Here is a 144179-nt window from a genome sequence, read left to right as displayed (position 1 = left end):
TGTAAGAGTCGCTATCTCCTTGCTCGTATTTAACTACGATAAGGGATTTATAAAATGGGGTGTGTTCTACTTAGGGCAATATGTAAAATCCCACCTGAAGAGAGATAAGCACTTGGAAACTGTAAATTAAATATCAAAACAATGCTGCAAAACATTCAGTCGTAGGTTTTATCGGGCTGCAGAGTCACTTTGTGTGCGTGCAAATGGACACCACGTCTTACATGACTAAGAGGTAGAGGAAAGGGATTGCCCGCTATTAGTCCCTGAATTGGGTCTTAAAAGTTTGAAAGCTACTGCAATAGAACAGGGAAAGGGAAACAGAGCAACTGTGGAATTCTAAGTATGCTTGCTGAAGAGAAGCAGAGCTGGCCCTACCATTAGGCAAAGTGGGGCAACAGGGGGCGGCAATCCCCTCAGGTGCCATCGAGGAAGCTATCCCATTGCCAGTGTTGGACTAACCTTCAGTTGCCAGTCTAGGAAGCTACTGTATGTGGAACTGGTGGCAGGGTTGCCGTCCTTTGCCTCAGGCAGCAAAATGTCTTGGGCTGGCCCTACTCAGGAGTAAATCCCACTGAGTTTAATGGGACTTACTCTCAAATAATTGCAGCCATATAGCTTCCCCCTATCCTGCATGGTTTACTTTCCTTCTTTAAAAAAACTAGAATCACTGTGGTCTACTGATGCTCTTGAAATTGGCAAAGCAACGATGCAAACTCAGGAACCCTTGACAATAAAGAAATCATATATTTCTGTTATTTGTTCCACAGTGTGTTCTGCATTGCTTTCCTTTGTGTTTTCTTTCTAACCTGACTACTACTAGTAGTAGTAGCAGGCTACTACTAGTAGTAGTAGTAGCAGCCGTAGTAACAACAACATCAAGACCAATTGGAGGAATATGATTAGCTCTTCCCTCTGGTCATTCCCCCCCCCGCCCCCCGCCCAGCTCAATATCATTCTTTTCATACTGTTTTCTCTCCCCATACAGGAAAATATACAGGGATTTCATATCTTCTTCCACCCATGAGTAGGAAAACTGTTGGGGAGGCGAGGGTGTTGATGTCAAGTTGACAGCGGTCTGAAAGGCTGCTTTTCAGGAAAAACAAACTCCGAACCAGTTTGAGAACAAGGTTACATCTAGTTGGCTCTTAAGTGTAATGATGCTGGGTGTGTAAAGAAAATATACCAGTGTGAAGATCCAAATGGTTGGCATAATCCACTGATCACCAACGCAGTGCCTGTGGTGGCTCATGCACCCACAGAAGCCTTCCTTAGCACTCCCAGAGTCCCCTTTTGCCACTGAAATATGAGGCAGAATAAGCATTATTTTTGCAGGTAAAATTAAATAGGTGGCTTTCTATGATTGGTTGAGACATGTTTGTGGTGCCCACAGCAGCTTCTCCTGTTGGCAAGTAGGCCCACGGGCCCCAAAAGTTGGCAACCCCTGGTGTAGCATTCAAACCAAGTTGTGATGCTTTTCCATTCAGTATTAGAATGGCAGCATGGCCCATTGCAAGCTACAGTGGTGCCTCGCAAGATGAAAATAATCCGTTCTGCAAGTCTCTTCGTCTAGCGGTTTTTTCGTCTTGCGAAGCAACCCTATTAGCGGCTTAGTGGATTAGCGCTATTAGCGGTTTAGCAGCTTAGCGGCTATTAAAGGCTTAGCAGCTTAGTGGCTAAAAGGCTATTAAAGGCTTAGCGGCTTAGAAAAAGGGGGGGGATCGCAAGACTCGCAAGACGTTTCCGTCTTGCGAAGCAAGCCCATAGGGAAAATCGTCTTGCGAAGCGCATCGAAAAACGGAAAACCCTTTCGTCTAGCGGTTTTTTTGTCTTGCGAGGCATTCGTCTTGCGGGGCACCACTGTACAGATCTTCTGCATGCTATGGCAGCATGTATAGATGCCATTGACCTGGTTTGAATGTGACGTTGATTGGTGGATCCTTACATCATTTATATAAAAGAAAACATATTATTGTTGCTGCTGTTGTTGTTGTTGTTGTTGTTAGGCAACAACCATGTACATGAAACCTTCCAGAGTAACCTAAAAACCTAGCCTCCTGTCCCAAGGAGCTTCCAGTTTGCATTTTGACTGATTGGGTGGAAACAGAAGGTAGGGGAGATAGAGGCAAGGGCAGCAGGGGGAAAAGATGTGTGGCATACAGTTTAGCTAGGCTCAGGGCTCAGTTAGAGATTATGGCGGCCATTTTAGGTATGTAAATTATGGTTGAAGGACAAATGCAATAGGGAGAAATGGATTTACAGTTGGGGAAATGATTTCGGAAGCAAAAGGAACACATGGAGAGGAGTGTAAGAATATTTTATTGTCAGGAATATCATCCGAGACGCCATTCTGATTGCTCACCACATCTGGGGGGTGGGGAGCCCAAACAGCTCCTTTCACTTCTACTGACTTTGTTTTCTCAGCTGGATAGCTTCAGGGGAAGAAAAGACTAAGGAGTAAACTCTACACAAATCTGGAGCGGAGGCCCTAAGGCGATTGGATGGCACCTTCTAAGCCTCCTTCCGGCAACTCCTGCAACCAAGCTGGTACAAAACGTCTTGCTCTGCTTTCCTTTGGACCACATCAGCAAGGCCAAGAAGAGGGTCATGTGGGCTGGGCAGCCCAGAACCTCCATACACACTGCCCAGTCTTGCACCCCCAGCTTACAGCAGCTTGACTGCATCCCCATAAGCACACTCCATTGTCTTTTGGGACTGATGGGTACCAACAACAACAATCTCGCCAAGCTGCACATTTGCCATTTTACCAGTGACCGCAGGAAACACGAAGCCTCAAATTGCCCAGGGAAAGAAGAAGATAATGCATTCCCAACTCCTGCTGTTCAGGGCGGCACCCTGCCCTAACTGATTATGCACCCTGGTATGAATTGGGTGTTCTTGGGCTGGAGGTGTGGTAGATAAAATTAATATCTGTATTTACACTGCCAAGAGGCGATTTCAAAATGGTACATGATTATGCAACGGGAGGTCATGGAGTTTATCGGTAGACCGTCAGGTGCAGAAGACAAGCAGCCCCAAGAGGTTGGCAGAGGTTAACTTTCAGGTTAAGGGTGGCTATGAAAAATTAGCAGTAATGACTGCTGTGTACAATGAGGGAGGGCCAGAGCTCAGGGACAGAGCATCTATTTTGCTCACAAAAAGTCCCAAGTTCCAATTCCAGCATTTCCAGGTAGGGCTGGAAGGGTTCTCTGAATGAAACCTTGAACTGCTGCTACCAGTCATTGCAGACAATATTTAGCTAGATGGACAGATGGTCTGAGTCAATAAAAGGCAGTTTCCTATGTCCAATGATTTCAACAACAACAATCTTTGATTGTCCAGAGACCCAACAAATTGTTACAAAGCAATACACAATTCATACAGCCTACTACCAGATGGCTTTCAGGCAAAATTTCTACGATCTCTGCTGCAGGTACCCAACTGTGTCCCCAACTCCATACTTCTGTTAGAAGCTGGTGAATGCCCAATTTCAACTAAAGCATGGTGGGCTGCCCTAAAACATTGGCTCAGGATTTCAGTGTTTGATCTAGGGAAGGGTTTGTACCAACACCTGACCAATGAGGAATTTGTCAGCAAATGGCAGAAAACCATGGCTAAAAAAGCCACCTCTATTGGTCTGTCACCCCCCCCCAACTGTATCACCTGGGTTATGAAGGCGCCCAAAAGATGTTAAAGCAAAGATTATGGGATAAGGCACACAGTGACTTGCGATCTCGATCACACGCAGTCTGTAGTCCGCTGGCAGTAGGAGTACAATATGGGCATATCTTTAAGTTAACATCTTACATTAAAAACCTGACAGTACCAAACTATCGAAGGCTTTTCACCAAAGCCAGACTAAACGTCTTTCCTTCTGCAGTGTTGGATGGCAGGTTGAGAGGTGTTCCCTACCAATGATTTCTATGTCCCTAAAGCTGGAATTTTGATATTGTGGAGGGGGAGTTATTGTGGGGTGTGAGGTAGTGGGTTTCACTTCTAACTGGGGATACTAGAATGAGATTGTGACACACATTTGAGTAACAAGGTAAATCTCCTTGCGCCCCCCCCTTTTTTAAAAAAAAACTAGGGTTGACCTCTCAACAAAACAGGAAATCCCCTTGCAAGTAAATTCCCATAACCAGTCCCCTTGCTGTTTAGTCTGTGTTGGATCAAGTGGTGGCTTGCTTGTTCTTTTGATTGGCAACCTTAGTCCTATAAAAACAAATGTACGGAGGGAGTCTCGCAAGAAAAGCACCTCCCCACGCACCCCCGGCAAGCTGAAAACCCTTTTAGCTTTATTTGGACTGAAACTTGATGATAGCTATACTAGACAGGAAGTCCTCTTCTGCAATGTAGCCTTAACAGGATGACACATTTTCTCACAGAATGAGCAGCAGGGTTGGCGAAACCCACGCCATTGCATGTCTCAGGATTTTTTTATATTTAATTTCATTGTTTTCAAAGGAGGAAGCTGTTTATTTTCCTTCCAGTTAACACGAATTGTTATGCCAATAAAGGTGAGAGCTTAAAACAGCGCATGACAATGGAGACATGGAGCACCAAATGTTTGTGAGTTTGCGACATGGGCTGATTCACATGATTTTTACTTACACGGGTGTAGGCTTCATCTATAGAACTGCGTGTAAAGGTAAAGTAAAGGTACCCCTGTACGGGCCAGTCTTGTCAGACTCTAGGGTTGTGCGCTCATCTCACTCTAGAGGCCGGGAGCCGGCGCCGTCCGCAGACACTTCCGGGTCACGTGGCCAGTGTGACATCGCTGCTCTGGCGAGCCTGCACCAGCGCAGCACACGGAACGCCGTTTACCTTCCCGCTATAAAGCGGTACCTATTTATCTACTTGCACTTGGGGGTGCTTTTGAACTGCTAGGTGCGCAGGAGCTGGGACCGAACGATGGGAGCTCACCCCGCCGCGGGGATTCGAACCGCCAACCATGCGATCGGCAAGTCCTAGGCACTGAGGTTTTACCCACAGCGCCACCCGCTGCGTGAGGGTGCATTAAAACAAACCAAAGCCAGAGGAACTAACAGCAGCAAATATTTTTTGTGTTTGCTAGCCTGTTTCACACATCACAGTAAACCACAGTTAATGGTTTGCTGTGAGCATGCTGCTATAGACGGTTTTACTCCTCACTGTTATGCTGAGGAGAAACAAACCATGATTCTTGGTTTAGCGCTATGTCCAAACCAAGAATCAAAGTTTCTTTGACTCCTGATAAATCATAATCAGTAAGCCAAGAAAAAACCCCACTGCAAATTGTGGTTTATCATGAGTAATAATAATAATAATAATAATTTACTATTTGTACCCCACCCATCTGGCTGGGTGGCTCCCAACAGAATATTAAAAACACGATAAAACATCAAACATTAAAAACTTCCCTAAACAGGACTGCCTTCAGATGTCTACTAAAAGTCAAAGAGTTGGTTGTTTCCTTGACATCTGATCGGAGGGTTTTCCACAGGGCAGGCACCACTGGTTTGGACACAACACTAAGTCAGGGTTCCTCCGAGCAGGAGATGGAGCAAAACAGGAGCAATTCGTCCCTGCATGGTAAGCCAGTCATCTACGGCTGACCATTTTGTGTCAATAAAGTCATTATATGAAACTCCATCCATTCACAGAAAGATGGCAAGATGATGGTGCAAACAAATATCCTTTGCACTGCATTTCTGATTGACACTGAAACTTTATGCTACCAGATATGTCTAAAAAAACTTCATCTGTTCTCCCCTCCCTGAATGAAGCTTCTAAATCAGGCTTCCTCAACCTCGGCCCCCAGATGTTTTGAGACTACAATTCCCATCATTCCTGACCACTGGTCCTGCTAGCTAGGGATCATGGGAGTTGTAGGCCAAAAACATCTGGAGGGCCGAGGTTGAGGAAGCCTGTTCTAAATAAATGAAGTTTCTCTCATTCCCTGGTATCAGGGGTATCATAATCAACATCCCTATTATTATTATTATTAAATAGGTAAAGGTAAAGGTACCCCTGCCCGTACGGGCCAGTCGTGACCGACTCTGGGGTTGCGCGCCCATCTCGCTTAAGAGGCCGGGGGCCAGCGCTGTCCGAAGACACTTCCGGGTCACGTGGCCAGCGTGACGAAGCTGCTCTGGCGAGCCTGCACCAGCGCAGCACATGGAAACGCCGTTTACCTTCCCACTATAAAGCGGTACCTATTTATCTACTTGCACTTAAGGGTGCTTTCGAACTGCTAGGTGGGCAGGAGCTGGGACCAAACGACGGGAGCTCACCCCGCCGCGGGGATTCAAACCGCCGACCATGCGATCGGCAAGCCCTAGGCGCTGAGGTTTTACCCACAGCGCCACCCGCGTCCATTATTATTATTATTATTATTATTATTATTATTATTATTAAATAGGACATTCCTATTTTCATTTGAGAAATGTTGGAGGGCATATATAGGTACTCCAGAGGAATAATCATATGACATTTGAAACTATGGGGTGGTTGCGATGGTGATGACCTATCTCTACGCATTATGTTCCTCATACTGATATGTCTGCAATGTGCACATTTTCAGAATTGTTGCAGGGTTTCAGAATTGTTGCATTGGAGAGTTAGGATAGGTACAGTTAGAATAAGATACACATTATTTAGACTTACATAACCAAAATATATAAAATGATCTACATAATAAAGGTGGCAGGATGAGGATAATAATTTTGGTTCAGTTTGCAGTTAAAGGTGAACCTACCTAATCTGCCCTTTTCAAAACAAATTGTCAGCTGATAGGCAGCTACCCTTCAAAATGTGCAGTTCTCTGAATTTTGCAATGCAGTTCTCTAGCCAAGTAATGTGTACAAAGATACATTGACTAGGGTCAAATGTGCATTAAAAGGCATATATTGGTCAAGATGACATAGAAAAACACCATATAGTAAAGGAAACTGCTCCCAAAGATGTGTATATCAGGTAAATTTGCATACGAAAATGTATTAGGAGAAACTTACACTAAAATGATAATGAATTTTCACGAGAACGGATTTTTAAAAAAATGCAAACTGATGTGGAAATGTGGGGGACCAAACTTGAGATCAGAAAAATAAGAACCTGAGAGAAACTGAAATTGACAGATTCGCTTGTCCCTAATGAGAAACTAAATGCTGTGCATATTAAACAGATCTTAAATAGCAGGAGATATTTAATAACTAGCACCCCAAGTTTAAACATTTACTCTGTTATTTTTGCCTGCAGTACTAGTATAATTCCTTTTGTATTTCCGGTTACAGTTGTCACAGTTCCGGTGACAATGTCACAGTTATTTACCCTGTGCAGACCTAGAAGTTTGCACTCCCAGTCCTGAAAATTTATTTCTTGGTACACCAAGTCTCACAACTCATTTGTTCTTTTAGGGAAATGGAAAGAAAACCTCAGTAACAGAGATCAATGGGGGGAAATCCACTAAATTTTCCACAATAAATTCTTTCAAATATCGCTCATTTTGGATTGGAAGCAAGAACCTTCCAAGAAACTAAATTAAAAATCCTTTTCTTGGTTTATGGAATGCCTGGTTTGATATAACAAAATTGTTCTTAAAGGAGAGGGAGCCAAGCTATTGGGAATGCTCATTCTAGTTTCGCACAAAACAACCTCTGCACAGAGATAGGATTTTTGTTGATGTACATGATAGCTTCCTATTCTGATCAATTGACACTGCAATCATCTACAGAAGTATGTTACTCCTGGGTAAATGGGAGCCAGTGTGGTGTAGTGGTTAAGAGCAGTAGTCACGTAATCTGGGGAACCGGGTTCGCGTCTCCGCTCCTCCACATGCAGCTGCTGGGTGACCTTGGGCCAGTCACACTTCTCTGAAGTCTCTCAGCCCCACTCACCTCACAGAGTGTTTGTTGTGGGGGAGGAAGGGAAAGGAGATTGTTAGTTGCTTTGAGACTCCTGAAGGGGAGTGAAAGGCGGGATATCAAATCCAAACTCTTCTTCTTCTTCTTCTAAATGTATTTAGGATTTCAACCTAATTACACTTCATAAACCGGTGAATCAGTGGTGGTGATCCTCACATCCATAGGTCTTATTCAGCCCATTGGGGTATGGCTTGCAAGACTGCCCCCCAAACCACGCCCACCTATGCCACACTTGACATCATGAATGATGTAACCAAGCAGCTGCCAAGGACCAATCAGGAGTTTAAAGGAGCTTAAAGTGCTGATCAGCTAACCAGCACTGACAGTGAGGCTATTTGAAGCACCATATTTGCAAGTACAGATTGTACTCAAGCTGTGGCTGCAAACTGACATTTCCCCCCTCTTCACACCAATTTGCCAGTCCATTGAGGAATAGTGTCCATTTGCAGGTGTGGTTTGTTTCCAAACCAAGCCTGCAAATGGAGAAAGATGGGTTTCTTGTCAGAGCTAAACAGCTGACTGGAACCAATAGTGAGTCCCTCTGAAGTTGTCACCAGACTTCATAATGACACTAGGTGATTGACAGGTGGTTGGCCTCACCCACCTGTTAGTGCAGCCTATGGGGGTGGGTGGGAAATCCCCCACGCCTGATAAAGATGGAAGAAAATTGCAGGGAGGAGCCACAAAATCCCACTGCTTATATCCATGTTGCCGTATATTAAAAGTATGTCCTGCTGTTAACTAACCTTGCTGAAACCTGTTCTAATTTCAAATCCTTACCAAGTTGTACAGTTACACCCCAAAGACATATGTTACAGTGCTGAGTCAATTAGGAAATGTTCTTTTGGGTTTTTTTAATATGTTATCACATCTTCAAATATAAACAATTGCCCGTCACATGATGCAACAGAAAAAGCTTTTTAAAAAAAAGAAAAAGAAAAATGACTTTGACTTTATGATTTATTAAGTGATATGTATAGACTTTTAAAAACTTAGTTAATGACACTCGTGTCTCTAATGACAAAGACACTAGAGTTTGCCAACATTTCCAAAGAGCTAAATTGGCAAGTAATCATGAAAAGCAAGATATATGAGTCAACCAATCACTCTCCAGTGCTGATCAAACATTTCTGGTATTTCTATTTTAAAGATGTAGTTGTGATTTGGGGGCACCAAAGCCCAGAGCTTGTACATATACACAGTATGTCTTAGGTAATTTATTGTACTTTAATTTGGCAAAGTCTAGTCTTAAAATAACCAAAGGAGGCAGCTGTTCTGTTCATAATTCTTTACATATGATTTCACTTTGCAATGAGGAGACTGAATAAGACACTCATTTAATCCTCTGTAACTTTGAGAGGTAAATAACCCCCTTGTTTTGTGGGGAAGGCGGGAAATATGAGAGGTGATGTGAAGTATAATTGGCAAAGGTTCTAGAGCTAATTGATCAATGACAAATTCATGGTATGGATTGTATTGATTAGAGATACCTTAAAGGACAGTGAGACTGTTAACATTTTATCAAAAATGTGCAATGCTAAGAAAATCAGAGTCCTTGCCTGTCAGGCCTTGAGTCAGGCATAGGTCAGCAACAAAAGCAACAAATCACCTGAGGCCAGTAAAGTTAAAACTTTATTCAAGGAAATAAACCACAGAACTCAGGCCTAGTGGTCTCAGCAACTCTTCCTACTAGGTCTTGCCCCAATGAAGCAGTTGTGAGGATGAAAGGTCCCCACCTTCCCACCCCTCTCTAAGGCTCCTCCTCTCCAGGGTTTTCCCCGTGCGATCTCAAACTGTGCCTCCACACAACTGATCTCTGTTCTGCTCTTTTCATTCCTTTGTGCATTCTTGGAGACCAGGGTGGAGGGGAGCTGGTTGCAGCAGGAGGGGGGGAACTCCCTGTATTCTTCAGCAGCTTCCTGACCCCCCTCCTCTTCAGCCTCTGCTTCAGAGTCTGAACTGCTCTCTGCCACAGATTCTTCCTGCTCACTAAACCCTGTTGCTCCTCCATCTTTCAACACCTCATCCCCTGGTCTTCTTCCTTTGACCACTCATCATAGTCCCACCACCAATCCCCTGGATGTCCCCTAGAGGGGGTTCCCCAGCTGGTGCCTTCCTCTGCATCCAGCCAGTGCATGACATTGCCTGAGGATGGGAAAATAGCCAAAATGGAAACTAGCTTACAGCGCAATCCTAATCATGTCCAATCAGAAGTAAATCTGATTGAATTTAATTGAGGGCTTACTATTAGGGTTGCAGCCTAATGTTGGTGCCTGGACTCTATTGAGGCTGCTTTTCCCCACCTCTTACTAGGCTGCAATCCTGTAACCAATTACCTGGGAATAAGTCCCATTGAACTCAATGGACATACTTTGGACTGCCCATGTATAGACTTATGCTGTTAATGTCAAGCACATGTATATTTTTTAAAAAAGTTCATTTGAGATGTTAAAGGCATATGGTTTCACTGAACTATCCCTGGCATTTTATCCTGCAGCTATATTAATCAAACAAGCAAATAATTGCTTTTCAGGTTGGAGGCGGGTTTGGATCTGGACTTATATATAAGTCTACGTTGCAATTGCCAATTTGCAGAAGAGTTGTACAGGTGCTGATGTCTTGTTTATGCTTATTATCAGCCTAGCTAGTTCAGTTCTAATGAGTGCTATGTGAAGTTGTGAAATCTAGTAATGAATAGTCTGCCTGCTTCCTGCATGTTGCTAATCTTCATAAACAACCATTTAAGTGTGTTTCATGGTAGCAGCAAATAACACATTTGCTTATCAGTTCCTACTATTTTCTTTCTGCTGTTGCCATGAAACAAGAGCTGATTCCTTCATTTCATGTCAGCTTTGTATATTCAGCATTCCTCCAAAGAGTTTTGGGCACTGCACAAGGTGCCATCTGTGTTGAGCTCAATAAAAACCCTGTGGGGTAGTTTAGGCTCTGAAAGGGTGACTTAATCAAGAGGATCAGAGCTGAGTGGGGAATTTGAACCCAAGTCTTCTCGTTCCAAGAAATACACTGCTGTAAGCATTGCTCTGGGCATTTAGCATGACCTGCACTCAATGCCTTTTGTTAGCTAAAAGTGATGGCTGGTGGCTACTAGACATCACACCTCTCCTGCTTGGATTAGGGGCTAAAGAAAACTGTTAGGGGGGTGGAACTAAAGAAGGGGGGAATCTAGTTTTTTGCAGGTAGTTGGTACAAAGCAATTTGGAAGAGGGAAGTGGAATTCTGTTTACTTTAGGGAAACTTAGAGGGCAACTCTGTGGCAAGATCTGCTGGGATGAGCAGCTCAGGATCCAGCAAATCCCTGGCTTGGTTTGTTGATTCCCGGTTCAACCAGCATGAAGTCCCCCATCCAGTGGCAAAGCTGCATGCTCCACTACCGGGGGCAGAGAGGCAGGTGGGGGTGTGGCTGGTGCCCCAGGGGCATGACGCGCAACCCGGGGCGTGATGCACCGCCTGTGGGAGCATGGCACCCGGTGCATGGGGGAGTGCACAGTGCGTGTCTGGGGGGATCTGCCGCAATGGCACCCTACCAGAATAGTGGTGCTGGGGGCGGTCCGCTCACTCCGCACCCCAGTTCCTCCGCCAGTGCCCCCATCCCAATTCAGCTGGAGATGCACTGAATTAATGCACTGGTGGAACACTCTTTCTCATGACACCAGGGCCCTGCAGGATCTGATTTCTTTCCACAGGGCCTGCAAGACAGAGTTGTTCCTCCTGGCCTTTGGCTTGGAGCCAATTTGATTCCCTCCCCCTCTTTGTTTTTTCTTTTTTCCTTTCTCCTCCTGTGATGAGGCTGCATTTTAATGTTTCAATGTTTTAATGTTGTATTTTAATCTTGTTTTTAAGTTGTATTCATTCAACTTGTTTTTATTATTGCTTGTTAGCTGCCCTGAGCCCAGCCTTGGCTGGGGAGGATGGGGTATAAATAAAATTTATTATTATTATTATTATTATTATTATTATTAATAATATTAACTTGCTCAGCCAAGGCTTGCTTGCCTGAGTTGAGGCTAGTGTAAATCCCCCAGAAAGCGGCATTCTGGGGGCAGGGCCAGAGGGGAGGGGCTTAGTCTGTATTTTAAGTCTGGTTCAGATGGTCCTGTGACCTGGCAACCTGCCACAGAACTCTATTTGAAAGGCTTGTTCCCCTTATTCCAGGTTTAAGCAATGACAGCAGCCCCTCTGCTGAACGAAGCTTGAATCTTGTGTAAGTTTATGTCGGCTTGCTTTGCTCCAGTTCCTTGTGCATAGGATTGCTCCTTAAGGCTGCTTTGTCATTCCTCACTCCACAACTTGCAAATTTTAAAATAAACAGACGCTACAAAAATACCATGGGCCCCAGTACTAAGTACATAAGAAAAGCCCTACTGCATCCTTTCTCAACCTGTGGGTCCCCAGATGTTGTTGAACTACAACTCCCATTACCCCTAGCTAACAAGGCCAGAGCTCAGGGATGATGGGAGTCCAACAACTTCTGGGGACCCACAGGTTGAGAACCGCTGCCCTACTGGGTTTGGCCAAAGGCCCACCTACTCCAGCCTCCTGTTCTCCCATTGGCCAATGTCATGCCTATAGGAAGCCCACAAGCAGGAGGCCCACCTGAATGGAGGACTCCCCCCACAATGAGATTATCTTGTAGAAGACTCTCTCAGAGACGTCTTACCTCTCAGGGAAATGAATGATCATAGCTGTAAGGAAGCTATTTCCCCCTGGACATTTTGGGAAACTTTCTGAAGGTCTTTTCACATGTTACCTTGTATGGATGTGTCCTTCTGGAGTGACAGAGAAGTGTTGGGAAACACAGAAGTAAGCCAGTCAGAGAGTTAGAGAATCGGTTGAGACTTCCTGTTGAGTGTACATTTGGTGGCAAACACAGATTATCTGCTGTGCAGTGTGTGACATGCTTTATATTCGAAGGGTTCAACCTAGCCCTACTTGTAAATAAATTTCATTGGACTCCTGTCTGAAGAAACATGGACAGGATCCAGCTCCAAGGGTGCAGTCGACCTCCCATTGTTTAAAGTGGAACTAGATTAGGCCTTAAGTTTACTTTTCAAAGAAACTCTAATTGCTACCAATCAAAGCACACATAGGCCATTTGGCAACTTATAGCAGTTGATTTCTTTTTTTATAAAAAAAAAAAAAAAGCTGAAGATTTTTCTTTGCTTATTAGACTTTCCAAGTAGTTGGGTGGGTTTCTTCATTTCTGAGCTCCAAAACAAAAGCCAACTATAACAGCTTTCCTTTTGAAGTCTTTTCTTTAACAGTGACCCGCTTTCATATGTTTACCAGAGGGTTTTTGTTTTGTTTTTTCCTTAAAGAGAAAATCCTCTGTGTGAGAGAATTGACTAGGGAATTTGCAGGGGGATGAAAGATTTTTGTAAAATTAGTAACATGCGTGACCATCTACAAAAATAAAACCTTGGAAATGGATGAGATCAGATGGATGAGCAGTTCTAGAGTATGCTAGGTTCCTTCTCCAATGTCCCCACTGTATGTGTAAAATATTTTCTGCTCTTTAGGGATCTGAACACGGTGAGCATTCTGATCCACTTCAATGAAATAAAATAGGTCCTTGTTTTGAGAAAAAAAAGAATATGTAATATAAAAAATATCAGCTGGGGGAGATATGTACATGTTCTTTTATTTATTTGTTCGCATGTACAGACAGTCTTAAGGGATGCGGGTGGCGCTGTGGGTTAAACCACAGAGCCTAGGACTTGCTGATCAGAAGGTCGGCAGTTCGAATCCCTGCGACGGGGTGAGCTCCCATTGCTCGGTCCCTGCTCCTGCCAACCTAGCAGTTTGAAAGCACGTCAAAGTGCAAGTAGATAAATAGGTACCACTCCGCTGGGAAGGTAAACGGTGTTTCCGTGTGCTGCTCTGGTTCACCAGAAGCGGCTTAGTCATGCTGGTCACATGACCCGGAAGCTGTACGCCGGCTCCCTCGGCCAATAAAGTGAGATGAGCACCGCAACCCCAGAGTCGGCCACGACTGGACCTAATGGTCAGGGGCCCCTTTACCTTTACCTTACAGACAGTCTTATCCTTGGGTACTATATCAGTTCCAGCATTTCTCATCCAAGCTGTTTGTATGAGGAAATTAGATCAGCAATCATTCCTTCAGACAAACAAGAACTTGTAAAATGATCAACAGTCCAAATGAGGCCTTTAACTGCTAGCAGATACTTAGCCAGTTGACTTCTACACCTCCCACAATCCCATGCTACAAAGTCAGCATCTCGCTGGATGCCACCCATCGTATCTGGCATATCCACAAGTCCTCCTTATATCCCTGCTTGATCCCAGGGGTCTTTGAGGGAATCACTGTGAGTGGTCCCCCATGGCTCAGACGCATAGCCACAGGAGCCTTGTATTTGGTATTGTGGGTCCAATTTTGTGGAACTCCCTGCAAGCTGAGGTCAGACAGGCCACCTCCCTGCCGAACACCCAGATTTTAAACTGAATCCAGATGTTATTGTCTTAACTTGTTTTTTAGTCTCATTGTAGTGAGTCTTCTTAGAGTCTACTGTTATTCAGTGGTATATGAACTGCTGAAATAAATAAATAATAAATATGGCCATCGGCCTGAGAAAAAAAGGTTCCCCATAGGTCATAAAGGATGGTTCCCAAAGCAGCTAAAAACAGCTGACCACAGTCATATAGTGCTTTTAAAACTGGTCACAAAAAGCTGGCAGAGCATTAGGTACAGTTTCTGAGCCAAATCGAACCTGGTTACAGAAGGACAATTTCCTCAAGGGTGCTATATGGACCACTGGTCTGGCTTAGCATAACAGTTTTCTTCATCTTCACCATCACTATTATTATTAAATCGAGTAGAAACAAACTAATGACCGTACTGGATAGGATAAATCAGCTCAGTTAACATTTGTGTTTTGAGGGCATTAGTAACTGAATGACTAACTAAGCCATATAAACATCTTGCTGATTTATCATGATTAAAATTATGTATCCTTTATCTAGCTGTGTTTCTGAGCTATGCACAACCTGCGGTGTAATGAAAAACAGTTGCCCAACAGCAGCTTCTGCTGAATTTTATCTCATGGTTAATCAAAGATAACGTTTGTAAATGTTTTTTAGTAACAGACAATCTGCATCCATCAGTATCTCACCTTGTTACATTTTTACACGACCTTGCAACAGATATTTCCTGGATAGGTTTCACAAACGCAAACAAAACAATAACACGATGAGGATGTAATTCAGTCTTAAAACAATACGAATAACAGCTCTTAAAATAGAATTAACATTTATTTAAAGGGGTTTTAAAAAGCCTGGGAGAATATGCCCAGCCATGAAAAGTTAAGTTTGCATCCTGCAATCTATACTAGGGAGAAAGTTCCACCCAGGGGATGTCATTACTGAGAAAGTCTTGTGCCAGTCACTTCCCAGGGGATGTGGGCAGATGAGCTTAGTGTGCCCAGGCAAGCTGATGTGGGAACAGGCATTCAGGTCCTAATTCATGCGGGCTTTATAGCTGAGCCATTCACACTCATTCCTATTTTTCAAATGGGAAACTGAGGCCGAGAGAGTTGTAACTGATTAAATTTATGCAGAGATGTTCCCAGCCTGCATTTTGACATATACAGTAGTACCTTGGGTTACAGATGCGTCAGGTTACAGACGCTTCAGGTTACAGACTCTGCTAACCCAGAAATAGTATCTTGGGTGAAGAACTTTGCTTCAGGATGAGAACAGAAATTGTATGGTGGCGGCACAGTGGCAATGGGAGGCCCCATTAGCTAGAGTGGTACCTCAGGTTAAGAACAGTTTCAGGTTAAGAACGGACCTCCAGAATGAATTAAGTTCTTAACCCGAGGTACCATTGTACCTCATGGCCAATTTTGAGGCCTAGGTGATATGCAAACTTTGCAGCCCCCACCCTAGCAAGGGTAAGGAGAATTGCCGTGCGGTGGCCCTGATTTTCCACAGTGAGCAATATTTTATGTTCAGTAGAAAACTGGTGGCCTTCCAGATGCTTTTTCACTCCAATGGTCCATCCCCATCATCCAGCCCTGACACTGAGGTCCAGTTCTGAGGGCCTTCTGGCGGTTCCCTCACTGTGAGATGGGAAGTTACAGGGAACCAGGCAGAGGGCCTTCTTAGTAGTGGCACCTGCCCTGTGGAATACCATCCTGTCAGATGTCAAAGGGATAAACAATGACATGACCTTTTGTGGACATCGGGAAGTTTTTAATGTCTGATAGTTTGCTGTGTTTTTACAGTCTTTTGGAAGCCGCTCAGAGTGGCTGGAGCAACCAGAGTGGCTGGAGCAACCAGAGTGGCTGTTGTTGTTGGAGTTGGAGTCCAACAACAAAAGGCCACAGGTTCTCCACCCTTACGTAAGGAACAGGATAACTGAATTATTCTGGGGTTGCCCATCCTATTGCAAGGGTGGAGAACCTCAACCCCAGGGTTCAAATGATCTTGGATCTCTTTACCTGCTCTTGGATCTCTCCCCAGGTACACCTTCTCCTCAGTCACATCCTCTCTCTCCACCACCAGTTCTACCTGAAGGTTTCTGTGCGGCTGAAATGTGTCCTTGAAAATTGATAGTGATTTTTCTGCTTGCCTGGCTCAAGGATCGAGAGGGGCAGTTTTATAAGAGTATACATTTAAAGTAGATGAACACATGATTAAGTTAAGTTAATATGCAGAAAATATAAAAAGAGGGGGAAGGAAGTCGAGTTTCGAAATGTTAAAACAATTGTGGAATTATTGAAATGTATAAAATTGGAAATCGTATTTTATTTTTAAGGATAGAGAGGAGCATGCGTGAAGACCCTCCAAGTGTCCCTATTTTCCAGGGACAGTCCCGAATTTACAGACGCCGTCCCGGTATCTGATTTGATCCTGGAATGTCCCACTTTTCCTTAGGCTGCCCCTGTTTTCATCAGTGAAATGTTGAAAGGGATGGAGTTATATGCCCCCTGAACCATCTAAAGCAGCCCTGTATAGCGAAGCTTTTTTATGTTTAATATTTTAAAATACGTATGCTGGGGACTGCCTAGAGTGGCTGGGGCAACCCAATCAGATGGGTGGGGTATAAATATTATTATTATTATTAGTGTTACAGACGCTTCAGGTTACAGATGCTTCAGGTTACAGACTCCGCTAACCCAGAAATAGTACCTCGCGTTAAGAACTTTGCTTCAGGGTGAGAACAGAAATCGTGCGGCGGCGGCGTGGCAGCATCGGGAGGCCCCATTACCTAAAGTGGTGCTTCAGGTTAAGAACATTTTCAGGTTAAGAACAGACCTCCAGAACAAATTAAGTTCTTAACATGAGGCACCATTGTATTATTATTATTATTATTAGTATTATTATTATTCCCTATTTTCATTGGCGAAATGTTGGGGGGTGTATAAATACTGTGCAAATGATACAATTTGCTTGTACTGCTGCACCCACTTTACCCTCTGTCCCTGCCCACCACAGTCATGTGGCCCCTGGAAAGTTGCCAAGGAAGGAATCCGGCCCTCTGTAAAAGATTCCCCACCCCTGAACTAGTGAATGTAATAAGTGGCACAGGTGGGTATTGATTTGATGAGGAGGATGTTGTCTCACATCTCGCCCACCCTTTATTTCTAACTCTGGCGCTCAGCCTTGTTCTCCCCACAACTCTCCTCTTCTTAGGGTGCTTCAGAAATACAATGTGGCAGAAAGCTTCCTTGAGTAGAATGTGCGGAACAGCCTGACCCTTGTCACAACTGGCCCACAGCCTGGATTTCCCTGCATTATTCTCGACAGTCACCAGAGCCCTCCCTTGATTACACCTTTGTAAAGGCTTAGAATGCATTGAGAATAATTGCAGTTTGTTTAATATGCCCACATCCGTGAGGCTTTAAAAGCCTCTCTGCGCCGCAGCACTATGCCTTCCTGTTGAAACTCTGAGAAAAGCACTCCACAGTTCACGGCACGAAAGTAATTTAATCAAACCATTTTCTTTCCACCGCCGTGCTTTGAGTTGAACCAAGGTTTTCATTATGAAGCGGTTACTTAATATTTTCTTCAACGTTAAATGCTTTTTATTAACGTTTCAATAGTACATATGCCGTTGAGTAAGTCGGGTTGCACAGTTAATGAAGCCAGTTTCATAGCTTGTAGGATTGCGTCGGCTGCTAATAAAAACCGCTTCAGTTTCACTACCAACATTCTTTCGGAAAAATTCAGAGACGGTTGCCTTTTCCATGGGCTGTGCGCGTAAGCCTTTCCTGGAATCTGGAACCTTGTGAGATACAGGTCCTGGATTCTAAGTCCTGGGAAAACCAACACATATAGAAGTCTCTGCATATAGCCTTTCCAGTTACTGATGCGCAGACCCTCCAAGTGTCCCTGTTTCCCAGGGACAGTCCCGGATTTTACAGAAGCCATCCTAGTTTCTGATTTGAGCCCAGAATGTCCCGCTTTTCCTTAGGACATCCCTGTTTTAATCGGAGAAATGTTGGAGGGTATGGAGTTATGCAACCCCTGAGCCAAGGAGATAAGTAACTATACAACCTTTTAAGAAAAAAACCTAAAGGCAGCCCTGTATGGGGAAGGTTTTTTTAAAATGTTTAATTATGTTTTTATATACAGTATGTTGAAAGCTGCCCAGAGTGGTGGTAATAATAATAATAATAATAATAATAATAATAATAATAATAATGGAATAGGACATTCCTATTTTCATTGCAGGAATGTTGGAGGGTATGCTCAGACCTAACGCTTAGATATTTGGAGGCTGGGAAAGGTGCATAATTTCTGGAGTGGGGCCAAGACTGCCGCTTTAATTATGTGGACCACTTTCACGTTTATAACACAAGAAAGGGGCTTATGGGTGAATCTGTCAAACTCAGTTTCTCACAATTCCACATCAATTTGTGTGTGTTTTTTTGTTTTGTTTTACAAAAAAAGGTCCTCATGTGAATTTATTCCCAGTCACAGGTAAAAAAGTTGTTTTTGCTTTAAAAAATAATAGTAGCCCGCATACTTTTCTGTGTATGACTTCTAAAAAGTCAAACAGTCAGGTAGTCTCTGGATTTTTAAAGTCCAACCCGCTTGATAAACCAATTGAAGCTGGCTGGCTCACCATAGTTTGCTGAGCATGAAATTACTTTAACGCACCAACAGAATACAAACGCCTGGCAAGTAATTCAATGTGCTGCTTTGAGGGCCTGAATATCTATGATTGAGCGTTCTTTTGTGACCCCTAGTGGTTAATTCTAACAATGTCCTCGAAATGAATAAGGGTGGCGAATCTTAAATCGCTTGCTTATTTCCATTCCTTTTTAGCAAGCTGAAAGAAAGTGAACTGTCAAGCATTTGCAGCAAATACTTCCATTTCCCCATTTTCAAATTACCAAAATTACATATCCGTCTCTACATTTTAGTGCATCGCATGCAAGATGTGAAAACTTCATTCAGCTGTCTCGGTGAAGAATCAAATCCTTTTACTCCTAGAGCAGCCCTTGCCACAGCCTAAATAAAATGGATGTGCAGTGCAAAGTTATACATGTTTACTCAGAAGCAAGTCACACTGTATTCCATGGGGCTTACGCCCAAGTAAGTGTGCATAGGATTGCCTCTGTTTCATGGAGTTTTAGTTCCTAGTTCTGTGGAAGTCATCTCCTTATGATGTTACAGTTTATTTGGAGAATGCTTAATTCGTTTTACATGCTGATGCTAAACACATTTATTATTGAAAATTCCTGCCCATGTACACGCCCTTTCTATTGTACTCCTAGTCACGTATTTACATGATTTCATTGCTTTGTGTGCCTGCCTAAGTAGTTCATTTGCTGAAAGAGTATGCTTGTTAAAAATATATTATTACCTTGGACAGCAGCAACGTGGAATGAAAAAGGGGAAAGGGGGCATCTGTGTACTTGGTGCAGAGGATTTCTCCGGTCCACTTTAACAGAGAGGAAGCTGGACAAATCATAGGCACACAGTGGTAATGAAACTCTGTTTAGAAACACCATCTCTAACTTAAACAGAAACTCCTGCAAGCTGAAATACAGGGACTTCCAAACCCTTCAATAAAGAGCTGTGGACACGCTAATGGGCTTTAAAATGCTCCATCTGTGGAGCCATCCACAAGGACTGAGTAACCTCTTCTGCAACTCTCACAGATAGCAAGACCCGTCCTGTAATCTTTCGACGTATACGTTGAAGAGCCGAAAATAAACGGAAAATGAAACAGAAGCGCGGCAGCAGTCGAAGCAGGTCACGTTCCTGATTGTTACCATCTGGGGTTAGGTCCCACAGAACACAGGAATGGGAGTTGTGCGTATAAACACCGGCTAATTGGCAAGCAATGTGGGGGAACCTGATCCAGCATTAATGAGGGAGCTGCTGCCGGGCCACCAAGAGACAACGGCTTGGGAGCCGAAGGAAGCTCTAGTCACGCATCTCTGCAAGTGTCATCATCCGCCCAACTCGCCAGGTGTTGCTGAAGGCCCAGACCCTGCCACTTCTGACCTCTCCACTTCCATGGTAGGAAAGGCAAACTAACACGCCGTGAAACAGCTGACACTTGCTCCATTTTTAGCAACCTCCTTAGGAAATTCCATAGCTGTACGAAGAACTGGATATCTCTTTGGTGCATGTTATCGTTTGTGATCGCTTTCTTTCTCTCTTTCGCTACTATAAGTAAAAAAATTAAATAGAATGGTTTCCTAGGACTTGTTTGTCGGGTCTTTCAGCAAAGAAAGTGCATTACAACCCTTAGGCTTCTTGTTTTCACAGAACTGCACTTTTACAAATGGGTAGCAGAGGCTGGAAGAAAATAGTCTGGATCGCCAAACACCACCCTATAACCAGAGCACACAGAAACACCATTTATCTTCCCGCCACAGCAGTACCTATTTATCTACTTGCACTGGTGTGCTTTTGAACTGCTAGGTTGGCAAGAGCTGGGACAGAGCAATAGGAGCTCACCCCATTGCGGGGATTCAAACCTCCGACCTTCTGACTGGCAAGTCCAAGAGGCTCAGTGGTTTAGACCTGTGTCCCCGGCAGAGAAGAGTTTGCTAGGTCTGTATCATTCTTTGTTTACATGGCAATAAAGCTGCTTTACAAGGAATCAGACCACTGGTACATCGAGCCTAGAATGGTCCGCTCTTTTAATGAGCCAGTAGTTTATAGGCAGCGGGTGGGGCTGTGGTCTAAACCACTGAGCCTCTTGGGCTTGCAATCAGAAGCCTGGCAGTTCGAATCCCCACAATAGGGTGAACTCCCATTGCTCTGTCCCAGCTCCTGCCAACCTAGCAGTTCGAAAGCACGCCAAAAGTGCAAGTAGATAAATAGGTACCACTCCGGCAGGAAGGTAAACAGTGTTTCCGTGCACTGCTCTGGTTTTGGTGTTCTGCTGTGCCAGAAGTGGCTTAGTCATGCTGGCCACATGACCCGGAAAAACTGTCTGCAGACAAATGCTGGCTCCCTTGGCCTGTAAAGCGCAATGAGCGCCACAACCGCAGAGTCATCTGCGAATGAGCTTAACTGTCAGGGGTCCTTTACCTTTACCTTTAACTTAAGTTAGAAGTGAATTTCAGACTTCACAATCAGGCTGCATATGCCTAAGCACATATGAAGCACATTTGAAGAATTCTGGACACTGTGGTTAAGGGTTTCTGGGAATGGCATCTCTGTAGGGATAAACTACAGTGCCCAGAATTCCTTGAGCAGGGAAATGTGCTGCAAGTGTGTTTGAAGGGTATTGTGTAGAGGCAGGCTGAGTTATATGTGTTTTGTAGCACTCTTGGAACAAATTCCCTCCATAAATGTAAACTCTAAAAGTGAACAAAAAGTTAGCAGAAGCACACATTGATGTTATTAGATCAAGAGCTATGAAATAAAAGAGGGAAATGTCTTAAAACAAAACATCCATATGGTGCAAAACGTCAATGGATGTCTTTTACAAGTACACAAAGTTTCCTACATCAGAAGAGAGATTCAGCATTTTTCGCATTGTGATCATTTCCAGAGTCCTTGAAAATGGCCGACTTGTGAGGCAATCCCACATTCTCTCCCCGAATGTACAGTTCATTAACATTCCTACTGGGATTATGATCAAAGTTTTGTAGTCAGTTCCATTCCACATGCGCCTTTCAATGTGTTCCAAGTCTTTTACAAAGTCAATGTGTTGTGTATTTGTCAAGAGACCTTCCTGAACTTTTCCCACCATATCTAGAGGGTTAAAAGGTAGACATCTCAGTTACAGGGGAAATGGCTTCAGATTGGCCATTTGAAGTAATGTGCATTTGGGGACAGCAGAGCTCAGTTTGAATTAGCAAAGTTATGGTTACATTATTTCAAAGCAGCTTTAATTTTATTATTGATTATTTAATTTCTAAACCGCTTAATATATTAAAAATATATCTACCGTAAGCAGTGTACAAAAAAACTGAAGCAATGACAGACAACTTAAACAAAATATTACAAAAATACACATTTCAATATAAAAATGTTACATTAATACAAAGTTACTCAGGGCTTTTTTTCAGCTGGAACTCGCCAGAACTCAATTCTGGCACCACTCATGTGGGCACCATTGCCATTCTAAGAGAACGAGGGAGGCGTTCATGGTGAGTTCCAGCACCTCTTTTTCTAGAAAAATAACACTCAAGTTACTAATATATCTCCTGCCAACCTAGCAGTTTGAAAGCACGTCAAAGTGCAAGTAGATAAATAGGTACCGCTCCGGCGGGAAGGTAAACGGCGTTTCCGTGGACTGCTCTGGTTTCGCCAGAAGCGGCTTAGTCATGCTGGCCACATGACCCGGAAAAAACTGTCTGTGGGCAAACGTCAGCTCCCTCGGCCAGTAAAGCGAGATGAGCGCTGCAACCCCAGAGTCATTCGCGACTGGACTTAACTGTCAGGGGTCCTTTACCTTTACTAATATACAGTGGTACCTCAGGCTAAGAACTTAATTCATTCTCATCCTGAAGCAAAGTTCTTAACCCGAGGTACTATTTCTGGGTTAGCGGAGTCTGTATCCTGAAGCGTATGTAACCTGAAGAGTATGTAACCTGAGGTACCACTGTATATGAATCAATATTGATTTCTTTTCCTTCTGACACACTTCTCAGCCTCTGGGTTCTCACCCAGGGTCCAAACCAGGCATAGGCAAACTCGGCCCTCCAGATGTTTTGAGACTACAATTTCCTGACCACTGGTCCTGTTAGCTAGGGATGATGGGAGTTGTAGTTCCAAAACATCTGGAGGGCCGAGTTTGCCTATGCCTGGACTCCAAACAAACTCTCAGCTCACCCACAAAAGTCTCACAAGGAGAAGAGTTTCTGGTTTAAGCTACAATCCTAATTAAAGTGTTAGTCTAGAACCTGAGAGATGAGGGTTAAAATTCCCACTCAGCAATGAAGCTTACTGGGTGACTGCTAAGTATATGAGTATTATTATTTATTTTATTGATAAGCATGTTCATATACCACTGTATCATAAAGATTTATCCCAGTGGCTTGCAAGAATATAAACAGAAAACATTATCAGCATGTCATGGCACCAAATAACACTTTGTTGCTGCAGATTTCCCTAACAGACAGGCAGGCAGGCAGACGTCTATTGACACTTAAGGCCTGCAATACTGAAAATTGGGTGGGGGCAGAAACCCCCTTGTTCATGGCCCCCATTCATTTCAATGGAATATACGCATATTGCTGCCTTCACCACTGAAGTAAGCTGTGATGTTCTTTTGTAGACCGAATTCCCACATAAATAATGATCCCCTGAGTCAGACTGGCTATTAAAGTATGAGAGATGTGTTTAATCTTAAATGTCCTGAGGACATCTGTAGCAATCTATTGCTGTTTGATTGGCTTATTCCTGTCAACAATAAGAATGTTTTTTAGGATTCCATTTGGATTTTTAAAATTGCCATATTTTGGAGAGGGGACTATAAAGGTTTATTGTAGAAAGTGGAATTTTGGAATGGGGCAGCATTCTCCTTTTGGAAGAATGAGCATAGGTTCTTGATTTGTCTATAGGCCAGCTTCCATCAGACAAAGGCTTTATGGTGTAGAAAGTACGGTACTCATTCAACAAGAAATTATATTTTTGAATTAAAAGAGCAGAAGGCAATAGTCAGACAGCAAGCAAAGCAAAGACACTTTAATAAAAGAGAACACAGTCATTTTGATACTTAGCCATATTGTAATAATATAGTGAGCAGACTGTCAATTAGACCATAGCCTTTGGTCTGCATGTTTGGGAATGCACAAAAAGTGTAAAATTAGCCACAAGAAAATGTTCTTGTTATTGACTGAATACAATAAAGACCAAGTGAGTTTTACAAGGAAAATTTAATAAAATATTGACTGTGGAAGCAGTAGTTTTCAAAGTAGTGTTCTCTATATCCAAATGTGTGTGTGTGTGTGTGTGTGTGTGTGTGTGTGTGTACCTTATTCAGTAATGAAAGATGAAAATAATAGGTTTCCATTTTACTTATAAATATTTTCTCAAGCAGGAAGCCTATTAAATCATGTGGAGGCTGTATCACATAGTATTAAACTGATCATGGCTGGGGGAAGAAAAAGAAATAAAACCACAAGTCTTCAAATGCATAAGACTAAGACATTGCACCAGCACCGCTATTGGTTCCACATCACCAGGGACCGGCTGCACACTGGACACACACTGTGTGCTGAAATGTGACTGGTTCCTATAGACCACACTAGGAACAAAGGAAGCTGCCTTCTACCAACTCAGACCATTGGTCCATCCATATTGTCTACAGTAACTGGTAGTGGTTCACCAGCATTTCAAACAGGGTTCTCTCCCAGCCCTATCAGGAGATGGTACCTGGGACCTTCTGTATGGAAAGCCAATGCCCTACCACTGACCAACCACCCTTCCCCACTAATAGGCATCAATTGAGCATTGGAAGTGTGACTGGCCTCCAATTCCTCCTCTGCAAATCTATGTGATTGGGAGTGAGGAGTTCTGCCCAGAAGCAACCTTTGATCAGAGTTATCCCCATGATGTTGTTTTCAAAGGAAAAAGGTGTTGAAGGACACTTCATTCCTGATCAATGTCCATTTAGGCCAGCTGGTATGTTGCCATGGTGTGGAAACCACTTCCTGTTTATCAGGTTCCATGCTAGGCTGGTAACTTCCATAGATACAAACTGCTTGAGATGGGCAGATTTGCACAGTTACTTACTATGCCAGCACCACTTGCTTCAAGCATGGGAAGCAGCTATGTCATCTGTCCATCACATGCACTTCCTGTTTGCAGACAGCTCGATCCATGCACTTCCTGTATGCAGACATTTTTTGTGTGGCATAGAAATTGACTGTGGAAAGTTGTTATGGGCCTGTCTAATAGTGAAGAAATTATAAAATTAAACTATTGGGCATAGGATTTTGATAGAGCTCACTACAGATCCTAACGAAGTCCTCACTGGGCAGTTTTTTAGCCCATTGGTACTTAAAAAAAAAAAAACTTTCTGTAGCCCTCAGGCTCCCTGATCCTGCTGCTATCTCCCTCTTGTTCTTCAGTAGCTCTGTATAGTTCCATCTTTGTTGGCCTTCATTCACTTGAATTTGCTATTAAAGGGAATAATACTCTTTCACCTGTCCACAGAGTTCATAGTAGGGAAGATGTCTCTTAACAGAGCATCCCTCCAATCCCCCGCCACTAAAAAAGCCAGTTCTTTTTGAAGACAACTTGCTCCCCTTGAGTGCTAGAGTTGAAATTCCTTCCATTCACTGATCAATTTTGAGGGTGTAATTGGATTACTAAGCGACCAACAAATATCTTTTTGCAGCCAATGCCATTGGAACACCATTTCAGAATATCACAACCGGATAGTGTGTTTTCTGGTAATTTCTACTATGGAGCCCAGTGGATGAAACCATTCAGTCTAGTGAATCCTTTATGCCTGATCTGGTGCCTGGTATACATGCCACAGACAAATTGTCATGCCTGCTTTATGAAAAAGTGAAGCCTCTTAGATTTGCGGGACTATAGAAGCCCTTATTCATATATTTGAATGCTTGCCTGAATTATTATAATGCAAACCATGGTGGTCTGCTAGGATGTAAGACCCAGGCTGCTGGGAAAAGGATAGTTACATTAACATGAGGCATGGCAGCATCGGGGGTACCAGCCTTGTCAATGTCTCATGCTGTGATTAAACACAGGGGTATTTTTCCTACATTAATGAAGCCCAAAGGTATTTGTTTTGATTTCATCACTCTCACCTCATTAGGCATGAGAAACGTTAACTTATACACTGGGCTGGGTTTGCCTAAGGTTCTGTTTACTCTTCATAAATTAACATGTTAATTCACTGTAATAAAATTCATGGTTTACAGAAAGGTATCAAACATCGTCATCCATTATACTCCTTAATGCTGCGGCTTCAGACTGTGCAGCTCACGGCTCTATTTACAAAGCAGCTGGATGGAGCACTTAAGACCGCAACGATTTACATCCTAGTATGCTCCGTTTTCTGAAGTGGGCCGGAAAAAAGGCCAGAGATTATTTCCATGTACTATGACTGACTCGCTTCAGAGCATAAGCCTGAATGGTGTAGAACAGGGCTCCACAACTTTTGATCCACCAAGCCAAGTGTAACCCATGGCTAGATTTAGTTTTGGAGGGTTGTGGGGTATTTTATTATTTTATTTTATTTTTGCTTGGGGGCAGTTTGTTTTCATTCACCTAATGTGGCAGTTAAGGCATAGGGTGGAATCCTTGTCTTTCAGCTTTCAAGTAAAGTGGTGCATCACCCTGTCTTGAACCAGTGGCGTAACCCTCGTGAGAGGGGTCTTGGTGGAATCTCTGTCCAAAAGCCAAGCGTGGAGCAGATAGGCCAGTGGTGGTCTTAGGATGGCCACCTCAGTAGGTTGATGTCTCAGGGGAGGCCTATATTCATTGGCATGACCCTGATGTGGTTTCAGCCCTCCAGCAGGAGGCTGAAATGGATACACACCCAATGCCTGAGCAAAAATTCCACCTGCACCTGTAATCAATAAAGCTGTGGCAGTTTTTAACCCAGATCATTGCCTGTTTGAGTTTGTTCTATGTTAGTACTTACTGGCTGGGGGAGGGTGGCACTGCAATTGGTACTGCAAAAGGCCAGAAGGAACAGATTATTTCCATGTAATATGATTGACTAGCTTCAAAACATGAGCCTGAAGGCTATGGATCAGGGCTCCACAACATCTGATCCACCAAGCCCAAGTATAACCCATAGGTACAACCAACCATGGCTAGGTTTAGTTTTTGGTTTCTTGCTTTGGGGCCAGTTTGTTTTATTTCATGAAGTTGCTGGAAAAGCAAGCAAGTCTCTCTCTCTCTCTCTCTCTCTCTCTCTCTCTCTCTCTCTCTCTCTCTGTGTGTGTGTGTGTGTGTGTGTGTAATTGTTGCAACTCTATGCCTGGCATGCAGAAGTATATGTCTTTTGCAGCTAGCTTCAGTTGGTGGGTCTTGAGGTTCTAGTAAAAAAACAACAACAACAACAATCTTTATTACGGTCCAGAGACCCAACAAACATTACAAATCAATACACAGTTCATACAGCCTACCTCCAGGTTAATTAATCATTTTGTTTAGAATATAGGGCTCATTTGTTCTTGCAGAACCTACTACATCAAATAGAATTCATTCCCAGGTAGGTGGGGGTGCTTTAATGGGTGGAGATCACCCAGGGAAGAATGCTGAGATGAGCGCTCACAAACTATCCCATGAACTACCATCTGAGGGGGCACTGCTCTATGCAGAAATACTCGCGGACCACTGTCTGCTGACTGCAAGAACAGTGGAGGAAATTAACATCAAATTAGAAAAGGTAACGACTCTCCTGACGGAGTTGGTGCTCCTGGCAGCCAAAAATAGCTCAGTCAGTACTAAAGAGACCGACTGTAGCGTTGCCCTCCCTCTAGACCATCGTGTACAGGGGTGTAACCAGTCTGGACTTGATAACCGAGAGACTACAAATACTAAGGGACGCGGGTGGCGCTGTGGGTAAAAGCCTCAGCGCCTAGGGCTTGCCGATCGAAAGGTCGGCGGTTCGAATCCCCGCGGCGGGGTGCGCTCCCGCTGCTCGGTCTCAGCGCCTGCCAACCTAGCAGTTCGAAAGCACCCCCGGGTGCAAGTAGATAAATAGGGACCGCTTACTGGCGGGAAGATAAACGGCGTTTCCATGTGCTGCGCTGGCTCGCCAGAGCAGCGATGTCACGCTGGCCACGTGACCCGGAAGTGTCTCCGGACAGCGCTGGCCCCCGGCCTCTTGAGTGAGATGGGCGCACAACCCCAGAGTCTGTCAAGACTGGCCCGTATGGGCAGGGGTACCTTTACCTTTACTTACAAATACTAAAAACAACAAAAGCGAAAGTAGGGACCTGATCCTACAAAGTACTCAAGTAGCTCTTGATATATATCCTTTTAATGGTATGCTGCCTTACTGGAAATCAATCGACAGTGTGAAGAGTAAAAAGCAAAGAAACAAAGGAGATTCCACATCCAAATCTGTACAACAGGGAGTGGGAAGCCACTGGTCCTCCTCTCTCTGCATGCTGTTGTTGGAAAGCCACTTCCATTATCTCTGAACACTGGCTGTTTTCCGCCTTTGCCCCTACACTGTGGAATGCCCTTCCCTCTGCCATAAGTGAAACATTGCTCATCAGTTGCTTCAGACATCTCATGAGACATCGCTTTTTGCCCGGGATTTCCACCGACCCATGAGATTCAATCCTTTAATTGCTAAACTCCTGGCTTTTTATATTACTGTTTTACAAGTCTCTGTGTTGCATCTCTGTCTTTATGTTACTGTTTTGTTGTTTTTACATTGTGTTTTTGTACACCACTTAAGACATTTGCAAGTATTAAGAGCCTTAGAATGCTTAGATAAATAATTTTAATTACGTCTAATTTGGAAACAGAGGAACAGACTGTTAATCAATGCAGTCATTCTGGAATTGATTTAACATTTTGCATGGGCCACACCAACATCCTTGCAGCAGCACTGAAGACAGTCTGAAGTTTCCAGAGACTTTCCCAAGGTCTAAAGTACATTGTAATAGCCAAACCTGGGTGTAGCTAAAGGGTGTGTTACTGTAGCTGGGGCTGACTTTCCTTGGGGATGGCTGCAGCTTTTCCTGCCACAGAGATAGGTTTCGCTCACATAGTTTCTGTATTCAAAACAAAAAAAATTCCTTCCAGTAGCACCTTAAAGACCAACTAAGTTAGTTCTTGGTATGAGCTTTCGTGTGCATGCACACTTCTTCAGATACTTCTTCAGTATCTGAAGAAGTGTGCATGCACACGAAAGCTCATACCAAGAACTAACTTAGTTGGTCTTTAAGGTGCTACTGGAAGGAATTTTTTTTGTTTTGACTATGGCAGACCAACACGGCTACCTATCTGTAACATAGTTTCTGTATGTTAGCCTGCTCTTAAAGACACAGGAGAAGGGCCAGCCATATTGCTGAAAACCTAGGATGGCTAAAAAATAAAAGAGTGGTCTGATAGCCTAAAACTCAAACACCAGCTCAGCTGGTTAGAGCGTGGTGCTGATAACTCCAAGGTTTGATTCTCATATGGGACAGCTGCCTATTCTTGCATTGCAGAGGGTTAGACTAGATGATCCTCATGGTCCCTTTCAACTCTACAATTCCATGCTTCTATGCTTCTACCCCTGGCCCATTGGCATACACTGACTACTTGCTACTGCATTCAGCGGCTTTGAATATTTTTTAAAGAAAAGGAGGATCTAAATCAGCTACATATTGTGGAAAGTTGTTTGCCTATTTGCTATGTATTTGGAGACCTTTTAAGATACTGTAACCAAATTTTGCATAACAGTTCCTGAGATCAAGGAGCAGGCTGCCATCTTTCTTTTGGTACAATTGGATGCCATTTTGAATCAAGATGGCAGACTGGTGCTTTCAAAACCACACTGATTTTAACCACTAATTTCAAAACTGCCCTGGTTTCTTTGGTTCCTTAGGATTACTGAGCAATGTCAGGTATGACAAAACCTCTGATCTAAAAAAAAACAAAAAAACGCTAGGGTTTTACCTAATGACGACTGCAATTCTATATAAACTCACCAAGGAGTAAGTCTTATAAAACACCCACTGTAAAGTTGCCACTTTGGAAGAAAAGCTCTGAACTCAAAAAAGCAAAGGGAATTGACTTCAGTGGCAAGGAATTTTCAGTTAATTTCCCACAACTAACTTTCTCTCTCTCTCTCTCTCTCTCTCTCTCTCTAATAGAAAATATATTTGTAATGGACTTGATTACATTTATGCCCAGAAAGAAAAGGGTGTGGTAAGATTGGCACAAGGGTAAACAACTGGCAAATGATTCATTATTCAAAATGTGCCCAATAGCTTTTGTTTTCACTCCAAAGCCTTTTATAAATTAGAAACTGCTCACCAGATGGTTTTTTGTGTGTGTGCATGTGCGAAGGGAAAAAAAATACTAATTTAACTGCTAAAAGGTTCATTGTTATAATATTTTCCTGCCGAAAATCTCTATGTCTTGTTAAATGTTTATTGAATACTGTAATGGTATTACATTTACTGTTAAATGATATTGACATTTTTGAATAAAAAAAGGGGGTTGGTACATTTCACCCGCCTCACTTTACTCTTTTTAAAACCGAGTCAGGATAAAATATGAACATCTGGTAGGAACCTTATGTGTGGCATTGAAACAAATAGCACTTTTGGCAGTGTTTCCCTTGAGTGTATTTTTTTTTTAAGCAGCATATAGCTTTTGTAGCACTGAGTATGATTAAGTACAAGACCTTCTTGCTATCAGGGTAATGTTTAAAGACAAGTCGCCAATAAACCCTCAACAAGGTGGCTAGTGAAGTTAGGTTCAGCTAGCTATGAAACAGCTGCTTCTGAAGCAATAGCCCAGCTGTTTGGCATGGGAGAGACCTTCCTAGCATTATATTAATCGTGTTATTAAAAATAGAAAGCTAGCTCACCGTGGACAGCCTCTGGCAGCAGACGCTGGAAGAAATGGCAATCCCATCCCCACCACAAGGAGCGTAATAGAAACAACGGGTGTTCCGTGTTTATCAGAATCAATGTGTTTGTAAATGGTGGCTGAAAAGGGATAGCCAGCAGCAGAACGTGGATCATTCTCCACTCTTCTCTTTGGTGCACCGTTCCATTGCTATAGTATTTTGTTGACTATAAGTGCTTTTCCATATTCCTCACAGCTTCTCTTGTAAATGTGGAATTGGGTGAGCTGTTGGATAGTGGAGAATCTTCCCCACCCCATCAATGTTTTAGGGGAACTTGATGCCTTAAGTAGGATTTTGGAATTTCAGATCTAACCTATTGGCTTTGCACAGGAACAACTTGACTTCATGCTCCCTTCACTCCAAGGTTCAAATTCCAGCCCTCTATTTGAGAATCAATGGTCTAAGCCACCAAACACTGTATTCTTCTAAATCAGCCTTCCCCAAACCTTGATATGTTCTAGGAACATAGGAAGCTGCCATATTGTATTGCATTGCATTTATACCTCAACTTTCCTCTAAGGAGTTCAAGATGGCATACACGGTCCTCTTCTTCCTCGTATTATTCTCCTGCTTTTGTTTGACCAGGGGTAGTCCATATGGTGCTCCCCAGATGTTTTGGGGCCATGGCTCCCATCATCCATGATCACTCCTTGTCCTTGATGGGATCTGTAGTCCAACACTTCATTGGCTAACTCCTAGATGGGCTACTTCTTTGAAGTCTCTCAGCCCCACTCACCTCACAGAGTGTTTGTTGTGGGGGAGGAAGGGAAAGGAAATTGTTAGCCGCTTTGAGACTCCTTAGGGTAGTGATAAAATGGGATATCAAATCCAAACTCCTCCTCCTCTTCTTCTTCTGTCTAAGCTGCTCTGTGTCTGTGTCTCACACAGCTTCTGAGACAGCTGTAGACAATGGGGGCAAATCTTCCCCTTTCAGCTCCTCTTCTGAGAGAAGCTGATCTGCCTGAGAATGCATTCCCCAATCCTCTGCTTCAGACCATTCCCTGACACACATATGTGTATGAATTAACATATGGAAATTATATGCAAGCAATCTTTTCTTGTCCACTTTTTTGGCAACGTGTATATGACCTCTAAGGCACGCGGGTTTGCCAATTGGAAGGTCGGTGGTTTGAATCCCCGTGGTGGGGGTGAGCTCCCGTTGCTCGGTCCCAGCTCCTGCCAACCTAGCAGTTCAAAAGCACATCAAAGTGCAAGTAGATAAATAGGTACCACTCTGGAGGGAAGGTAAACGGTGTTTCCGTGTGCTGCTCTGGTTCACCAGAAGTAGCTTAGTCATGCTGGCCACATGACCCAGAAGCTGTCTGCGGACAAACGCTGGCTCCCTCGGCCTAAAGAGCAAGATGAGCGCGCAACCCCAGAGTCGTCCGCGACTGGACCTAACAGTCAGGGGGTACCTTTACCTTTACATGACCTCTATAACCAGGGCTCCCGAACCCTTGCTCAGAAATCCCATATTTACTTCTTGATTCCACTACCAATCTATGCATGGGCTTATGTCAGGGTAGTCAACATGGTGGCTTCCAGCATAGCCAGTGGTGGAAGATGATGGGAGCTGGAATTCAACAACATCTGGATGGCACCCAATTGACTAACCCTGGTTTATGTGCATTATTTAGAATTCCTTGTGGGGTCCTTTTCTTTGTGTTGTAGCTACCAGCAGGTGCGCAGGTGGCTTCAGGCTAGCTTTAACAACAGTGAAGTAAGATATTTTGACTGCGCCCTCGTCCTGCCCTTCTCTTTAAATTTCAGCGCCGGGTGTTCATTCAAAACCACACCAAAAAATGTGAACATTCGCTCCAATATTCTAGATGTAGGACGGGAAATTAAATAGCTTTATAGCAGTGAATTCTTATCCTCATAGGCTCTTCTTAGCTTCATTAGTCAGCTGCAAAAAATGTGCTCCAGGCTGAACTTTTGTTCATTTGACCAAAGGCAAATTTTAATACTCAGTTTTGAAATATGTATTTTAAGATGCAGGGCTTGAGGTATAAGAGTTTAAAATAATACTTCGTTCAAAGGCTTGTATTTCATTTCTATAGTGTAAAAACTCTGAAATCTAGAACTGGAAACAAAATCAAATATGATTTTTCCCTCTCTCGCCAATAATACTGAAACATGGCTCTCAGTTTACAGCCAATTTAGTTATGGTTTGTGCATTTTTGTCTGGGCCACGGGCTTCCCTTTCTAGCAGTATTTGAAAACAGAATAAAAATGTGCATAAAAATGTCCAGAATTAATGTTAGGCCCATTGCAGCAAAAACTGTGTAACCAGAACCACGGTCAGACATCTTCAAAGACCATCCCCTATGAGGGGTCCACACTGCCAGGCCTTTATTTGCCCTGTGCATGCTCAGCCACCCTCTCTGACCTGGGGCTGAGTGAGGATGGAGGAGTGAGTGAGAACAACTACAACAAGGATAGCTAGCAGCAATGGTTAGTCTCTTGCAGCAAAAACAACAAAAGTTCTCTGGCACCTTACATTGATTTAAATATGAAGAAAGCTTATGCCGTATAAATAAATACATAAGTTTTCTAAATGTCACAGGTCTCTTTGTCATTTTTAAAGGGGGGGGAATTATTTACATAGGGCTGGCTAACCCAAGATTGTTGCACTTTGATTCAAATGTCTACAGCTAGACTGAAATGAAGAGACCAACAGGTCTTAAGGCTTACTGCATTAATGTGGTTAAAGAATTGTGCCATCCCTATACAGTCGTACCTTTTTTGTCGAATGGAATCCATTCCGGAAGTCCGTTCGACTTCTGAAAACGTTCAACAACCAAGGTGTGGCTTCTGATTGGCTGCAGGAGCTTCCTGCACTCCATCAGAAGCCGCAGAAGACACGTTGGACATTGGGCTTCCAAATAACGTCTGCAAACCAGAACACTCACTCCTGGGTTTGCAGCATTCGGGAGCCAAAACGGATGAGTACCAAAGCGTTCAACAACCAGGGTACAACTGTAATTCTTTTGATGTATGTGCATTTGAAAAAAGATGCATCCTTGCCTATTATGGGGTGAACAAATTTGTCTGTTTCTCGTCCATATCACTTTCACATCAGCATTAATCTGCTCCCCCTCCGCAAAAAAACCTAATTCCTATCCAAATAATTTCTTCAATACATATTTAAATGTGTGCTTTCTCTCAAAATACCTCTGAGAGCTTAACACATTAAAGAACATTTTCTCTCAAAATACAGATATTCAAATGCACATTTTGTTACATTTAAAATGCTGAGAGCATTCAGAGAAGAGCGGTAAATCTGGGGAATGGCTAGATTCTGACCTGCACATTAGCCTGAGAGGTGAATATTGGATCATTTCCTAAAGGAATTTGCAAAGATCAAATTCTCCATGAGAAAAGATGTATCCTTTGCCTACACAGAGCTTTATAGCTGGAATCCTGAACATAATAGGCATAAGATCCATTGAACACAGTGGAGTTTATTTTTGAGAAAGCATGATATGACTGCCCTGTTGATTGCTAGCGATTGGAATAACCATCCTAGCACTAACAGAATGATACAATGCGTCCTCAAAGGCAAAAAGGGGGCAGTGATCTATCAGCAACAGGGACCAGGACATAGGGATTGTGCTTGGTAAAGAGGAGTTGGCAATACCAAAAAATCTTACACTCATTGTCTCAAATGTCCTAGCAGAGTACCAGAAACAGCAGATTTAACAATGATTCATCTAGTATCAAATGAATGCTTTCCTACGCTCACTAAGGCAAGTCATAAAGTTAACCTGTTTACACTGAACTTTTTATAGCATACATTAACCTATACATCGAGCTTGGAGAATGTAATTTAACTTGAGGGGGCAAGAGCATGCTAGGATCCAGCCTTTGATAATCTGGTGCCTTCCAGATGTTTTGGACGACAGCTTCTGTCAGTCCCAGCCAGCAAGGCTATTCTGATCCATGCAAAGGAGCAGAACTGAGAGAGGCGAGGAAAACCACTGGAAAATGAAGACAGGCAAACACACTACAAGATCTTTTGTTTTCCCCATACCTATTCCTTAACAAATGCCTTTATTGAGCTGTGTTTCCAAGTCTTGGATATCTGCTACAACATGGTCACATATGCAGACAGACTTTATATTTGTGGTCAACTTCGGGTGGAAGACATCACTCATTATCTGTTAGCCTGCCCCTTATATAGAGAACCTAGAGATCGTTTTCAGAAACCTTTGTTCACAGAAGCAAACAGGTACACACTAGTTTCTTTTGAGTGACAATAATAGCTTTGTAACACAGAGACTGGCCCCCTATGCACTGGCTGGGGGGGGGGGGTGTCAGGAAAAAAACAATTCGATTCAGAGGTTTAATCTGAAATCAAGCTGGATTTGAGTTTGTTGGTATCTCTGGTAACTTCCCTCTTACATCAAACTGGATTTTAAAAAGGCAAAATAATATGGAGCTGTCAGAGGTGCACAAGGGTTTTAACACTCAGAAAATTGGCAACGCCTTTTTTATATTATGGATTTTCATATTATGGGTGTGTGTTCTGTATTGTTTCATTAATACTATTGCCTAATACAAGTTTGGCTAAAATAATAAACTTACGAACTTGAACTGTGATAAGAATCCCTTGGTGGACACTTGCCGGGCTTTCACTATTTTTGAACTCCTCTGTCAAGTATAATTTCTGGACGGCCACATTCATGGATTGTTAGTTATGTCATGTGTCTATCCTGAAAGCATTGAGGGTGCATATCAACTTGATTTTGTGTATAATTGTAAGCTGTGCTGGGGTGGGGTTTAGTGAATAGCGGTAGAGAAACAAACAAACAAACAAACAAACTTGAATGGTGGAGTATGTAATACCTTGGTGTTGTTACAAACGCAAATAATCTTGAATGCACAATAAAAAAAAGGTCCTGAGGTGACCATACATGTTCCATTTAGCAAACATGTCTGATCTCCATGTGAGCAGCTGGCTCTGCTCACACAAATGCTGACTTTAAACTACTTCCCTTACTAGGAGAGAAAGAGAGAGAGAGCGCTTCTCCCACAGGTAGCTCCACCTCACTGCTATTAAGAAGCAATGTGGAGTAGCTAACAGCGGCTCAGGTAGAGAGCTGGTGGCTCACCTGAGGTATTTGGAACCAAACAATGAGCAGGATAGGGAACTGAAGTCCTCAGCCAAGCCTCTGTTTTGATGTCTTCTTTGGCAATCACTTGTAGCCGAGTAAGATAGACACAGTTTTAACAATAATGAGTCCGTAAGTGACTGTGAAGGCCAATTCTGGATCCACACGCCCTTCCACAGTGGGGACATTGGTGGGAGTTGATCATGGTGAGGGTTTGCCAAATGTGCCTTCCTTTTAGCACATTTCTCCCTTGCATCCTGAGTTTGAGTGTCTTCAAAGTCCATGACACCTTTGGTAAAGGCTGTTCTCCAATTGGAGCATTCGCAGGCAAGTGTTTCCCAATTGTTGGTGTTTATACTACATTTTTTTAGATTTGCCTTGAGACAGTCTTTAAACCTCTTTTGTTGACCACCAGCATTACGCTTTCCATTTTTAAGTTCGGAATAGAAGACGATAATCAGGCATCCGCACAACATGACCAGTCCAATGAAGTTGACGTTGAAGAATCATTGCTTCAACACCCAGCCAGGAACCTGGGAAGACTTCTTCTGAGGATGAGGTTTGGAACCTTCAGAGATCCCCAGTGTGATGACCTAGAATTTTAAAATTTAGATATTTTTTTTAAGCTTCTTTTTGAAAAGTTTAATAACTTTTTTAGCTACTGTGGCAAACTATGATAGTGGTGCAAACATTTGCTAGGCCATCTGGCCCAGAATATTTGAGAAGGATCCCTACCTCTTGACCTTTTTCATACTCCAAGGGAGGCAGCAGGCAAGGAGGCAGACCCTCCAAGTGTTCCTATTTTCCAGGGACGTCCCTGATTTAGAGAAGCCATCCTGAAATGTCCCACTTTTCCTTAGGATGTCCCTATTTTCATTGGAGAAATGTTGGAGGGTATGGTAGGATGTTCCAGCTGAAAAAAAGTCAATACTATTATTCTTACTATTTCCTTCTAGATCAAGAACCAGGTTCTTGGTGTTGTGATGATCGTATTAAACACCTGTTAGTCAGGTGGGTGGGTTGAATTCGGCGTTACCTCCAGGGAGGTAACAGGTACTGTCAAAGGTAACAGCACAAACCACAAGTTGGGCAGCTGGGTACTTAGATATATGGCATGCACAGACACGTCAGCAGGCTTTTGCTGTACAGTGTGTGCACACATCTTTGGACCATCAGGGCTGTTATGTGGAATTAGCTCTTGTTGATATCCACGGGATCTCTATAAATATGTTTAGGATTAAGGTGAAAACAGTGGATCAGCACTGTCAAAAAACCTCCGGCGGATATTCTTCTAAAGCCGAAAGGCAGCTTTACTCTCACAGTTCTGCACACACCTATTTCTTGATGTTTTGACATTTTGCATGTCCAAATTATTCTGGTTTCTTCTGCGGAGACCTGTAATTATTGGTCTCTGTGTATTTCCTGCAGACTTGATGAAAGCAAGCCAGGATTGCTACCAAGCAAACGAGAGCAATTTGGGATCCTGATGAAAGTGAATAGTAATTGGTCGCTGAATTTAATAAACAAAAAGATTTTGGGCTCAAAAACATCTGCATTGAGTAGGTATCGTACTCCAGCTGAATATGCAGGGATTTGAGTGAGAAGTGAAAATAAGGATAAAAGTCATGTTGAGCAGTGTTAGTTGTGGTTATACGTTTCAAAGTCTTTAGACTTTTCAGTAAGGCTTTTTTAAGAGCATGAACTTAACAGAAGAAACAGCAAATATACAAGGCAGCTGTTTGAAAAGGAAATGTCTTGCATTGGGTTTTTAAAGGAGAGAGGATTTCAGCATTCCTGATAAGGCTTTTTATTCTAGCACCTCAAATTCTCCACACTTCCTGAATTCATTAATTTAAGAGAAGGTGCATTGAGGTTTTTGATGAAATGGTCAGGAAAATTAATATGCTGACATTTCTGTACTCTATGCCAAATTAAACCAGGAAAAAAGGATTAGTAGTTATATTTGGTCCAAACAGTGCTATTTTTCTAGAAAAAGAGGTGCCAGAACTCACCATGAGCACCTCCCTTGTTCTCTTAGAATGGCAATGGCACCCAATTGAGAGGTGCCGAAACTGAGTTCCAGAGAGTTCCAGCTGGAAAAAAAAGCCCTGGGTCCAGAGTACAGAAATGCCAACACACACACACACAATCTGATCCAGTTCAGGTGGGCTGCTACTGGACCCTTTTGACTATATATAATATTGCATGTGCTGGTGGCGCTGTGGGTTAAACCACAAAGCCTAGGACTTGCTGATCAGAAGGTCGGCGGTTCGAATCCCCGCGATGGGGTGAGCTCCCGTTGCTCGGTCCCTGCTCCTGCCAACCTAGCAGTTTGAAATCACGTCAAGGTGCCAAGTAGATAAATAGGTACCACTCCGGCAGGAAGGTAAATGGTGTTTCTGTGTGCTGCTCTGGTTCACCAGAAGCAGCTTAGTCATGCCGGCCACATGACCTGGAAGCTGTACGCTGGCTCCCTCGGCGAATAAAGCAAGATGAGTGCTGCAACCCCAGAGTCGGCCACGACTGGACCTAATGGTCAGGGGTCCTTTTACCTTTAATATTGCATGCATGTGTTGGGTGTTGCAGACTGCATTTTAGATTAGTAGCCAAATTCTCAGTGTTCAGTGTGTACCTGCCTAAGGTTTGCTGCAGAGTCTTGTGACTTGATATTATACCCTGCAGACATTTGATTGCCTAGGCACAGTCATTTCAAGCTGTATGTAAGCTGTTAGGGACCTTCCACTTAATGTTTCTTTCAGGGTGCTGTTACTCATAGATCATTTAGGATCTGCTGTCATAGCTGTCAACTTTTCCCTTTTCTTGCGATGAATCCTATTCGGAATAAGGGAATTTTCTGCACTGTTTTGTTTCTTTGAATAAAGCGTTAACTTCACTGACACCCTGTGAGTTCTTGCTGATCTGATCCCTGACATGAGTCTCTTGTGCCTTGCAAGACTGCCAAGCATGCAGACATTTGCTGTGTTCAGGAAGATGCATCTGTTCCCAGTGACAGAAGCATCAATGTATCCTGCCCTCCACTTCTGACTCCAGTTCCTTCAACCCAGATGTGGGCTGATGCCCTCTTTAGATTCTGTTGTTGTCCTACTATCCTTGGAAGGAAGAAGAGAGATGGGAGTCTTGCTTCCCTAGGCGGGCAACCGTATCCTGGAAGAATACCCGTCTTCTCCAGCCTCTGTTCCCTGGTCTCAGCTTCCTCCCTTATCAGTTCCATCCTTGTCAATCTCAGCCTGCCACACCATTCCTGAGCCCATCAATGCCCTGGGGCTCAAGACATAAAGGGACTTCAGTCTGTCACTCCTCCTAATCCTTATGATAGAACTGTGCTTGTTCTATTGAAGATGTATCAGCCTATTTCATCAGGCGCGTCTTTCAATTCTAGACCTTTCTTAAATTGAGGTATTAGAAAGTTTTTTGCAACCAGTGTAGCTAGCCTTTTTCAATGTTGCGGCTTTTACGGGAGGTTATATTTTCATTTTCCGACACATGATCTGTACAAGCAGAGTATCGTACTGGACCGTAGTCTGGACTGTAGTCACCTTTTATTGTAAATGTTTTTGGTTCTTCCAAGTCAATGTTTACGCTATTTTTATAGTTCACACATGTGAAATAACAGCTGGAGTTTGCCAAAAAAATGTATTCATCAAGTGGTGTAGAAGCAGTAGCTTTAAAACTAACACAGGTGCCCTCGATCTCCTATATAGAATAAACAGAGGCACATGACCAAGATATGCAGAACTCTTTTCTTGAAATAACTTCTCTCCTTTTGGGGGGGGAGGGAAATATGCCATCAGCTCTGTTCTTCAAAGACATCATCCGCAAATGAAATTCTATTAATTGCCTGCACTTTGTTTTCTTTAATGGCAGAGGTACGGACCAATTCAAAACTTCTCTCCCTCTCTTCATCAGTTGATCCAAGGATGCTTGAACTGCAAGCATTATTATAAGTAAGTCTTGTTGAGCTCATTAGAACCTAGAGCTAATGCATACATGTTGAACTGACCCTCGTTTTAATCAATGACAGCTGGCGCCAAAGGTTTAACGGGCCAGGTAGAAATCTCAGAAGATCTAGCACCATTCTTGGGCAAGGTGCACCAGAAATAGAGTGATATCTGTTGCACCTGGCATGAGTGCCCTTCCACCCTATTATGCTCTTTATAGAAGCAGACCACTAATATGAGCCATAGTATTCACGCAAATCGGTATAGAATCATAATCTGTGAATAGGTTCTTGCTTCCTAGCAGTTTGGCTGTTCTGCAACCCTAGTTCATGTTCGGATTTACCATCTTTCCATAACGTAGAGATTGTGACCTGATGAGGCATCTAGGAAAGCTGACCCTACAATTAAGTGAGGCAACCAATCCTGGCTGTTATGAAAGGGTAAAAAGGTAAAGGGACCCTGACCGTTAGGTCCAGTCATGAACGACTCTGGGGTTGCGGTGCTCATCTCGCTTTACTGGCCGAGGGAGCAGGCGTTTGTCCTCAGACAGCTTCCAGGTCATGCGGCCAGCATGACTAAGCCGCTTCTGGCGAACCAGAGCAGCGCACAGAAACACCGTTTACCTTTTCGCCAGAGTGGTACCTATTTATCTACTTGCACTTCGTGCTTTCGAACTGCTAGGATGGCAGGATCAGGGACCGAGCAATGGGAGCTCACCCCGTCGCAGGGATTCGAACTGCCGACCTTCTGATCGGCAAGCCCTAGGCTCTGTGGTTTAACCCACAGCGCCACCTGCGTCCTATGAAAGGGTAGCAAACTGTTTTGTTTTGTTTTGTTTTGTTTATTATTGATTGATTGATTGATTGATTGATTGATTTTAACTGGGGCAGGAAGGAATTCCTTGTGGCATTCTCTGTCTCAGGTGCCAAAATAACTTGATTAACTTACTGCTGCTTCTTGGGCCCCTCTCCCTAATCACTTGCTTCACCACACAAACTACTCCAGAGTAAGGATGAGGAAGAAATGTGCTTCAGTTCACATTTTAAACCAAATCTATAAAATTTGCTGTTATGAGTGTTACGAGACAATGCAAGAAGTGAAACACAAACTTCCTTTGAAATTTGCACTTATCCAAAATTTACAGTGCAGTTCTTCAAATATTGTTTACCAAAAAAAATTATATATGGGGGTTTGTGCATAGATTTGAATATATTAATAAAAATAGCATGCAAAAACGCATTATATTAGGATAAATCTAGGTGAGATTCCTGCATTGCAGGGAGTTGGGCAAGACAACCCTTGGGGTGGCTTCTAACTCTATGAGTCTACAAAATGGTTTGCAAAAAATGTGCAATTAGTCAAAACTGCACACAGATATCTGTTTATTAGGAGAAATGGGCACTGAAATGCTGAAGGATTTCCATGAGGAATTATTATTATTTTAATTACAAATTGCTGCAGAAATGTGGAGAACAGAACTTAAGACTAGACAAATTAGGAAACCAAAATAACAGAAACGGACAGGTCCTTCCATCCTTAAAAGGGTAAAGGGACCCCTGACCATGAGGTCCAGTCGTGACCAAGTCTGGGGTTGTGGTGCTCATCTCACTTTATTGGCTGAGGGAGCCGGCATACAGCTTCCAGGTCATGTGGCCAGCATGACTAAGCCGCTTCTGGCGAACTAGAGCAGCACGCGGAAACGCTGTTTACCTTCCCGCCGGAGTGGTACCTATTTATCTACTTGCACTTTGACGTGCTTTCCTTACTCTAAAGTTAAAGAACTGGTCCTTGGATTTCTTCATTGTCTATAAGGGCTCAAGACGAAGGGGAAGGTCAAGCTGACTAAGGGAGCTTGCAGTGTTGGACAAATGGTCACCAGTTAGTTAATTACTTGGGGTGGGGTGCGGAGATGTGGTGAAATATGAATCAGCCCTGAGATCGTATGAAACATCACTTGGGAAGACAGGCTGGATCAGCACCGGATTTAGGTTTAATGAGGCCCTAAGCTACTGAAGGTAATGGGGCTCTTTATATGTCCAGCTGTCCTTTGTCAACAACAAATTGTTGCTGTTTTTGTGTTGAATATATGCTATATGGTAATTAAGAACGGATTAAGTTTGAGAACCAAGGTACCACTGTATATAGAAATGAGCAAACCAGTGATATTTTAGGGAGCAGGCTAGCCCATTACTTACACCATAGGAGCCTACACAACACAAAACACTGTTGCTGTATGTTTTATTTTATTTGTTTTTTTATCTTATATTTTGGAAATGTACATTCAGGTTTTCTTTTTCATTTAATTTGGGGGGGGCAAGAGAGTGGGGCCCTAAACTATAGCTTGTTTAGCGTATACGTAAATCTGGCACTGGGCTGGATCCAAAATTGGCCTCCACAGTCACTTACGGACTCACTGTTAAAACTGTGTTTATGGAAGACAATCTTACTCAGCTACGAGTGATCACCAAAGAGAAGAAGAAGAGTATTAAAGAACGGGAGGGCATTTCTGTGAATATATATTCCTTGATTACTACTGAAGGAATATTTTATCAGATCTTCTTTTTTTAAATCCCTCTTTCCTGGTTGGAAAATAAGGTAAGCTGTGGTGAATTCCGAATGATTTACTGCCAACACAGTGTCTTGTTACACAAGTGCGAGGGGTGGCCCATACAAAAATGCCATTGCTGAGGCGATAAAATATACAAAGGATGTAGGTCTGTAAACAGAAAGGCGCATGTGGAAATGTATGGATGCAGCCTGTTTTCTTCATGCTTATTTTCAGTTGTGCATTAAATTATTACGTATTTTGTCACACACAAAAATTATTCTGATGCTTGAATTTGTGGGGCGGGGAATCCAAGTAGCATCTATCAACAGCAAAGTGATTTGTGTGCTTAATTTAAGTACTTCTGTCTTGCGCCACATGGGGAAAATCAGCATGCACTGTTGAAAGACAACAGTTTTACTTTTGTGAAGAATAACAATGGTTTCTCCGCCCCTTCCAGACTTAGCCTTCAGAGGCTGAGATTCTGAGCCAAACCCTCAAACCCTAATTCCAGCTTAATTATGGCTAACTTCTATACTTTTTAAAAAATATTTGGAATGAAGTCCTGCTGTGCTCAGTAGGACTTAATAAGTAAGTTTCAGATAGTGCAATCCGATGTTCACTTACCTTGAATAAATCTCAGCAAGTTCAACAAGGCTTACTCCTGAATTGACATCTACAGAATTGCACTGAAGTTTTAGAGCGTTTGAAAACTATTATCCCCTGTCTTCCAAACAGTAGCAAAAAAGCACAAACTATGGGAACCTCAGGCCACGGGACAGATTTGGGGCACTGTCAAATTCCTATAAAGCGGTGAAAGGGTGTTGGGGAATAAGGCCACAAAGCAAATTGTATCAAGCAGCTATGTTATTTTTGTGTTAGCATTTTTGGTTGAAATTTCCAATCTGTTCTGGGTATTGTGGACAGAGCAAACAAGAAAAGAGAATCAAAAACAGCTGTCAAAAAATATAAACCCATGTTAAGGGTCAATTGCAAAGACTGGTGTTCCCGATGTGTTTCTTCATACCAGGTGAATTGTACCTATGACTCTTGCATCTATCTGCTCTAATTGTATACTAACTGCAAATAAAGCCATATCAGATTTGCTAATTTGTTCCCTGGCAAATCTAGGGCTGAAGAGAAATATGCAATGCTTTTTTTCTGGGGGGGACCCAGGGGTACGCATACCCCTAAACATTTTGTGAATCTAAGTTTGGCCTCATTGAGGGGCAGTATTTCAATATGAGTAGGAAAATGAGACAAGCACATCACAGCACTGGGCTCCACCTAACCAGCACTGTGACTATTTTTATTTTGTTTCACTGGCACCTCCCAAATCGGTGGGGCGTTAGGAGGCTAGAAAAAAAATTGCTTGTGGGGGATTAAGGCTCTGAAATGGAGGGTTTGCCCCCTCTGGCTTAGAGTTACATTGTCATTAAGGTGAGAGAGTTTGAAATTTCAGCATTGTGTTTTGCTCAGTTTCTTTACTTGCCTTAAATCCCACTGGAAGCAGTGGGGGCATATCCAAGCAATTGTGTTTACAACCATGACCTGCCTAAGGCCCCATCTACACTATACACCCAAAGCAGTAGCCAACAACTTTAAACAACTATGGCTTTCCCCCAAGAATCCGGAGAATTGTTGCTTATTAAGAAGAAGAAGAAGAAGAAGAAGAAGAAGAAGAAGAAGAAGAAGAAGAAGAAGAGTTTGGATTTGATATCCCGCTTTATCACTACCCGAAGGAGTCTCAAGGCGGCTAACATTCTCCTTTCCCTTCCTCCCCCACAACAAACACTCTGTGAGGTGAGTGGAGCTGAGAGACTTCAAAGAAGTGTGACTGGCCCAAGGTCACCCAGCAGCTGCATGTGGAGGAGCGGAGACGCGAACCCGGTTCACCAGATTACGAGTCTACTGCTCTTAACCATTCCCTTCACAGAGCTTTCATTCCCAGAGTTCTTTGGGGAAGAGGAATGAACTGTCAAACCACTCTGGTAATTTTTAGAATGAGCATGTTTAGCTGTTCCTTGAAGACAGTTGTGCTTTGTTCAGCTGTACAGGTCTCATGGGCAAATTGGTCCATCCAGCTACAATAATTAGCAGTTTCCTACCATGCCAACTAAGGGATATGGGGGGGAGGGGAGAAATCTGATTCAGTTGAAAGGCAAAACTGCCAAATTCTCAGTTTCCAAAACAAGACTCTAACTGAGACGCAGCTATCCTCCTAAATCCGCGCTTATCTGAATTTTGCAATGTAATTCTCAAACACCCCCCCCACACACACACCAAATGCATAGGTTAGTGAAAAGTGTGCCTGAAATGAATATATTAGTGAAAATAACATACAAAAATGCATTGCATTCGGGGGAATTGCTTCCAAAAATACTCATAAATTTTCATGAAGGTTGTTGGGGGTTTTTTAAAATAAAAAATTGCAAACTGCTGCAGAAATGTGGAGAACTGAATTAAAGATTGGAAAAATGAAAAACTGAGAGAAACAAAACTGACACAACCTTTTATCCTTTGTCAAGGTATACAGTACTTGAGACTGATTGCCACTGTTGCTCTGGAATAGCAAAAGGGAGAGGGAGAGGGAGGGAGAGAGAGAGAGAGAGAGAGAGAGAGAGAGAGAGAGAGAGAAACCCTTTGTCATTTTTGCTGCATGATTTCCTTGGTTGCCTTACAGAGCTGCCTAAAAGCAGATCACAAATCCAAGGAGGTCTTCATCTTAATTGGGTTTTGAATTGCCCCAACAGCCCATGACCTGTAGATGCAGAACCAATGTACTCCACACCTGGAAAGGCTGAGCTAATAAGCACCCCAAGAAGAGGCTTCCACGAGTTCTGTCCTTCTGAGACCACATAAGCTTGCGCAGCATTATAGAAATATGGTAAGAATTAGGCCAGTGGTATTTAAAGTATTGTTTTCAAAACAAAGGACAAAGATAATACACACCACACTGTACCACACATCACTTTCAAACAGGCAAAAAGGTCTAGGTTTCTCCCACCTCCCCTCTCCTCATCAAAATATTTTCCGCTAGCTTTATTTCTATTTCTCCTTTTAAAAGCCACAGAGGGGGATGCTACACTAATGCAGTATAAACAAATGTCACTTTTGACTTTTGGGTATTCCGTTTTGCTTTTATATTGCTTGTATCTGATGATTCTTGAAATGTATTCTTGTAGTGATGTGGCTGCATGGCGAGTCCTCTCAGAAGGGCTCTTTATAGAACTTTAATCATTGTTATAAATAATGTGCTTTGATCTCATATGCAATCATTAATATGCGAGCTTTTTCATTAAGTGCTGTGATTCTGTTTCATTCGTATATATATATATATATATATATATATATATATATATAGACATATCATTTCCAACAATCACATAACATAACTTCTTATCTTATACATTGTTTTAGACTTTCGTCAACAACTCTGATGATTTTCCGTCTTTTATCACTTGCTGTGATTCTGTTTCAAATGACACCCTGGAATATTTGAGCAGGGGATACCTGAGCCTTGTTAATGAAATGAATGAAATATGAACACATACTAATACTTTTCTCCAAAATGAGAGTGCCTGGAGCAGAAAAGTTGCACACACCCTGCCCAGGTAAAATATGTATATTTTACACATTACCTAACTGGCAATTTGCCACACATTAAAGGCACCCCCAAATTTGCTACCCCAGGTGGACCTTGCTTTAAAAAGCGAAGGATCCCTCACCAAAATGCTCCCAATTTTGCAGGTGATGATGTAATCCTAGGCGTGCGCATTCAGAAGCAGTGGTAGAGTCATGTAATTTTAAAATCTGAACTTAATAGTCTCACGAGGGTGGGTGGGTCTCTTTAGAGGATGTTTATGACTTCACTTTAATGTGGCAAGCCATGCCTGCTGCGTTTGGTGGGGGGGTTCCTCCTGCTCATTTTGCTGAGAAGGGCACCAGACCTCTTCCTCAAAGTCCACTGTTCAGAAGTAGGCCTCACTTAAATGTATGCCAGATTGCAGCCTGAACACCTGAAATTCTGCAAGCCAAAGAGCTTACACAACCTCTACGTGTCTCCATTTTCCAGGGACAGTCCCAGATTGACAGAAGCCATCCCAGTTTCTGATTTGATCCTGGAATGTCCCGCTTTCCCTTAGGACATCCCTATTTTCCTTGGATAAATGTTAGAGGGTATGGAGTTACATGACCCCCAAGCTAAGGAGATAAGTAACTATGCAATCTTGAGAAGACATCTGAAGGCAGAAAGTTTTTCCATGTTTAATGCTTTATTATGTTTTTATATATGTTGAAAGCAGCCCAGAGTGGCTGGCGCAACCGAGTCAGGTGGCGAGGATATAAATATAATAATAATAATAATAATAATAATAATAATAATAATAATAATAATACTTTTAAAAATAGGGCATCCCTATTTTCATCAGAGAAATGTTTGAGGGTACGAGCTTACATAAAAATGCACAAATCTATTAAATGTGCTTTGGACCACAAATGCAAAATCTGGATTTTTTTTTTCAGAATTAGAAATTTGGAAAGGGACAAAGACTTTGGTGGTGAAGCGGATAGGTAGTGTATCGGGCAATACAGTATATTTGGATGACCTGGAAAACATGGCTGGGAAATGTATTCAGACCTGTTGGGCTTTCAGCGCTGGAACATCCACAGACAGACCTTGATGCAGAAAAGTATGCAAGGATCCCACCCCGCTGCCCTCAAATTCCTGCCCCCTCTCCTGTTAGGACTCAAATACTGACATGGTTTCCTTTTTTTTTTTTTTTTGTACAGAATGTATTGATTTAATGTGTAGAAATCTTTCCTATTCTATTGTTTCAAGAAGATTCTGGAACTTTCTCTGTGTGATACAAGCTTCCCTCAGATTCCTGCCTCTTGTGGGTATTGTTTCGTTCATCTGCCCTATGTAGCAGAAGGAAGCCACCTTAGATGGCATTTTCCCGTTGGGACTCAAATACGTGGTCGCTAGCGGCAGACCTGCGTTCAACCCTGGGATCTAACATTGTTCTTTCTTTTTCACAAGCCTTGACTGGCCGTTGCTGTTTCAGGTGGCTAAAAAGTATGTGCCTGGTTTGTACTTTGAATGTTTAAGAAGCTTAAAGCCGTAAAACGCATAATGCAGCTTGAACTTTTTAGTGTTATTCTATCAACAGAAAGGCAAAGTCTTTGAGGCTCGGCCTTTGTCAGAATGTAAATTCCAGCTTGTAATACCCAGGCTGTATGTTTCAGGAAATCGGTATCAACCTATTAGCATGCCGTTTTCCTTGGAGAAGAGCCATTTTCACACTGAGCCTGTATTCCTAGCTGCAAACCTTCCTGTCACTGTTCCGTGTCCACGACCCAGCCTAAGGCAGCCTTTGACGGCTCTCTAGCCATTTCCTGCATTCTGCCCGAGCACTAATTGAAAATTTGGGTGGCCTTGCTTATTTATTTTCATGGAATGCAGTAGGTTATATTTTCATGGCACTTTCTCAGCAGTGCAACGTTTCAATTTCAAAATTGCTGCGGCGCGAGGAGGAGTGCGCTCCCAGGCGTGCGCGAGCACAGACAAAAGGATGAGGCATGGAACTTTGATTAAACCATTAGAAAATAACGGAGGAAAATAAGGAATCGGCATTGCTTTTCTCTTGCAGAACCAGAGACACAAATGCTTGTTTTTAAGCGTTAACGTGAATTTCAATTTTAAAAGCTCGGATGCCAAGCATATTATTACAGCTGGAGCCAGATGATAGGTCTTATAAAGTTTTAGCCCGCTATCTGGTTTAAGCAGGGTACTTTGGGGTGGTTTTTGTATTGTTTCGAAAGAGATGACAGTGGAATAAACAAAATGTGTGTGCATGTGTATTACTTTATACCCAGATTAACACTGCCTCTACCATACCAATTTTCAGCTCTCTCTAAAAAAAAATATGTTTTTAGCTTTCAGGATGATGCAATAGGGATCCTCTGCAAGTTTCAATGGGTATACATTCCTCCCCTCCAAAAAAAAAAAAAAAAAAATCCAGTCTTTTGCTCCCTCCTGCTCTAAGTTTTACAAAATTGCCAGGAAACCCTAGTAGTGTGGACTAGGCATGGTTGATTTTTTCCAAAATGTTATTCCACAAAATTTTGGTGCGAAACCATTTGGGACAGTCTGTTTAGGAATCTGGCTTTCAAGTGCATCATTAAAAAGAACTTCTATATAGCTTCTTGTGGGTTCCTCCTCCCTTAGTATCATTCTCTTTAATCCTATGTGTTTTTCCAACATATGAAATACTTCTTTTGTTTTATATTAATATTTTAAAAAGCTCTGCTATGTTGTACTTGTCAGAGTGAGGCATGTTCATGCAAATCTACGTACCATAAGCCGGGACAGTAAGCTGTTGCTGACATTACTGGCATAGCAGGGCGCAGACACTCGCTCTCACCCACACGAGATGCAACTGTATGCCATTGACAGCACAGAATACATTTATCTATCGAAACTTTGGCATTTAAATAATAATGATTTGATCATTAGCAATATTTGCAAAGTGAGGTTTCATTGGAGCAAAACAACTTGGATGTGCTGAGAAGAGTCTATTTTCTTCGGTGGTGGATCTCTTCAAGTTGTGGCAAAAAAGGAAAAAGAGCCATCTTCAAATATCTAAAGGGCTGTCACACGGAGGATGGAGCAAGCTGGTTTTCAACTGCTCTGGAGGATAGGGCCCAAACCAATAGCTTCAAGTTACAAGGAAGGAGGTTCCGACTAAATTTCAGGAAGAACTTTCTGGCTGTAGGGCTGTTTGACAGTGGAACAGGCTCCCACAAGAGGTGGGGGGCTCTCCTCCCTTGGAGGTTTTTAAGCAGAGGTTAGATGGCCATCTGTCATGTATGATCTAGTTGAGATTCCTCAATTTCAAGGGTTGAACTCAATTTCAAGAGTCCCTTCCAATCTACAATTCTATGGACTCTTTCGTTTCTTTTGCTATTATATATTCTTTCTATATATTTACATATTTTCAGGCTTGATCCAGCAGGCTTATGTTCTTATGTGTTGCTGGATCAAACCAAGGGCCATCTAGTCCCTTTGTCTGGTTTCTGTCTGTAAGCAGCAACCACCGCCTTTCGGCAACTTTCACCTTTTCTGAATAACAAGCAGAGTCACTGGGGCAATCCACCCATGGATCCCAGATTTATTAATGTGCTAATGAGGTGGACATTATTACATTTAGGATTGCCAAGCTAGACAATACAGTGGTGCCTCGCAAGACGAAATTAATTCGTTCCGCAAGTTTTTTCTTCTTGCGAGTGTTTCGTCTTGCGAAGCACGGTTTCCCATAGGAATGCATTGAAAATCAATCAATGCGTTTCTAGGGAGACCGTCCGGGGACAGAGGGGAAGCGCCGCGCGCCTTCCCCTCTGTCCCCGGAGATTGCGGGGCTGGCAACGGGGAGAAGCGATCTTCTCCCCGCCGCCCCTTGCTTCAAAAGAGGTCCGGGGACAGAGGGGAAGGCGCGCGGCGCTTCCCCGCTATCCCCGGAGCTTGCGGGGCAAGCTTCGTTTTGCGAAGCAAGCCCATAGGGAAATGCGTCTTGCGAAGCGGCTAAGAAAACGAAAAACTCCTTCGTCTAGCGAGTTTTTCGTCTTCCGAGGCGTTCGTCTTGCGGGGTACCACTGTACAGTGGTACCTCGGGTTACATACGCTTCAGGTTACAGACTCCGCTAACCCAGAAATATTACCTCGGGTTAAGAACTTTGCTTCAGGATGAGAACAGAAATCGCGCAGCCGCAGCGCAGTAGCAGCAGGGGGCCCCATTAGCTAAAGTGGTGCTTCAGGTTAAGAACAGTTTCAGGTTAAGAACAGATCTCCAGAACGAATTAAGTTCTTAACCCAAGGTACCACTATTAAAATGTCAACCATCTCTCTTGTACCAGACTTGGGGAAAGCTAAGGGACCCCTTCCAGCCTGGAATACACAGAGCTTTGAATGGAAAAACCTCTACAAACGGAGGGCTCACTTTCTAGAGGAACAATGCGAAATGTATATGAAAGCACACTGATTTTCAGCATTGTTGGCATCTGTATGTCTTGAGAGACAATGGGGTGCACTTCCTAGGGTGAAGTCAAATCAATGGAGAATCACAGCACCTGCTGTGGCTGCAGAGACCAGAAACTCATAACTGCTGCCCCGTGTAGTTTTTGCTGTGTTAGCAGCACCCAAGTGTCCTCTCTGGGGTGCAAGCTGGGGCAGTGTGTATGGAGGTCCTGGGTTACCTAGACGATGAGACCCTCCTCTTGGCCCCACTGATTTGGGCCAATGGAAAGCAGAGCAAAACATTTGGCACCATCTTAGCTGCAGGACTTGGCAGATGAAGGCGTACAAGGCAACATCCAACTGCCTTAGGGACTCCACTCCGGATTTGTGTAGAGTTTACTGCTTAGCCTTTTCTTCTCCTGAAGACATACCGCAAGGCGGCGAGTGTGGATTTTTCTTCAGGGTTTACTCCCAAAGCCTTTCTCACAAATGAGTATAGCCGCAAGGCAGCGGAGGTTTAAGATCAGAGTTTTCCTTCTCCGTTTTCAGCATAATACATCAGGATGATGATGATGATTATTATTATTATTATTATTATTAATCACCCACCCCTCACCAGCAGGAGTATTGTTTCCATTAGACTCAAATACTCTTGTGCGTTTTCTCTTTAATTTAGAATTGCAAATAGTACATGGAAGGTATTTTTCAGAAGCTATGTTTGTACCGAGCCAGAAAAATAGCAGCAAAAAAATGAACAACATTCTTTCCTGATCTGTGGAAAAACATTTTTGCCTGATCTGTGGAATACAATATTCAGTACTTTTTAGCTGTACAGGGTTTTGTGAACAATTTTGGGGGATTTGTTTGGCTTCCAAAAACAATGCCTCAGGGTCAACAGTGCATGGATTCACAGATAAGGCATTGAAGAGAAGAGGAGGGTGGAAATGACTGGACTGCAAGCCAGCAAGATAAAGCAGTGTGAGAACTGTGGGTTCTAGTCAGGCTACAAAAGGCCTTTTTCTCTGGCGCTGTAGATAAATGGACTGTTGGACCATATTGTTCTGGCCATGCTAAGTGAGGCGATAACTCTTCTCAAGGTTTCCATTCCTTCATTTCTACAGTCATTTAAGATGCTTCTTTGGTGGGTATTGATTGCTAGATGTTTTGATGGGGGCTGCGGTGTCCAAAATATGGGCTAAGTCTTGTGTTTTACCAAAGAAAGACTGTAAAAGGTATAAATGGGTTTCAAATGGTAAAAAATAAATAAAAACAGAACAAGTCACTGCACAGGCTGTAGCCTGCACTATAAGAAGAAAGGAAGGCAGCAAAAAAACAGCTAAATCAGCCCTTCTGTTTTAACAGCACCACTGGCACCAAGTAGATATCCTTTATTTCCCCTGGTTGCCTACGCTGAACAGTCCATAAACAGAAGCTATGTACTACCACCAGTGTTGGAGGAAGTATGGCTCTGAGTACGGGTACCAGATACTGGGAATCTCAAGTGAGAAGATGGTTGTTCAGTTCATGTCCTGCTTTCCTTTGACATCTGGTTGGCCCCGATTCTCAGAGAGGTTTAACATTCAACCTCTGTTCTCATGGAACTCTGGGAATTCTAGTCCCCAATAACTCTTGACACTCTTAAAAACTACAGCTCGCAAAACTATTTGGGGAAAGCCACGTTTAAAGTGTTTTTAAAATGACTGAGTTGAGGGGATACAATAGTGGTTTATAAGATTATGCAGAGTGTGAGGAAAGTGGATAGAGAAATATTTTTCTCCCCCTAGAACTTGTGGGCACCCGGATGTTAGAAAATTCAGGACAGATAAAGGAAAATTCTTCCTCACACAGAACATAGTTAAACTTTTCTGTCACAAGAGGCAGTGATGGCCACCAACTTGAACGGCTTTAAAAAAAAAAGAATTGGATAAATTAATGGAGAATAATGGTGGCTACAGTATGTTACACACACACACACACACACACACACACACGTAAATTATAAAATGTACCACAAAACTTATCACTTATACAATCTTTTTAGACTTCCATCAGCACCTCTGATGATCCACCGTTTTAACCACTTCTTATGCATTTCTTAACTTTATATTGCCTTTACATCTCTTAACAAATCATCCTTCCCCTTCTCCATTTTTGCAATACTTCCAATAATACTCCTCACAAAACTTCTTGCAAACCTACAAACGTCGCCTGATCTTCACAAATACTTTTCAAGTAGTCCGTAAATTTACTCCAGTCTTCCGTGAATTTATGGTCCCGCCGCTTTCGAATCCTTCCTGTTAGTTTATCTAGTTCTGCATAGTCCATTAACTTCATTCTCCATTCTTCAATCGTTGATAATTCTTCTTGCTTCCATTTTTGGGCGGTGGCTACAGTATGTTCTACCTTTCACTGTTGGAGTCAGTACACCACTGAATACAAATGGCTAGAAATCACGGACAGAGTGTTAGGGATTGGACTGAAGAGGGTGAGACCGCTTCTCCTGACACTGCAGAAGAGGAATTGTATTGATTTACAGCAGGGGTTTGAGGAAGGTCACAGTTCAGAGATAGATGAACAAAAGAGTTGCAAAGTGTTAGAAGAAGGGGGGGATTGTGACAGGGCAGCCAGCTGACACGTTGTCACTGGAGAGTATTTCTGACCCCCCCCCTTCTCCCAGAACTCAGTGTTCATTAAGGGTGCAGTAACAACAGAATCAGAGACTTTGGGCCACAAGCCGCCACCGTAAAGGGAGATGCTGTTACTAGGAAGGCGGGAGGAGGAGCCCAGTTTGGAGCAATGCCATTGTTAAGGAGTGTTGTGTTCTTTTGCCTCCCATTATTAAGATTAAATAAAACTCAATTAAAAACGACTGTACCTTGTTTTCTCTGCCCTTGCTGCAACCGGGGGAGGAATGGCTTTCTCGAAGCCTTGACAGAGTCTTGACACAGAGACAGCGCTGTTGTGCTTAAGTTCTGTTTGCGGACTTCCCATGGGTATCTGATTTGCCACGGTGGGAACAGAATGCTGGACTAGAGAGGCTTTTGCCCTGATCCAGTAGGACTCCTCTTATGTCCGTGCTGCTCTTACTTGGAGATGAAAAGAAGAATTTTATCCATAACTCTTACAGCTTCCTGCCATGTTGTATTAACTGGGAAGGGCGATATGGACATGGTTTTAAATAGAGTTGGCTAGACAGTCCCGGAAATAAACAGGGCAGTTTCTAAAAAGCTCTTAAAACCACTAAGTAAAACCTAGGTTATAGAAAACAATGGTACTGTTGATGGCTGTGATGCCCTAGTCTAGTCTTCAGGCTGAGTATCTGTGGGGGCTTGTGACATGAAGCTGGTTTGCAACGTTTTTATCCATTCTTTATTAAAACATGTAGCCAAAACATTTCACTATAGGAAAGCCACCCAAAAGATGTTCAGGATTCGCTTGTCACTTCGAGCTTCTAACAAGCAGTTTGCTAGAAATTAGACCTTTTTCCCATGAATTGATAAGCCTGTTTTTCAGTCCCTATCTATGACCATCCTGCTTTCTGAGCTCTACCCAAGGTCATGTATATTTTCATTGGGATATGCCTTTAATATTGCATTTAATATGATCTTTCCTTTTATGTGTAACAGGATGGGTTGATTTACAGCAAGGCAACTGAAACTGATTTTAATCACAATAAAAACAAATCCTTTTCTTAAAAATAAACCAAAGCTCAAGCAAAAAGGTTTTTACACGGCTTAAGAACAGTTTGCTTTCACCATCTCATTCACCTCCAATCAAAATATTCAGGTAGGCAAGTGCTGGTTTGTTACAAAAGCAACACCTTAAATTTCATTTGTACACAGTCCATGTGTAAAAATTGTGTGACAGCTTCTGTAATGGTGCTGTATTATGCATATGTGAATATACTTCATTGAATGTCGTGGGACTTACTTCTGGATAAACCTGCATAGAATTGTGTTGCATAAATCTCTTTATTAAACTTGAAAATATGCATGTTTCAGTTGAATTTATTGTTGCTTTAGCACTCCACCAGTGCTTTAACATACAAGTTATCATAAAGGTAAAGGTACCCCTGCCCGTACGGGCCAGTCTTGACAGACTCTAGGGTTGTGCGCCCATCTCACTCAAGAGGCTGGGGGCCAGTGCTGTCTGGAGACACTTCCGGGTCACGTGGCCAGCGTGACAAAGCTGCATCTGGCGAGCCAGTGCAGCACATGGAAACGCCATTTACCTTCCCGCCAGTAAGCGGTCCCTATTTATCTACTTGCACCCGGGAGTGCTTTCGAACTGCTAGGTTGGCAGACGCTGGGACCGAGCAACGGGAGCGCACCCCGCTCCGGGGATTCGAACCGCCGACCTTTCGATCGGCAAGCCCTAGGTGCTGAGGCTTTTACCCGCAGCGCCACCTGCGTCCCACACAAGTTATCATATAAAGTGATACAAGTTATCATATAAAGTTGCAATTCCAATTTCTAACCATTAAGGGGTACCCTTTTAACAATAAACAGCATGTCTGACAACGTCCACCATGCATTGTAAATATGATCTCCAGATCTTACTCCTGAAAACATGCTGACACATCATGACTTTGTACATTTATTATTTCATTTATTTTAAAATATTTATAGGCCGCTTTCATGAATACAAATCTTTCAGGGAGGCTTACATAATAATAATAATAAATAGAACAAAGCGTAAAAGCAAATAGCATTACTACAAATCTCCCTGGCAGTAATAAAAAGACCCAGCCCATAATGTAAAACATGATTTCTACAAAACCAGCTGTTCAGGGAATACAGAAGATCACATTAAAATATATATATATAGCTCTTGTGCGTGCCATTTGAAATAGGTAAGTCTTCAAGGCCTTTTGGAATGACTAAGCTAGGTGGCCTTCTCTGGGGGTTACCGGTAGAGTTGTAGAGTGCTGGGGCCACCACAGAAAAGGTCCTCCCCTCATCCCTGAAAACTTCATTGATCTGAGGGGCAGACAGGTGAGAAAGGACTCTGTTGTAGATACTATGGGCTGACAGGTTGATATATACAGTATATGCAGGCAGCCCTTCAAATAGCTCCAGTTCAAATAATCTAAGACTTTAAAGGTTAAAAGCTCTAAAGGGCCTTCTCAGTGGCTGCACCCAGACTCTGGAACGTGCTCCCTGGAGAAGCTAAACTGGCTCCCTCTTTGCTGTTCTTCCACCAGAAGGTAAAGATTGGGAACTGACTAGTTTTAATGAAAGGGCTCATGCCATGCTGTTTTTATTGTAATCATTTGTATATTTAAAACATATTTTACATGTGTATGTAGTTTTAATTCTTGTTGTTGTTTAGTCGTTTAGTCGTGTACAACTCTTCGTGACCCCATGGACCAGAGCACGCCAGGCACTTCAGGTTTCAATTCTATCAATGCTTAATTACTTTTAAACTATTGTCATTTCTATTTTTTTAGTGATTCTCTCTTTTTTTTTATCTGTAAGCTGCCTTGAATCCCAGGGGAAAGGGAGGGGTATAAAAAATATACAGTGGTACCTTGGATCTTGAATGGCTTATTTGTCAAACAAATCAGCTCCTGAACACCGCAAACCAGGAAGTAAGTGTTCTGGTTTGCAAATGCTTTTGGAATGTCCGATGTGGCTTCCGCGGCATCCAATTGAGTGCAGGAAACTTCTACAGCCAATCGGAAGCTGCACCTTGGTTTTTGAACAGTTTTGGGAGTCGAACAGACTCCCGGAATGGATTAAGTTTGAGAACCAAGGTACCACTGTATAATAATACAAGTAACAAAACCACCACTTTGAATTGGGTTCAGAAATGCTCCAAAAGCCAGAGAAGCTGTTATAATAATGGTCCTACAGGATCCAACTGCCCCGCTGACAGAACTTTCTGAATGCTGCATTGTGAACCTGTGAACCAGCGGCAGTTTCTAAGCCATCTTCAAAGATGCCCTCACATAGCGCACATAAAACCAGCTAAGCCTAGATGTGACTAGAAGATGAGTCACTGGGGCTAGGCCTGACCTCTACAGATAGAGCCATAGTTGGTGCACCAGTTGAGGAGGAGGAGGAGGCGGAGTTTGGATTTGATATCCTGCTTTATCACTACCCAAAGGAGTCTCAAAGCGGCTAACATTCTTCTTTCCCTCCCCCCCCCCACAACAAACACTCTGTGAGGTGAGTGGGGCTGAGAGACTTCAGAGAAGTGTGACAAGGTCACCCAGCAGCTGTATGTGGAGGAGCGGAGACGCGAACCTGGTTCACCAGATTACGAGTCTACCACTCTTAACCACTACACCACAGTTGAAGCTGGTGGAACATATTCCTGGCTACTGGTCTACCCCAGCTAGCATAGAGTCCACAGAAGGACGTCCAAACAGCAGGAGGAAAAGATGCATCGCTGTATAAAGCGTAGAGTTGATCAGGTAATTGTCTGGGTAAGTCATTTCCTGGTTCACACTGAGATATATATTTAGCTAATCTAGCTACAACTGGGCATATGTAACATCCCCATCACCCAACTTTGCTCAGCAATGGAGAGAAAACCCTCAAAATGAAAATAGACAAATAGCCCAAAGACTGAGCGGTGGATATGGAATGCTCACTGACCACTGAAGGGTGGGGGGCAAGAGCAAAACTGAGCAGGCCAAGAAGGGAAATGGAATGAATGGTCTGGAATCCTGATCACAAACACAACATACTGCAATATTCTGTTGCAGCGCCCTGCTTTTCATGTCCAGATTAGTGACAGACTAGAAGCAAAGTTTGAACCAGGACTTCCTAGCTCATGCTGAAGTCCCTTTCCTCCTATGCTGCGCTAGCTCTCTCTAATGGTCATTTCTGTAATATCTGAGGAAGAACTCACATCCATTAAAATGGACATGATCAATTCTTGTAAGAACCTGTGATGGGGCAGTCATTAAGCGGAAGCTCTTGCGAGTTTGATGCCAGGAGGTGCCCAAGATATCACGACAAAAGGCCATGACCGTCAGTGTGTGCTCTCAGCAAGGCCCGAGGATCCCCACGTCCCTCCTCACCAAACCACACAGCCCTCAAGCCAGCTGTACAGATAGGAGGAGGCGGCGACAAGCAGCTTTCTTAAATACACACACACTTTCCCACCCCCCACCCTGCCGGTACCTCAGCTGAGTGACAGCCTCTTGATGTTGCGTGCGAGTGAGTTCAGCTGGTGCTGTGTGGTCTGGGTGTGTGGTCTCCAGCTTGGCCGAGAGGCTGCTAACAGGGTGGATGAGAGAGAGCAACTCTGTTTACTTTAATTTATTTCGGATGCCGGAACTGTGCCCAGAGTTTCTCCTGAGCTTGATTCCACAGTTAGTGGCAGCAATCCCTCACAGCTGCGGCGCAGTCTGAAATATGTGCTGAACTCCTCGACCAAGTGCCTTTGCAGCATCTGCTTCAAGTCCAGCCTGCTAATCCCCTGTGACTCAGAAATGTTAATGGCATTGCTGAGTGCTGTGATTATTTTGGTTTTACTATGTCAAGATAGGATCTCCCTCTCTCTTTTTCTCTCTCTGTCTCTGAATCCTGGAAGATGTACTTTTTGTGGGTTATTTCATGCAGGAATTTTAAGATATTGCTACTATGTACTGTAGCTATGAAGTCTGATACAGCAGGTCTTTTTTAAAGACGTGAGTGTGTGTGTGTGTGTGTGTGTGTGTGTGTGTGTGTTTAGCTGTGACATCCAAAATTGTAATCTGGATTCCAGATCTATTTGGGTCATGCAATGAACCTCAAGTTGTGCAATCTCATATTCATATTTCGACCCTTTCCCATTAATTTACATTTTATTTTGCTCACTGCTTTAGAATTGGCGAAATGCCAGAAATCTGCTTTTATTTTCTTATTTATTGTACGTATTGCTATTATACCATAAACTGCTCCAAAGACCTGTTTATTGGGATAGTAAAGCACATTAGGAATGCTAGAATAAAGCTGCAACCCTATACACTTTCTTACCTGGAAATATGCTCAATGGGACTTAATTCTGAGTAGAGACATAGAGGATTGTACTGAAAAACAAAACAAAAAAACCCTATTCAAAGATAAAATGACTTGTCATTTGCTAATATTTGCTTGACGTGGACGCCGGTTACGACAAGATAAGGCAAATTAACCTTTAGTTATTTAGACTGTTTCTTTATATGTGCTTATCTTTTCATTTTAAGTAGCTTAGAGATATTTGAGAATTTTTTTTTGAACCAAATGTAACATTCATGACCAATACTTGTTTAAAATGACAAGTCTCCTTTCATTATTCAAATAAACATGCATTCACTCTTAATATGACTTGGAATTCCAGCATTGTTTAGCTTATTCATTCCTAGTCTTTTCTGGCAGACTTGCAGGAATGAACTTAGTATTATTGATGCAGCGTTGAAGGCTGTAATATTCATAGCAGTGGTGAAGGCTCTTGCAAATCTGTGGGCTAAAGCTCTCCAAAGGGATTAAGGAATATCACCATCATTTTTAAAAAAATATATATTGAGGTGGAGGGGGGAGTGCCTTACTGTTTTAACTTGTGTCTACTATATTTCTGCATATATGTTAAATTCTAATTTTCCTTAATTTGTTTTTGCATTATCTGGAGTGATCTCAGATCACAGCTTGGAAGAAGTGAAATGGTACACCGTTTCAGTCCCTGCCTGCAGGTTACAATGCAAGTGACATGACACACAGGGGTGGGGGGAAGAGGGGAGAAAAAATGTAAACAGTCATCAAATCTTAATTTAACAAAGTTAAATAGAAGTTCTTTGGGGAAGGGTCATGGCTCAGTGGTCAGTGTAGACAATACTGAACTAGATGGGCAGATCATCTTCAGTCGGTCTAAGGTAGCTTGCTTTGTTCTTATAATGACCAGTTGGAATGGATGTTGTGTTGTTCAGCAAACCAGTTACATAAGAAGTAAAGCAATAATAATGCCATATAGGTATCACACTTTTAAAACATGAGACAGCAGGGTGTCTGTATTTTTTAAGACAATGCTTTCTAAGACTCACTCATTCAGAATACTTTTATCCTTATGTGGTTCTTAAAGCAGCTTACAATATATTTGCACAATTCAATCACGTTCAAAAACTTTTGACCCATACTCAGAAATAACATTTATTAGCAGTGTTTATACATGTTTATGTTTCAGAAGACCCCAAAGTGTTTTCCATATCACTACAATATCAACAGAAGAATACATTTAAGACCTCCGTACTGACCAAAATGCGATTTCATTCCTGTAACAACTAAAAAACAAAACAACAACAACAAGAAGAAAGAAAGAATTAAAATTCAGACACAACATTTCTCACTCGTTCTTGGTCCTCCCTGGTGTTGCCAAGACAGGAGGCCCACTGAGTTTCTTTGAAGTTAGTTGAGTATCACAGCCTTGGAGTCAAACTCCCCATCTTCAGCAGATGAGTTCAAGGATGTGGGGTCGAAGGAGAAATTGCAGACAGAAGCACTGCCACAAGATTATATCTTGGTGCCAGTACCCCACAAGCCTAAGGATATTGTATTGCCATCCTCTGACTCAGAGGACTCTATTGCAGAAGCCCCAGTACAACCAGTCTCCTTCACTTGTAACTGGGACAAAACTGCTGCTCCTACATAGGGATTGCTTTAAGGCTGACTGGTGCTGAAGCAACACCCAAGCGCTGTTCTCCTATCACACTGAGGATGAATGCTGCACAAATCAGCTTTGCTTTGTTGCTGTGGAGATCAGCACTTGCAGCAAGGCACTGAGCGGCTGAACTTTGCTCAGTCCATTGTGAAGACAGTCATAGAATCATAGAATCATAGAATCATAGAGTTGGAAGAGACCACAAGGGCCATCGAGTCCAACCCCCTGCCAAGCAGGAAACACCATCAGAGCACTCCTGACATATGGTTGTCAAGCCTCTGCTTAAAGACCTCCAAAGAAGGAGACTCCACCACACTCCTTGGCAGCAAATTCCACTGTCGAACAGCTCTTACTGTCAGGAAGTTCTTTCTGTACTGGTTCCCATGGATGGCCTCTAAAACCAGGGAGAGGGGCTAAGCAGTTAGAAATTGCTCAGCCTGTGATGGAGTTAATTCTCCCCTCATGCATACATCTTCTTAAAAACAATACTTTTTTGTAGATGTACTGCTTTCTCATATGCAAATTTAATCAATTGATAAATATATTAAGCACTCAATGATGTAATTATTGTGTAACGGTCCTTATGTAAACACAATGTTTTCATTGTTCAAGCTTTGCATCTTTTAAATTTACTTATTTTGCTGATAATGGACACTGGTCAAACTCAAGGCACTATAATGCTCTTGAGTCTTTTCTTCATGCTCACCATTCCAGTGCAGTTTTTTAAAAAGTGTTCTGCAATAAGCACGGAAATACCTGAGTAAAAATATTAGATTTTGGGAGGCTCAGCATTTTTATTACATGAATTCATACTGTAATGGAAAGAGGTAGAGTGTGCCAGCTTCTGAAATCCAATAAAGCGTGCTGCAATATTTTCTAATATTACTGTCTAGTATAGTCTTAATTCCAGTGCATCACCTGAATGCCTTGGCATTATAGACTAAGGGGAAAGTGGAACTGGGGGGAAAGAATAAATACGGAGAAAATAAATCTTCAGCTTATAATTTCCTTCATATTAATATTGCTTTAAAAAAAATAATAATAGTTTGGGCTTTTATTTTTGACCCTAGGATTATTGTTCTCCCAACATGTCTTACTATGCATAAGAATGTCTTTTACTCGGGTAATTCAGTGAATTTGTGCTCCTTGCACAGTATTCATGTTCTTACACTTTGGCCTGTTGCCAGAGTTTCAAACTTTCAATAGGTTAGAAAGTTGCAATCTCCACACACACAAACACACACCCACCCCACTGAAAGTATCAGATCAACAACATTATTTTATTTATTTTTTGCATCAGTTTTAACATCGCACCTGTGTGTAAACGCTCTGAGTCTGGACTATAGTTCCAGGAAGCTCCTTGCACATTGTTAGATGTTCTAAATAAATATTAACAAGTAGGGAAACAAGCCACGCTGAGCAAATCGGATGGGGCCATGTTGTACTGACTTCTGTTTCAGTGTATCTGAAGAAGTGTGCATGCACACGAAAGCTCATACCAATAACAAACTTAGTTGGTCTCTAAGGTACTACTGGAAGGATTTATTTTTTAAAAAAAATTGTTTCGACTACGGCAGACCAACACGGCTACCTACCTGTAACTTGCACTGATAGAGGAATTCTATCCCTGCACTACCCCACTGCCCCTAAATTGCAGCAATCTGGGAGGAAGGGTGGCAACTCTGCAGGTCACCAGGGTACAGTAGATGGTTTTGCAAATTGAAGCACTTGCCGCCCTCCTAGCTTCAACGACCTGTCTCCTAGCCTTGTTTGAAACAACCACAAGCACATTGCGCTGTGAACTTTCCGTCCAGAGCCTCTCGTGGAGGGAGCACTGCAAACACCGCAGTGTTAACAAGCTAACAGTGAAATAACCTACTGAAATCTGGGGTAGCATACCTGAACCGACAGCATGAGGATAATTGTTTTCTGAATGCTTTGCTACTGAACGAATAAAAAAGGAAGAAGAAATGTATCACTCTGCCACAAAGTAGATGGAGGAGTAGCAACTCAATTTGCACGGACCCAAAGCGCGCGCTCGACCCTGGAGAGGAACATGCATAGGAGCGAGGAGGAGGGGCGGGGCAAAGAACTCTGCCGCTCCCTCCTCTAGCGAGCCATTGGCTGCGGACGGCTGAGTGGCAGCGCAGGCTTAGCCAGCCAGCCGGCGCTCGCCCCGGCCACGTCACGTGCGTCCGCCTCCGCTCCGCTCCGTCGCGTCACGTGCGTGCCGGCGTCAGAGCCCTCTTGCGTAGCGCTCCTTCCGCCCCTTTTCCGCCAGCTGCTCTTCCGGCGGGAGGTAGGTCTCCGCTTGAGTGGCGTTTTAGGGAGCGGGGCGGCGGCGGCAGTTGCAGGCTTCCTGCCTCAGGTGGCGGTTGACGGTTGGGAGAGGGTCCTTCTCCGCCACCTCCGTTCCCAGCTCAGCTGAGGGCTCTGAGGGAAAGCCCGGCTGAGGGGTTGGGTGGGGCTTTTATTTTTATATTATTTTATTTTGCCAAGGAAGAGAGTGGGGGAGGGGAGTTAACTGGGAGGGTTTTTTTGTTTGTATTATGCATTTTCTGTTACTATCTTGTGTTTTTATGCTATGAACCGCCCTGAGATCTTCAGATGAAGGGCGGTATGCAAATATATATATATATATATATATACACACATACACAGAGAGAGAGAGAAAGATAATACAAGCACACACACATATGAAATAATACAAACATGCAATAATAATATGGATATGAATAATATGAAATAATTATTCATATTATGAATTAATAATAATACAAGTACAGTCATACCTCGGGTTGAATATGCTTCATGTTAAGCGTGTTCAAGTTGCACTCTGGCAACCCGGAAGTAACGGAGTGCATTACTTTCGGGTTTCGCCGCTCGTACCTGTGCAGATGCTCAAAATGACGACATGCGCAGAAGTGGCGAAAAGCGATGCGCGCATGCGCAGACGTGCCGTCGCTAGTTACGTTTGCTTCTGAATGTGAACGGGGCTCCGGAACGGATCCCGTTCGCATCCCAAGGTACACACACCACACATGCATACCCCGCTGGCCGGCTTGTAGGTGAGCCTTAGGATGCCACCGTGCGCTTTGGGCTTTCTGGGCCACCAGGCTCTGTCATGGGTCACGGCCAGCCTAGTGTCACAACTCAGACAGCGCGCATGAAACAAGTTCTGGTTCAGCATCCTTGTACAGTCATACCTTGGAAGCCAAACAGAATCCTTTCATTTGACTTCCAAAACATTCAGGAACCAAGGTGCGGCTTTCGATTGACTGCAGGAAGTTCCTGCAGCAAATCAGAAGCCGCATCGGACGTTCCGAGTTCCAAAGAACATTCGCAAACTGGAACAATCACTTCTGGGTTTGCAGAGTTTGGGGGCCAAAACGTTCGTCTCGCAAGGCGTTCGACTTCCAAGGTACGGCTGTACTTGATCCAGCACTTGCAATGCCTAATCCTAACCTTGCTTCACTCGAAAGTACCGTTTCGCCATGCTCAGCGAGGCTTTACTCTGGAGTAAGCTAGTGAAGGATTTGAGCCTTGAAGCAGTTTATTGTTGCTGCCATTGCTTTGAGCATGGGGGTCATGCCCATGGGTCGCTCCTGTCACCTTTTCAAGGCAATGTCCGGCCGTTCAGTTTGCCTAGTGCAGAAGGCCTGGGTGATTTGCAGTAGATCTGCAAAATTTCTGATTCCAAACTTAAGCTAAAAATAGCAGGAATGAAATAATGCCCCCCATGCCCTAAGTTATACTACAGAATTAAATAAATTTAGTACTCAAATTGATGTAATTCCAAGTGCAAGTCTTTTGAACCAGGGTCTTTTTAGTGTGTGTATCTGTCTTTCTAGTAAAAGACCCCAAGCCCAGTACATAAGATGGACCACCGCTGCTATACCACCCTCCAGGCGGTGATGGTGTTGCCACTTGCTGGATGCAGTGACAAGGGCAGGGGAAGCATTGGGTTGGCTGGAGCAGGCATTGATACATGCATGCTTTCACCTGTTACTACCATTCCACTGTTTCCTGCATCCATGCTGCCGTACTCCCAAGTAACAGCAGCACTGCCACATGCAGAACAATGGTGCAGTTGTGGTGCCCCATCTTGCACTCTGCAATAGTGCACACCTGATGTCTGCCCAACCCAGATATATCCTGTAGAAAGAAGGGCACTGTGGCAGGTAATTTCATGCTTTCTTTTGATGTGAATCATTTTGGCTCATGGTTCCTTTCAGGTATCTCTGACAACAAACTGAATGCCCAATACGGTAATGTTGCCGTAAAAGTAGTTCCATGGGTGTGGATCTAAAGGTCCAACTGGTATAGCAGGAATCAGGGCATTCACGTACAGGCCACCCACATGGAGCTAGTAGTTCACACAGACAGCGTTGGCTGGGAGCCTGGCAGTGATCCTGGGAGCTCCCTGGGTTTTCAGATGGGCGCCCCCATGCATCTGACCCAGCCCTCATTCGAAAGTTGAGAAGTTTCATCTTGATATTCCTTAGGAACCACCAGCACTTAAGAATTAAACACACCTTAGCAAGCCATTTTAAATCACGCAATTGAGCGTTTCTAGCTTTTATCGTAATTGGTGCAATGTAAGCATTTCACTTTTTTTCCTGATTTAGACTGCTGAATATATCAGTCTTTCGTCAAAGAAGAAAGCTATAATGTCTCACACACGCAAACCCCCTCTTGTGACGGGCATTTCTCCCAATGAAGGCATCTCATGGACAAAGGTCACAATTCGAGGAGAGAACTTGGGAATGGGCCCAACAGATCTAATAGGTAAAGTCAAGAAAGCTGTTTCCGTCTCGATGGCAGTACTATGCATCCAGCAGAGTTTATTTGGAAATGTGCAGTTGCTGATAATTTACGGTAGTGGTATTATGAAAACACTTGATAGACAATAAAATGTTGTTGGTTTTTCTTCATGAAGTTGAAGAGATCCTTTCCTAAATACCAGGGGAGGAATTCAGTGTTGTACTAAAACAAATGTTCAGTTAGCTTGAGTATTTCCACTTGCATGACAGAACAACCCCTCTCACCCCATGTGCTGTTCTGGGGGTTCTCCTGACACCTCTGGAGCCAATTTGAGGGATGGGGAAGAGGGGGGAGCCCTGTTGCAGAACTGCTTAGTTGAGTCCAGCCCAGGGGAAGTATTGTTGCGGTATTTCTTCCTGAGCTTCCTTTTTCTCAGATCATGTTGAAATGATGGGTCAGTAGGGATGCAGTGAAAGGTTTTCTGCCAGGGGAAATTTAATTTGCCCCTTCAAGTGTCTCATGCCCCCAGTTTTTAGAATCACTACAGTAACATGCCACTTGTTCTCTTTGAGCAAGCTTGCTGTGTTGTATCTGTATCGTCACTTTCACCCGGTAGTCAAGACTGAGTATTTCTGTACTGGCTACTGTTTATGTATTTAGAGCAACACTTAAAAAAAATCTTTCTGGAGTGAATCCATAAGACACTTGAGATCCGTTTGTGGGCTGAAAGCACTTCAGGTTCCCCCGATAATGATGAAATAAAAAATATTCACTGTTAAGCAACATTTGTTCCTCTGCTTTGTGTGACTCTCTCAGGCTTGACAATCTGTGGACACAACTGTCTTCTGACTGCTGAATGGATGTCTGCCAGCAAAATTGTGTGTCGAGTAGGTCAAGCTAAGAATGACAAAGGGGACATTATCGTCACTACAAAGTCAGGGGGCAAAGGAACTTCCACTGTTTCTTTTAAACTCCTGAAACCTGATAAAATAGGTATGGTTGTATTATCCATTTATTTCTCTTCCTGTAAGTATTGTTCTGTAATAATTTTTTTTTGTAAAAAAGGAAATCTTCATGGGATGTGCAAGTGGGTTTCTTGAACAAATCGTAATACTGTGTTTATACAGATTTATACTGTTGGCCTATCTAGTCCAGTTCTGTCAACTCTGACTGGCAACAGTTCCCCAACCTGTCTCAGGCATAGGTTTTATCCATGCCTGGTCCTTGAAGTTGGTATTGAACCTAGGGCCATGTAGAGTATTTATTCTGACTTTGAACGTCAGCTGTTCTATGTAAAATCTTATGAATTCAAAATACTTGAGCTTCTCTTGGTTGCTGATCAATTTTTAAATTAGGCTATTCTCATACTAGCACCTCAAGCTCATGGACTTCTGTATAGCGGTATGTTCTGTTGTATCCAATGGGCATTCCACTGGGTTTCTAATAAAACTGCTATGATTATATACATGATATACCGGCACGTGATAGCGTAAAATATATTTGGATCTTTCTGATGCTATTTGGGCACGTGTGCATTTTAAAGCAGGGTGGAATGTAGAGCCAAAATTAAATGTATTATTTTTGCCAGTTGAAGTTTTCCTTTTGCAGTATAGATACAGGAAAGCAAACAACAACAACAACCCACCATATTTTGTGTCGTAGGTGAGAAATCCAAATAAAATCCTCTGAACCGTATTGCTCTGTAACTCTTTGGCTGCAGAGGCAGATTAGGAGCAGGGTTTCGAGGTTGCTTTTACCCTATTTTCCCCCAGACAATTATCTAAGTATGCGTTTTATACTTGTAGGACTTTTTGACTTAGTGCATGAGAACTTCACGATGCTCGACAGAGCTTGTTTTTCTAAGGATATCTCCTTTGTTTTCTCAAGGTATCTTGGATCAGTCTGCAGTCTGGGTTGATGAAATTAACTATTACGACATGCGCACTGACAGGAACAAGGGGATGCCCCCTTTGTCTCTGCGCCCTGCTAATCCTCTTGGTATTGAGATAGACAAGTGAGTACCAAGTTGTGTCAATTTACATTCTTACCTGACTTCCCTGTAAGAATTCAAAAATATTTCAGAATGTGAGATTGGAAGAAAGCAAGACTATAGTCTGATTTCACTTTGCCATGGAAAGATAGTGTTTCTTCAGTTTCTTATTCTGGAAATGGGAAGAATAATTACCGTATATTTCTGTCTGAGGTTATGCCCTATCAACTCAAGAATTTCTGCATGTGCAACAGGTCTTTTCCCCCTGCATGTGTGCCAGTCCCTCCCCAAATCTATTCTTGACAGTTAAGCGGAATCCCCCAGAACAGATAATGTTTTAGCCAACTAAGTCCTACCCAGAGTAGGCTCATTGAAATTAATTGAACTGTTAGTCATGTTCATTATGTTCATTAGTCATGTTCAGTGCGTGAACTCTTGAGTGGGGCTGACATTGGCTACAACCCTTAGTTTTCATAACATATTGAATATTAGTGTTGTTCATATTTTTATTTATGAAAATATTTCCACACCACTTTTTATTTACGGAGAGGAATATGAAAGTGGTTCACAGTAATAAAACATAACAAATCTAGTTAAGACTTCATACAGTGTGAACAATTTTAATAGCTGTGGGGGAGGACAGGATGAGGTGGCAAATGACCTGAGATCAGCTGTTAAAAGCACTAGCTAGTTTTATGTGATTCTGTTTAGATTGGGATTTGCAGCAGGAGTTGCAGAGTAAAAATATATTTTCCATCCATCTGTCTTTTTTCTTTTAGTTTTTATTGAAATACTAATTTGTTTCCTAACCACAAATCTGAGTGTTTTTATACACAAATGCCACACTTATGCAAAGGTTCCAGTAGTTGCATTCATATAGAAAAGAGTTTATATATATTTAAAACACTTGCTGTCATAGCAAGTTAAGTGCTGCAATGCTACTCTAATATTGCAGATGAACATACCATGAAGAAGTAGATGCAGATCTACTTCGCCAGCGGCCCTGAGGTTCCTGTCTGGTGTACTTTCCTGTCTACTTCTGCAGTCCTAGTGGTGAAGGAACCAGCCAGGAACAAGAAGAATGGATATAGAGATCTCTTGCCATGTGGTAGACATGGCTGTGTTCAGGAGCTCTTTAGGGTCAGTGGTGGTACAGGGGTCTGCTGATGGCTCCTTGTCCTCCTCTTCCAACTCCAGGTCTGAGCAAGGCTGAACCTCGATACTTGCACAGTAGATGGAGAAGGGGCAGGCTTTCAGACAAACCAGCACAGCAAATAGTGCTCATCTTTAAAAAAAAAACAAAAAAACAAAGCTAACTTTAGGGATATTGACATACAACATATGACAACATAGTAGTTTTGGCTGGCATGTGACCTCAGTGCTACAATAGCAATTTTTTTTAAAAAAAAAATTCTAATCTGGGTATAGTGTTTCTGCTAAATATAGCAGACAGTACTTACTATGTATTGTAGGTTCAATCCCATATAAATTAGGTTACTTTATTTAATTTCCAAGAGGACTATATGTGTAGCAGTGCAAACGTCTACAGCAGTGGAGAACCAATTCTTCCATAATGGCTAATGCTTGGATCCCAAAAAAATTAACTTAAGGAAGTTCACACAAGGAACCTGTTCTCTCCTAACACCCACTATAGAGCAAGGTCACTCAGGTTTCAGACTTGTTGTGAAAACCCAGACTGCAATAAACTTACTTACATTTAAAGTGTCATAGGACTGTGTGTTTTTGAGCAATAGTTACTCTGTGCTGATAAAACTGATTTGTAGCTCATTTCTTTTCTGAGATGAATACACATTCCCTAAAATATGACAGTAATGAGCAATCCTACATATACTTCATCTGCCTAGGACAAGCTAGGAATAATAGTACAAAGCCAGTGTGTGCTTTGTGTTCAGTTACTATGTCATTCCTGGGCATTTCTTGAAATATTCGCAGTAGCACTACATGTTGTTTTATTGGTAAATTTAAAAATGGTTTCCATCTGCAAGGTCTAGCTTGCTGAGCATACACTGCCACCTAATGGAGTATGTGAATCCTCTTTTGTGTAAGCAAAGTTGACAATTTTATCAAAGGTAGTTTATTTTTTTGTTTATATGTAAATACAAGAAGGCTGTCATTCAGCAGCTCAGCTGGGAAGCTAGCTGCAGGTTCAGTTAAATATTTTGATTGTCAGCATCAGAAGTCAAAATCTTACAAGGAAAGAAAACTCTTCATAGCAATCTAGGCAAGGTGATAGGCCTAATCTGGCCAGTGTTAAAACATTTCCAACAATTTAATTGTGCTCTTGGCTCTTCAGTTGAATGCAATAAAAGTGCTCAGCTTTGATCAGATTTTGCCCTGTATTTGCCATCAGTTGAAGGTCCTTCTGTTGTCTCCCATCGTCTTATATGGATGCAGTCAGCAATAGTGAAGTGAGGTTCTGCCACATCAGTGTTGCCCTTAGGCTGGGTCCAGATTTGCCATTAGCTGTCCTTTGGACTGTTTCCAAAGGCCATCCTTGTCCTCTGTCCTACCATTGGAGAAAGTCCTTGTTAACACCTTTGGGTTTGTCCTGTTTAGTCTACTCCAGCGTCCTTTCTGCTGGTCTTCTGCATGCATGAGTAACAGAATACAGCTGGTACAAACGTTTGCTCCTATGAGTCTGGCGGGTGGGAATGTGAATGGTTACTTAGTTTGTTTATGGTGGTTGCCATTCAGTCTTTATTTACTTAAAATGGCTCTTCTTGACCTATAAAATCCTATGGAATCCAGTTCACGGGACTTTTCACTGACAGTGTCCAGTAGAACTGCCTGGTTTTAGTTTTTAAATAGATTTTACGTGGCTTTGTGCACAGAATCATTACCCCTGGGTGGTTGATAACTTTTTAAAAGCTTTATTTGTGAGGCACAGATTTACATTTCTTCTTATATAAACCTGCCAAATCCCTCCATATAACTAAATTCTCTCAAGGGAAGCAATAGTATTAAACTGTTTCTTCTGAAGCATTTGCTTAAATGGAGTATTCTCGCACCCACTTTCCAAGCTAGGGCTGAAATCGTAGCCTGGCAGCGCACCTGGAGGCCCAGAGGTTCCCAACCCATGACTCAGGGAGAAGGAAAAATTGCATTCCTTTTCTGTCTTCCCATCCAACCTCAAGAGCCCTGCTTATCCTTAGGGGGAAGTAAGTAACCCAGGCTACCACCTACCGTATTTTTCGCTCCATAAGACGCACCTAGTTTTTAGAGGAGGAAAACAAGAAAGCAACACAAAGCCTCTTGAGCGAAGAGGCAGGAGCACTCTGGCTGTGCTCAAGAGGCTTTGCGTGGCTATCCCTGAAGCCATAAGAGCAAGTGCATCTTATGGAGCAAATGCAGGCTGCTCAGCTATCACTGAAGTCAGGAGAGCAAGAGGGATCTGTGCACACCAATCCCTCTTGCTCTCCTGGCTTCAGCGAAAGCAACACAAAGCCTCCTGAGCGAAGAGGCAGGAGTGCTTCTGCTGCACTCAAGAGGCTTTGCATGGCTATCAATGAAGCCAGAAGAGCAAGAAGGATCAGTGTGTACCAATCCCTCTTGCTCTATTGGTTTCAGCGAAAGCAACGCAAAGCTTCCTGAGCGAAGAGGCAGGAGCGCTCCTGCTGCGCTCAAGAGACTTTGCGTGGCTATCCCTGAAGCCAGAAGAGCAAGAGGGATTGGTGTGCACCAATCCCTCTTGCTCTCCTGGCTTCAGCAGTAGCTGCGCAGCCTGCATTCGTTCCATAAGACGCACACACATTTCCCCTTACTTTTTAGAAGGGGAAAAGTGTGTCTTATAGAGCGAAAAATATGGTACTTTATCCTTTCCTCAAGAGGCAACCTCTGTCTTCTTCAAACCTCTCCTCTTCTTACCCCATTTCCACAATTACTTCTGAGGCTTATGAGACATCAGGAGGAGTCTGAATGCTTTCCGAGTCTTGCCAGCCGCACCCCTGCATTTTGGCATCCCATCCTAGCCAATTACTGGTCAGGCTACTGAAAGGCAAGTCCAGCAGTTCCTTCTCCACAGTTAGTTTTAGATGAGCCAAGCAGAGGCATCCAGGAAGAACAGCAATGACCCGTACAAAAAGAGAAGAGAGATTAGAAGAATAAAAGAAGCACTGCAGATTATCAACATACTGCTAATGAATTTAAAAGAGGAAATCATCGTGACAAAAGGAAGATGATAAGAGGTGGAAAGAAGATGGATTGTCCTTAAAAGCTATAAAACAGTAATAATGAAACATACATACACATCAAAAATCAAAGAAGAATGAAATGTTATGCGACAGTTTATATGTTACAGATTATATTTTAACCACTTTTGGGGCTGAACATAATATTAATACAAAATGCCAATATAAAATATAACAGTAATACAAAATAAATAGTAGTACAAAAGAAAAAAAGGCAGTACAGTCAATCAGAACAATATAGCAAATATCCAAATACCCACCATTCACTTTCACTGGCAGCTTTTGGCGCAGATGTAATTTCCAGCATTCCTTTTGGAAACTGAGATAACTCACACTCTCCCCTCCTTTTCCAGTCTCTCATTTCTAATCAAGTTCATTCACAACAGTAGCCTCAGCCTTATCAGACAGTGAAAGAATGCCCCCTTAAGCAGTCATTTCTTTGGTGTCAGCCCCTTTAGGGTTTCCCCACCAGCCTGCCAGGGGTCTCCAAGTAGATACGCTACCCCCCCCCCCCCAAAAAAAAAACTAACCACAGCTATAGCAAATTCTTGTTCTTCATGGGTAGGATGAACTGGCCAAACACTATGGCTCCTCCAACAGTTAGTATCCTCTTTACAGCTCTCCATAGTCCTGTTACCGACCTGTCTATGACTCAGTAAGCCAAGTTAAAAAGCAAATGATTGAATACTCAGTTTTGTGAATAACTCAAATTTTCAGTGATCTCTTAAGAGCACATTGAGCAGAATGACAGTAATATGAACCATATTGAAAGGGATCTGTACATGGAGGATCTGGCTATCAATAGTTACTAGTCATGATGACTATATTTTACTTTCAGGGTTAGAGGTACCATGGCTGATATCCAACTACGCTCTACTGAGAGTAGATCCATTTAAATTAATGGACTTAAGTTTCTTATGTTGATGGACTTCAGTAGGTTTGCTCTGAGTATGACTATCATTGGCTATCATCCCATGATTTTGAATACCAGTTGCTAGGAAAGAACGCTGAGAGAATGTCATTACCCTTATGTCCTACTTTTCAGCTTTTGGGACTAGATAGGCTTTTGGTCTGATCACTGTTGTTAAATCTGCATGTGATTAAGACATGCATAGCCTCTGCTGTATCTGTCTTCTCCAGAAGAAGCTGTAACTTTGAAAACAGCCAAATCTCGTTAAAAATAAATAAATCTGTCCATAGTCACCACTTGACTATCCAGGAAAAGTAATGGATCCAGGAGCATCTGCAAGCTAAACCCAAATGGTGGAACTGCAGTCTAAAGTACATCAATCTGATTAGTTTTATCAGTGGTGTAAACAACACTCCCTTAATTTGTTTCACTTGGATTTATCTCAGAAAAAGTGATTGTGTAAGGCAGAGCTTTCCAAATTGTGTGTCGCGGCACATTAGTGTGTCAGCTACAGTGTGTAGTTGTGTTGTGGAAACACTCCCTGCGCTCCTCCCGGGGCTGGAAAGGGGTTAGTTTGCTAGTAAAACTGAATTACTGTGTTGTGAAATGATGCATGTCTAAAAAGTGTGTCACCAACACGAAAAGTTTGGAAAGCTCTGGTGTAAGGTGTGTTTACTGCTCAGTGACTGCAGAACTTGTGAGTGACTTACATTTCTGGAATAGATTAATCACTAAAGAACTCCCACTATGACCCCAAGAACAATGTTTTTTATTTCAATTTAATTTTAATTTTAATTCAGCATTGCAAATCATGGGCTCCTCATTCATAACATCAGTATCATCGCTTAATGATGACGTAATGAGTCAACGACTTCCATATGTGAATGAGCCATAAGGAATCCTCATTACCATAGATAATCATGCCATAGCACCTCCACCACAGAGCTTTGTTGAGTGGTCATGTGATAAGAAATCAAGTGGTGAACATGCATGTGTGAATTCCCCTTTAAAAGGCTATTTATGGGAAAACGTCCCAAAATTCTAAAGTTGGTGTTGCTTCTCGACATACCTCCAGTGGACCCAGCCAAAGCAAAAGCATTTGAAGTTGCATTCTTCTTGATGTGACACTTTTATTTTGTTTTTAAGATAAATTAGATACATGATGCCATTTTACATTTTCCAGGCGGCTCAGCATGGTCTCTCTTTGGTTACAAGCTGACGTTTGCCACCCCGTATTTTGACTCTCACCTCTCAAGTAAGACAGATATCATAGACTCGCCATTGTTACTGTTGCAGGCTGACTATGGTACTTGAGCCAGTAAGCAAGTCCTAGAAATTAATTTGACAGTGGAATGCAATGAAAACATAACACACTTTGAGTGGAGCCAACTGTCTCATATACTGTCATCCAGTCCATTTGACAAACTGAGCTATGATAATCAAACCACTTACCAGAATACAATTCTGTTTTTATTAATGGACGTTGCCCAATGGTCCTCATCCTATCACAGTCTCACTTGATTTCTTTTTGGCATGCTTTCATAAGCCTGTGTGTATTTTGTGATTAGCTTCCAGAAGCATAGAAATTGATACTAGGTGCTGTAGTCAACATCTTGAAATGTTATTTCATTTTTTAAAGGGACTTCTACTTACTTATTTATTCAAACATTTTTATGCCACCTTTCAGCCCTAACAGTGGCCTCCAATGTGGTTTATTTTTAAAAAAATTAAGGGTAACAGGATTTAAACTAAAAAAATCAAAACTAAAAAGAACACAGCTGAAAGTTTCAATATCAGTTAAAAAAACAAAAAAACAACATTCAGAGCCAAGTGGAATCTTTGTTCTTTTTTTACTGCCCACTTTGACAGCCTCTGTTTTAGCAGTATTTTTTTTAAAATTAATGTTTTAGCTCCCTTTTTAATTGTTGAATTGCTGTTTTTATATTGTCATTGGACTTTTGTGATTTTGCTTTTTATTTTTTAAATATGTACTGAAATAGTTATTGTTTGAATAGTGTTTGCTATCAGGAGACTAACTAACACATTTAGTAAGCAAGTAAATAAAGTTTGCAAAATACAAACAGTCTTGCCTTTATACGTAGCAAGATGCAGCTCTGCTGTCTATTTTTTGCAACGTAACTGTAACATTATAGCTTTTAGACCCATAGCAAGACAGAGGACAGGGAATGGAGGAAGGAAGGCATCCTTATTGCTGACAATTGCTGCGTGATTTAGATACAGTATATCTGTTCTTCAGTTCATTTGAGCCAGTAGAATCTTGTGAACAGTGAAGAATAGCACTCCTGTGGTTTCTGGTGATCTAAGCTCCACTATTCAGCTTTCAAGATGTTATCCATAGCTAGATGCAATAGATCTGGGTTTCCCAACCCTCCGACAGTTGAAGCACACATATGGAGGAGTAAACAATACCTGTCCTCAAAACAATGTGTTTCTTTATGAGTAGGTAATTTGGCATTGGGAGCAATAAAGGTTAGGGAAGGACCTAGCTCAGTGCATGCAGAAGGTCCAAGGGTCAATTCTCTGCATCTCCAGCTAGCGTTGGGAGGGACCCTTGTTTGAAATCAGTATAAGGTAACTTGCTATGCTCCTGTGTTATTGTGACCCATAGTATCAGTGCGGTAAAGACGTCATTGCCACTACCCTTAGTATATCATTGTCCCTTCCCAATTTAAAGGGTTCTTGATGGTGTGGATCCGATCTGCATGTGTTGCTTATAACCACATTGACCCATAATAAAAGATGTAGTGGAGTAGGGCAGGAAAAAGTGGTTCCAGATCTCCATCATGTCTATAGGCTAACGTTCGGAATTCACCAGGTTCCAGGCACATTTCACACCTGGCTATCGGATAGAATTCTATCCGTTATATTTTTATCTGCACAAACAGAATGAATTTCAGGAACTAAAAAGCCGTATTGAAAAATAGGACTTTCGAGCCATCTGGCCCCAAAATGGCAACTAGGCATTCTATTTTGGCGACTGTAACTCTGGTTTAAGGGGCCATTTGCAGCCTAGCTTATGTATCTGAGTTTCTAACATTGCTATATAGGCTCTAAACTGAACCACCTGCAAAGGGCTCTAATTTTCATTGAGCCATGTGATTCCAAGGAAATAAATGGGGCATCCAATCCAGCACCCTTCTCTAAGGCAGAGTATCCTCTGCATTTTTCCATTTCTGACCTGATGTTATAACACAGAGCCTTAAACTCATACCAAGTTATTTTGTTTTCTGTTTCTATTCCCATTTTATGAACAGGAAGAAGATAAATATAAGGGAATAAGGGGCAACCCAGTCAGATGGGTGGAATATAAATAATAAATTTTAATATTATTATTCTGTAAGAGAACAAATTTATTTATTACTATAAAAGCTTGGGATCCATTTCCATGTGGTCCACCCTGCAATGGTAATGTCTGTACACAAAATTTGTGGGCTTAGGTTTAGCAGACATTGTTGCTTCCCATGCCTCAGTGGTAACATATGACTCAGGTCTAAGAACAGGATGTTCACTCAAAGGGGGTTCTGTTTTATTCTAAATGTGTCATGCACCGTAGAGTGTTCGCTTTTATTGCAGAGTTCGCTGGAGTAGTTAAGAAACAAGAGGTTTGGTTTCTGCTTGTTTGTGGTCTCTCAGTGAATTTTCTAAACAGGTGATCCATGGCTAACTACTATAAGTAGAAGTGCAGGGGTGATTAATACAGGAAAACAAATTAGTCACAGGTTTCATCCATCATGGAACATAATGTAGTTTCACGCGAATCAAGGAGCCGTGTAATATGATAGAGCTTGCTTAAATGACATTCAGATCGGTTTAATGCAGTGTGTTGTATGTAGTGCTCTTCTTTCTTTCTTTCTTTCTTTCTTTCTTTCGGAAGGGGGTGAAGGAGAGACAGTTGAAAACTCCAATTGCTTCAGAATACTTCTGCTAGATTGTTGACTGGGGCTGGTTGAATGGAACCTTGCCAGTTACAACCACACTAGCTTCCAGTCCCATTTCACAGCACAATTCAAAGTGCTGGTTTTAACCCTTCAATCTGTACCCAACAGACTGCCTTCCCCTACACGAGCCTACCTAAATGTTAAGTTTGTCTTCTGAAGTGCTTCTCTGGGTGCCCCTGTCATTAGTTATATGGGAGAGTACCATTCTGGATGTGGTGCCTCACCTCTGCCATGCCAATGACTTACATTCTCAGAGCTTTAAAAAATCCCCAGCCACATTAAAACAGACCTGCAGACATTTGCATGAAAAGTGCCATGAAATCCATTGATGCCCATGACACATGCAACTTGTATGTGGGATTGTAATGTTAATGCTTGATACCGTCATTTGAATGACAATCCATTGTGTTTGTATATGTAAGAGAGCATTCTTCCTCCTGGCCTTGTTTCTGTAAATATTTTTTATTTACTTTTCAGAGGAAAGTTTCCACAAAAGGAGCTGGAAGCTCTGTTTCCTGGGATGAGTGCTGACTTCACCAGTGAAAACTTTTCTGCAGCCTGGTATTTGATAGAGAACCATTCAACAACAAGGTTAGTAAATACGAAATTTGTGTGGGTGCTTTAATGCTATCCAGGAAGGATCAGTAATACTGGGTGAGAATTGGCGGTTGATGGTTGCAGATCAGTAGCTCATAAAGATTTGTTTCAGTGACATCTTTTACTGACTATGTGAGGCAACCTTTAGGTTGGTCCAGAGGCTTCATCTTGTGCAGAACGTGGCAAGCTAGATTGCTTGTGCAGGCAAATTATCGCCAGCATATAATTCCCTAATTGTGGGACTTCAGGATAAGGTTACTTGAGAGATCTCCTTAACCCTTAAATACCTAGTAGTCACTGCAGAGCATGGGAGAGCTTCTCCTGCAAGTTTCAAAGATATCAGAAGCCCATTCCACAGTAACTTGGAGCAAGGCTTTTAGTATGGCTTCCTATGTTTTGTGGAACAGTATTCCTGTCGAGGTGGTGGCACTGTAGGTTAAACCACAGAGCCTAGGACTTGCCGATCAGAAGGTCGGCGGTTCAAATCCCCGTGACGGGGTGAGCTCCTTTTGCTTGGTCCCTGCTCCTGCCAACCTAGCAGTTTGAAAGCACATCAAAGTGCAAGTAGATAAATAGGTACCGCTCCGGCGGGAAGGTAAACAGCGTTTCCGTGTGATGCTCTGGTTCGCCAGAAGCAGCTCATCTGCTGTTATTTTCTATTATGTCTTTAATTGTTTTTAGCAGTTTTTATTATGTCGTGCACATCACCTTGAGACATGTGGAAGGCGAATAAATAATGAATAATAGCAATTGCAAAGGTTGTGGATTGCATCTTAACTCTGAGATTTGGTGTAAATGTCTTAATGTTAGCCATAAATTAATAACTCGGGGAACAATTTTCCTATTCATAAGATTTACTATCATATTAATTGAATGCAAGAGATGAATGAAGAATGCAAGAAAACGTTCACCAGCTTGAATGGCTTTGAAAGAGATTTAGACAAATCCATAGAGAATAACACTATCAGTTGGTACTAGTCATGATGGCTATCTATTGCCATTATCACAATAGGTGAACACCACTTCTTGGGGCTCATAAGTGGAATAGAGCTGCTACTGGGCTTCCTATAGACATCTGGCTGGCTACTGCGAAAACAGAATGATGAACTTCCTGAGTTTTTGTCTGATCCAGCAGAGCTTCTCTTACTTTGCTTGAAAAACCCAATAATTTTATTTTACTGTGTTTTTAAAAAAGTAAACAACCCCAGTACTTTGCCTCTGATATGTATGAAAAATTGTGCTTCTCATTTCACCATTTTAGTGTGTAGAATGCATTATTTCATACCTCCATCTATTTGAAATACCAAACTCTTTCATTTCTTGGAATGTAGCCCTCTAGACGGTAGCCATAATTCATAGCTGGAGTTCATTGTTAACGTATTTACTTATTTAAATTGAATATTCCTCCTCTTGACATGTTTGCTGAACCAAGTACATTTGTCATTATGACAAGAATAAACAAAAGTACAAGGATAGAAAACCGAAATTTTAAAAGGCCAAGATCCAATTATTGTTTTAGACTAGTAACAGCAACTAGGAGATGAAAGATTTGTATGAATGACATTTTGGTTTGCTATATCATGCAGCTGTAGACAATTTTGTTAATTTGTCTATTTCTATTCTTTTTTCCTTTTCTTTCTCTTCCCCCCAAAAATCTAGTGGTTGTTTTTTAAAAAAAGAAAATGTAAAGGACCCATTACAATATTTTGTGTTTCAGTTAACAATATTGTTTCTAATAGATATTGAGACCTAGCTGGTCTCACATCTTCTGTAAATCTTCCTCCTTTTTTGTTCTGTTCTCTTCCTTCTCCTTACCTGTTCCAAATGTTTTTGGTGGTGCATTCACATAACCATGGCTTTTTCATGGTTGATTCTCATATTCTAACCTGGTAATTTACAACTTCCATCAAGTATTAGCAAGCACAACACTGCAACGTGCCTAGTCAGCTCATGCCACTGGAGAAATTAGGGAATTGTCCACTAGGCATTCTGGTGTCTCTGGTGTCTCTTAAGTGTGTAGCTAGGGTTTTCAATCTCTTCATAATTTAAGTATCTCATTTCGTGTTTATTATATGAATGAATTCAATTTGCTTTCTTGCCTCTTGGTTTCAGTTTTGAGCAACTTAAAATGGCAGTTATGAATTTGAAGAAACAAGCCAACAAGAAAAACGAGGGAAGTCTACAGTATGTCAAAGGAGGTCTCAGTACTTTCTTTGAAGCACAAGATGCCTTATCAGGTAAGTGTCAGATGCAGTATACAGAAAACTATACTGTATTAATTGCCTTTATTTTTGCCCTGATTTCTAGAAGAATATGTGGATGGACATGGATCAGACAAATATGAACATTATAGATGACTAAGGTCACTAGTGGAGGCAGGAAGTTCTGAAGAGCTGTAAATCGATAGAGAAAAGTACCTGTTAGGTATTTCCAAAAGATTTTATAACTTCCCTCTCCAAAAATGCTAATTCTTACTTTTGAATAGCATTAACTCACGTGAATAGATGCTTACATTATTTTACTCTGGTGACTGAGTTAACAGGCTTCTCTATATTACTGAGGTAAGAATTGGTATAAAATACATTTGTTTTCTGGAAAGTAAATACATAGATGCTCTCTTTCAGCACAGTTTGTAGCAGGCCCCTGAGTTCAGAGATTTGCGTAAACTGGATCCTTGCATAAACTGATGCTTATGTCTCATCTTAAAACAATCTGTAGTTCATAGTTCTATCAGCACAGAGGAATCTGAGGGAAGCTGCTATCTGGGATCAGAAAAGAAGTCCTTTACGTGAACATTTGTCATTACCCATTTGTTGAGAGTGTTTTGTTTTTTCCCCTCGTGGGAAGAATTACATTTCAGAAATGTGAGATTCTGGTCATGGAACATTTACAATGTGTTCTGCACTTTTATAGGCTTTCTTAACTGCCTTTATTGTTTAGTTTGTGTGGATGTAGAACTGGAGAGTAAGTGTGCTGCAGTGTCTCATAGAAGGTGCTTTTCAGTATTTAAAAGCTTTTTGGGGCTTTTCCAGCTTTTTGATAGTGCAAAGCAGAAATGCCCTGTGCTCTCAAGTCCACGCAGATAAAATCAATATTGTGGCACTAATATAATAATAAATGTTTTCTTAGTTTATCTATTGTATTGTTTTGATCAGGCACATCTCCTGGAAAAACAAACTCTTGTTCGTAATTAGTGTTGTAAAATGGATATTGGCTTAAGCATGACAGTTCTCTGCTTTTTAACTAATTGCCCGTCTGTGTGAAAGCCACATAATCTGGGTCTTCTTTCCATTTGGCAGCATACAAAAAGAAATATATTTCTAGTGTTTGCTGGTATAAGCAGGGAATAAAAATTGGGAAAGTAGGGATGCCATGTAACTGATGCTTCATAATCTAAAGAGTTGTAGCGTTACCAGTTGCCTTCATTGCTGTTGGACAGACATGGTGGTCCAAATCCAGCCCTTGAATATGTTTTATCTGGTTCTTAGTGGACATATCAGATTTTAATCATGTGGGGCAGAACATTTTTCGGCACTTTACACTTTATTTTTCCATGGCAAGATCTTCTTATTTTGTAAGTTTGTTAGTGAACCGATGCCATTTGCAGATATGAAACTAGGCAAGCTTGGCAGGTTCAAAGAGTTTAGCTTTGCTTACCAAATGCAAGTAATATAAACATACTAAATTACATCACTCTCTGGGGCATCAGAACATTTTCCTATGCAAACTGAAAATTTTCTGCTGCTAATTACCTATGCAGATCATCTTAATTTGCCTAGAAAAATTAATACATCTCTCTTGTCAGATCTTGTCTATAATCCCCTGTGTACTTTAATTGTAAAGTGGTTGCATTTAGATGATGCCAGCATTGGAACGTGATCAGGTAGCAATGCAGGTAGAAATGGCATCTCTGTAACTGAGTGAACTTACGTGGGTATACAAACATGTAAGGTGGTCAAGAAGATTTCATATTTTTACATTAAATGGATCCAGTAAAATATATCATTTTACCTGATTTGTAAATCCTTTGGGAATGCCAAAGCAAGCACTACCGAACTTCCTTCCAGTGAACATTTTGTTGTTTGGCAAAACTGTGTAAGATCAGCCCTTCTTTCCCTTTCCCTTTTCACATCTAAAACAATAGTTTTGTAGACATTACACATTCCAAATTGGTATGGATAATGGCTTTTAATTCAGCGTTATTTAGTTAGGCATGTGATGTGTGACACGGCACAAGAAGTCTTAACATCTACTTTGGCATATTTTTGGCTTGCCCTATAGGTTTTTCATTTCTTATTTTCACATGAAAGTCAGTTTCAAAGCATAGGCCTGCAGAACAAGCTTCCCACCCTTGGTGTAAATTGATAAATGAAGGACTTTGGTGGGAATGAATTCAGCAAATATTCTCCCACCACTGTTCTCAAGCAAGAGGTCCCATTGCCTAAACTGGAAATATTCAAATGTTATGTTCCCAGTCCAACCGTTATTCAGAAATCCTGTGTGTGTGTTCTTCATAAACTCCCTGATTCCTAGTCACAATAGCCCCTGAAATATGCTACAGAACAAGCAATAGTAGAGAGTAATAGGACAAGAATAAAGTTACTGGACATCAGGAGTGAAGGAAGCAAAGTGGGGGGGGGGGAGTATTTTAATTTGGAAGCTAGCATAGGAATCTTCTGGTAAGATACCCTAAATAAATAAATGAAGAACTCAGGCATGGAAAAGCTCTAGAGTTAAGGAAAGCCGTGGCAGTGTGCCCAGGTACTGTTAGTGAAGACCAGTGGTTTGAGGAAGGCGTGAAAAGTTGGTGAGATAACAATTATATTTAGTTTATCATATTCCACAGTGCCGCATTGACCTTTACAAATTAGAGCACAGTAGGACCTACAAAGTTGTATAAAATAAATTTGCTTCTTGAGAGTCGGATAAAGCAAGAAATTAGAGTCAATGAAGCAAAATAATGTATACGAAGCAGAACTATATTATACTACATACAATAAAGCCCAATATATAATACAGAATTTTAATGTTAATTTAGAGGACTAAATAAGGAAACCTAGCCCCCCCACAGGTTGATGACTTCAGCCGTACTGCCAAAGATCATACCGTAAGCTTGCAGAATAGGAGAGTTTAGAAGTCTGAAGTATCTGGTTCTTATCAACAGTGCCCGCTTCGCTAGATCCCTAATTCTTTTGTAACAAACACGTACCGCTCAGATCTAACAAGGGTATTGCTCAGACATGTTGTCTCACCCATTAAAATGGTTGGCATTTAACAAGATGTTTTATTTCAGCAATCCATCAAAAACTGGAAGCGGATGGAACAGAAAAAGTGGAAGGATCCATGACGCAAAAACTAGAGAATGTTCTGAACAGTGAGTTTTGAACACCCAGTAACAGCTATTTATAGACTTCGTGTTTTATAACAAGTTGAGGCATATTTCTTGGACTTTGAAATTTTGGGGGAAACACATTTTTTTCCAGATTCTTATTTCCAAATCATGAGAATATATGGAGCCTAAGAGTTTAACAATTGATAGCATTGCATAGGATTTAATTACAAAGGGCAGTTCATCTAGATATGAGGCAGGTTTACGGAGCCTAGTTTAATAGCTTTTATTATATCATTTAACATTTCATATTCTTCAGAAGGAGTTTTGAATATCAATCGAGACATGGAATAATTTTGCAAGTACATGGTCTTGTTTCTCTACATTGGATGCCATTTGTGAAAATATTGGATAAATGGTAGCCATTTGGGGAGCAATCCTATAGTAACATCCTCTAACATGAGCAGTTTAGGATCTCTAGTTGATCATTGAGGTTTCCAGCATAGCCAGCTTACTCTGGCTGAACTCCCTCTTCCTCGGCTTACCTGGTCATACACTGGCATTTCTCCTCCATCCTGACCTATCTGGGACCCAGCCAGCTGAGCCAAGCTTGCTAAACCTTAAAGGGACCCCTGACCATTAGGTCCAGTCATGACCGACTCTGGGGTTGCAGCTCTCATCTCGCTTTATTGGCCAAGGTAGCCAACGTACAGCTTCAGGGTCATGTGGCCAGCATGACTAAGCCGCTTCTGGTGAACCAGAGCAGCGCATGGAAACACCGTTTACCTTCCTGCTGGAGCGGTACCTATTTATCTACTTGCACTTTGACGTGCTTTCGAACTGCTAGGTTGACAGGAGCAGGGACCGAGCAATGGGAGCTTACGCCGTCACAGGGGTTCGAACCACCGACCTTCTGATTGGCAAGTCCTAGGCTTTGTGGTTTAACCCACAGCGCCACCCACGTCCCTGCTAAACCTTAAGCTGGTGCAAACCCCGGGAAAGGGCTGTTCTGGGTGTGGGACGAGACAGGGAAAATGGTCACCTCAGTCACATGACCTGGCAACTCAGCAAAGTTAAGGCAGCAAAAAGCTCAAACTCTATTTTAAAGGCTTGTTTCTCCTCTGCCATGCTTATTCCAGCTCAGCCAGCAGTAGCCTCACAGCCGAGCGGGGTTTGGATCTGGTGTAGTTTTACATCAGCTTAACTTACACTGGCTTGCTTTGTGTATAGGATGGCTCCCTGAGTCTTTGATGTGCACTGAAGACACTAACATTTCCATTTCTGCTATATCTGAGAAATTCCTTAGCCTCTTTAGGTTTCCAGGAATGCTCTGTGCCTCAGTCTGGTGATACCACTTTATTTATTTTAAAAAATTCTGTTGAACTCTCGCTCTCTATATATATTTAAATGTGAGCAACCCCTGTCCTAAATATAAAAAGCCTTCAAATTACAGAATGTGATTTCTAACACAAAACCTTTGTCACTTAATGGCGTTTCTGAAAATACTTGGGAGATTTGCAGAGACACTGGGAGTTTTTGTCTCATGTTATATTCCACGGAAATAATTATATTATGTACGATCAGACTTCTTTCTTAGCTTTCTACTCAGCCAGAGGCTTAGATTGCAAGATCCTGCTACATGAGAGGGTTCACCCTTGTACCCCCAGAAAGTTGACTCCAGAAAGTCAAAGGACCCTGTGGACCACCTGTTTTGGGGGGGACTGCAGAAAGGGCTGGAAAATTGTGAAAACTTCCCACCTCTGCATGACCAGAAGTGGCTTCTTTTTTGCAGAATAGGATCTTTGGTTTCCTAGCACTAAGGGAGAGAGATATTCATGTTCTCTTAACATACCAGCTTGAAGCTTTTATAGTGGTTTCATTTCAAACCCTGCCTGCTGAATACAGAGATTTTGCCTTCTCTGGATGAAGCCACAGCATTAGAGTAACTGATCCACTTCATAAGGGTATGTTATATCCAGGACTGCCACACCCTACTCTTCCACGCGAACAATTTTAGCAGAAGATGTAACATTTGCCTCACTGGCTTTGAAACACATATCACAATTTAATAAATAATGGGATTGTAATAAACTACATTTTGAAGGAAGAAGACAAGTTAATGCTGAAATCTTAGATGATATAAAAAAATATTCATCCCAGCATTCTAAATCAAACTTAAATAGTGCTGTTAAATAGAGGCTCATGATTTGAAGGCTGGTTTCTAAATATGTGATTAGGTGTTGCTTTTCTCCATCTTAACCAGAGTTTAGTTGAAATAACTTGACTTCCAAACTAGGAAACATTTTTATTTGGCATTTTGTTCAAGAGACGGGGAGTCTTTCAGAAGAACCATTAAAATATGAAGAAAGTGGTTTTTTTGTTCGTGGTAAATTGCAATGGATATTATACTGGATAAATTCCAGCACATGGCCAATCAGGGTATTTGGTTAAAAAGAAAAGTATTTTGCAAAAGACTCTTACTGTGTTTCATTGTGATGTAAGTTCTTTTACCTTCCTCAGTGGAAGCAATACTTCCCTTAAACTGTATCAGTAAGCACAGAACTGCATCCTGATAACTGACTCACTTTTTGAGGATATGAGGATATTGAATGAAATCAGAAAACTGACATGAAGGCTTTTTCTTCTCCCTTTTCATGTCAGGATGTTTTGTTTGCGTATGATTAAAGTCTCACCACTGCAATTGGAAGTAGTAAGCTTTGAACAGCGGTATGCTATACAGAATCTCATATTTATAGTTTACTTGTCTGTTGGGACTCTCATTTCCCTACAGGCAAAGCTGGAGGGAAGCAAGTGTGAGCCAGAATTTCAGGCACAGCTTCTCACATCCCAGTTCTTTCAGTCTTAGGACATCTGGGAAAAGAACTTTATTTAAAACCAAAGTGATTTAAAATGCAGTTTTACCAACTTTTACAATATGACAAATGTAGCAGTTCTGAGGGTTTCAAGACAAGATCCAGTTAACTTCAGTTGTATAAAACAACCCTGTTTGAATAAGGTCAGTTTTTTTAAAAAATAAAAAAAGTTTGGCTGACAACATTTGTTTTGTATAAATAAGATGTTGCATACTGTATACAGATCTCTAAAAAATACTAATTTCTTGCCAAATTCCTGGTCATCTTGGCCAGAATAGGTGCCATTTGCTGTAATAGGAAATGGTATAGCATTAATTGTCGTAGACTATTAAAGAAAAACAAATTTTGAATAAAAATAGCTTTTCACTGTTTCTACCAACTGGAAGAAGGCTGTTTTTGAATATGCTGTCTTGGAGTTCCTTGACTATGCTGATCTCTGTTTCAAAACTGGAAATTTAAAATCACTAAAATGTCAGTAAATTGTTCTGAGCTGACTATAAATGTTTTTGAGTCTGTTTCAGACTTTAAATGAATAATGCCATGCGGTTTTTTAATCAAAATGCATTTTGCGACACTTGTTTGTCAGAAGAGCACATTTGATTTGGCTTGATATCACCCTATTTCCTTATTGGAACATTATTTTCTTCCAGATACTCATTTTCCATAGCCATTTTTTAAAAAACAAAAAAAATTGTAAAATATAATCCGGTAACCCATTTCTAAAGAATAGGATTTAGCAAAAATACCCCACTAGGTTTGAGACATCAGGTAATTGGGGTGTGTTGTTTTTCTCCCCCTAACAACCATGAAATGTAGTAGGACCAATTCTCTTGGCAAAACAAAGTTTCTTGCATCGAGGGCTTGAAACTTCATCAGTGTTTAAACATTATTTAGATATAACAATTATTTTACAAAGGCTACTTCTAACATGAGCAGCCCACCCACAGTGTTGACGAGAGAAAATGGCATGCAAGCCACCCAGTGAGACTGATGTAATTTTTTCATCTTTGCTTAAATTATAGTCACTAGACCAGATAATGTAGAAACTTTTTTTTTTTTTACAGGCAGCCATCAAAAGAGCTAAAAACATTCACCTTTTTCTGGTAAATTAAAAATAAGTCACAGGTTTGAAGGAAGGGGGGGGGGAGTAAAATGTCTAATACATCTCATTGTGAGTGAAAGAGGCAGGGGCATATTTTTATCAAACTGAAACATGCTTTAGTATTTGGTATACTCTGTTCGGCCATGAAGATTAAACACAATTAACGGCTTGATCTCTCATAGTTTAAACATTTAACACAGAAATTCTCATCCACTCAGGTCCTTAGGTTCCTGGTTCTGGAGCTACTGAAACCAGTCTGTGTTGCTCAAAATTCTGGATCCGAAGAAAAGTCAGAGCTTGTAATTTGATAAATTTCTTAAACGGAATCATTTAATGGAAAATAATAAGGGCACCCTGCTAGTCACATTTTCCTAAAAAGTCCAATTATCTGTTTATTATTTCTCTTCTCACTAAAGAACAAAATCTGTATTTTGTTGCTCATAACAATGGCATTAAAAATCATGTTTGCTTCATTGTATCCTTCTGTAATGAAAGGAATGTATTATGTGATGATCAAATTGCCTACAAGGCTTAGGTAGAACTGCAAAATTCAGCTCTGTAGCCAAAGCAAACTCTACATTCACCACAATGAAGTCAAAGAATTTGGTCTAAGAACTAGGGTTGCCTTAATTGTACTGTGGTTTCTGCCACATTAAAAGTCTTAAGTAATCAACACTTATAAAATATTGATTCAGTACCTTAGGGTTTTTTTTAAAAAAAAATCTATTACAGATTTAATATGAATGCTTGTGTGTGTTAATGTAGCTATAATTAATCACTATAATTAGCTTGACAGATACATAGTTAAAACTCATTACAAGCTACTCTACTTTCCATTGTAAACAACTTGTTTACATGTATGTTCCGATTTTTATTTTTATTTTCAAAAAGGAGCAAGTAACACTGCAGATACCTTGTTCCAGGAAGTTTTGGGTCGCAAAGACAAGGCAGATTCAACAAGAAACGCACTCAATGTCCTCCAACGCTTCAAATTTCTTTTTAATCTTCCATTGAATATTGAAAGAAACATTCAAAAGGTACTTATTATTTAAAGATACAGTACATATATGATTTTTACCCGAATGAACACTATATATTTCTGGTGGCAAATCTTCCTTCTTTCCTTTTTGTATTTTTCAAGGGTGATTATGATGTGGTCATTAACGACTATGAAAAAGCGAAGTCATTGTTTGGGAAGACTGAGGTTCAAGTGTTCAAAAAATGTGAGTTTTGAACCTTAACAAAGTCAGTTAGGAAAGAGTAACAGCACAAGCTAAGAAGCCCTCTGTGGCATTTAATTTCTTTTTCTGCAAGGCATTTTGCAATGTGTGGAATAATTACTTGAAACAACAGTGCAGATTCTACCTGAGAAGTACAAGAGAATGTACATTATTCTGTACTGCACATAGCAGGAGTTTGTCAGTCCTTTTGGCATTATGTAACATGAAACAGGTTGAGATTTGGGGTGTCTTCTTTTGGTATATTTGTATCTTTTAAAAAGCTATGGAGTTGCAGCCTACAGTTTTTAAAAATAATTTTCTTGCAAATCTTTCCAGGCTAAAATTAAAATATAAGTTGCTTGTGTATTTGCCTGAGTGCGGAAAAAGATTCTGAATCCTACTACGAGTTCTTTCCCGATTCTCTAAAAATACATTGTTGCATATTACATGTGGTTTTGATATTCTGCAAGGTACATATTTCTAGATCTGTAAGTAAACTATCATTTCAGAGTGAAATGAAATTGGATGAAATTAGTAATAAAACAAATCAAGGATTTGACTGAAGAAGTAACAGAAATTCCAGTTTCTCTTTCTACTTGTAGTTAGGCATGAAAAGCAGAGAACTAACAAATGTAATGAATGAGGAAGAAAATTATATGAAGGTGATAGTAGTAGAGATAACTCACAAATTATGCACATCTAACTTTCCTGTATTCAGCTGTATATGCTTGGCAATTTTAAAAAAATGTCTGGGGAAAAACTTTGGCAATCCCATCCACCATTGAACCCAATATGTTTTGATTATACACGGTTTAGGCTTTACGCGCTATCACCAGAATATACCCCCTGTGTAAGCTGACAGTCACCTGTGTAATATCTTGCATTTTTGGACTACAAAAAGTTTTGCTTAAAAAGCTTGAAGTAATAAAGGTTCTGTTTAAAAGGTTTAGCTTTACATATACATAACATTTTATGCTAAGGAAAACCAAATTTATCCTCTTTACAACCATAGATTATGCTGAAGTTGAAACACGAGTTGATGCCTTAAGGAAACTGCTTTTGGATAAATTGCTTGAGACTCCATCAACATTACATGATCAGAAACACTATATAAGGTGACCTTTTCACATTTTTGTCTTTTATATATGTTCTTTGTATAGATGGGAATATTTCTTGGATAATACCTTTTTCTTAACTTAGTAATGTGTTACCATAAAATAATGGCAAAATCTCTATAATGTTTTTCTACTCCAGTGTTTTGTGTGAAACATTACCATCAGATTACATTTAATAGTTTTGATAAGTTTGAAAAAGTCTCTTTCCTGATTCATTTTTTCAAAGTGTTTCTGACGTTGTGTTTAACTGGAAACACAACAAATGTTCAACACTTAGATCCTATGTTGTTTCATTATAGAATGCATTATTCTAATACTAGGCATACTGGTTTCATGGTTGATTTTGTGCAATGTAAGAGGTGTAAAGTAGCTTTCATCTGAAAGTGTGTATTAACAATACCTTTGAAATGGACAATACTGAAATTAGGAGAAGTTAATTATAAAAACACTTTGCAACCTGTGTCCTTTAATACTCATTTAATTTCACCCTTTCTTTTGGAAGACACATACAGAGCTTTGAAAACACTTATGCAGCTAATCAATATTTTTCCTGCAATGCAGAGTATCTGGAAATTTGTACAGTATACAAGGCATCTTAAAGGAGCTATATATCACTCTGGGGGCAGGAAGTTTTGGTTTCTCTTGTTGTCCAGTTTATTCAGTTGGCTATATTTAACTTGGATAACTAAATACAAATTTAATGGTTTTAGAGATGGATATTAAAGCAAATTATTTTAGCTTATGTCATTTTCTTTTAAAGAGTAGACAAAATAGTGATGATGTTTTGTACCCACATTGACCGCTAGATGCTTCTGCACAAGTGATGGAGTTGAATGGGGCAAACAGGGATTTGCTGTTTCATCTGTTGGCCTTAATCCATCTTGTTTCCTGCTTAGAAGCAGTGTGCTATATGCATCCCTGCAGCAACAGAGGACCCATTTTCATCATGATTTCTTTTTCATATTTTGCATCCTAAACTCTGAGACCCAGAACATTTGGCAAGAGCTTGAAATGGCTCGGTGGGGCTTGTATTCAGGGTATTTTAAATTTGGCACCAAATTTAAGCCCCACTAGGATTGGTTCCAAAAGTGAGGTTTTCAGGCAATGTGTGCCTGCAAGACCCACTGGGATATTTGTTGGAACTGAAAATCCCCGAGTGCCTCTGATCACTGCTGAAGCAAGGGAAATACCCAGTGCTGCCAACCTCAGCAGGGTTTTCAGGCACTGCTGATCAGTAGTGTGTGTCAGGACACATTTCTAGACAAAATTGCACAGGTTTAATTATGAGGCAAACCTAAAGTTAATTTTGGGTGTCCTGAAGCCTAAATATCCACAAGTTTATTAATAAGGCTCATGTTGCAATGGTTGGAAATATTGCATACTTTATATATGACTGACTGGAAAGAACCTTGAAGAATTGAAATGCTGTTTTAGGAACATACAGGGTTTTGGAGGGTTTTTTTAAAAGAAGGCTAGTAGCATATGCTTAACTTCATTTATAATGTCTGCCAGGTGCAGACAGGAACATAGATTGTCACCGCCAGTCCCCAGAGAGCACAGTGTGTCAGCCTCTCATTCACAGTAGCCGTTCGCAAGGCAGTGAGAATGGGGAGAGACACTTGAAGCTTAGGCAGTGCTTAATTGGGTCAAAATCCCATTTCAGTTGTGGAGGAGCAGACAATTCTGTACATCCCATCACCACACTTACTATGTACAGTGGTACCTTGGGTTACATACGCTTCAGGTTACAGACGCTTCAGGTTACAGACTCCGCTAACCCAGAAATAGTACCTCGTGTTAAGAACTTTGCTTCAGGATGAGAACAGAAATCGTGCTCCGGCGGCACGGCAGCAGTGGGAGGCCCCATTAGCTAAAGTGGTGCTTCAGGTTAAGAACAGTTTCAAGTTAAGAACAGACCTCCGGAACGAATTAAGTACTTAACCCGAGGTACCACTGTATGTCATAACACCAGTGCTCCTTGCAGCCAGCTGAATGCACCTATGTCTGTGCAGTTCTTTCTTCTCAATGAAGGGACAGAAGATCACACAGTTTGGCCCTCCCCCTCCCCTATGAGGGAGAATATTCCTGCTTCCCTTACTGTGTTGCATTATGAGCATGATGGAGGGGAATATTCCTGCTTCTGTCACACAGAACAGGATTTGGCTCAGGTAAGCATCTGAATTAGGGTCCTGTGTATCTCCTCAACCTGCGAGGATGGATAATGAATCCTCTTGCCAAATACTCTTAACTGCTCAGCTTGCTTAAGCCCCTGGAGCTGATGCAAGATCTTAGAATAATTTTTCAGTGACTTCCCCTTCGCTCCCCAAGAAATGTAAGGGAAGTGGTATCACAGCTGAGTAATACGGAAAGATGCAGTGAGGTAGAGTAGACAGTGGGAGGAGCTGCACCCCAAGACTCGGTGTACTAGCTAGAGACATATTTCATAATTAGCTGCTTCTTTTTTTCACCCTCTATTCAATTTTTTGATTTTATTTTTTTTTAGGACAGAAATCTTGAATACTTGCCAGAGGGGGAAAGAAAGAAAGAATAAAAGTGCTCTGGCTTAACTATATCCCTTTATTTATATTATGTCAAACCCCACAACACACATATACTGAGTGGGGATTTAACAAGGCTTAAAACTTCTCAGCTTGCTTTGGTGTATTACTAGGATATGAGTGATATAGGTCCCCCCCCCTTTAACATTACTATGCATTTGTAAATAAGGGGCTGCCTTTAGTTTATGTCTTGTAGTCTCTATCTAACATAGCAACCTGGCTGAAGCTGAGCAGGTCTTGTCACTGCCTGTACTACCTGATATAAGTGTAGTAAATAAGTTATAATTTGCAGTTACTTAGCATACTCTGTAGACTCCTATAGCCTTGGAAAATAGTGTTGCCGTATGAATGCAATCCCATATAAAAATGCCATGGTGTTAGCTAGAAATAACTGCCTATGGTAGCACAATCTGGCAAAACAAAACAGCAGGCTGAAAGCATAATACCACAATGCCTCCATTTCCAGATTCACAGTGAATTTACAAAAACTCTCTTTTAAAAATAAAAATCAGTATTAATAACTACGTGCACATGCTTTGCTTCTGGATTAGTGTGTCTGCCTCTAGGCATTTACTAGTGAAGGTATTTTTTTGTATTTGGAAACTTAAAGCTAGGTGAATAGGCCATTTTTTTAAACGACTTAGAATGTTTGCGTGTGTAACAAGCCTTAATCTTCAATTACCTGCGATTGGCTACCTTTCCATTTTGCTTGGGAACTGGGCCTGTCTTACTCAGAAGTCAGGATTAGTTGTACTTAAGGTGCAATCCTATACATACTTTTTTACCTGGAAGTATGCTCAAATGCACTCGGTGGTTCTAAAATGTCCATGTCTAGGATTGCACTGTTAACTGGAAACAGCTGCCTTGGAATATTGCAAAAAGATGCACATTTAACACAAGCTCTGTGGCTGTCTTTCTGTTGATTGTAATAGTGACATAGGCTAAAGCCGTATCCCACTCACCTGGGGGTAAGCCCCACTGACTGACTGGGACTTACTCTTGACTGGGATTGCACTGTTAATTTTCAAGTCATCACTTCTGTTTCAGAACTCTGGTTTTGCTCCCTTTTGCCCAGGATTGGGGTGGGTGGGAAGAAAGGGGAGTGATCCCTGAAACACAGAAATGGCATGGATTGGTTTTGAATCCTCATTTATTCAGCATAATAATTTTGCAGGTATCTTTCTGATCTCCATGCAGAAGGGGACCCAGCTTGGCAATGTATCGCTGCCCAACATAAGTGGATTCTGCAGCTTATGCACAACTGTAAAGAGAGCTATATCAAAGAACAAAAAGGTAATTAATTTTTTGTTTGAAAAAGTGTCCTCCATTGAACCTGAAGACTGCAGTATAGGTTTTCCCTCCGCCGCCTCTCTCTCTCTTTGTATAGATTTCGCATACGTAAACCTTTTCAGCTATTCAGTTTTGATCCATCTTATTTTACAAGAATTCATATTTCATATGAATTCTTACGATTCTTGAAACTGACAGGGAGGAAGACACAAAAACACAACTCCCTTCCTGGTAGGAATGATACCCAGCCACTGCATGTCTTGCCATCCGCTTTTTCTGTTGATCAAGAGAAGCAGTGACAGCTGGAGCTCCCATGAGAGCACTCCTGAGCTGATGTGCTAGGAAAGAACCCTGGCCTCTTCTTTCAGGGACCCAAAAGCTGCAAAACCTTTTTTTTAATGGAAGAAGGTAGCTTGCATTTGAGGGACTGGAAAGAAATAAGTAACTGTGTCTGGGAAAAGATGTGAGTGGGTTTAAACAGTTTATAGTGCATTGCTGTCTTTGCTCGGACCAAGTGCATGATTAAGGCATGCCGAGTTTGATCTGGTTTTAGATCCTGGTTAGTATTAAACCACAGTTCAAGTAAGGGGAAACTGTGGTTTAAATAAGTCACAATGTTAGTACTGCAGCTGGGCATGCAAGGGCAATACATAAAAGTGGAATACGCAGGCTCTCTGTTTGTTTGGGGGCCAATAAAGCATGGTTTATCAGCCTGAGATCATTATGTCTGAGTTGCGCTAAAGACTCCCCAGAGTGGCAGAAATCTTAGTGCTTAGTGCTGATTTCTGCTGCTGGGGAAATACAGTAATATGCTGTGGCTCTTCTGCCTGATTACTGCTTCTCTTTTTGTCTGTTGGCATTGTGTGAGGGAAGAGGGTTTCAAACGGACTTCCCAACGCAAGTTGTATAGCACAACAAACAAGAAAATCAGGAAGGGAGTGCTATGCAGTTAAGAAATGAAGTCTTTTAAACATATCTGTAGAAAAGCCTTAACTTATTCCTAGGTATGCTTGATATCATGCTAGCTCCTACAGAATCTCTGAGCGCTTTTGCAAAATGTTCAACTTTGATAGAGAAGTATGAATATCAAGCAAATTGTGAAACTTGTTTCTGTTCCTGGAGTAAAGATATGTGTTTGCTTTTAGTGCTAACGTACCAGTAGCTTTGCCTAAGTGCTAGGAAATCAGACAGATCTTTGCCCTTTCGTGCCTCCTACCAGACTTCTATTCACCTTGCAATGAATGATCTATCTTTGTTTGATCAGACAGACAGGCCAACAGGGCCTGTGTCAAAGGAGCCTTTTCAATTTGTTATCCTAGCAGCTGGTTCTCCTCTGTTGACTTTGCATACTGTACATCTGGAAGAAGGCCTCTTGCAGCTGGGAGTTATTTCATCCCAAACTCACATCCCCTGTTCCTAATAGAAATCTTCTTTTAACAGTGAATGTTCAGACAAAGCTTTAATGTAGTATCAGTTATGAAATTAAACTAATAATAATTATGCAGCTTGGCATTTGCTTCTTGAACTCTTGCCAGCTTAGCAGACGTTTCACAACTTTTGAGGTAGCTTACCTACTTCTGTCGGCCGCATCTTAAAATAGGACGGACATGGCTACAAGTGCATTTATACCAAAATATTGCAGATCTTAAAAAGTATAATAAAGCTCAGCGAAGGTCAGTATTGGTCAACTGGGTTCTTGAAATTTGCAGAGAAATGTCTATATAAACCCTGTTCAAATTAAACCAGTTCCAGTTCCTCTGAATTTTATGCAGTTTAATCACGACCAGCGCTCAGAGGCACATGCTGTATTAAATAGATTTGGTATTGTGCAACTCTTTTCATTGGGGCTTACACAAGAGAGGTTCATCGTATAATCCATACTATGTCAAAGAATCTTAAAATAGGCTCCACACTGTCACAAAGCCAACCACAGCGTCTTACTAAGTCTGTATGGGTAAATTCGCTCTACAGCAATTTGAATTGGGTTCAGAGTAATCGCTGATCTCCTCCGTGCTGAACAGAAGACAGCAGCAAGTACAGCAGCAGTTGAGCAGCTGGATCCTATTTCTTCCCTTTCCCTCCAGCTTTTAGCAGGTGCAACCAAAGAGGAGGCTTCTGACACGGCCCGTGAAATGGCAACCTTCCCTGGGCATGTGAGGCAGAAGGTGTAGGTTGCCTTGTTTAAAACAAACAAACAAACCTCTAAATTGCATTCACTGTAGTGTTTTGCTAACCTAGACATACATACATCAGGAACAAATGAGTGGACTGCTCATTCAAAAATGACATCATGATGAAGTTCAAGGGCAATGTACAGTTATGCGTTCTCCTCTGCAGTTTCTTTCTCAAAGTCCCAGAGGAGTGGCATGTATTGGCTATAACATGGTTACCCAAACTTGGGTCTCTAGCTGTTTTTGGACTCCCATCATCCCTAGCTAGCAGGACCAGTGGTCAGGAATGATGGGAACTGTATTGCAAAAACAGCTAGAGACCCTAGTTTGGGAAACCCTGGGCTATAGTATTGGTACAGTTCTTGCTCACTTGCACTGGCATTTAGAGCTTAGTCCAAATATTAAAGAAACATGGAGGGTTTCCCCCTAATTTTTCTTTTTATATGTAGATTGTTTTATCTTCATTTTCAAAACTGCTCCATAATTTTCAATTCTTGACCATGGGGGTGGGGGGTGGAATATACAACTAAGGCATATTCAGCGTACACCTATGAAAATAAATGTTAAGTAACTTGAGCCCATTGATTTTAGTAGGTCTATTCTGTGTATAACTAATGTTAGACGTTTGCTGCAAGACTTTAGTTTTCTTGTGGATTAGACTCTGACCCTTAATTCTGAGCTTCCCCACATTTTAAATGCATAAAATTCTTAGGAGGGCACATTCAGGATTTTACCATTCACCTAAAGCACTGAAAGAAGGAACTCGGAAACAGTCTAAATATTAATGGCAGGTTTTACTTCAATACACTGCAAAATCTGGCAACTCAGGGTGTGTGTGTTTTTTAAAAAAATCATTTATCAATCAATTGATAGATATTAAAACCACTTTGTTCAATACCAAAATGTGTATTTGTTTTCAATGTAAAAAAAAATGTTTCTAAAGTGAACTGAACTAGTTGGCAGTTATGATAGCAAAAAGCTTTATAAATGAAAGGCATGTTTTTTTACTAGCAATATCTTTTTAATATGCGCTTCATAAATGGCTCGTCTTAGTTTCCAAATATAGACAGATACGGGGAACAAACAGGACATTTAAAAATACATTGTTGATTCAGGTTAATTTTAAAGGAACTTCCTTAATTTCTTGCTTCGGCAAATTGAAAGTCTTCTGTGTGGCATGTTTGAAAGGAATCCTATCCTCCTTGTGTCGGTGCAGGCTTTAGGCACTGCCTGTTTGGTCAACAAGCAACGGTGGGTGGTCGGGCTGTAGCTCAGGACAAGGGCCTGCTGTGCACAGGAAAAAATGTTCAAAGGTGTTTAAGGGCGGTAAGGAAGTCTGCTGCCCTTCAGAGAATCCAACAGCTATAGATCAGTGTTTCTTCTCACTATTGTACCCGTTAAGAGAGACCACGATATGGCGTGCAAAGCAAGAGAAAATACTGCAGTTTCATCATGTTGTGACATATCTGTAGAACTTTCATAAACTTGTGTACAGACTCTTATGCGTAACAGTTGATTTTTCTGTTATTTGACGGATTTCCCTTTATATAAACAAAGATCCGTTGGATAAGCCATGCGCTTAAAGCAAGATCACAAATAATTTCATTGGAATGTTTTTGCTAAAAAATCAAAAACAGATAGAACTAAACTTTACATTAGCTCTTATCAACCACGTTAAACCGCGTGTCTCACTTAACGTGAATTGTGCAGATGAAGTTTTGGAAAAAATAAAATGTTCTGGGGGAAACGAAATTGCCACCAAACATTTGTGCATTGCTTCTTAAAATATCAAAGCTTCCTAGTTCAAAATTATTATTCTTGCTAAACCTAGACTTCTAGCAAATTTATCTATAGCCACACTCTTAATAACTGATTCACGTTAAATTTCAGGGACCTGTATTGAAACCTGTACATAGATTGTGCAAATGTAAATTTTCCCAACACAGTTGCAGCTTTGTATAGATTATAAATTGCAGTCTCTATAAACGCCATTTTAAGTAGTATACCGAAATGTTTAAAAAGATTCCTTTTAAAAGGTAAGCACTTGCTCTGTTTAAGGTCCGTTGGTTTCTCCATTGTTCACAGACGTTTTATGTTATTTTGAACGCATCTTGTGTTTTCTTTGTTGCTCTTAGTTTTGGCAAACATATTTTTAAAAAAATAATCACAGCAATTTAGGAGTGTTTCACACACAACACACCTTCTTCCAGCATATCGTGAGCTCCAAAATTTCCCCTCAATGCATGTCTGAAGTCTGAAAGCTACAATAATTTCTCCTGAATTTGGAGAAAACACAGCCAGCTAGATAATAACATCTACATCCAGTGCTTAAAATAGCGGTGCATGGTTTTAAATGGCCACGCTTTAACTTTTTGTTCTGAGTGAGTGATGTTTGAATGCTGATTTGTACAAGAACTCTTTTTCTCCCCTGGCTGCAATGTGTAGTCCTGAAGCGCTATCTCCTGGACAACTTGGAAAAAAGTCAGCTTTGCTAATGCGCTCCAGATGTTCATTAGTCCTGAGGGTATATGTGCTGTTGCCATTCCCTGCTCCTGTGTTGTACTTTCTTGTAATGCTAGACAACCAATTAAGAAATTAGTTTCATGTTAAACTTTCTTTTCCTGGTACCACTGCAAACTGATGATGTGGTTTCTAGTGGAACAAGAGCGTATTCTTTGCCCTGTTTTCTATTATTGGTGAATAAACAAACCATTGGTGGGTTTTTTTGTTTTTAGTTTTTAGTTCAGGAGTGGCAATTTGGTGTAGTCATGCTCTCATCATATCAATCTAGTAACAGACAAGCTGTTTTGACCAATACTACAAAAGGATCACTTTTTGAGCTGGTGTATTTTTTTGAAATAACCATACCAGTATACTAAGCTATCTTTTCTTTTTATTATTAAAAAAAACCCTAATTACAAGAAATCCTTTGAACTTGAAATAGGGTACAATGCATAAATGAGAAATGTGTTTTGAAATATCAAAAGCACATAGGAGGGGGGAAACCCATAGTCTTTACTCTTTCCTTTTGCAATGCAAGTTGAAACATTCTGGAAACTTTTTTAAAAAAATCAACTAATACTAAAATGCCAGGAAAATGTTTTTGATGTGAATATGCAAAGAAAGGGATAATGTATAGCTTTAATGTATGAAGAAGAGCGGTTGACCTGGAAAAAGCCATGCCAAACATCATAATTATGTTTCAGTTTTGTTTTGTCTTACTATATTTTTCCAGTGATTTTCAGGAAATTTTCAGATTATTTGACTTAGTTTTAAACAACAGAGCGAAAACCATATGTATGTAAAATGAGTGATTCAAAGCATTTAGAATTTCAACAGGGTTTCTAGAATACCCTTGTGAATTTTGGGTTGGGAAAGAAAAAAAATCATAATTAGCATGCTTTCCTTTTTGTTTGTTTTTGTTTGGTTTTCCTGTTTAAGAGAGGTTACGCTAATGCTAATTTAATTCGTTTAAAAGCCATTCTGCAAATATCGGTCAAATGCCCACACTCAGTATATACATCTGCATGAGTAGATGTGTTTTTCAAGTACTTTCGTAAATTCCCTGTAGTATTTTTTCCCCCTCCTTCACAGCGTTGGTGCCTGAGCTTTACTCTTAAATATTGTTTTGCAGCTAACCTAAATAACAGTTCGTGTAGACCCATTGCTTAAATCAGTCACTCCATGAAATAAAGGACTGAATGGCCAGGCTGCCAAATTGTTTATTTTTTGTTTGAAAGTAGGTGGGTGCTGTTTAATACAAACATATTGACAGTATTTGAGAAAATTCATGAATATTTGTATCAAATTGTTTACAGTATACTTTTTCAGTCAGGAGTTATATAGATTTACTAAGGTTGCAATAAATTCCCATAAAGGTTACATTTGTAACTTTCTTTTGTGGTTGACTGAGCTGGTGTCCCAAAACAGTTGATTGACCTATCAGAATCATAACGTTTTTTACCAATCTAAGGCTGCATATACCAGAATAAGCACATCACATCACATCACTTGACACTTAGGGTCCTCTGCACAAGCTTTTCCTGGTAGCAGTGGCAGCTAGGCCCAGTCAATGCCTGAACAGGGCAGAACTAGACTGAACAGATCCGTATTTTACAGCATAATCCTTTATACGCCTGCTTCTTTAAAAAGAAGTCGAAGCAGATTTGCAAAGAAACTTGACACGTTCTACATTTGCAGCCTTAAAATGACAGTGGTGCAACAACCAATTGCAATCATCTTTGCAGGAAAGCCAGGAGAACTGATCTTCAATATTGCTTGCATGCCACCAATCTCTGAGCAGTGTAAGATTCCAGGGGTTCCAAGGTTCGGTTTTCTTGGAATAAGGGACAGCGGAGACTGTGGTATCTTTAGGATACAGTGGTACCTCAGGTTACATACGCTTCAGGTTACAGACTCCGCTAACCCAGAAATAGTACCTCGAGTTAAGAACTTTGCTTCAGGATGAGAACAGAATACAGTGGTACCTCGGGTTAAGAACTTAATTTGTTCTGGAGGTCCGTTCTTAACCTGAAACTGTTCTTAACCTGAAGCACCACTTTAGCTAATGGGGCCTCCTGCTGCCGCTGCGCCGCCGCTGCACAATTTCTGTACTTATCCTGAAGCAAAGTTCTTAACCTGAAGCACTATTTCTGGGTTAGCGGAGTCTGTAACCTGAAGTGTATGTAACCAGAAGCGTATGTAACCCGAGGTACCACTGTAATGGGATTCTGTGGATAAGGGAAGGAGACACAGCTTGCATTAAGATTCCAAGAGTAATGTTTGCATATCCCTCTTTGAATTTAATTAGGTTTATTTCTTAAGGGTCTGTGAATCACTCCGGCTTAATAGTGAACTCATGTGTTTAGTGCCAAGAGAAATGGAACCAAAAGCGGGTTTCATTTTCCAAGTAGCCTGTGTTGCATTTTGCAGTAGGCAAAAAGCCATTTCCTAGATAAGTCATAACATTTGTATCTGCACTTTGGATTGTGGGTTCCCGGGTGTTACTGGTGCTTTGTGGGTGTCACTTGTGACATAGCTTTTCCTCCCTGCTCAACCACATTTTGTTAATTGCTCAGACATGCAGCACTACTGTGTACATGTTTTGAAAGTTATTCTGAGGTTGTGAATTCCCCTTCCCAACTGTCTAATGCAGGCATGGCCAAACTTGGCCCTCCAGCTGTTTTGGGACTACAACTCCCATTATCCCTAGCTAACAGGACCAGTGGTCAGGGATGATGGGAATTGTAGTCCCAAAACAGCTGGAGGGCCCAGTTTGGCCATGCCTGGCTAACGTAACATCAACATTTAATCAAAGACTGTATTATTGGATGCTCAAGAACCCCAGCATTCAAACTCTCCATTTTTTGCTTAAATATATATATGTTCTTCCATAATTTAGGGAGGAGCAGTAGATTTCCTATGCTACCTCTAACCCAATTCTATATTGCTTACCTCTATACTTCTATCATAGAAATTACCCTTATGTGCATCAGCTCATGCTCTGGAGTCCATGCTCTGGGGTTCTTGAGCATAGTGGAAATGAGCTAGTGTTGTTTATATCAGAAAAGTAAAATCCATGTGGGTTCTGAAGCATGGGTATGCCCTTTGCAAAAAAGTATATATCATAAAGAATAGAAAAGTATACATCATTTTCTTCATGCACCCGCCTGTCTGTGTAGACCTCAACACTACGCTATGTTTATTTGTGTGTTTTAACACTGTTCAGATCAACAGATTGCTAATGCCAATAGCTGTATAATTCTCCTCCCCCCACTTCCCAGGCAATCCATTACTGCACAGTCCAATGTTGGATCTGGACAGTGAAGTACGCTCCTCCTCACTTGGCCATCTCAGTCGGAGTGCTTCACTGAAAAGAGGCAGCAGCAATCAGTCCAGTCGTGATGAAAGTAGGTGCTGAGATTTTATTTCTTGTTCTGCTTTTTGAGAAACCGGTGTTGCAATTTGATGCTGGTGTGATGCCCTGATCATGTCTGCCTGCTTGCACAATGGAAATCTTTTTGTGCAACAGGAATTCTGGTTTCTCATCTCCCCACACCCACCCGTGTGCCCCCAGAATCTGCTCTGGGGGATGCTCCAACCCTCTGAAGCAGATTATTGGTTTGTGGGGAGAATGTTTGGTCGTGTAAGCAGATGCCTACTTTCTCAGTGCCCTTGTTTTTTATCCTTTTTGTCCTTTTATAAACAGCTTAGAGGTTTTCTTACAATCAAGTGATGCATACGTTATGTTAAATAAATCCATGAATCAGGAAGTTTTCCTGGCTTATTTCTCACCTAGAGAAACTCACTAGGTGTCTTTAAGCAGCCCATACTGTTTATGCCATTTCCTGCAATTCCATCCTCAGACTTCAGTTGCAAGGATTACAGTAGACTAATTTTGTGAAGTGGTTTGAATATTCTACAGAGTTATGTAGATTGATGGTGATTTTTTTTTCTCTCTGCATCCTCACAGCATCCTTACAGTGTGCTGTCACCAGAACTTGAAACCTATGAGAAACTGATCAGATTATTTATTCTACCATGATGGAATAATGTGCCAGCCCCTCATAGCAGCCTGTTTCTCAGATGGTTGTTAATCAGTTAAAATTCCTTCTTGATGTGAGCACCTCTGTATTGCCTAAAGTTAAACTTGTAAAGCAGACGAATTCCAATGACACATCTACAATTGAAAACAATTCCTTACCAATGATCCTTCAGTAGTTAACGGCTGATTTTGTTGCCCCTTTTCCAGCTTGGCGATTTAAAGCTCCTCAGCAGGTGGCGTTTGTCGAAAAGCTAACAAAGCTTGTCGTAAGCCAGCTCCCCAACTTCTGGAAACTCTGGATTTCTTATGTGAATGGGAGCCTCTTTAGTGAGGTATGGCATTCAATCTTTCCCATACTTTCAGCTGCCTCAGGGCTCTTCTGAGGAAAGATTTGGTGGAGGAGAGGAGGGGGAAGCAGATCCAAGTATACTGCATTGAGTGCTTGAGAGGAAAGCAGAATATAAACCTAATAGAGTGGTACCTCAGGTTAAGAACTTAATTCGTTCCAGAGGTCCGTTCTTAACCTGAAGCACCACTTTAGCTAATGGGGCCTCCCCCTGCCGTCACCACCAGCGCTGCGCGATTTCTGTTCTCATCCTGAAGCAAAGTTCTTAACCCGAGGTACTATTTCTGGGTTAGAGGAGTCTGTAACCTGAAGCGTCTGTAACCCGAGGTACCACTGTACATAATAATACTGCCTTTTTTGTCTGGTTCTGCTGCAGACCAGCATCAGTGATTAGCAACACTGATCAGCTGCCAAAGGTACAGCGAGGGCCCCTGCTACTCTGGCATGCCTTCCCTCTCTTGATGGTGGGCATGGCGGAGGGGATTGGGTCCCTCTGTCCCCCTGCATGTCAGTCCTGACAGCAGCTCCCCTTCATTACCTTATTTCTACTACCACACCGAAGATCAGCCACAACTGCTGCTGACCCTGGATTTCTGTATGGCAGATGAGAGGGCTGAAAAGGAGGAGTTCTCATACCTATTAAAGGGGCATTAAACATTGTGCCCCCCAAACCTGGAGCCCCCCATCTTCTGAGAGGACAAGGGTCCTCCATTATTTTCCTCTAGTACTTTTGACGTCTGGACTTTCATATGAACCCAAAGTTCAACATCCAGTACACTTCTGGGTGCCTTAAAATGAAGTCCACGCTTAAGCAGGCAGGGAGAGAAACAGTTTGGGGTTTCATCCCACTTAGCCCATAATTTTTATGGCTGTTCTGAATTTCTGACAATTTACAGCTAAAAGGACAGTTGAGCATAGACACTGAGGCACAAAGAAGCAAACAAAAAACCCCGCAGGGGCCTCATGTAGTCATGAAAGTGATGAGCAATGATTGAAAGGAAACGACCAGTAATAAAGGAACTGTGATTTATTTTCTCGAAGTTATAAGGGTGATCTGTATTTCTTTAAAAACGCACACGTTTTGGTTAGGGTTTTCAGTTTTTTTTCAACAGAAGGTTTGTAGCTAAATGGAGACCCATTTCTGATTGAATCTGTACACAGAACTAACCGTTGGTACTTACCACAGAGGTCAGTATAGGAAGGTGCTTAACTATTCAGCAAAATCAGTGATGGGTGGAAGGGAATCAGTAGCTTTGGTGCACCTTTACATGTTTCTAGAATCTATAGGGTTGAGAGGGAGCAGAGGACATCTAATTTTAACTCCTTGCACAAAGATGGCGTCATCCATTGCCCTGTCTCATTCTCCCTCTGATCAGCTTATCTAGACTGAACAACACAGGAAGTAAGCAAAACAGGTTTAATGAATATTGAAAATTTGCAAGGTATACAGACAGGCCGAGTTGAATCAGCTTCCTATGTTTAGCAAATATTTAAATGGGGCAGTACATACTTAGGCTCATTCTTAGTAGGCAGGGTCTGATTATTACTTTAGAAAGTGGAAAGTATAGAAAAAGGGTTTTTTTGTAGCTGACAGACTTGTCTCTGTATACTTGAATGTAATATAGGAAATGTGAACTCCATTACTGCCATTTTAGTTTCACCCATATTAGAAACATCACTTTTTAAAAATAAAAAAGAAAGACAACAAGTTTTATCGTTTAAAAAAATAAAGAGGCATTTTTCCAAACTCCAGTTTTGCTATCATCACTACTGTCCATTAGATGTCATTCACTTGTAACAATATGTGAAGGCTGCAATCCTAACCCCTGGACAGCAGCAGCAAGACTGGATAAAGTGCATCCACCGCTCTGGTTCTTGTGCAGGCCCAGGGCACAAGGTGGTGGTGGTGGAGGTGGTGGAGGAGGAGCCAGGGAAAATACCCCTTCACTGTGGCAGCTTCCAAGCTAGTAGAGTGAAGAGTCCTAGATTGGACCTGTCGTCAAATGGTGGCAGCAGGGTCTGCACAAGATCTGAGACACCCCATTGACAGTGGCTTCTGCATTGGGGTGCTCCTCTCTAGCAGAAGCCCTGGTTGTCTCCCGCTTGGACTACTGCTCTATGTGTGGCTACCTTTGAAGGTGCCTCGGAAACTACAAGTAATCCAGAATGTTTTTAGATATGCTGTAAGTCGCCCAGAGTGGCTATGGAAACCTACTGCTACTACTATTACTACTACTACACTACTACATTAGTCTTCTATGATTTATTAATTTGCCAAAGTTTTCTGGCATGTTGATATGTTTGATCTAAGCATGAATTTTCTACTGTTTCTTAAACTAATCAGACTTTGTCTATTAAGAATTAACCTGAACATATACCATTACTAAGATAAAATTCATAGACCTGCTGATTTGTTCCAGATGAATGTTTGCAATAGCCATCAGCCGTAGTATCTCTGTTGTTGTTTTTCTGTTTCCCAAGACTGCCGAAAAATCAGGCCAAATGGAAAGATCAAAGAAGAACGCTAGACAAAGACAGAATGATTTCAAGGTAAGTAGGTGTGCAGCCACCCAAAGTGGAAGGGTGTAAAACCTTTGAAGACCAGCAGAGGTTTATTTTTAATAATATTTTGTAATGGGATGGCCTAATAAGACATACAGTCCTCAGTGCACTCAAGCTGCTACCACCCAATCAAGAAGATACTGGTTTTAAAGCTCTATGAGCTCTCCATCCTTACTGGGCCTAGCACCATGCTTCAACCATTTGTTTGCCCTTCAGATAGCTGGTGCAGTTAGGCAGGGCAGGAATTGGCTCTCTCTTATGTGGCAGATCTGCAGTAGATTCTCTGGACATTCACATATTATACACATAATAGCCTTTCCATTGTCTATTTATTGCACATTAGGTATAAGTTAAATAAAATTGGATGAGAGGGGGGAATGAGCAGGAGAAACCCCATTTATGGTCTGTTGTTGTTTTAGTTGATATATGCATTGAATTAGAAATAAGTAGAATAATTTAGCAGTTAGCTCACCATGAATGTCTCCCTTGTTCTCTTTTAATGGCAATGGTACTGACCTGAGAGGTGCCGGAACTGAGTTCCAGTGAGTTCCATCTGAAAAAGCCCTGGTCTTAAGAATTACCGTATTTTTCACTCTATAAGACGCACCAGACCATAAGACGCACCTAGTTTACGGAGGAGGAAAACAAGAAAAAAATATTCTGAATCCCAGAAGCCAGAACAGTAAGAGGGATCATTTCGCAGCAATCCCTCTTGCTGTTCTGGCTTCTGGGATAGCTGCGCAGCCTGCATTCGCTCCATAAGACACACGTACATTTCCCCTTACTTTTTAGGAGGGAAAAAGTGAGTCTTATAGAGCAAAAAATACGGTAACTGGTTACATAAAACACAACGTTACACATGTTCCGGTGTTTATCCACGAAATGTTTCCTTTTATGTTGTAGATGATGATTCAGCAAGTGATGAAGTCCCTGGTCAAACTGATCCGAGGTGCTTTGCTTCCATTCAGCCTTGGAGAAAGTGAACTGAAAGAATATGGTGGCTGGGAGATGAAATCTGAACTTTCTGGCCAATGGTTACCTCATGTCATCCAGACAGTTAGGTAAGTACTGTGGTAACTCAGTAGAACACCTGTGTGTATTGGGATAAGTGACATGGGGTTAAGCTTCAGTGAGCTCTGTTCTCTGACCCAGTCGTGGGTTCTGTGTGAAGCCAAACAATTAGGAGTCATGGTGTTATGACAGCTTGGCCCTGATCCAGATCAACAACCCAGGGAAATGGATGGCTGAGACCCAGAGAGCAAAGGCAAGAAGGTGTAAACGGTATTTAAGCAGTGCAGCTATCCAGGTGTTCACTCAGTACCTTTACTGGAGTAGATTGCTGACAAATAGTATTTATAGAAATTATGGCAAGTGGGAAGTACTCAAAAGATGGAATCAGGCATCAGCTTGTTAGCTAGGGGTTGGGGAGAAAACACAAAACCAGAGTGTGTTATCAAAGCATCAGTATTGTCACCTCTAGGCTTCTTGGGACCATGTAGTGACACACACACAAATAGGAGAAAATATGTATTTATTTAGAATGCTTAAATATTAGTTTATAGCTCTGGAACACAATCAAAATAGCTCTTAAAAGTTCTTCAAGTGATTCTACCCAAACAGGAATGGAAATTGTTACATCCATATGAAACCAGGGTGGAATCTACATACATATAAAAACGCTGTGAAAATGCTTTTTTAAAAAAAGTTTTGAAAAATACATTGAATTTTGCATAGCTCTGTATCGCCATCTAGTGTCACATTTGTATATTGCACTTAAAGCTTGTATAACACACTTAAAGCTTCCTATTTGTAGCTGTATAGCTGAGTCCCAGGATTATTCAGACAGCATTTCCTGAATGATCCTTGTTCTTCCCTAGTGTCATCCAGGTAACTGCTCCCACTGAGGTCCTCTAATGCAAAGGAAAGGAGCTGAGCAGCTAGAAGTTGCTCAGCTCTGTGATGGAGGCAAATCTTCCATTGCTCCCAGGCAACAGCACCTGCTTAGGTCTTCTGAGGCAAGGAAGGGGAGCTTAGCAGCTGGATCACACACTGTCCAAGAAAGAAGTGGCCTCCCTTGCCAGCAGTTGGTAATTTCCCAGGCAGTGCAGAGTGTATTGAGTTTGAGAATGGAATTAATTACCCAGTACAGATGAATAATGATAGCATAGTGGCTCTCACAGAAAAGAGGGAGGTGCTGTGATTTCGTTATTTTTTTTAAGCCTTCTTCTCTTCAAATCTTAGGGTTCTCAAGAAATTATGACTCCCCTTAGCACCTGAACTACATCAAAAACTATAACTTCACATTATTTCCCTCATTTTCCAGGCTTAGTTATGAATCTCTTGCTGCGCTTGAAATACCAAATGATATGCTTCAGATCATCCAGGATCTTATTTTGGATCTCAGAGTTCGCTGTATAATGATCACATTACAGCATACAGCTGAAGGTAGTAAAGTACACTTTATTTATCTGTCTTGTTGGGTGTATATCAACACAAGTGTCCTTCTGGTTGGATTTCCCCCCTAGATGTTGTTATCCTCTTTGTGATTTTTACCTTCATATATGTCAAGCGTACCATTTGATGCTCTTATTTTCAAGTGTTTTAGCAAACTGGGTGTATGGCTGTGTCATCATATTAAAAGTAGAAATGACAATTCAGCAAAGGATTACAAGTATTGGTCTTCACAACAGTCATTTTCACTCTTGTGGCTTCAATATGCTGCATTAATGTTATATCATAAAACAACTATTTCACACATAATCTCTGTGACACAGCATGGTTTATATCCAACCTGTTGCATGCCTATAACTAGCTGACTTGCCTTGCTGTAAGCATGTTTGATGCGTAATAAAGCTGCTGCCATCTTTTTAAGGTACCAGCGCAATGTATTTGGATGACGAATCACTACAGTGATAGAGGGCTTTCCTCATTTTTATTTTTATTTTACAGAAAAATAACCATCTAAAAACTTGTCTCCTTTTGCAGATGTAAAGAGATTAGCTGAAAAAGAAGACTGGGTGGTGGACAATGAAGGCTTAACCAGTTTGGTGGGTATGCTGCTATGTCTTTAGGCATCTGTATTGAATGATGGATTCTGTAGTCTAAGTCCAACTCCCTGCTCACTATGAAACTGGCTGGGGGGGTATTGGGCCTAGTCTTTGTTTCCACCTAATCTACTTCAATGGGTGAGTTATGAGGATATACTGTAGTAGCTTAACCCCATGCATGAGTTGCTGGTGAAAAGTAGCCTCATTTCTTCTCACTCATCTGTGAAAATCCCACCCTTTTCTATCCCCTCATATCAGTGAAAACTCTGATGCATGCCCCAGTCATCTTGTCCTGATAAGCCAGGATCAATGTTAGCAAATGCAATTACATTTATTTGAACTTATTACATATATCAGTATATGGAGAGCTAGTAAAATATAGTGGCGTATCAGACTAGGATCAAGTTCCCACTCAGTCTTGAAGCTTGCTGTGTTACTATTTCTCAGCCTGCGATTCATTAAGGGGAGAGGAGAGCCCTGTATTGGTAAGGTATTTTTAATAATGAGATTGTAAACGGTCAGCAGCATTGACTTCCAGTTAACATGGCACTATAGCTGTTACACAATATAATGAGCATATAAATCCCTGTATGGTCTGACTGGACATTGAGAGCGGGAGCTTTAAATAGTTGGTTGATTGGAAACCAGGACTGTTCCACTGCAGTCATGATTTCTAGGTTTCAGAAGTAATTTATTGTTTATTCTCTACCTTTTAGCCATCCCAGTTTGAGCAGTGTATTGTGCATTCTCTGCAGTCGCTTAAAGGTGTCCTGGACTGCAAACCTGGAGAGACCAGCGTAAGTCATGTCAGGTCATGTTTGGGGAAATTCAAGGGTATGAATAGCATGATGGACACTGAAATCATCTCACCCTCTTACTTATATAGAACAATAATCTGTTCCTTACACACTCCTCAGGATAAATGGAAGGGATTATAAGGAATTCCTAATAATGCTATTCAGATAAGTAAAGAGGTTATTCAAATACTATTTGTAGTGCCACTGCATCACACAAACAATGGTAATGCTGGAAAAATGACATTAGCATTGCTCTTCCCATATAACTCCACCCTGCCTGTGCATTTTCTTCATTCTGACATAACCAGGAGTGGCATGAGAAAGAGCGAAGAGGAAGTTCTAAGTCTGGCCTTAAGATTTTACTGTTCTACTCTATCGCCATAATATGCTGTCCTCATGTTTTTGTCTTATTAATTTAAAAGGTTTTTCCCCTGCCCTGCTTGCTTTTTTCAGTTACCATTTTCTGTTTCTTTAGGTTTTTCAGCATCCAAAAATACAGGAAGAGGTGTGCCGACTGAGCACTGATATTATGCAGGTAATACAAACGTGTGGCTTAAGTCAGTTCTCTAAGCAGTAAATGTGTGTCTGTTGAATTCTATGTACTTGAGAAATCGAGGAGAGCATTCACTTTTCATAGAGTTAGCATTTAGCCTAATTCAGTCAGGGGTGGGTTAGAGGGTTCAAGAATAGGTAGCTCAGAATGTGAACTCTTCCCTCTCAAATATGAGTTTGTGTTGCGCAAAGCTCCCTTAGAGCTAGTCCTGACTCAGAATTGCATGCACCCTGCCTCTTCCATGTACAACTGGAGATCATGAGTAAGAGGGAGGCCTGGCTGCAAATGACCAAGCCATGTAGCTGAACAGAGGGGTCTGAACTGAGGCTTGCAGATTTGAGAGAGGGAGGAGTTCACATTTCAAATACACAACTACTTTGTGCAGCCAAGAACAGTGTGGTGCTATTTAAAACCTGCTTCAGGATTAAACAACTTCTTCCACCGATTTCTTCCTGCAAGTCTATCCACTATCTGCATTTGGCTTATGAACAAAAGACAGAGCTGGGGTGTGTTTTCCTCATAATGTGCAGTTCCTGCTTTTAGCAACAGGCACAACTGAAACATGAAGAACTGCAACCATTGGTACAGGCATCCACTTATTATAAAAGTGTGGGTTTGTTGTCATAGATTATACCTTCCGTTTGTATTAGTTTAATTTCAGCTCTCAAGTGGAGAGGTCTGAGTAATAAAATACAAAAACTGTAATGACACAGGCCATTAAAATTTGGTTAAATTGCAGGTTGTGAGAGTGAAGGGGGGAAATGCTATGAATATATGGTTTGAGAGTTTACCATTGGCTAATGATGTTCCTAATAGTCAAAGTAGTGATGTTAAATAGTGATTTCCCCTCCGTTCATCCTTCACAGGTATTCATTGACTGCCTGGAACAGCTAAGTACCAAGCCTGATAGTGATGTAGATAATACACAGTAAGTAAAATAATCTGGCCATGGTCTTTTTGGCAGTAATCCATGTGCTACTTATTCCAAAATTCAACAAGTGGTTTCTGGTTGCGTTTCTGGCTTCCTCAACCTCGACCCTCCAATTGTTTTTGGCTACAACTTCCATGATCCCTAGCTAGCAGGACCAGTGGTCAGGGATGATGGGAATTGTAGTCTCAAAACATCTTGAGGGCCAAGGTTTAGGAAGCCTGCATTACTGGTTGATGTGCATGCAAAGAGTAGAATACCATTTCCCCATGGAGAAGGGTGCCATGCTTTTCATTAATGGAAATCATATGAGGCAGAGTTCCTGCTCATTCCCTCATTGTCTCTCAACTGCCAACACGAAAGCATATCTATTCAGCAGCATCTTTAGCTAGTCTTAGTTTATTGGTATTCTTCCAATGTTCTGGTTCTTGTTTTTGGAGTTGTTTCTATGGGGTTTTTTTTAATTTAGATATTATGTTTCTGAACAAAAGACTTTAAAATGATGGCTTAGGCCAGAGATGGCAAACCTGTAGTCCCCCGGATTGTTATTGTATGACAGCTTCCATCATTCATGGCTGTTGGCTATGCCAGCTGGAGAAAATGGTAATTTAAATCTGACATCTGGAGGGCCACATGTTTCCAGTCCATGACTTAGGCCGAGATTGTTCATGAGCCGTTAACTCCAGAGGTCCCATTGTATTCCAGCCATACTCCAAAAGGTCTAAATCAGGCATGTCCAAAGTCTGTTTCGGGGGCCTAATCTGGCCTGCCGGTCAATCTAATCCCCGTGGCAGTACATGTCCTGGGGTAAAATCCTAAAAGAAGCTCAACAACTTTGGGGTAAAATTGTAAAAAAAAAGCTCAACAACTTCAATCCTTAAAAAAAAGCAACAACCTTGGTCGGCCCTCACGCATGTTCACTTCATCAATTCCGGCCCTTCTTGAAAAAAGTTTGGGCATCCCTGGTCTAAATGCTTGTCCATAATACTGTTAAACAGAATCATTCCTTCCTTGGGAGTTGCAGTTCTGTGAGGGAGGTTAAGAATTCTTACAGACCATTCTCAGACCTTTTCTGAACTACAGGTTCTTCTCTGTGGGATCTGTGCAGTCTCATATAGGGGGTATGTCTTTATAATTGAAATAAGGCCTAGCTCACTCCCCACCCACTGAAAGAGTGGGAACTGAAGATTCCTGCAGATGCCGCCTCTATGACAGTGAAGAAGAAGAAACTGAACAGGAAGGTGAGAACCCATGCCCTTGGAGGAGTGGGAGCAGGCTTCCTGCCAAAACCTTTTATCACCAAGCTCTTAAAAGTTCTTTAATGGGGCATAGATACTGCATAGATAAAATCTGACTTCACAGATGACCACTTGCAACAACCGCAGTTACAAATAGGCAACCTGTTTCTCTTTGGGTTTAAGTGGCGAAAACCCAATTTGAGTTAGTAATGTAGAGATACATTCTTAAGTGTTTAGAACAAGTACTTCACCAGTAACTTCTTACAAATTCTTTCAGTCTTTCAGCTGATGTTTCATCTTCAGATTTATTTGGAAGTATCCATGAAGACTCCAGTTTGTCTTTGGTAAGTGTGACTTACCTTTACATACACATATGGGCAGAGTAATCCAAATGATAGGAATCATATGCGTCAGTGTAAATTATGCTGGTGTAACAAAAAACTGCATCACAATCCATAAATGAAAGTTGTTAAAATTAAAGCAAAGGAATACTTACTAGGAATCGATGTGAGTGGTATAGCTGTTACCTTTTCTGAGCCCTTCATTCATCTGCTTAAAAGTTGGTGTTGAGTCTGAATTGGTTACTGGCCTGAAGGTATATTTTAAATAAAAAAAATCAGAATTCCATGTTTTTTCATATCACTCCCAAGATCCAAAAGGAGTCCTCCATGTTATTAAATTTTCAGGTGCATTATTTCTCAGTCAGGTATTTAGGCATACATAGAACTAAAATCTAAATATGTATTTTTTTTCATCACTAAGTATGGCCTTGTGTGGGATCAAATAAGTAAGGCTTTGTCCAGGTGGAAGCTCAATCTTGCTATTATGGACAGATTAGTTGAAATTAAGATAAAAGCCCTATCAAAAATTCTATTTATGTTCCGAAGTCCCCTATTTAGACCTCTGGTAAACAGCTTCAGTTATGGCAAAGAGAGATTAGCAGTACATTTTGAGGAGTTAAAAATGGCCTCTACCTTATGGAAGTGGTAGCCAAAGAGCAATGATACTGAAACTCCACTGCCCACTCAAGGACAGGTAGGCAGTGTTGCAGCAAGAATCTCATGGTTGGGGACAATGCTGTATAACCAGACTTTCTGGTTCACCTATGCAAATAGGTTAGCAATTCATCTGAATACTGTGTTTGGTGCCCATGTTAAGGTTACACTTGTCTTTCAGACAATTCTATTTTAAAGTCTCAGCATTGCCCCATGGTCATAATTTGTAACCTTAGCCTGATTTCTGTCTTAAACAACAATTGCTTTCTTCTTAGCAAAATTGTTTACCTGTGTGCCTCTCTTGTACCGTTAATTCATTTTTCTTGTTGAAATCTTCCTTGATTTAGGAGCGGAGACTTTTAATTGTGCTTAGCAACTGCTGCTATCTAGAACGTCACACTTTCCTAAACCTAGCTGAACACTTTGAGAAATATGGCTTCCAAGGAGCTGAAAAAATCACTCAAGTAAGTATTTGATTGCAATTCTTTCAGTCTCAGTTTTCAGTAGGCTTCCAAAATAAATTATAAATAAGATTTGCACCACTAAATAGAAATTTAATCTGCAGTTGTTCAGAAGCACATATGCTGGAGTTTCTACATCTTGTTCCTCAACTCTGTTTATTTTTTTAATCTAGAGAATTTGGTTTTGTTGTTGTTTTTAACTTACATTGTTACCAAGTTGTTTTTTGAAGTACTCAGTCAGATTTCATATCTGGGACTTACAACTTTAGATATTTTTTTTAAGTAGAATAAATGCACTACATCCATAGTTCGGCATATTCCACATTCATAAAGAAATATGTAGATTGACATAAGAACTGCCTTGCTAAATCAGAGCAAAATTTAATTTAGTCCGATATTCAGTGACAGCAGTCACAATACCTTGGGAAACTCATGCATAGTGTATGCTGAGCACAGCCATTTACTGTGTGGCCTCAGCATCTGGTAATCAGAAGTATATATCTTCTGCACTTGGAGACTACATTGTCCTCAATTATAGCTGCTTCTTGTAAGAATTGCTATCTGCGAATTGTCCAATTCTTTGTAAAAAAAAAAATTGAATCAATGACTAGTGTTGCATCATTGTAGCAATTAATTCCTTAAATGTATTGCATGCTGTGTGAAAAGGTAAAGTTAGATGAGTTTCAAGCAAATGCGCATAAACCGGAGTCTCTAGCCACATCCCTGCAGAATGAAGCCAAAATGCTCTGCTGTAAACCGATCTGAAACTACAGGACTGATAAAAAGACAGAGAAGCTGGTCAGGAAAATCTGTGTTGTTTCTGCAGATGACAGCAACCAGCCTGGAGACCTAAACTAGTAACCCTACTGCAGAAGCAGGTTGGACTTAGGATGCAAAGCCTACCAGCCTATTGGGGTCCAACTGTTGGGGTCCATCTGTTGATAAGCAACAGATCAGGCTAATGCAATAGAAAAAATGGGGTCAGTGAAATCTAGCCTACAGACTGGATTATGACATTTTCTTTTGCTTGTTCTGAACCTGCTGGAAATGTATGTTAAGTGGATGCTTTGAGAAAGATAATACTTGATTTTTGTTATTAATTGGATAAACCTCTTTAATTTCTCTCTCCCCCCTTTTTTTCTTCTTTTTGCTCTAAATGAAAAAGGCTCAGCTTTTTGAGCTCATGATAGGGAAGGTGTTTGCATTCATGTTCATCTGTTTATCAAATTTCTATGAACAATTTTAGTCTGTGGTACATAGTTGTAATAGTTTTTTGTGGCATTAAAAAATTCCAAAGGTATATAAAACATTTAAAAAAAATTTTTAAAAGTAAACTCCGCAGCCAAGTGCTGGGGTTTTGCTTCTTAACAAAGAAGATAAATGTCAAAAGTGGGCGGGAGATGATGTCTCATTGTCCTGACTTTTTGTAAATTGATAACTTACTTTTTAATCTGTAATATTTTGACTTATTAGGACTATACAGTTAGTTTCCTTCACAGAAGTGTGCATACTTTTCATAGTAAGTCTGTTACTGTTGCCATTTTCTAGGACACAACAAAGGTATCTCTAAACAGCTGTACTTATGGTTGCTATATTTTTGTAAATTACATTCAGCCATTCCTTTTCTTCTTCTTTTTTAAAATAATTTTTATTGATTTTAACATATAAATTATAAAATGTACCACAAAACTTATCACTTATACAATCTTTTTAGACTTCCATCAGCACCTCTGATGATCCACCGTTTTAACCACTTCTTATGCATTTCTTAACTTTATATTGCCTTTACATCTCTTAACAAATCATCCTTCCCCTTCTCCATTTTTGCAATACTTCCAATAATACTCCTCACAAAACTTCTTGCAAACCTATAAACGTCATCTGATCTTCACAAATACTTTTCAAATAGCCCGTAAATTTACTCCATTCTTCCGTGAATTTTTGGTCCCGCCGGTTTCGAATCCTTCCTGTTAGTTTATCTAGTTCTGCATTCTTCAATGCATTCCTTTTCTTCAACCTTAACATTTGCCCCTCACTTAGGGTAAGTGGAAGTTGCCCCCAACATGCAGCCAAGTAGCAAAACATACCTACCACCCATCCTTTTGCTCCACCCTGCTCACATGTACCATCACAGCTCTATTCTTGGAGCCTGTTCCAGCCCTTTGGAAATTAGATGTGCCAGAAAAATAACATAGTGCAGCACTATGGCACCTGCATGCAGAACTCTCTCCTTTTCTTTGAGCCCTAGTTCTCTGTGCTAAGGAAGAAAGACAGGGAATGTGCTGGCACGAGAGGCAAAATGCAACCATCCCATCAGTATTTATATTTACCAGATCTCTATTGTATATTACTACTCATAATTTGTACTCCTGCATGATTTTTAGCTATATTGGCCAAGTCTTACTTGTCCATTGGTTTGACTAATGTTGGTTAAAACCTAAATAGAGCTATCCTGCAGTGTCCTTTTTGATAGAATCCTTTAATCTTTGCTCCTTTCACACTTACAAAGTCTGATGGCTAGTCTTTAGGACTCAAAATCATACTATATAGACATCTGTGATGTTACAATTTTGTCATTATTATTCCCATTCTTGTTTCAGCACAGCTTCACCTGCATTGAATATAATAAAGGCTTTGATGCACATCATCCATAAGTGCCCAGTCCAACATACTTTTAATTTTGCCCTTTGGTTGTCACACATTTATTCCCGATGCCTTCATGCTGGGGAAGTATTGGAGCCAATGTCCTCTGTTGTGCATTTTGAGAGCCTCGCTGTAAAAGGATTTCTTAGCTGCCCTTCATCTTACTACCAAGTTCCTGGGTCTTCACTCAGTCAGGTTTCTATAAAAAGAAGAGAAATCAATAGGTAGAAGCTTTTCTACGCATGTCCTATCAGGCAGGACAACATCTCAGTCCAAATGAATGATTAAGGAATATATACTATTCTGGCTGGCAAAATATACCATCCATCTGACTTTGAGGAATCTGCCAGCTTCTTATGAAGCTGCTTGGCTCTTTGTTCATTTTTTTAAACAGAAATATTGACTTCCAAAATATACATTGTATAACATTATAAAAGCATTAGATGCCTGGCTTTTTTAGTAAATGAGAGGAGATTTACACACAATAATACTATTGTAAATAATCATCTTTGTACCTTTTTGTTTTAGGTTAGTATGGACTCACTAAAAGAACTTGATCAACGACTGTTTGAAATGTACATTGAACTAAAGGCTGATCCGATAGTAGGCTCACTGGAACCTGGCATTTATGCAGGTTATTTTGATTGGAAAGACTGTCTTCCTCCAACAGGTAGGAATCTTTAAGCCTCTGGAACTGTAGTAGAAACAGATATGATTTTTTAAAAAATAAAAAAAATTATATATCACTACTTAAAGCTTTTTTCCTTCAGTGGATCCATTGTATATAATTCTTAGAATGCTTTTCAAATAACCCATATAATTATAGCATCTTCTATCAGTGCTAATCTCTCTGAATTGTTGTTTTTGTTATCATCCACCTTCATTTTTCATACATTTTTGAATAGTTATGAAAAACAACTTTGCTTTTTTTTTACAAATCCATTATATAAAATCTGGTCACTTGTGTATGATACCAGAATGCCATTGTGTAAGAAAATGTGGGAGAATAGGAGAATAGCACTTTTGAGGGAAGCTTGACCTGACCCACTCCCTCAGATGATAAAAGAAACTGGTATAAACGTGTTTAAGTATAAAATATGTAATGGGTGTTATTTTCAGTATTATTTTTTTAAAAGATCGCTATTCATCAAAGCATATATTTAACAAGCAAATTATCTGTGCCTACTTAGAATTGAGTTTCGTTTAAAAATATAAACACTCAAGGATCTTCAAAGTTATTTAAAGTTTGGTACGTTGTAGTCTAGTGATAGCATCTCTGCCCAGTCTGGGCGCATGCTGAGGCATGCCTGAAGTTCCTGCAGCTACCACCTTGTGGCAGCAGGGAGCAGGAGACCGTGAAGCAGGGACAGTGTAATGTGCCAGAACCAGCATGCAACTTATGCGCAGTTTTGCCCATCGTGCTGATCCTGCTGTTGCCATAAACTTCAGGGATCCTGAAGGTTGCTACATTGGTGGATCTCTCAGTGCGGTTCCTCCTCTCACAATGTTAGCTAATGCAATTCTCAGTTTGCAGCGATATTTTTTAGGCTGCAGTTTTGTCTCCACTTTTACTTAGGAGTAAGCCCCATTGAGCAGAGCAAGGGTTTCTCCCAAGGAAACAGGGATGGGGTGAGGCTGCATGTGTTATGAAACTGAGTGTTCCAGAGTGTCCAATAAGCATCTCTTTGGTCGAGATCCTTTGGCCATCATTGATTTTAAGGCTTGCTGAGTACACCTTGACTTCCTGCCTCAGACACAGGAATCTATTGAGTGCTATCTGGCATTGCACAGGAAGCTTGCTACTGGAAGTAGATTTTTCCTCCAAAATCTACATATGTGCATTGAGGCACATGTACACAGGACTCTTGAAATAACGTATCACTTTTTACCTCCTTTCTACATCCATTTTCCACACTAATTTTCAAGCATATTCAATATAACATAGGTCCAGGTCTACTGACATTTAAGTCATGCTTTGCTGAAAGTAGTGGCAATAGTGAAGATGTGTGAAGGTTTATGTATGCATATGAACCGCTTGATTACTCAGTACTTTCGGACGTGCCGCTGCTGTCCTTGATCAAATGAAGTGTGGTACATCTGTATTTCGCTTTCTGCAGTAGAGCTTCAGCGTTTGACCTAGATTAGATGGCATACTTAAATCTATAGCAAACTGTTGCTTGGCTAAGTAGGGCTTAGGAACTGTTGCCACAGATGGTACCATGGGCTGAGCATTGGGAATAGACCAAGGAAACAGAAAATCAGATCCCCTCTCAGCTATGACACTTAGGGCTGTATTCAGTGAAACCATTGTGCTAGTGAAAGCCAGTACAATGATCCCCGCTAGTGTTACAGGATATTAACAGAACTGTTTTTCAAATACAAATTAATGTTAATTGTAAAAACAAATGAAGTCCTTATAGACACCAAAGTCTGAAAGACTTAAAGTAAAAGTGTTTATTACTTGAGACGTCTTCGGGGAAACCTTTTCTCTCTCTTTAGGATATTGCCCCTGCGTCTGCTGAAGTAGCTTTTACCTATGAAATTTTATGTCAGAAATGTGTTAGTGTTTTAAAATACCACATAGCTATTTCCCCCCCCCTTTTTTTTTTTTTTACTTATAGACAGTTTTCAGATCGGTATACAAAATCTGATGCAATCAGGTATCGAGGGAATCAACATACTGGAAAGCAAAAGGGAGGACAGAAGAATAGGGGTGAAAGTTGTCATACGGTTAGCCAGAGTTCTTGGACAGACTTATGTGAATATTTCAGTAAGTTGTAAGATGAGTTCATTCCAATAGTAAATTTGTGATCTGTGATAAGGAGTTGTTATTTCTCACTTGCCTATAATTACTAAGCGCTGTGAGCAGATTAAGAACAAGACTGTCCCTGCCCTCTGGTTTTCAGTCTAAAAGTGAAGACCCCCCAAAGGAAAAAGTAATGGAGACAAAAGAGAGAAACTTGGAAACTGTGGCATCAATCCTTTAAGTTGTGTAGGAATGACCAGCTTGATTGCAAATGGTTCAGAGAGGTGAGGATGGATGCAGTTGAGAGAGAGAAGGAGCCAAATGGCAGCTGATCAGTTACCCCAGCAGAGTTGTCCTAGTTAATCCAGTAGGATCTGATTTGTGTCACCTTTTTCATAATAAATTTGATGTGCAAGTTTGTTCTCTGTGGTGATGTTCGTCCCAGAGTCCCTTATGCACACATTGATATAGTCATCGACTTCCAGTGACATGCCACTGTTGCTCTAACTGTTACCAAGAGATTTAGAATCAGAAATAATAATGTTGGTTGGTTGGTTGGTTTGTATACCCCACCCTTCTGAGTGGGTTGCCCCAGCCACTCTGGGCAGCTTCCAACAAAAATACAGGGGAAAACCCAACATCAACATTTTGAATTGTGCTTGGAAACATACTGGAAGCCAATGTAGATCTTTTAGGACCAGTGTTATGTGGTCTCAGCGACCACTCCCACTCATCAGTCTAGCAGCTGCATTCTGGATTAATTGTAGTTTCAAAGTTACCTCTATAAGGTAGCCCCATGTAGAATGCATTGCAATTGTCCTTGAATAATGTGTGTTTTTGCTCTGACAGGCAACATTCCCAGAGGTGCTAGGCAAGGGATGGCAAGATGGATGGTTTAGTGCCTGTCACTGAGCCAACACTTTGTTTTAGGAACTTGACACAATAGGGTACCCTGAACTATACAACTCCTGTACCTGTCATTTAAATTGGGTTTACTGGGCATTTGAGCTTTCATTGCCATCAAATCTCATCCTTAAAAGTGTACCCCTTGCACCTTTCCACTGATAAGATTTCAGTGGACAGGAGAGGAGGATTTAATCCCGTAAATATAGAATTGTGTAGGGTTGCCATATTTCTAAAAGTGAAAATCCGGACAGAGTTGTTGAGGGTTTCTTTTTGCATTTTTTTGGGGGGGCATAGACCCTGCCACCTTCCCATAGCCTGCCTGATTTTGAGAAGGCAGTGTAAGGGCTCTCGGATGCTTCCGCAGCCCTGGGGCTGCTTTTCCAATGCTCTGTGGAAGCCCTCAGAGGGAGGGAGGAGTCTGGAAAGCAGAGAAAGGCAAAGAATGGAAAGAGGAAGATGGATCCTGGCAGAGGGAAAGAGGGAATGGAAGGAAGAGGGTCTAGAGGAGGAGGGGGGGTACAGGGTGGGGATCCAGACAGGAGGCAAAGGACTGAAAAAGCCATGCAATGGAGAGAGGCTGGGATGGGGGCAAGGGAATGTAGCAGCAGAGAAAGCAAGGGCGAGCATCAGAAATCGCAGCAAGAGGAAAACACTTTAAAAGCAACTTAAAATGTGCACGAGTTTTGCCATCCCAGCAACCCTATGTATGTGGGATGCCATTATAATTTTCATTTTACAGGCTGAGAACAACATGATAACTGGTGACTTGCCCAAGGCCACATGTGTTTGGTGCTGTATCCACAAGAGAGACAGAACCATAAACGGTTGAAGCGGATGTAGGTGAGGAGGAACCTAAGAAGGGAGTCTTTCTGCTCAGAGCCATTTGGCACTGATTCTGCTTAGGGCCAGCCAGTCAGTATGAGTCCTGGTGGCTCAGGGGTGCACAGAGCAGTGATGTAACTATACCATTGCATGTGCAGCTTGCTAATGGCATGGGGCCAAGCAGCCCTAGCACCCACAGAAAGGAACACAATGCTTTACTATGAAATCTCACAAATCATATGAACATACTTGTAGTTCAAGAGGCATTGCTTTCTCCCAAACCAAGCTTCACTGCACTGCCATCTCAGCAGTTTCTCAATATCCAGGATCAATAGTGGGCACAGATGGTGGAATTTTGGTCTTATGGCAGTCCCCTGTGCACAAAAAATATACTAGGCTTAACCACCGTAACTCAGAAATTTTTGAGAGGTGATGAGTAAGAAAAGAAGACAGAATATAATATTCTTTCATTTTGAGGTCACGTTTATTTGGAACTTAAGTTCCTTCTTTCATTATGTGTGCTAATATAATACTGGTTGTTTAAACCCTTCTATCTAAGATTTAAAATGTTGTGTAAATATATAACCCTTGCTTTTATTAACAGGCAGTTGCATGGGCCCAGGGAGATACAATTACCTTCCAGGTATTGACTAAACACTTCACCATGGTTTTTATTTTATTTTATATTCTTTATTGAAAAACAAAAAGTACAAAATTACAAGTGCACAGGGTAAGAAAAGACACAAAAAGAAGAAACAAGAAATAGTACCCTTGAAGAAAACAAAACAGAAAAAGATATTGTGTACCAAAAAAAGACGGGAAATTGTTACTGTAGCTAACCAGACCTTAACCTAATATGGTATTTATAAAAATGAATTCCAAATATTGTTAAATTTATCCATGGCAAGTCTGTGTTTGTATGCAACTTGTTTATGTGTAGCAAGTTTGTACATATCTTCCAGTTCATCAATACCAGTCATTTTGCCATAGGAAGGACACAGAGAGTCCATTCATATGGTCCCTTTGTTAGATTCCTTGTGTTGGGTATATAATTCAAAAGGGTGGTATGGGATGAAAAGAATAAAATGTACAGGTCAGATCCAGTATCATAGACTTCCTCTGTGTGATCTTGGCCCACATATTTTCTCATTGCTTTCTACCCTACCAGATAGAATAATAGTAGGGACACGGGTGGCGCTGTGGTCTAAACCACTGAGCTTCATGGGCTTGCCAATCAGAAGGTCGGCGGTTTGAATCACCGCGACGAGGTGAGCTCCTGTTGCTCTGTCCCAGCTCCTGCCAACCTAGCAGTTCAAAAGCATGCCAGTTCAAGTAGATATATAGGTACCACTGTGGTGGGAAGGTAAACGGCATTTCTGTGCGCTCTGGCACTCGACACGTGTGCCAGTAGCGGTTTAGTCATGCTGGCTACATGACCCGGAAAGCTGTCTGTGGACAAACGCCGGCTCCCTCGGCCTGAAAGTAAGATGAGCGCCACAACCCAATAGTCGCCTTTGACTGGACTTAACTGTCCAGGGGTCCTTTACCTTTACCTTTTTACCTAATACAATAGTTCATGCAGCTCTTCCCCTCCCCACCTCCCAGCTTGTGTGATGATTATGGTGCACAGAATCTGAAGACCTGCAGGCAAGTTGAGTCAAAAAGATTTTGTAGCAGAGGGGGGAGTATTGCACAGCTGCAAAACCCGATTGACCAGAGACAATAGCACCCTGAACTTCTTGGGAAGCAGAGGTGAGATATAAATGCAAATAAATAAAATTAACAATTTATCTGTAGGCGATTACTTTTTTCCCCTGGATGGGCTACCTTGAAGTGACTGCTAAGCTTGACGTTTCCCCCCATAAATAAAGAAATAAAATGAACTGTTTGAATCTTTGTATTGAAGCACAATCATAGCAGCGAACTCCTTTACTACATCAGAGTGTTCTCAGGCACTCTTCAGTTTACAGAGTTGGGTTCACCAGTAAGTTAAACTATGAAAACAGTTTATTGGTGGGCAACAGGAAAAGAACTTGGTTTGTTTTGGGGGTTCCCCCCCAACACATGACTTTAGTAGCTTTCAACATAATGTTTTTCGATCCATAATTTTTTTGGTGGAGTTTTAGGTTTAAAAAAACCTTGGCTGGTGAATTGAATGTAAACCTTAGTCTGGAGCCAAGCTGTAATATTGGGAGATCGAATGATCCATTAACCAGTATAGCAGGGCCATTGTAATAGCAAACATTTCATTATTTTAAAATTTCTCTACACTCTGCTTAGCAATTTCAATTTAATGAAACACTTCACAATTTTATTAATGTTTGGATGAGATTAGAGCTCTGGACTTGTTCTGTAGCTTGGAGTGATTCAGAATTATTAAACCCCTAACTTTGAACTGTGAAAAATCTTCAGCTTTCCAGTTCTTTACTTCATTCATAAGGTTAGATAAGTTCCAAATGTTGAATTTTGAGCTGAGTGCCATAGCTCACACTAAAAAAACAAATCACTTTCCATTCTGCCACTCTCCCAAGTATATAAGATTATGGTTCATTTTGATGATGATTCTTTGGAAGTAGAAAATGAAGCGTGAACTGCTAAAAACATTTAAAGGTTTGTACTAGGAAAGTTTTGTAGTTTCCCTCTGAGTGGAGTAAATAGGAAGCTACTTAGAAACCATGTAGCACATAGTGTGTAAAAGTATCCCATTTTTATCAAAGTTTGCCAGTTCAAGCCTTCTAAACTGCAGTTTTGTCTTATTACCTTGTGGCATTAATTGTTTGCATCTCATTGGGCTCGCTATTAAAATCTTCAAACACATTGAGAGATGACATTCTTTTCAGGAAGCATAATATCTGAACATGCATAATGAGATCTTAATAGGCTGCCAATGTTTGCGCAGACTTTAATGCATGCAATAGTCTTGAGACAAGGATGGGTGTTACAATTTGACTGCAAACTGAGGCTGCAATCCTAATCCTACTTACCTGGGAGTAAGCCTCATTTAATTCAATAGTAAACCTGGGTAAACCTGATTAAGATTGTGCTGTAAATAACTGAACCCATTAATGCACACAGAACACATAAACTCCCATGGCCCAGTTCTCTCTTCCCCAAGATTCCTTGTGCGTGTGATTCCATGCAGACAATCCCCTTTGGACTGGAAATACATGTGTGCGCTCTTGAGATTGAGCCACTGCAGCTGAATTTCTGTGATCCCACACACCACATACGTCCTTTCTGTGTGGGACAATCTATTGGGCACATATATATTCCATTTGTGCTTGTGGTGCAGCAAGTATGTACATGTATTTGCTTACATGCATTCCTGGCCCCCATGATCTTCCCATTACTTTTCTGAAATAGAAGAGTAAATAGAGTTTTGACATATACTCATATATGTGTCTGTTGCACTGTATACTTTACATGCAGTGGCAGAGTGTTTGACATTGTGCATATGGAATTCACAATTTCATCAGCACAAACAGTATCCTTGGCACCGTCTGTATTACTTTGTTTCACAACAGGTATACACCATGCGATTGTGAGCAAATCCGTAGGCAGTTTGCAGAAATTCGAAGTGGTTTACAAAAGTCCACCTTTAAAAAAAATTCCCTAATTCATGTTTGTTCAGATCTTGGGATGTCCGAAGCCTTCATTCTGTGTTTGAAATACCTCTATGCACCTAATACCTAGAAACCCACTGGTTTTTAATTAATCCAGTTCTGCTCCTGTACCAGGAACTGATCTTTTAACATTTGTGTTGGGTCTACACACACACACACACACACACACACACACACAATGATAAATAGTCCTGAGTGTTCAGCAGCGGTAGCATGTATTTGGTCTTAGTGATTTTGTTACAAAGGAACAAATGAAGCATCCAGTTTCTCACAGTGGCCAGCAAGATGCCTATGAGAACCCCAGGGCATGAGAGGAATAGCCCTCACCAACGATTGCTTCTGAGCAACTAGCATTCAGAGGCCTCCTCCTCTGATCCTGGACTAGTAACCATTGATGATCTTATCCCCCCACAAATTCCTGCAATTGTCTTTTAAGTGGTGACCCTCACTACCTGGTGGTGTAGGAAATTTCAAGGTTTAATTATGCCCTATATGAATAAGTATTTCCTTCTGTCTGTTCTGAATCATAGCATCCAGTGTTGCAGTGTGGTTTGAGCTAGTACTGGGAAGACCAGGGTTCAAGTCAATTAGGAGCCTCACTGGGTGGCATTAGGCTGAGAGATAGTGACTGGCCTAACCTGCTTCACTAGGTTGTTGTGAGAATAAAAGAGAGGCGAGGAACCATGTGTGGCATGCCAGCTTGAACTCCTTGGTCCATTTGCCCCTTTGGGTCTATGTCTGCTAATGTTAGGGAGATTAATTTGAAAATGGTCCACCACAGGTTTTTAACCCTGATCTGACTACCACAAATTGTAGTAGCTATTTCCCCCTTATGCTAGCAGGCTTGTAAGGTACAAGGAACATACTGGCAGATGTAACTGTGTACACAAGTTCTGGAAGCAGATTGTAACAGAAATTAGTATTATTATTGGCACACGGGTAACCTTGAACCCCAAGTTATATATTTTAGTGGGGTGGGAGAGCTGAAAATAATGCCAAATATATTTCACATTGGGCAACTAATGTGCCCCTTTGGTTTCAGATAGCACATGGGTAGACAATAGCCTGAGACACAAATTTTCACAACCTTCTAGCGCATGGGTAGGCAAACTGAGGCCTGATCTGGCCCAATTGCCTTCTCAATCCAGCCCGCAGACGGTCTGGGAATCAGCGTGTTTTTACATGAGTAGAATATGTGCTTTTATTTAAAATGCATCTCTGGGTTGTTTATGGGGCATAGGAATTTGTTCATTTCCCCCCCAAAAAATATAGTCCAGCCCCCCACAAGGTCTGAGGGACAGTGGACCGGCCCCCTGCTGAAAATGTTTGCTGACCCCTGATCTAGCAGCTGTGGGGGCTCATTTACCAGAAGTAATGTATTCAGCATTAACTCGGAAAGTGTATCCTCAAAGTGTATACTCCTTGGAGGCTTAGTTTGGTCAGAATCAAGAACAGTCATACCTTGGAAGTCAAACAGAATCCATTACGGAAGTCCGTTCACTTTACTGCTTTGGGTGAATGATGAAAACACACCTCTTTACTCTGGTCTTTGGCACTTGAGGTGTATATTTTTAAGACCCGCCCTACTTTTGCAATTGTGATTTGTTTTAAACTGTTTTTAATGTTGAAGTTTTAATTGTAATTTGTTCTGGGACCTTAGGTTGAAGGGTGGATAATGGTGTTGTTGTTATGTAACAGATGAAAACCTAGGCTGCTTGAGGATTCTCATTTCTCAGAGACAACTCGTAACACAATAAAAGGGACAGAATGGTTGCCCAGTTACCCAGCTATTCTGACTTGGTTGCCTATATTGAATTTTTCCAATTTTTTTGCCCCAAACCCAATGTACTATAGCCTCTGTCTCTCATCAAAGGTTTTGGCATTTTTATGGCCATGCAAGGAGAAGACAAGTATTTCAGAGAGAATTAGGCTTCTGTAATCTCCATCACATTCCAGGCATTTTCCCCCAGATGAAGCCCTTTTTCAGATCAATGGATTCATTTTCTTATTTTTCTAAAAAGTAATATTCATAATGTTTGAGTGACAACCAAACTAAATTCATAAACATTCCATATCTCTAAGCCCATTCTTCATTTGCAAAATTGCTGTCATTTCATCTTGTAAAGGCTATGACAGGTTATTATTATGGCAACAGCTAACAGCTTTATGGATTTATAAGCGCCTATCACTTTTCAGCTAGTTTGTGTATTGAAGATTTTCATATAATTTTTTATAAAATCATAGCGATGGGAGGGTTTGGAGAAAATAACACCTTGCACCCAGAGGATGGTTTATGTTCATAAAAAGAAATAGTGGATTAAATGCCCAAACACTAAAGCATTATTTTTTGTTTTGTTTTGGTGGGTGGCAGCTTTTTTTAAATAAAAAGTGGGTTTAAATTAAGATGTACCTATTACTGATATGTTTATGAATAAGCACTCTCTGCTTATAGAGTGGTGTTGTAAAGTAGATATTTAAGTAACTTAGTTTGTGTCTTTCAAACCAATGAAGACTGCTGATAGCATTTTAAAAAATGAATAGAGGCACCAGATTGGGGAAAAGATGCATAGTTAAGCTCTTTGCATCTTCCATAGAGGTGCGTATCAACAGAGATGGGTCCTCCAGCGCCTCTTGCCTCAAAAGAGCATGGCACCCATTTCCAGATTAAACCATGCCAGTGGCTTAGCCAGTGGTAGAAGTCAGCCAGCAACCTGCATCTCATATGGTTTGCACTTGGGTGTCTACTGGAGAAAGCAATTCCTGCTATTGAAATGTTGCTTGCGCTCACAAAATCAGAGTGTTAGATCCAGCCTACATGTGTGGGTAGGTACGCGGGTGGCACTGTGGGTAAAAGCCTCAGCGCCCAGGGCTTGCCGATCGAAAGGTTGGCGGTTCGAATCCCCGCGGTGGGGTGCACTCCCGTTGCTCGGTCCCAGCGCCTGCCAACCTAGCAGTTCGAAAGCACCCCCGGGTGCAAGTAGATAAATAGGGACCGCTTACTAGCGGGAAGGTAAACGGCGTTTCCATGTGCGTCTCTGGCTCGCCAGATGCAGCTTGTCACGCTGGCCACGTGACCCGGAAGTGTCTCCGGACAGCGCTGGCCCCCGGCCTCTTGAGTGAGATGGGCGCACAACCCTAGAGTCTGTCAAGACTGGCCCGTATGGGCAGGGGTACCTTTACCTTTACCTTTACATGTGTGGGTAGAATTCCTCCTGCAGGACTTGTGCTGGCCAAAGCGGGAAGTTGGTTTTTATTGGCTCCCCCTACATTTCCTGTCAGAGGACCATCCAGAACTTTGTGACGGGTGGTGCTGGAGCGTTTGGGATCTCTGCAGGAACTCAGTACCTTTTTGTACAAAGTAGAAGGCTTTCTGCTTGCAGGAGAGCAATGAAAACCCCCTTTTTTTAAAAGCTCAAAGCAAGGAGAGAGAAAAGAACCCTAGGGTATTTATAGCAACTGTTTTCTTCAAGTTATTTTTGTCAGGCTACAACTACGTTAGAATTAAGGAGTTAAAAACAGGAAATGTGATTAAAGTGGTGGGTAGTCCCTCCAAAGACTTTCCAGAGCTGGCCTACATGTTCACATTTTATTTTTCTAGCTACTATGATATCAAAGCAAAGTGATGCAGAGCATCTTGAGATCCTGCTATGATCAGTGGAGGAATATTTCCATTAAAAGCAGGAAATGGCTCATAGAAGAAAATACTTCCTTCCTCATGCAGATGATCACCATTCACTTCCAGTAAATGTTTTAAGCAAACTGTAACCTCTTCATTCTGGATTTCTGTGCATTTTGTTCAGGTTCTAAATTACAGTCAGGGTCAACCTAAACATGGCCACTCTAAATCTGCTTTTTCCTTTGCTCTTGGAAAGTTTATTCTCTTGAAGAGGAACAAAATTATAATCAAGGGTCTGTGAGCATAAGTATGGAGGGCAGTGGCCTTACATTGCAATTATTAGTTTTATTCATGCGGCACCAGTTTACAAGTAATTGGCATATTCATAAAATCCCGATTTTGATTGTTCCATTTTCCAAGAAATTTAAAGAAACCCTTTTAAGGTTTTACAGTGCGGTCTTTCAGCCGAAGACGTCAGTGAGGTTAGTATCACAGCCTCAGATTTGACAAAGTGCTTCCTCTTTGACTTCCAGAGGCTGTACCAGTTGAAATTGTTGACACTTCAGAAAATCACATGCTCTTACTCTTTACTTGATTGGAACATGCCTAGTCCCTGTTCTCACAATCATTACCATGGATTTGAATCAGCACCCCATATGTTAAATGCTGAAGTGCCCTTGAGCATTCAGTATCCTTTCATCCTTTCAATGCGTGTTTAGAGGCATTTCTCCAACTTCCTCCTTAATCCTTGGCTGATCCAGCATTGGTTGGCAAGAGTGCCACAAATTTGCACGGGTGTCCCAGTCCATTCCAGGCATGGGGAACTGTTTACTGAGGTCTATTTTGTGTCCCCATTGTGCAGGAAAGCACAGGGAAGACCAGCACATTGCAGTTTTCTAGCAGCTGGCTGAAGCTAGAATGATTGCACAGTCACTGACATGATCAGGGTCATCCTTCAAGCGTTCTTTGGAGTAGTCTATTCCCTTTTGCCTTTGCTTAGCATTGCAGTGAAATATACGGTCCTGGGGCAGATCCTGCCTTCAGTCCCCACCAGGCAAGACTGAATGCCCCTGGAAACGTGACCTTGTTGAATCCCACGCACCCTTACCACCACATCCCAGTGTGGTTTAGAAAGAGCTGCTGCTCTGTCTTTGTATATATATTTCAGAGAACTCCTGCTGTTCTTATTCAATTGTCAATGTAGAATTACTGCATGGATTCCTCCGCAAGGAAGATGCTTGCAAAGCCATGGAGCATGCAGTCCTGCTGGCTATAGGCCAGCACCAAACAGGAGTAAATCATTTTTCAAATAAAACACCTGTCAGGGGCTCAGGGACTGAGCCACAGGAGAAGGAGGAGATGGAGAGCGAAGGGGAACAATTGGAGGGGAGCGCAGGAGGGTATGACAGTGACCAGAGAGATTCCCTGAGTCTCTCCAGCGAATCAGAAGATTCCCAGAAGGAGGCCCCCAGGGTCAGGGCAAGGGGGGCCAGTGGGGAGTCGCCAAGCGGCAGCTGGAAATCAGGGCTAGCTTCCCCACCAGAGCGCAGCGGGGGGGAAGAATCCCACAGATTAGAACAAAAGCCTCCTCCTGCAGGAGGAGAGAGTGAGGCAGGACTGACCACGCCTCCGTCAGAGAGTGGGGGGGGGGGCGGAGGAGAGAGCAGGGCCGGCCAGCCTCCCTGAAGGAGAAAACAGTGAAGAGAGCAGTGTAGCCGTTAGGAGGAAAGTGGGCGGCTGGGCGCGCACGCCAAGTTCAAATGTAGAGGCGCGCGGGACAGCAGAAAATCCGGATTGGGAGCCAGGTCCCAAAGCCCGCCGGAGACAGGGGGAGGAGTCAGAAGAATCTGCCTCCGAAGAGTCCAGGAGGGTTGGAACCCCAGAGGACAGGAGGACCCGGAGGAGAAAGGAGCAGAGGGAGGAAAGGAAGAGGTGGAGCAAAGCTCGGGTCTTGAACTGGTGTAAAGGAGGGGCGGATTCAGACGGAGCTTCGCCGGTCTAAGGACTCAGACGTAGCGCTGCGCGCCACGGATGTCAAACCAACAATGAACCACAATAAAGACTTTTGTTTATAAAGAGCAACTGGCGTTGGTCCTTTGTGAGCTGGGACCTGAGGCAGCCGCTGACAACACCCTTTAAAAACAACAACTGTCTATGCATTAGCTCTGCACCCCAAATTGATTTATGGCCAGATCTGGGTCAGGTCACTTGTTCGCCAGGTCAGTCCGGGTCATGGCCCTGATGTCTACAAATAATAAATGCTAGACTGGGAGACCCAGAAAGTCAGCACAGCCATACAGTGCCCATGGCAGAGGAGAATGCTGTTGTACTCAGGTCCTGCCTGCAGACATCCCATAGACATCTCCTTGGCCACTGTGGGAACAGGATGCTGGCTGAGGTGGGCATTGATTTGATCCTGCAGGGCTGTTCTTTCAAATGCTGGGATTGAATTTGATTTTGCTAAAAGCTGCATATGAGTAGTTCATTTTTGCTTGTGGCTGGATCAGGAGGCTGGCTGGTTGAGGACAGGATTCTGGATAGTTGAACATTAGCCTGAACCTACAGGACGATTCTAATGTAATGCTATGCTACCTGCCCAGCCAGTAATGTGGTATCTTAGTGAAGAATCAGGTGTATTTTCCCCCCTTCTCTCTCTATCTCATCCATTTTCCTACTGAGGCGAATACAGCAGTCTATTTTGTGTGTCCCTGGGGAATTTCCCAGTCAGACTTCTACCTTCTGCTAAACGAGTCAGAAGGCATGTGGGTGGGGACAGTTCTGTCAAATACCATGACATCAGATCTGCTGCCTATGTCTGTCTTTGCGTGTAGAAGGTTATGGTTTTTATAACTTGCACCTTCATCAGAAATACCTTGTTCATCACCGACTGACAAAAAAACCCCACTTGATTTACAAGGCTTCCTTTTCTTTTAAGGCAGTTAGGAAGACTTGATAAAAACCCATGTCACAAAGCACAATAGTCACAGGTTTTTACACTGACCTGCACATTAATTGGGAGTGGTATTCAACTATGTTTTACTCAGAACAAATCTGTTGAATTTGATCTGACTTCGTTCATCTCCGTGGGGTCTACTCTGAGGAAATAGCACCCTTTCTGCACCTCAAGGTGTGTTGCCTCCACCTCCGTTTATTTTCTTCTTTTCTTTCGTTGGGGGCGGGTAATGGAAAGACTCATTTTCACAGCATAATGTGATCACTGCTCCTCTTCGCTGAACTGGGGAAGTGGCAAGGAAAGAAGCACTCCAACTGAAGGCCATACCTAGGGGCAACTTGGCGCAGCATTCCTCACACAGCGTATCAAATTTGGCAGGCCTCCACCTGTAAGAATTAAGCCGTCACATGAAATTGACAAGATGGCTTTAGAGCTCTTAGGGCCATGAAGAGTAGTGTGACAATAATATGCACCACAGGAAGTACCTTAAGAGGTACTGTGATGCCACAAAAAACCCTCTCACTTTCCTCCTCCATTTCAGCTCTGGAAGGGACTACTGCTTGGAACCCATCATCCCCAGCTCATGGGGTCTTTGTGCTCCAGCAGTGTGGTATTCCAGTTTTATGGGTGGTGCTAAAAAAACCACACTCTGCCACATGTATGACGTGCCTTTCATGAGCTGTATATATGAGACAGATTTGGACCACACAAATTTGACATAGACTTTCCTCAGAGAAATGTTGGAGGGTATGGTGACGCTCATGTCATGGGCTGGGTACAGAAGGCTACAAAGTGAACCAGGCGTCAGGAATTTATACCTGAGGCTAGTTGAAAGGGAATTGGGGAAGGTTTTTATCTTTCCCTTCAGAAGCTGTACGTGCCAGCACACAGCTCCCGACCAGACTAGGATAGTGAATGCAGAAAGGGCTCTTCTGCTCCTGAAGCACCCATAACTCAGTGCGTTTGAATAAAACATAGGTCTTTTGCAAATTGGCAAGCAGTGCTATTTCACTTTTCAAAGTGGTTTGAGGGGTTTTGGTCTTGGATGTGTGGGTAAACTACAGATCTCTTGTCAAAGGGAAGTGCAGGTTGCACTTCCTAATTCAGCCAGCGTTGTTCATCATATCTTCAGACTGGGCAAACCTCAAAGAGCTTAACATACAGGGAAATTGAGTTGAAAAAGAATTCTTGCTTTTCCTGCTCTCTTGGCAGCATTTAACTCCGTTTTTTGAGCTCTTTGTTCTGGAGGCTGTGGAGGGGGTTGTAGCGTTTGAAGTTCATGCCCTCTTTGAATTCATCCCAGGTTTCTGTTAGATGTGTTTTGGCATTTGAAGGTGGTAATTTGCTGGAATTATTAGAGGAAAAGTTCTTACACTCCCAGACTGCCTCCAATAGTCCCGTGCTTAGGATAGGGGCTGCAAGAGAAACTTTAATTAACCTTCTAACATAAATCCGTCTCACCCAATAACCCATTTCTGATACCTCAGAGCACAGCGAAGAACACGAAGCTTGAGAGAGCATTCCTCCTCTGTGCCCTAACCAGGCACTCACTTCAAATAATAAAACTTACAGCCTTTTATGCAATGTGATTTTGTTCCTACAACTATTCTGTGGAGCCTACTTCAGATTTTTACTCATTTCTTAGTTCTTTATCAGTACAAAATGGTCTTCCAGACTTAGCTTAAATCATAGTACTGTTCCATTGTGCCTACAGGAATTCATTGGGGTTTCTTTACCATGGTTAAACAATTGGTTTTGTTGCAGTTAAAGATAATATAATCTTGCACCTGTAACTATGTGTTTGCACAGTCAGGAGCCTCCAGCATATAAAACGCTTTTTAAAATAAGAAGGCAGAAAGGATGCTGTCTGAGCCTGGCATCAGATCCATTGGGTGCAGCATGCTTGTGCCAAGCTGGGTGCTGAAGACAGGCCTGTTGTTTTCTACTGCTCTGAAGTGCAGAGTGTTTGAGGACCGGGACATTCGCAGGGAAACCAGAATGCTTGTTTACAAAGCTATTGCACTACCAACCTTACTGTATGCTTGTGAAACATGGACCACTTACAAACACCATCTTCAACTTCTTGAAAGATTCCATCAATGGTGTCTCCGAAAAAAATCTTACACATCACTTGGGAAGATAGTCGAACTAATATCAGTGTACTGGATGAAGCAAAGATCACCAGTGTTGAAGTAATGATTCTTCAACATCAACTTCGTTGGACTAGTCATGTTGTGCGGATGCCTGATTATCGTCTTCCAAAGCAACTACTGTATTCCGAACTTAAAAATGGAAAGCGTAATGCTGGTGGTCAGCAAAATAAGTTTAAAGACTGTCTCAAAGCAAACTTTAAAAATGTAGTATAAACACCGACAACTGGGAAATACTGGCCTGCGAGTGCTCCAGTTGAAGAACAGCCTTTACCAAAGGTGCCATGGACTTTGAAGACTTTGCAAGGGAGAAATGTGCTAAGAGGAAGGCACACACCGTGATCAACTCCCGCCCGGAAACCAATGTCCCCACTGTGGAAGGACGTGTGGGTCCAGAATTGGCCTCCACAGTCACTTACGACTCATTGTTAAAACCGTGTTTATGGAAGGCAATCTTACTCAGCTTCGAGTGAGCGCCAAAAAAGAAGACAGTGAGGGTCCCTCAGGGTGTGGCTCCGACCATTGTTGCACCATTTTGGCATTTAAAAATATAATTCATCTTTTTTTATTTTGATTTAGTTTACTCGGACAACCAGATGAAAGACAGGTTATAAAATGTTTATCAGACAAGGTCCTATATATTGCTAAGTTCATGTCTAGATCAGCTAGTTGACTGTGTTACCTAAATGGAACAAATAGTACAATATTCTTCCTTCTCTTCCTTGTCAATTGTGCTCTGTATTTGAACAGGTCATATGACTGTAATTAAAGACTAACTGATTCACAGTTCATCTTAGTTTCTGCTTTCCCCAGAATAATATCTTTCCGTTCTATTTATAAGCCATCACTGACGTTATTGTAGCACGTTTTATTTTTCTCATTCTAAACTTGGCTTATCTCCCTCCATTGTAAAGAACCATTTGAATGCTAAACAAACCCATGCGCTCTCAATGCATTTCACCAAACTCAGTTTAAAATATTCACAACAGAGCGACAGAAATATATGTACGGTATAAGCAAATGTGAATAAATATATTTACTATGTTAACACACACTCTTCCTGTTAAAACGTCCTGTCTGTTTCAATATTTTATTTACTTATAAAACGGATTGCCTGTCTTTAGAAAGCTCAAAGTGGTTTATTAACTTTTTCTTTATATTTATTGGTAACAAGTAAAATATAGGTTCTATTGAAATAAATGCTGAAAATTTCATGTCCTTTCTTTTTAGCTTGATTTCACTGTGCTTAGTGCCACAAGCTTTTTGGGCTGTTTGATCGCAGTTGTCTCCTCAGCCTTTGTCATGAGTTACATTTGAAGCCACCAGCATAGAAATGAGATGGTTCTTATTGCCAGTGATCTCTGCAATCCTGTTTTCTAAGCTCATATTTCTCTTTAATAATGGCAAGATCTATTTAATAAGACAATCGCAGTTGAAAGCTGCCTTTTATTGAATAGTATTTGAAAGAATACCCAACAACCACCACCCCTTGATGCTATTTTGTAGAGGAGGGAACAAGGGATGCCAGACGAGACTAGGAACTTCTGGCTTCTTTAACCTTTTGTGTAAGGAAATGTGCCTTTCTCCATTTCACTTTCAAAAAGGAAATAGATTTTAGTGGTGTGGTTGGGAGAAGTTTTCATTTTCTGTATGCTGGTATCGTAGTCAACGTTGTACCTGTTACAGGATAAAAAGGCCTGCATGGCATGTCAAGTGATATTTCAGCATAACAGAATGAAAATCACCAACTATTTTGTTGTATTTTTATTTTTTTTAATTACAGGTGTCAGGAACTATCTGAAGGAAGCCTTAGTTCACATCATTGCTGTGCATGCCGAGGTAAGGCTCTTTCAGACTATGATGAGTGTCAATGTGTTCAAACCAAAACATATCAGTGGAACTGGAAGTTCAAGAAAAGCAGGCCTTTTTCAGTGCCAGAAAATCGTTCCAAATAAATATTAGCCTGGACTGTGCTCTGTTGGTATTCAGTTTGTGACTTGTGAGCAGTCCCTGGCCTTTGGTGGGCTTTGCCAATAGCACTTCAACCATATTTTAGAGAGGAGGAGGAGAAGAAGAAGAAGACCTGGATAGAATAGGAGCACTCCTTTTTGAGACTGGCATGACACTGGTCATTGCAAGTGCTCACTTACTTTCCTTTCTTAAATACCTATTTTGGATCACTTATGGTTGGCAGGTATTAGGCTGCTTCTACATGACCTGTTCATTGAGCGTTTATCCCAACTTGTTTGCAGGGAGACCAGAGGCCGATGACAATTTAACAAGCATTCCTTCTTATTTGTGCGGAGGTTGGATGGTGCGGTGTCAAAGCAAGGGTTAATCCCACACTTTCCAGGGCATTTCTCCATCACTTTCCTTACAGCAAAAAAAAAGTCTTTTAGGGAAGTTGGTTTGTTGCAAAAGACCTCCCAAGCAGCTATAATCATGCAACACAAATTTGCCACTATGCGATTGAGTCCCATCTAAACATGGGTGCACCTTTAGGCAGGAGAAAAGGTCTTAATGCTGACAAGGCTTTCAGAGGGGAAAAATAGCAATTCCAGCTTTTGAGCTTTCGGTTGTATTATTTTAATTTGAAATCTGCAGGTATTTGCCATCTCTAAAGAGCTCGTACCCCGAGTGCTGTCGAGGATTGTCGAAGCAGTCGCCGAAGAACTCAGCAGGCTAATGCAATGCGTTTCATCCTTCAGCAGAAATGGTGCTTTGCAGGTAACTGAATTCTACAAGTGGCGAGCAAATGTAGCTTTTTTAACACACTTAAGTCCTGCTCAGATGTTTGTATATTGTATCCATGGAGGGGGCACTCCCTCTACCCCCAACCAACCTGCATTGAGCAAGAAGATCAGAAGGAGGTTGTAAGTTGGGGTTGCCATATGTCCAGATTTTCCCGGACATGTCTGGGATTCCAATGACAGAATTCCAATCTTGGGGAAATTCGGGAAATTGGCAAAATGTCAGGATTTTTGTGTTCGGATTTTTACTTCTTGGAATACGGCAACCCTATGGTAAGTGCATTTAGCTGAACATGGTTACAGTCCTTTTCACAATCTGAAACCCTGCTTGATTTGCAACCACAGACTAACCACAGGCTAACTGTGTGCAGCTGAACACACACCACTCCTTTAAGACCTTTTCTTCCTACGTGGAAAGGTCAAGAGTTTGAGGAGGTGTGGGCAGCCTCCAGCCCCTGCACAGATACAGGGATCTCACCTAGACATCTTCACATCCCCACCAGCTGGGAATTCCAAAAATTAATTCGGGGTAGCCATGACAGTTAAACTGCTATGAAATGAATGCACATTTGCAGTACATGTAAATAGACATGTCTTAGAAGCCTGCAACGAGCAAGTCAATGCAAAAATGATCAAGTGTCGTCTCCAGGATGGAAGGGTGCTGTAGATTCATTTCTGAAGAAGTATTGGTGTGTCTGACACCCACACAGAGTTACTGCATTGTGACGTGCAAATTATTGTTTTTCTAAGTGTATCAAACCATGTCAGAGTGCCTGGGGAGACTGAACTCTTTCTATGATCAAATTTTGCTCTCTAATAATTTGGATTCATTTGTGAAATTCAAAGAATATTTAGCTAAATATTGTGATATAATATAAATAGAAAATTCTTGGAAGTAACAAATAGGCCTAGGGGTAGAATAAGAATATGTGATAGTAAATATTAAGGATTAGAATATCAATAAAGGAGAAGAGGTTCGTAAATGAAAGGAGTTAATTTTATTAGAAATATGAACTTGGAGAACTGTTATACAGGAGATATAATGAAATTCAGTTAGAGGGGACTCGAGGAAGTCAGTTATCAATGTGATGAGAGTTGGATATTTGAAGAGATATTCTTTTTGTGTGTATTTAGTTTGTTGTAGTGTGGTGTGTTTTTCTTTGTTTAGTTTGTTGTAGTGTGGTGTGTTTTTCTTTGCTGTGTGTTTTGTTATGTTATTTTTGTGATAAATGTTGAAAATCAATTTAAAAAATTGGAGAGGAAAAAACAATTTGCATTCATTTAGCCAGAGCTCAGCTTTCTCTGTTTTCTTGATTCGCTCACATCCCAAGGAAGTTAGGAATCTAAACATTTTTAATAGCATATCGCAAGTTGCGGAGAAGATAGTGAAGCCAACCTCCTTCTTATTTCATGGGCTTCAATAGAACTAGAATATCTAGCTGGAAGAATATAGCAGTGTGGTATTTGCTGATACTTTTAGTTTAACAGTAAGCGCACCACAGTTTGTCACCTTTTGTAATTATTACATTACACATGGTTTGGATATGAAAGAGGACTATGCAAGATCCCACCCACTTTTGACTCTGGCCCCGCCCACCACTGGCATGTAGCCCTCAAAGCAATGCGTCCCTCAACAGTAAAAAAAATCCCCCCCCCTGCAACAATCAGGCATGCCTTCTCTTCTCTGCTTCAGCATAATTTTGCTTTCCATGCTATCAGATGAAGGGGCAAAGGAAGAGGGTAGATTTTTTAAAAAATGTTCTTTTGCAAGATCAGTAGTGGGGCTATACAATTACTATAGGTCATGGGTAGGCAAACTAAGGCCCAGGGGCCGGATCCAGCCCAATCGCCTTCTAAATCCAGCCCATGGACAGTCCAAGAATCAGCATGTTTTTACATGAGTAGAATGTGCCCTTTGATTTAAAATGCATCTCTGGGTTATTTGTGGAGCATAGGAATTTGTTCATTTGTTTTTTTCCAAAATATAGTCCAGCCCCCCACAAGGTCTGAGGGACAGTGGACCGGCCCCCTGCTGAAAAAGTTTGCTGACCCCTGCTATAGGTATATAAGGCCATTTATCCCTTCATCCTTCCCCAACCTAGTGCTCTTCTGATGGGCTGGACTACAACATTCATTAGTCCCAGCCAGTGATGGTCAGGGATGATGGGAGTTGTAGTCCAAAAACATCTGGAGGGTAAAGAAGACTGACATAAATGAACTTCTTAAAATCACTGAATGTGAAGCACGTGAAGGGGTGGAGGATAGCCTTTTGTTGTTGCTACTGTTCAGCAGCCAGAAAGGGGGGCGGGGAGAGAACAAGATGCATATTGATAGACTTCACCCTTTTGCACTTCCTTCCTCTTTGGTGGCACTGTATATTAAGAGGCCAGAACCTCCCTGGTAAGAATAAATGCAAGCACTTCCCAGGACTTTTACTTTACATTTACAGGGCGGGGGTAGGAGACTTTAAGAAACTATATTTGTGAACTTTTCCTGATAGTCAGATTTGGTTTAATTCATTTCCAGAACTTCCCAGATCTCCTGTTGTCTTTACAGCTGTTTTGGGACTGATGTTTCCAGCACAGGAAACAAATTTTCGGTGAACTTCTCTTAACTTTTTGCCTCCTCCTGCTGCACCAGCAACAATATTGTTTTGCTTATGCCGCCAAACCTTGTGAAATCAGATTCTGAAGCTATAAATACACTGGCTTTACGTTTGAATATTTATGTCCTTTAGGCCCGGCTTGAAATCTGTGCACTGAGAGATGCAGTGGCTGTGTTCCTCACATCTGAAAGCAAGTAAGTGCAAAAGTTGGAGGTTCAGCAAATGTGCACAAAGGTAACAGGAGCCTATGCTGTTGTATTATCACCTCCTGAGTAGCATAGAAGAGGAAGAGTTTGGATTTGATATCCCGCTTTATCACTACCGGTGGGAAGGTAAACAGCATTTCCGTGCGCTGCTCTGGTTCGCCAGAAGCGGCTTAGTCATGCTGGCCACATGACCCGGAAGCTGTACGCTGGCTCCCTCGGCCAATAAAGTGAGATGAGCGCCGCAACCCCAGAGTTGGCCACAACTGGACCTAATGGTCAGGGGTCCCTTTACCCTTTACCTTAAGGAGTCTCAAAGCAGCTAACATTCTCCTTTCCCTTCCTCCCTCACAACAAACACTCTGAGAGGTGAGTGAGGCTGAGAGACTTCAGAGGAGTGTGACTAGCCCAAGGTCACCCAGCAGCTGCATGTGGAGGAGCAGAGACGCGAACCTGGTTCACCAGATTACGAGTCTACTGTTCTTAACCACTACACCACACTGCACACTAACAACAAGGATTGAGCCTCTTCCTGGGTAGCAGACAGGCTTCTTGAAGCAATGACATCACCCTTGGGGAGAGGTCCCCCTGGCCACAGGAGCCACTCTCACTAGGCAAGGGATCCCCAATCAGTCATCTGGTTCATTTAGAGATTACACAGATGCTCTCAGTCCAGAGGAGCTAGGCTGTAGCTGGGCTCTATCATTCCTTTTCTTTTTCGTTGATTGCTACCACACATTAGCAAAGCAATGGGAACTGCAATTTTGAACCAATTGTGAGGTCTTGCTGGTTAGGTAGAGTTCCTGGAATTGAAGTTTCTTCTCCAGGCAGCTGCTCCTCTTCTGCAGTGGAACCACAAATTACACTGTGCTAAGGGCTATAGTTTCAAGCAACGCACATAGACTGTTTGTAGCTGAGTTTTGTATAATTTTGAAAGTGTGTTACCTTTTACCCTGCTCTGCAAATGTCTAGCAGAGATTAAAAATTACTTGGCATTAGCTGAAATAGTCGGCAGTATGGTTCCTATTAGGCTCCCTTTCCCACACATCCATCAAGAACAGGAACGAGAGAGCCTGTGCGTTCATTTGTTTTGACCAGTTGGGTGCAACTGTTATGAACTCTTTTCTCCCATGAAAGCAGGAGCCTTAACATAGTGCCTTCCTGGTTCTTTCTGTGAAGGACCCCTGCATGTTATTAAAATAATAATAATAATAATCTGTCATTTATTAAAAGGATTAGATGTGGAGGAATTCATAGAGAGCAGCTAGTTTTCAAAGCATATGGAGAAAAGGCTTCATAATCAAAATAACAAATGAAACAGGGAGCGGGAAACGGCTAAAGTTTTACGCTTCTTTTCATGGAGCGAAATGCAGTCGCATGCATGCACACGTCTGCATTTGTACATGTGCACTGAATGCTAGCTACATGCTGGAAAGTGTTGTAAATTGAGGCATTTTATTGCGATGTTAATTTTAGAGGGTAAATGCTTGTATTGTGGAAATGCATAACTATGCAACCTGCATAATCGAAAAACAAGTCTATGCTTAAAGCATGGCTATAGGTTGGGGATAAAAAGGTCATTGCAGATCTGAGATACAATCAGTGTGTCTTTTAATGTTACAGCTCAAGCTTTAAGCAAGCTTTGGAAGCCTTGCCACAGCTGTCAAGTGGTGGAGATAAAAAGTAAGTTCATGAGTTAGAAAATGTGTTCTATGAACAGTAGGATGGTTAAAATGTTCCATGATGATAAATGATATTTCATAAGGTTAGTTCAAGAAGTAACCACCTTGCTGGTGGTTAAAGTGGTGATGTCTCTCTTACGACCCTTTTCTGCACACACGTTCAGAATCATCATGATGCCGTTCGTCTTTGAATGCACTCTGTGGGGCAACTTAGTTGAAGGCAGAGGTGGAGAAACTGGAGGCCTGGAGAGCTACATTTGGGCCTCAGGCTTAACTTCCGCCACTCCTGACCTGCTAATTTAGTTCAGCACCACACAAGCAGTATCAGGAATATGATCTTGTCCTTCCCACATCCAAACGCGACACCCTGTCCACTTAACCAAACTGCCACCAAAAAGCCTGTATCTTTTTTAATTTTCCCGTTGCGCCTAAGTGATGCCAAGAGGGAAGTTTCCTTTCAGATGCTGGGAGGTCAACACACTTACATTTCCAGATGTAACTTTGGGATTTGGTTTCCCTCCAGCAGCTTCAGTGCTGAACTTCAAGCAGCAATTGGCATACAAAAACACTTGAGTTTCTTCCAGAACGCAGCTGGCAGACTTAAGGGTTATATTCCCTCTTCCTTATTATTTGCCCTCATACACTGCTGTTGCATCTGCAAGCTCGCTGCACACTTCTTGTAATGAATTCACATTTATGGAATGATTTAGACCTGTTCGTGTTGCCAGTGACATATTATATTTAATATTGACTTATTAAGTATTTGCCTGTGTGTGGCTGCCCTGCTAGTACCTGTTCCTGCAGGGTGTTATTGAGGAAGTAGATACTGACATGTTTATGTCTTTTCCTTGCTGGCCCTGGCACAGATTATACAGCTGTGGAATTTACTGCCGCTATTAAATGCTGCGTTTTTTTCAAAAGGAAATTGGTGGTGGCTGCCTAACGACTAGCTCAACCTTTTTTAAAATACAAAATTATGTGGTTTCTTCCCTTTTCTTTCCTAGAGTTTTGAGGTTTTTACTGATCCTTTAAAAAATGCACACACCAGTGTGCATGCACGCGCACGCACGCACACACACACACACAAATTATGCTTACCACCTAAAGGCTTGGCTTTATCATAGGTATCTGGCAATCTGAGAATGTTTATTGCATCTTTGATTTAACTAATGAGTAAACATAGCAATCAAAGAGAAAGGAGCCCAAACAACAGGGTTTCAGTTTCTGGTTGTGCCACACAGTGAGGTTATGTAGGCTAATCCCATTGTCTGCCTGAATTTCCTCAAGCTGTTGCAACTTCAAACACACACACACACACGCCAAAAAGATCTGTGAGCCTACAAAACGAGACATAAGTTCTATGGCAGGAGTGGGGAATATGTGGCATTCCAAATGGACCACAGTTCCCATCATCCCTGACCTATCAGCTTAGGGCTGATAGGAGTTGGAGTCCAACAATATCTGAAGGTCACAGGGTCTCCACCACTCGTTGTGATTCACTTCAGTGTAAGAATCAAGGACACTATTTAAGAATCCAGAAAAAGTGGCCATTTTGCCCAAATTTCAAACCATGGGTTATACTATGGTTATACTATACTATTGGGGGGGGGGGTTCCATTTTATTGTGAACACATCAGAAAACAGGTCATTGAACCTTGCTATGAGTCTTCTCCCATGTGTCCCATGAAACTAAACTAGTACTCCTAGTAAGCATACCGTATTTTTCGCACCATAGGACGCACTTTTTCCCTCCTAAAAAGCAAGGGGAAATGTCTGTGCGTCCTATGGAGCGAATGCAGGGAGGAGGCAGGCGGGAAAAGCCCCCAAGAGCCGCACACAAGCTCCGTGCGCTCTTGCGGGCTTTTCCACAGGAGGGAGAAGGGACTGACTGGCCGCATCAGTCCCTTCTCCCACCTCCCAGAAAAGCCAGGAGAAGCCGCGATCTCTTTAAAGGGGTTGCGCGGCTTCTGCAGGCTTTTGGGAGAGGTGAGGGAATCCCTCCACCTCCCAGGAAAGCCCTGCGCAGCGTCTCCCGGCAAGGAGAGGCTGCACGGGGCTAAAGGGGAAGCCAAAACAGCAAGGGGAATCCATCCCGCCCCCTGCCTTGGCTTCTTCCATAGCTGCGCGCAACCCCTCCGGCAGGGAGAGGTTGTGCGCTGCCTGTACGCTGCTCTTTGGGGCTGGGGGGGAGGAAGATTTTTTTTCTTGATTCCCCCCCCCCTAAAAACTGGGTGCGCCCTATGGTCCAGTGCGCCCTATGGTGCGAAAAATACGGTACATAGCAGATTAGACATAATCTTATATGTGTGTATGCAATGCATTGCGTTCTTTACTATTAAATTTATACCTCATACTCCAAAGGAGCCCACGGGCAGGAATTTGTGGCACAATGTATTTCTGTTTCTGCCTTAATTCCTCCTGTGTATGAAGTTTGTTGGTTCTGTTCATGATCAAAATACTGCGCAAGCCGGTTAAAACCTTAAAAGCATTTTCCTTTTGAACAGGTTGCTAGAAGAGCTGCTGAATATATTCAAGAGTAGCATGCAGCTGCAGCTCACCTGCTTTCAAGCTTCTTCTTCCACAATGGTGAAGACATAAGGCGACTCTGAAATGTAATCGCGTTAGGAAAAGGAAACAGCATCAGTCCCGATAATTGCTTTTTCTTCTCTATGTGCTACTGTATTTTAGTTGCCGACAAGTAACTATGTTGGTCCATTTGTGTGAATTGTGTCTCTTGAATCCAAGCTCCAGAGGTTAAAAAGATTTGCCAGCCTTTCATTGCCAGAAAGAATGCCTAACAGAAGCTTTCGTAGTTGGGGGTTTGTCTTGAAAATATGCCAATTGCAATTTTCTATATGGTAATTTACCACAGCACATGTGTTTGGCAAGCCAATTATCCTATCAAACAATGAGAATTTTCCGGCTTCCCCATGTTTCTAATTAACTACGGAAATGTGGTAAAATTCTCCAGTTTATTGACTTACCAGGTGGCGACATGCAGATCGTGGTTGTCATCTATATTCACCAACAGACCTCTCAGTTTTACTTATCCCGTTCGCCAGCTTTGTAATGATCTGTTTCAACCAGAGAACATGCTGCAACTTTTAAGTCAGCAAATGATCAAACGGCTTTATTATCCAGGAGTTGGAAGACAAAGAATGTACTGAAATGTTGCTGTCTAATAAATATAAGCGTGTACTCGTGATGGAATGTGTGTTAAAGTTAGATGGCGGGTGTAAAACACACGCACACTCGCATAGACACTTATTTTTCCGAAGTTAAAAACATGGACGAAACTCCAGAGGCTCAGTATGGAGGTTACGCATCTTCCACAAACTACAGCGTTTCTTTCAGGCCTGGATGATACCGAACCATTTGCCAGAACCCACCAGGTTGGGGAAGCTGCTAGCCTCTCCCTCACACTTAATTCATGAGCAGTGGTGGCTCTATAATGAGTTAGGGCGCTGGGCCCCTTGCTTGGTTTCCCCAGTCAGTTACAAACCCCTTTCTAGAGAGTTAGGCACCATTTTGCATGAGTCAGGCTTGCCAGGCAGCAGAGACCGTGGAGCTGAAACTGGATAGGAGAGCCAAGCAATAAGGGTGTACCTAGTTTTTCACACATGGCTTCTCCATTTTTGGCTCTCGCTTTTTTGTTAAATAAACCACAAGACAGTGTAATATGTCATGTTGTTGTTCATCTGAGATTGTATTTACCTAATTTCAAGACCTTCTAAGCCAGGCATAGGCAAACTCGACCCTCCAGGTGTTTTGGGACTACAACTCCCATCATCCCTAGCTAACAGGACCAGTGGTCAGGGATGATGGAAAATGTAGTCTCAGAACATCTGGAGGGCTGAGTTTGCCTGTGCCTGATTCTTAGCAGTAGGTGATTGTTACCGTATTGGCCCGAATGTAAGCCGCACCCACAAATAAGCCAGAGGCTCAGGGGAGGCTTGGGAGCCGGGGTTGGGACGGGCGCCATTGTCCCGCACCCCCAACTGCCCTCGTGTTGTAACGTCACGCATATAAGCCACAACTTAACCTTTCACAGTAGGAATGGGGGGAGGGGAGTGCAGCTTATTTTCAGGCCAATACAGTATGCAAAATCATGAAAGGTGTTGTGGCGCTCACACAGGGTCCCCGGACGTTTCACTGTCTATTGATCCCGGTGCCACCACTTTGTTTCTCGCTGCCACCACCCAGGCCCTACCTGGTACAATACTGAGCCCAGTCAGGGTTAAATTGGAACATAAACTTCTGTTAATTTATTGCAGTTTAACAAGCGTGTGGTTTCATAAACGGTATCGGTCAATTACAATCATGGGGGGCCAATCCAGACCTATAACTTCTGCTACCTGCTCTCACTCACTAAACCACCTCTCAGATATTTACTTGTCTTCCTAGCCCCTAACTGTTCCTGACTCAGCTTATTTCGCTACACGAACTCAACCTACCCGCAGACTCTATCCCAATTCACTCCCACTCCAACCAACCACCCAACTCCTCCCTTCAACCCCTCCCAGAGGTGGTTTTATAGTCCCTCTGACTCCACCCCCTGGGTTCTGATTGGGTAACCTGTTTAACTATTTCACCTCCAGCACTCTCCTATGTTACCATCACAGGTGTACTTTCTTTTCCCCATGACTGTACCTTGCATTTCTGCCCACCATCCAGAATGAGAAATGGAGAAGGCAACTGCTTCCTCTTCTCTCTCATTACCTACACCACCCTTGGCATAGAGTTCTGCAGGTGTGTCAGGGGAACAAAAGGCTTTGGATCTGGTGGATCGTGTCCCTAACACATCCAGTCCTCCCCTCCCCGCCTCAGAACATCTACACCAACAGTCCTCTCCAGAAAGGTAAGTGTCATCCCACAAGCAGAGCTCCCTCTCTGGCATAAGAGCAGCAGCACTTGCACTACTTCCTGAAGTGCTTCCGCTGGCTGCCTGGGTTGGAGAGGCTCATAGCTTGAAGCCAAGAAAATCCCCAACACCTCTTCCCCACAATGATAGTCTATTGGCAACAGTTATATTGTAGGATAAGGGTGCCCTACATGCAGATTCACAACAACAAAAGCCTGTCGGTTACTGGCAGCCTTGTTGATGGGAAATAACATAACAGTGCACCCGAAAGACTGAAAAGAACTCTAATTTTACTCATCTTTTTGAATGCTATGATTCACAGTTCTGGAAAAGGTCCTTGAGATCATTAAGTCCATCTTCTGCCCTAAAACAGGATCCTGCACACACAACTCCTGTATTAAGCATGACTGCTCTCATCCTGCCATCTCACAACATGGATTTTCTCCTAGTTTTATTAACATTAGAGATGATTAAACGCATGCTAGGTCAGATTCATGCTGTAAGTGAAGTCCTAAATGTTAAGTACTAAAAAGTGACAGAATCATTCAATCCTTTTCTGTGGATTTGTTTGTTTGTGTCCTGCAAACAAAACTTATAAATAAGTCACACATTCCTTCTATGTGCTTTTAACAGTAAGACCAGAAATAGAGCTGCCTCTATTAGTCTTTTCTTATCCCAATCCTAAAATGTAGCTATCTAATTCCTCCTCTATTCCCAAATTTCAAAAGCAAATTATGAGAGAGAGATAGTTTCTGGAGTACTTTAGAGTCAGCCATTTTTTAAAAAAGGGCTAATAATGGATTTGTTGCTGACAAACTTGTATGTCAGGGCAGAGCTTGAAAAGTTCATTTTTAAAAGGAACTTGTTCCAAGTTCAGTGCGTCCAAAG

The 144179-nt window shown here is 41.7% G+C and overlaps 1 protein-coding gene and 1 long non-coding RNA gene across 3 annotated transcripts; both read left to right on the top strand.

The window, feature by feature from the left end:
* Nucleotides 1-62354: 62354 nt before the first annotated feature.
* On the top strand, nucleotides 62355-141635 carry EXOC2 (exocyst complex component 2). Of its 2 annotated transcripts, none has more exons than XM_028737849.2 (28): nucleotides 62355-62473; nucleotides 64803-64962; nucleotides 65755-65931; nucleotides 66826-66952; nucleotides 76483-76596; nucleotides 78715-78839; nucleotides 81896-81976; nucleotides 86798-86943; nucleotides 87048-87129; nucleotides 88139-88241; nucleotides 91974-92092; nucleotides 100044-100169; nucleotides 101012-101136; nucleotides 103632-103700; nucleotides 104616-104773; nucleotides 106036-106157; nucleotides 106698-106759; nucleotides 107476-107556; nucleotides 108032-108091; nucleotides 108976-109037; nucleotides 110553-110619; nucleotides 111618-111734; nucleotides 114903-115044; nucleotides 132974-133029; nucleotides 133795-133917; nucleotides 136678-136739; nucleotides 138372-138431; nucleotides 140935-141635. In XM_028737849.2, the coding sequence occupies exons 2-28, from the start codon at nucleotides 64845-64847 to the stop codon at nucleotides 141026-141028; spliced, it is 2778 nt and encodes a 925-aa protein (XP_028593682.2). In that variant the 5' UTR covers nucleotides 62355-62473; nucleotides 64803-64844; the 3' UTR covers nucleotides 141029-141635. The 2 variants fall into 2 exon arrangements, with proteins under 2 accessions (XP_028593682.2, XP_028593683.2); XM_028737850.2 differs by lacking the exon at nucleotides 62355-62473 and adding an exon at nucleotides 62487-62635.
* Nucleotides 118594-128161, top strand: LOC144328733 (uncharacterized). Its single transcript, XR_013394027.1, has 2 exons — nucleotides 118594-125298; nucleotides 125676-128161. It is a non-coding gene; the product is annotated as an uncharacterized LOC144328733 (long non-coding RNA).
* Nucleotides 141636-144179: the final 2544 nt, after the last annotated feature.

Source organism: Podarcis muralis, chromosome 8, assembly GCF_964188315.1.
Source record: "Podarcis muralis chromosome 8, rPodMur119.hap1.1, whole genome shotgun sequence".
Taxonomy (NCBI): domain Eukaryota; kingdom Metazoa; phylum Chordata; class Lepidosauria; order Squamata; family Lacertidae; genus Podarcis; species Podarcis muralis.
The sequence above is the reverse complement of the archived record's forward strand: the minus strand, read 5'-3'. Positions and strand labels throughout refer to the sequence as shown.

Bases quoted from the DNA above. Each gene is read 5' to 3' on its own strand.
- EXOC2 (XM_028737849.2), top strand. From the start codon at position 64,845: ATGTCTCACACACGCAAACCCCCTCTTGTGACGGGCATTTCTCCCAAT. The intron at 100,170-101,011 runs GTAGGTGCTGAG...CCCCTTTTCCAG, and splicing joins TCAGTCCAGTCGTGATGAAA to CTTGGCGATTTAAAGCTCCT. The intron at 115,045-132,973 runs GTAGGAATCTTT...TTTTAATTACAG, and splicing joins AGACTGTCTTCCTCCAACAG to GTGTCAGGAACTATCTGAAG.